This window comes from Ambystoma mexicanum, chromosome 13 (genome assembly GCF_040938575.1).
Source record: "Ambystoma mexicanum isolate Mex_15411 chromosome 13, UKY_AmexF1_1, whole genome shotgun sequence".
Taxonomy (NCBI): Eukaryota; Metazoa; Chordata; class Amphibia; order Caudata; family Ambystomatidae; genus Ambystoma; species Ambystoma mexicanum.
The window spans coordinates 627,274,681-627,413,524 of record NC_090938.1 but is presented as its reverse complement, the minus strand read 5'-3'; the positions used below and the strand labels follow the sequence as shown (position 1 = coordinate 627,413,524).

Here is a 138,844-nt window from a genome sequence, read left to right as displayed (position 1 = left end):
CATAGGCCACCTTGACTTGCAAAAACACCACATCAAAGAGAACTCAGAGCAGGCCAACACAGAAGCCAAGCAAAAAGCCTGCAGGCAGCAAAACAAACCAGAATAGCCTCCAGTAGATGACTTGAAGTAGCAGTACGTCACATAGCCCAAGTACTACCACAATGACGTAACAACCAAGGTAGCACAGTAAAACAATGTCACAACAGGATGTGTACCATGTGTGGTACATAACACAGAATGATGCACCACAAACTGATGTGTACTGTCACAGCTCCCGTGTACAGAAGCAGGAGTGGCATGAACCAACCACCCCCACTGTCGTCTGGGTGCCTGCAAGGCCAAACTCACACAGGCCTCTGAGACCCTGGTGGGGAAGGAGGGTCAGGGATATGCAGTCGGGACAGGCATTGCTATACTAGATAACCGGAATGCGGGGCAGGAGAGGGAAGTAGGATTGACACGGGAAAGTAGAAAATGCACAAAACTGTACTACTCACATTAACACATACACAAGTACACCAAACTTGATCATCATGCACATAGCAACAAATTACTCAAATGGAAGACAAAGAGAAACTTATCTCTGGGGTGAGTGCTGGCCTCCTGCCTGCGCACTCTCAGGTCCGGTAACAGGAGCAGTTCAATACTGCAAAGAGAGCCACAGTTACTAATCTGTGTGTGCCCGTAACACACAAAAACACCACCATAAATGCCCCAAAGTAACAAACTACTCTACAAACAAACAATCTGGTGTGGATGCTTCGTACCCATACGTAACATTACCCCTATGATGGTTCATACACAGTCAATGCAGTAAGTCAGGTGCCGGTGGGTGCGTGGCAAATGGAAGACCAATGTGTCACGATTTACACAACATGCAATGTTCCCTGTGTAAGCATCCAGATTCATATAGCAAGGTATGACTTCAGAACAAGTCGTATTCCACCATGACCGAAATAAAGTAGGTAGTGCATGTGTCAAATTCGACATGGAAATGAAATGCACTGCACACGAGTCTGTCCCTTGCTGTCTGTCCCTGTGAGCTGCTTCTTTCCATGTCTCGCAACGTTACATGGCTAATACAAGTGCCTCTATGGACCATGGTGGACCATAGGGTATGTACCACTGCCCCTGCAGGTGCCCCAGACAACTTTCACATCAACTGGCCATTAGTCAACCAACACATCTCAGCTGTATTGTCTGCTTCAACACCAATATTTGTCCAAGGTCACCGTCGGTGCTGCTAATAAGCATGCATGTGCAACTGGCCAGGTGGAAGGTTTGCTGTGTTGTGGCCCCCCTGTGCTGCTCACCTTTCCTGGAGTCCCTTGAAACACGTCAGCTGTTTTCGGATGTATGAGCGCAATCCCTGTGCCTCTGCTTGCGCACACATGCGCATGTCTGCACCACCAAACGTGTCCAGCTTGCAGACGTCCAATGGCCCATGTCTGCTGGCAAAGGTGGTCTGGAGGCTCATCCCCCTGCAGAAAGGGCACGAAACACATGATTAATGCTTTAAATGCATCCGTGTGTGTCTCTTCAGGCATTTCATGACTGGACCATGTCAGAGACGTACATCAGAAATCACACCATCAGTCCGTCTTTCACAGGCAAAGTGTGGAACACACTATCTACGGCATGAATTGCAACAAGCACATGTACAGTAAAGATAAGAAACATACTACACAATGCATAGCAATTAATGTACACATGAATCATGAAACCCCCCATCTAGCAAAAGAAGAACAGTGGTCAATAACACCCCTACCATCCCCACTAGGTGTGTTAACACAAGTTCGACAGCAGCAGACATGCCACAGATATGACAGTCCAAAGCCCTTGTGTAATAGGCTGTTTCACCGAACCATCCTTGCGAGCCCATGGATAAGGGAAGCAGGAGTGGCATATGTGAGTCAAGGACCCCACGCTGCAAACACATACACAAGACAAGCTTCAAGGGCCCAGCTGGAACAGACAGTGGATGCTTTCGAAAGCCACAAAGCACCACACCATCACATGAAAGCACAATAGACAAGCAATTTTAAACTATATTATCTAATTACACTAACTATGAAAAACCTACATTACCTAATTAAACTAACTATCAAATAGAAACTTAACTATCTAAACTAAAAGAAAAATCAAAAATGGCCCCATACGACCCGGGGGAGGGGGAGAGGCACGCAGGAGGGGGGAGGCACAGGGTACTGCTCAACACCCACATGCAATGATGTTGAGGAAAAAAAAAACCTCCATGGGATCAACGCCTGCACAGCCCGACCTATGTGGGAGTGTCAGGACTAGCAGACTGTCCTACTGGATTGACCGCGGGGTCAGTAATGTCCTCCCCTTCACTTGAATAACAGAGCTCCCCCAAGGTACCTTCCTCCTCCTCACCTGATGAAGTGGAGCAGTTCAGCTTCTTCCTTCAGGGGTGTTACGCTTGAGACTTCATTTTTGTGAGCAGGTAGGGTCTGCCTCGAAAGGAAGCCACTGTGACTCTTATGTAGAGAAATTCACGATGACTCCTCTCCGCGACAGCCAGATAAGTTTCAGGGGAAAAAGACACAAGGGCACAAAAAACCCCTCGATGTATAGATGAAGACTGTCGATTGGCTGGTCCGAAATGGTGAAAACTTGCAGAGATGGAATGTAGATTCACCGGAGGAGCACTTCAAAAGTCAGACGAGTATAGCAGGAAACAACTGCAAAGTAAATAAACGTTGCTGGAGGAGGAGTGATAAGGAAACAGGAAGCAAAAACTAGCCGGGAGGAAAGACCAGAATAGGAAAAAAAAACAAGGAATACGAGAATAACGGGGAAAGAAAAAAGCAAGGGAGGAAAGGGTTACGGGAAGGAAATGGGGCGGCAAAATGACCGCAGAAGGGAACACAGTAACGAGCACTAGCAACACGAAGAAACACAGTTGCAACACACTGAGCCGCCGCGATTCGAATGATGAAATGCTCGACTAGCGGCCATGTTGGAAGAAAGACTAGACTGCGACTTATGTTTCCAAAGAAATTGGTGGAACAGTCTAATGGCGTCTGAGTTTTTACCTCCGCCAGACTCGCCAGTTGCCTGTGGCCGTGACAGTATGCCCCCTTCGAGGACCCTTTCCTACTGGTTTTCCCAGATGAAGTCTGTGAACTTGAGCAGCAATCGGGGGTATGAACGTGAGTTTCCGGTTCCCAAGTATCCTCTGATGAGGGGTAGCCTTTCCAATGTATGAGATATTCAAGGCGCCCTCTGTAGTACAGAGAGTGTCGGATTTGGGAGACTTCATATTCATTCAAGGCAGAAGTGGGTTGAATCAACAACTTGGGTGAAATTTGCTTCCTAGTACCTGGTACAAAAGGGCGTAGGAGAGAGGAATGAAATACCAGATGGGTCCGTCTGAGTGTCTTTGGCATCTTTAAACGGTCGGCAACAGGATTGACTCTGGACTGTATTTCAAATGGTCCAATGTACCGGGGAGACAGTTTGGAAGGGCTGACCCAATAGGGCAAGAACTTTGTGGACAGCATAACCTTTGTACCCTTATCCCAAGTAGGCACTTGTCTCCGATGTTTAACGGATTGCTCCTTGTACCGTCGGCTGGCCTCCTGTAAGCTCTGTCTTGCGGTGTCATGAGCTTCCTTAAGCTGTTTGAGTGTAGTCTCCAAAGACGGAACGTTGGTCTCTTTCCAGACGGTAGGTATGATGGATTGAGGATGGAATCCATACGTACAATAAAAGGGGCTGATACCTGTGGTGGAATGCACCGCATTATTGTACGCAAACTCAGCAGTGGGAAGCAGGGCTACCCAGTTGTCTTGTTGATTGACAAAGCATCTCAGATACTATTCCAGTGTTCCGTTGAGTCTTTCAGTCTGGCCATTTGTTTGGGGGTGGAATCCTGAAGAAAGAGCCCTCTCCAAACCCAAAAGGTTACACAAGGCCTCCCAGAATCTGGAGGTAAATTGGGTACCTCGATCTGACACGATCTTCTGGGGTAGGCCGTGTAGACGGAAGATATCTTTTAGAAAGACTTCTGCCATGATGGAGGCTGCAGGTAGCTTGGACAGAGGGGAGAAATGAGCAAGTTTGGAGTAGGAGTCAACTGTGACCATGATGCATGTACAACCCTGGGAACTAGGCAGGTCAACGATGAAGTCGGTAGAGATGGATTTCCAGGGACCCGAAGGGATCGGTTCTTGGTGTAACAACCCCAAAGGTCTTTGGGTGGAATGCTTGTTCTGCTGACACACTAAACACGACTGTACGTAGGTCTGAATATCTGCCTTCATGTTGGGCCAATGGAACAATTGTTTAAGCAATTCCAATGTTCCACGTATACCTCGATGTCCGGCGGCTTTGGAGTCATGACACCATTGAAGGACCTGTTGACGATGTCTTTGTGTGGGCACGAACAGTCTTCCGTGGATGAAACATAGACCATCTTTAGTGCTGACTGGCAGTTTACTAGTACCTAGAGTTGACACATCCGGAGAAGCTTCTCTCACTTCCTGCAAAAAGGAGCTTACCACTGTGATTATTCGGGTATGGGGGAACATCAACTCCTTCTGGTAGGTTGGGTTCGTGTTGTCTCTGTGGGACAATGCATCCGCGATCTGGTTTTGGGTACCAGGTATGTAGGTTATGGAAAAATGGAATTTAGCAAAGAAGTAGGCCCACCTGGCTTGTCTGGAATTGTTGCATTCTTGTTGTTTGAGGATTTCTAGGTTCTTATGATCTATATGTATTTGGAAAGGATGAAGACTCCCTTGGAGTAAATGTCTCCACTCAAGGCAAGCCAGCTCATGGCAAGAAGTTCCCGTTCTATGACTGAATAGTTCCATTGGCTTGTGGTCAAAGTCTTGGAATAATAAGCCACCGGATGTTCCCAGCCTTGGTCCAATTGAAGGAGAACTACACCCACGGGTGCCGCTGAAGCATCAGTCTCCAGGATAAAGGGTCTTTGTTGATTTGGCTGCTTCAAAATGGGTGCTGTACAGAAACTCTGCATTAGACTGAGAAAACTGTTCTCAGCCTCTTCTGACCAAACAAAAGGTCTGGAAGACTTCTTTAACAAGGATGTTATGGGAAGAATAAGCTGAGAAAATGTTGGGATAAACCTCCGATAAAAATTCGCTAGTCCCAAGAATCGTTGAATCTCTTTGATGGAGGTGGGTGACGGTCAGCCTAGGATAGCTTCGACCTTCTTGGGATCCAGGGTGATTCCTTGCTCAGATAGGATGAATCCCAGATAGGACAAGGAGGACTGGGCAAAGGTACATTTCTCCGGCTTTACCAGAAGATGGTGTTGTTGTAATCTGCGTAGAACCTCCTTTACTTGGGGAATATGGTCCTCCTGATTGCAGGAATACACCGGGATATCATCCAAGTAGACCACTGTGTTTTGACCCAATAGATCTGAAAACAAACGGTCCATGAACCTTTGGATGGAAAATAGAGGGTGCATTGACCAGGCCAAATGGCATCACCTGGTATTCATACAGACCATAGGAAGTGCAAAAAGCCGTCTTCCATTCATCCCCTGATCTAATCCAGAGAAAATGGTAGGCGTTCCGTAGGTAGAGCTTGGTGAACACTACTGAGCCTTGGACAGCTTCCAAAATTTCAGAGATGATAGGCATTGTGTAGCAATCCTTGATGGTCACTTTGTTTAGTCCCATGTAGTCGATGCATGGCCTCAACTCTTTGCTGTCTCGCTTGGGGATGAAAAACAAAGAGGCGCCTTCAGGCGATTTGGAAAATCGGATCAGTCCGTTAGCTAGATTGTCATCGAGGTAGTGCCTGAGTACAGCCTTTTCTGACAAAGAGAGGGGCTACATCCTTCCAAAAAGAACCAAGGCCTGAGGGACCAGGTCGATACCACAGTCCTCAGGTCTATGCGGAGGGAGTTCAATGGGTGCCTGTTCCTGGAATACTTCGGAGTACTCTGAAAAACAACTCAGGATACAATGAATGGAACTCCTTTCCGTAGTGAATACAGTCTTTACAGTTTCGTATAAAGGTTCCGGTAAACACTCTTTCTGACAGTACTTGGAGTGGAAGCTCAGTAGGTTATTCGTCCAATCCACCATGGGGTTGTGCTTCCGCAGCCAACCGATTCCCAAAATGACTGGGAAATGAGCAGCACGGATTATGTCGAACTGTATCAGCTCTTTGAGTTGCTGTATGGAGATTTGTACTGCCTCTGTGGTATGTGTTATGAGTCCGGAACATAGGGGAGTACCGTCTACCCCTTCAACCTTCTGGTCTTCTTTCCTGGCAATTCAGAGTAGACCCACCTTATCTGCCCACAAGGTATCCAGAAAGTTTCCAGCAGCTCTGCAATCCAATAACGCCTTAGTGTCAACCTCTTTATCTCTGAAACGAAGTCTGATGCCTATTACCATCAGTCGCAGGTCTTCAGATGTCTTGGCAGAGGTTACCGAGAGTGTGGTGTAGGAACAAGGAAGAGTCCCTCGGTAGTCTGTCCTACCAACTACCGAGGGCGTTTGTTTCCTGACCTTCTGGGGGGCACATCCGGGCAATCCTTCAATAGGTGAGTGGCTGAACCGCAATATATGCAAAGACTCTCTTCACGTCTCCTCTTCTTCTATTCGGCGGTCAATGGAGGTCTGGTGGTACCTATTTGCATGGGTTCATCTCGGGCATTCCGAGTAGCAGGTGAGGAGGCTGGAGTGTGAGTGTCCGGGAATGGGGTAGATCTACGACTCTTCTTCTTTTCGTTCTTCTGTTCAGTTAAGCGGAAATCAATCCGTAGAACTGCCGCTAGTAGATCCGAGAAGGATTCTGGATGAGGAATCCTGGCAAGCTCGTCCTTTAGTTCTTCCCGCAATCCTCTGCAGAAAATCATGTACTGGGCCTGTTCTTGCCAACCAGCCTCAGCTGCCAATTTCTTGAAGGTGGAAATGTAGGTCAGAGTTTCCTTGACGCACATCCAGTAAGTCCTCGGCGATATGGGCACATTCTGTCCGAAGAAAGGTCTGTTTCAGGAGATTTTTGAATGCAGCGTAATCTTGTAGGACTAGGCCTGACTGGGATACCAACGGGGTTGCCTATGCCAAGGCATTCCCAGTCAAATACGTTATCATGAAACCCACCTTAGCATGGTCTGTGGAAAAGGCATTTTGCCTGAATGTGAAGTGAATGTCACAGGCTTCCAGAAATTCCTTTACCTTTCTTTCAGCGCCATCAAACTTCCCTGACACCAGGGGTAAAGGGGGTAAATCCGTAGTCTGTTGTTCTCTAGCGGCTACTCTCTGCTGAATCGCCGCGTTGTCGGCCATGAGTGTCTGGACCTCTGCATTGAGGTTCTGGACAGCTGCTACCAGCTCTTGCAGTTGCTGTGGCGTGGCAATGTCTTCACTATGGCGTTGCAATCTGTCAGGACTAGCAGACTGTCCTACTGGATTGACCGCTGGGTCAGTAATGTCCTCCCCTTCACTTGAATAACAGAGCTCCCCCAAGGTACCTTCCTCCTCCTCACCTGATGAAGTGGAGTAGTTCAGCTTCTTCCTTCGGGGGTGTCACGCTTGAGACTTCTTTTTTGTGAGCAGGTAGGGTCTGCCTCGAAAGGAAGCCACCGTAACTCTTATGTAGAGAAATTCACAATGACTCCTCTCCGCGACGTCCAGATAAGTTTCAGGGGAAAAAGCCACAAGGGCACAAAAAACCCATCGATGTATAGATGAGGACTGTCGATTGGCTGGTCCGCAATGGTGAAAACTTGCAGAGATGGAATGTAGATTCACAGGAGGAGCACTTCAAAAGTTGGACGAGTATAGCGGGAAACAACCGCAAAGTAAATAAACATTGCTGGAAGAGGAGTGATAAGGAAACAGGAAGCAAAATCTAACCGGGAGGAAGGATCAGAATAGGGAAAAAAAACAAGGAACACAGGAATAATGGGGAAAGAAAAAAGCAATGGAGGAAAGGGTTACGAGAAGGAAATGGGGCGGCAAAATGACCGCAGAAGGGAACACAGTAACGAGCGCTAGCAACACTGAGAAACACAGTTGCAACGTGCTGAGCCGCCGCGATTCGTATGATGAAATACTTGGCTAGCAGCCATGTTGGAAGAAAGACTAGACAGCGAAATACGTTTCCAAAGAAATGTGGCGGAACCGTCTAATGGCGTCTGAGTTTCCACCTCCGCCAGACTCGCCAGTTGCCTGTGGGCGTGACAGGGAGATAGATTGTCCTCCGAGTCTGGCTCGTCCTGGAAAGGAGGACATGGCACAGGAACCTGACCACACCTAGCCGCAGCTTACCCGTCGTCGGCAGCAAGTCTGCCGGACGGGTGAGCTTGGTTTTGTGCGGCGATCACAAGTAGGTCTGCATGCAGGACCTCACGTGATACGTGTGCTTCCTCTTGCAAGGTAACACGTGTAACACGGAGTTCCTCCTGCAAGGCCTGGCTGGACAACTGTTGCACCTCCCGGCAAGCACGTAGCTCAGCCGAGATGGTACGCTCAAGCTGTGCAAACCTCTCCTCTGCCCGCTCCCTCTGGGACATCATAAGGACACCCAGAGTGGATCTGAGGGAAGCATACTCCTCCCTCAGAGCCTCCATGTTTGCCTCTGCGTGAGCAGAAATTGCTCGACGCAAAGACACCATCTCAGCCTGGCGTGCCCTGTCTGAGGCTGCCATGCCCAGCCTGAGCGAGCGGGCCGTGGACCGTGCCGCCTGCTGCTGGAGAAGCACCTGCCTAGCAGGGGGGAGCACGGATTGGGCCACACGCTCCATGCTCACAGCGATGTTCTCCATTGTTGCCCCCTGGCATTCAGAATTGGCAGTCATGTCTTGCTCCCACTCAGTACACAGACGTTGCACGCGGTGACTGCGTTGCTGGGCTTGACCCCTGTGGGACCCAAGGACTGGGTGTCCTCGTTGTGTTGGCACCGCCGGCGGCTGCACGACTACATGCCCCCGTCAACGTGATGGCCCAGGCACATCAGTGACTGGTGTGGAGGGTGACCGTGCATCCCGATCCACCACAGGCAGAGGTTCCAAGACTTTTTGACCCCTCAGTGCAGGTGTCGCGGACAGAGGAATGCCCACATCAGAATCACTCACCCCTGACATATGGACCTGATGCTCATCCAACTCGACATGGACATCAGAGTGGTCATCAGGGCTGGACTCATTGCCAGCCAGAGACAAGATGGACTGTAGCACATGTGGGTTTTCGTGGCCTACCACCCCACAACCCCTACTTGTGCCGGGGTGCTGTAGTGATAACAACCCTGTGCCTGGCATGACAACACCTTCCTCTGGCTCCATTGCATCATCATCTGAAAAGTAGAGAGAAAACAGGTCACTACACATGTTAGAAGCACACAACACACACACACACACACACACACAGACATCACACAGACAACAGACACATCAAGCAGACATGTCACACACAAAAGAGAACCTGCAATGCATGCTGGGTCAACTTGACACTGCTTATGTGATTAGGCATGTAGAATGGTGTCATTTTGCACACAAGTGGGTCGATACAGTGCAGCAATTTTGTACGTTACTCACTGTCTACATGTACAAGTACTTCATGATGTGTATCTGAAAATGTGAAGGCAGTGCAAGGTCAACTTCAGCCATCACGTGCAATGGGCATTCAATGGCTAGCATGGCTACAAGCAAACCACCCCTGCTCCCAGGTGCAAATCAGGGATGCCTAGCCTGGTATCAAAAGGCTGACCATAGACCTGTGTATTGACAGACAGTGTAGACTAGCATCAACTGCATCATGTGAGTCAAGTGACAACACAGCAAATGATGATGGGACAGTAAGCAGGACACATGATGAAACCTCCGGAGTACACACACGTGTGAAGAAGACACTACACCAGTTGTACAGAGTCATTGGCCATTAAACAGGCTGAGGCCTGTGACCCACACAGACTGTCACACCCTAAACATGTGTGAGAAATGCCATGCAATGTAGGTCCCCCTGGACACGTACTACAATGATCATCCAGTCAAGGACACATAGGGGCATGAGTGGAATCCACATGGAGCATGAATGGGCACTCATGTCCCTGAGGGGCATCTGACCTCTGCACAGCACTCATGTCCCTGAGGGGCATCTGACCTCTGCACAGTCCAAGTGAGACACCCTTCATCAAGTACAAAGGATGTACCACACAGCATATGTCTGGCAGATTGGCTGCTGGAAGTTAACATGTACACAGGACGCATGAACAGGGAAGTACTGAACGGCAAAATTGAAGCATACAAGTGTTAAGGTGGATTTGGGATGCAGAGGGGGGGTGGAGGGCCAAGGGAGCATGCCTACATGGAGTACCCGCATGCAGGCAGAAGACACAGGCACGTCAGTCATGCTATGACATAGTCCCTGGGCTGAGAGGAAGTTCACCCCATGCTACATGCAGAAGGGCCAGTGAGCTGGAACATGGACTTGAGGGGCATCCTGGTGACCAGCATGTGAGTAGGGTGCAATAGTGGTGATGCGGATAGTCCCCGTCCGCTCCACATGTCCACCATCCAGCAGAGCAGACATGTATCAGGGAAGCATTGCATTACTTGCACATCAGAACCATGTACACGTAACATGTAGTGGCAGTCATGCACAACACATCACACAAGTAAAACACACATGTCCACAACAAACACGCAGCAACACTCGCTGTACTGGGCATCAAAGTCCGGCATCTCTCCCACTCCTTCAACCGATTCAGATGGTATGAACTCCGCAACGAGTGACTCATGCGGAGTGAGGTCTTCCTCCTCAGGTGCAGGCCCACTGCCAGTCACCAGAGTCAAGTTGTAATTTTAGGCACGCTTAGCCTTAGCGCTGCGTTTGAGGTCATTCCAACGCTTTTTGCACTCTTGCACCGTGCGCACCTCATGGCCGAATGCACTCACATGTTCCGCAACTTGCTTCCAGTGGGTATCACGGTGGGCAACCGTAGTCTGACAATTAGGACCCACTAGCATGTCACAGCTGTGGCCCAGCACGTAGTCCAGGAGGTAGTCCAGTTCCTAGTTGCAGAAAGGCTTCTTCCTCGACGTGCTGGAGGTCATGGCTGTGTGTTGGGTCCCAGCCTGTGCTGCAGGTGCAACCTTCCTCCTCTTGGATTGTAGCGCAGACCCTGGCTGGCAAATGCCGCCCTGATCACTATGGCCAGTAGCACCGGTGGATTGAGCCAAGGGAGTGGCAGGTGGAGGGACAACCAAAGGCCTGACTTGCATCAGTGGCAGCTGGGTGCCCTCTAATGGACCCTGCGCAGCAACATCCTCTGTGGCAGGGTCATTGACCGCGACTGTCCTGGTTGGCAGACTCACAACCGGGGTGTTGTTGGCTGCATCTGCCCCTGCACTTGCCAATACCCGGCTGTTCGGGGCAGCAGATGACATTACTGCCCCAGGGACACGTGTCTTGGTCAGGGCAGCCCTGCATGTACCTACGCTTTCCCTCCTGGCCTGTTGGAAATCTTCCAAGGACTCTTCAAGTGCCAATGCAGCCTGTGCTGGCAGACCCCGAGCCTGGATGGTGGTGTCCACAGCTGCACCTGCAGCTACCACTACCCTTGAGCCCGTAGCAGTCGAGGAAACAGATTGCCGGCTCACATGGGCGCCAGTGCCTAATGCAGAAGCTGCATCTCCTGGAACCACAGGGGGTGGTGGCATGACTGAACCGACACATGGCACAACATCGTGCTCAAGTGGCGCACCCCTGCCTCTTCCCCCTCTGTGGCCACCCTGGATACCCTGGAGTCCCCTTACTCCCTGGTCACCCGGGCCAAATCCCTGACCATGCCCGCCACAAGGAGAACTCCCAGCTGAGGCGCCCCTGACCTTTGGTGGCCTCCCAACCATGGCACAGATGTAGTACTGCCGGCACAGATGGAGGAGTTCCAATGGGAGGTGTACACCACAATTGTCGTGGGCAATTGGGGTGAATGGGTTGGGATGCAAGATGTTAACAGCCCCCCTGCACCTGCAAGGCTGTATGTGACCCCGGTGATGTAGTGACGGGTCACACAATGCTCAGGCACCCCAAAACTGCAGTAAAACCGTGCACGCAACCCTGCAGCCTACGTGCGTGGAATCAACCTCCTGCAGTATCCGCGGTGGCACCCAGTAACACGAAAAACGCATACGCGTGGGACACGCAGGCTACTATGACCTCGAAAATGGGTGCGATACACAGGGGCACCCACAGTGGGAAAAATAGCGTGTGCGACTCACCATCTGACTAGCGTGATAATGAAAATACGCGTAGCCAATACCACCGCCAAAAGAAGAGATATGTCCTCGATCCGCTGTGAAGTTGTGATGGCGCGTGAAACAACACAAAGCAGCAACACACGTCGGTCTCCGAGAAAGGCACGTACAACAAACTGCTGGCCCTGCTCACCTTTAACCCGTGCTGAGGGAAATGCCAGCGCACGTCACGTCGCTTACGCGCTAAGGGCCTTTCCTCGAATTACACGCAGACGTGCAATTTTTTCACGTGCCAAATCACCCTGTATCAAGCTGGCCACGCAACAACACACGGAAGACCACGCTCCTGCCCAGAAAGCCAAATTACTGCCCCCCAGAGCCCCGAGCACACTCCAACCTGCCATCTGCTGCTGCCTGCCTGCCTGCTGCCCACGTGCCCTGCTATTTGCTACCTGCACATCAGCCATCTGCAGGGGTGCAGTTGCTGTGACCACGCCTGCTGGAACTGAAGACTCCCGACTGGGTTAACATCGCTCCACAGCCCAGCCCCAAGACCCAGTTGCCCACCCACACCTGCCTCTGGGGTTGCCATGTTGGGCACACCAACATCTGGCACCACTGGCAACCACCAGCCAGAGAGGCAGAGGGCCACCAGCTTCAGTGCCAGGGAAGTTGGTGTCCTGGTGGAGCAAGTCCTGGGGCAGTATGATGCCCTCTTTGGAAGTTCGCACGCCGACTATGAAGGACGGACCAGGACCTGGATGGACATTGTGACTGCCATCAACGAGGAGGGGGTGGCAGTCCGCGAAATCAAACATGTCAAGAAGCGCTGGGAGGACTTCAGGTCCAGGACCCTCGACAAGGCCCGGCGCCTCTTGAAGGCAGCGGATGCCAAGGGGCGCCTGCGCCATCTGTCCGACCACCAAATGAGGGTCCTGGAACGCATATTCCCAGCGCTCCACATCCAGGTCCTTGAGAGGCAGACCCGTCTGGAGTCGAGCGGTAAGTGTACATGCATACTGATTGGACGCTGTGTGTGTCGTGGTGTGCCAGTAGTGTGCAGGTTGCACATGTCTTTTTGTAGGGCCATGTATGGATGTGTATGTACTGGAGCGCGAGGCTGACACATGCGAGTCCTCTCATGTGTGAGACACATGGATGGTGTATGTGTGGGTAAGCACGCAGGCCAAATGCAGATGTGGGAGCACACATGTTTGAATTTCTGTGTATGTACGTTGGCATGGTTGTGTTGTCACACATGGATGTTGGTTCCAGCTGCATGTATCTGCACTGTGCACATGTGCCTGTGTGTGTATTTGACAAGAGTGCAACTGTGATACAACATGGATGCATGGGACAATGATATGTAGAAGGCTGAATGCCAGATGTGACATGGATGGCGATCTCATCACTGCGACAGTTGGTGGAGATGTACACATGCATGTAAGTGTGGTGGTGTGTGTGCATGTCTTGTGCACTCCCTGTGTTTCATGTGATGTCAGGCTCACCTTCGGCTGCTCATACTGTTGTATGTGTATGGATGGTGCTGCCTGGTGCGATATTGCGGTGGAATTGCTCATGTGTGTGAGTTGAAATGACATGTGTGTTGGGGATTGTGATGCCATGTCTGAAGTTTGACACTGCCACTCATGTGCAACTGTCATGTGTGTATCAGTCCATTGTACAGTGCCCTGATGCCTGTGTCCTATCTCTCCCTGTCTGCAGCGTCAACTGATGAAGAGGGTGGAGAGGGTGCTGTGGAGCAAGGCGGCAGGGATTGTACCACCAGCCGGAGACGTAAGGCCCGGCTCCCCTCCCAGGTTGCCATCTCGTCAGGGAGTGAGGAGTCCGGTGCCGCGTCCCAGGCCGCAGCTGCCGAGGGTAGGTCCAAGAGGCGGAGGTCGGAGTTGGACTCCTCGGCAGAAGAAGGGGCAGCTGAGATCCCACAGGGTCCGACAGAGGAAGATGGCACGGAATCATCCAGGTTGGTGGGGGGTTTGGTGGTGGAGGAGGCCGTGGAGGGGACAGACACGGGGTCTGGAGGTGGGGATTCCACTGGTGCTAGTGGTGCAGTTCAGGTGCAGGGACAGGAGGCAGCACAGGCGGCCGCGGAGGTGCTGTGTGTAATCCTGTTCCGATCCTGTGACTGCAGCAGGGATGCCTACGTCCAGACCCGTTTTCAGGGAGGGGATCCGCTTACAACAACTGGCCTTCCTCTCCCTGCGGACGTGGCTATCCGGGACCGGGTTGAGCCTGTCCTGAGTGGGATGGTGTTGCATCAACGGGGCATGCGAGGTGACCTGCAGTGTTTTCGTGAGGACACTGCACATCATCTCGAATGCCTCGTTGACCACGATGACCTACTGGGATGGGTCACCAGGGCCGGATTCCTCCGTTTGCTGGACCTTGTTCTGACCCCCTCCTCACCTGAACCCCCTCTGCGCCAGTCGTCCAGTCGTCCTCCATGCCATCTTCCCACCCATGTATCACCTGGGTACCCTGTGGAGCTGCCTCTGACCCTGCGGCCAGGCTGGTTTAGGACACATCCCTGCCACAGTCGGGAGTTGGATGTCCAGCAGGGGTGGCCACCTCACCAACTGCACCCCAGCAAGAGCCAGGGCACAGGCACAGGCACAGCAGCAGCAGCAACAAGATGGAGCCATGATGGCTCGGGGCCTTCAACATCAGAGGGCAGGCATCGGCCAGAGGGCAGGAGGACCCAGGATTGGAAGTGTCTTCCGTGCGGCAGCGGTTGGGCCAGGCAATAGGTGCGGAGCGGCGGCAGGCGGAAGAGGCACGGCTCACAATGGTCAGGGCGGAGAACTCCATGTGGAGGGCTCTGAGGCTCTCCGAGTGCCTCGAGGCAATTCACAGGGAGTTGGAGGTCCACATGTCATCGTCCCTGCGAACCCTCAGGGCCGTGGAAGAGGATCGCCTCCGGGACATTGAGCAGGAGTTTGATGATGCCCTGGCCTGGGAAATCGGGAAGTGAACCGTCGGACTAGCCCGCCGCCATTGTAAATAGATTTTAGAGTTAGGTTTCCTTTTCCTTTGATTTGGGGTGAATGGACTAAGCCCCACACATTTGTATATAGTTTTTTTCTTAGGTAGTTTCTTAGGTAGGTTTCATTTCTTTCGTTGGGCTCATGGACCCTTGACAATGGATTGTACATAGTTGGACAATGGATTTATTTGAACTTTTTATTTGATTAATGAATTTTTCTTTTGCACAATGGATTGCACATAGTTGGACAATGGATTATTTTGAACTTTTTCTTTTGATTTTTTTTTAACGTTTCCTTTGGATTTGCGTTGGTGGAGGGAGAGTTTGGACTATTTTTCTTTCGGATTTCTTTGGATTGGTTATACTTTTCATGTACTCATATTTTGCACATGCTTTTCATTTCATGTTTGCTATTTTGTTATGCTTTCATTTCAGTGCTTTATTTTTATACATAATACATTTTGATATTTTACTTCCATGTGTGGGATTCGCTCATTGGGTTCATGCATTTGAAAATGTGGGTTTACACAATCAATGCCAACCAGTGTGTGTGTGTGACGGACATGTGTTGATGTACATATTTGACTTTTGGTTTGTGTCTTGAGATAGGCATGTCAGTGTGGGGTGAATTGGGAAATCATTGCATCTCAAGAATGGGGTGGCGTGCTGTGGTATTTTGGTGTAGAAGTGGGCCATGATTGTGCATCTTTATATCATGTAGGGGGGACATGAGAGGGGGCCTGCTGGCAGGTGCCCCTCACTGCTGGGGGGTGGGGGTTCAGGGGGACATGAGTGGGGGCCTGCTGGCAGGTGCCCCTCACTGCTGGGGGTGGGGGTGCTGGGGGACATGAGTGGGGCCTGCTGGCAGGAGTCCTCACTGCTGGGGGGTGGGGGTGCAGGGGGACATGAGTGGGGGGCTGCTGGCAGGTGCCCCTCACTGCTGGCAGGTGGGGGTGCAGGGGGACATGAGTGGGGGCCTGCTGGCAGGTGCCCCTCACTGCTGGGGGGTGGGGGTGCTGGGGGACATGAGTGGGGCCTGTTGGCAGGTGCCCCTCACTGCTGGGGGGTGGGGGTGCAGGATAACATGAGTGGGGCCTGCGGGCAGGTGCCCCTCACTGCTGGGGGTGGGGGTGCTGGGGGACATGAGTGGGACATGAGTGGGGGCCTGCTGGCAGGTGCCCCTCACTGCTGGGGGGGTGGGGGTGCAGGGGGACATGAGTGGGGGCCTGATGGCAGGTGCCCCTCACTGCTGGGGGGTCGGGGTGCAGGGGGACATGAGTGGGGCCTGCTGGCAGGTGCCCCTCACTGATGCAGGGTGGGGTGCTGGGGGACATGAGTGGGGGCCTGCTGGCAGGTGCCCCTCACTGCTGGGGGGTGGGGGTACTGGGGGACATAAGTGGGGGCCTTCTGGCAGGTGCCCCTCCCTGCTGGGGGTGAGGGTGCAGGTAGACATGAGTGGGGGCCTGCTGGCAGGTGCCCCTCACTGCTGGGGGGTGGGGGTGCTGGGGGACATGAGTGGGGGCCTGCTGGAAGGTGCCCCTCACTGCTGGGGGGTGGGGTGCTGGGGGACATTAGTGGGGGCCTGCTGGCAGGTGCTCCTCACTGCTGGGGGGTGGGGGTGCTGGAGGACATTAGTGGGGGCCTGCTGGCAGGTGCCCCTCACTGCTGGGGGGTGGGGGTGCAGGGGGACATGAGTGGGGGCCTGCTGGCAGGTGCCCCTCACTGCTGGGGGGTGGGGGTGCTGGGGGACATGAGTGGGGGCCTGCTGGCAGGTGCCCCTCACTTCTGGGGGTTGGGGTGCAGGGGGACATGAGTGGGGGCCTGCTGGGAGGTGCCCCTCACTGCAGGGGGGTGGGGGTGCTAGGGGACATGAGTGGGGGCCTGCTGGCAGGTGCCCTCGCTGCTGGGGGGTGGGGGTGCAGGGGACATGAGTGGGGGCCTGCTGGCAGGTGCCCCTCACTGCTGGGGGGTGGGGGTTCAAGGGGACATGTGTGGGACATGAGTGGGGGCATGCTGGAAGGTGCCCCTCACTGCTGCAGGGTGGGGGTGCAGGGGGACATGAGTGGGGGCCTGCTGGCAGGTGCCATTCACTGCTGGGGGGTGGGGGCGCAGGGGGACATGAGTGGGGGTCTCCTGGCAGGTGCCCCTCACTGCTGGGGGTGCTGGGGGACATGAGTGGGGGCCTGCTGGCAGGTGCCCCTCACTGCTGGGGGGTGGGGGTTCTGGGGGACATGACTGAGGGCCTGCTGGCAGGTGCCCCTCACTGCTGGGGGGTGGGAGTGCAGGGGGACATGAGTGGGGGCCTGCTGGCAGGTGCCCCTCACTGCTGGGGGGTGGGGGTGCAGGGGGACATGAGTGGGGGCCTGCTTGCAGGTGCCCCTCACTGCTGGGGGTGGGGGTGCTGGGGGACATGAGTGGGGGCCTGCTGGCAGGTGCCCCTCACTGCTGGGGGGTGGGGGTGCAGGGGGACATGAGTGAGGGCCTGCTGGCAGGTGCCCCTCACTGCTGGGAGGGGTGGCGGTGCTGGGGGACATGAGTGGGACATGAGTGGGGGCCTGCTGGGTGGTACCCCTCACTGCTAGGGGGTGGGGGTGCTGGGGGATATGAGTGGGGGTCTGCTGGCAGGTGCCCGTCACTGCTGGGGGGTGGGGGTACTGGGGGACATGAGTGGGGGCCTGCTGGCAGGTGCGCCTCACTGCTGGGGGGTGGGGGTGCAGGGGCCATGAGTGGGGGCCTGCTGGAAGGAGCCCCTCACTGCTGGGGCGTGGGGGTGCAGGGGGACATGAGTGGGGGCCTACTGGCAGGTGCACCTCACTGCTGGGGGGTGGGGGTGCTGGTGTACATGAGTTGGTGATCATATTGCAAGGTGACATGTGGCTTGCCTGGGGGCATGCCCATGGTGGATGGGCTGCTTGTGGGACATGACCAGGGGTGCAGGGTAGTCCCCTGTGGTGTGGGTTGCCTGCAGGGGCTGTAGAGGGGGTAGAGGGGACACCTGGGAGGACCCACACTGCCAATTCATGTGTGGGACTCCCACGCACCCCACTGGATACACGTACCCCGCTCTGACAGCGAAATCGCGTGTGAAACTTCACACGCAACCCTGAAATACACGTACCCCGCTCTGACAGCAAAATCGCATGTGAAACTTCACGCGCAACCCCGAAATACACGTACCCCGCTCTGATAGCAAAATCGAGTTTGAAACTTCACGCGCACCCCCGAAATACACATACGCCACTCTGACAGCAAAATCGTGTGTGAAACTTCATGCGCACCCCGAAATACACGTACCCCGCTCGCACAGGGCCAATCGCGTGTGAAACTCCCCACGAACCCTAGTAATACACGTACACCGCTCGCACAGGGCCAATCGCGTGTGAAACTTCCCGCGAACTCCAGTAATACACATACCCCGCTCGCACAGGGCCCATCGCGTGTGAAACTTCCCGCAGACCCCAGTAATACATGTACCCCGCTCGCACAGAGCCAATCGCGTGTGAAACATCCCGCGAACACCAGTAATACACGTACCCCGCTCGCACAGGGTCAATCGCGTGTGAAACTTCCCGCGCACCCCAGTAATACACGTACCCCACTCGCACAGGGCCAATCGTGTGTGAAACTTCCCGCGCACCACCGAAATACAAGTACCCCGCTCGCACAGGGACAATCGCGTGTGAAATTTCCCGCGCACCCCTGAATTAAACGTACCCCGCTCGAACAGGGCCAATCACATGTGAAACTTTCTGCGAACCCCAGTGATACAAGTACCCCGCACGCACAGGGCCAATCGCGTGTGAAACTCCCCGCGCCGGGGTGTACATGTATTCGGAGGGGTCCGCGGTGAGTTTTACAGGCGTTTTGGTGGTTGGGGGGCTGTATGCTGGTCCAATGGCCTGTGCGCCATGTACGGGATTTGTGCGCTGTGCATAGCGCACTGGGAGGGGTTGGGGGCATAACTGGCGCTGCTGCAGGGTAGCTGCGCCACTCTGTGCCAAAGCTGGTTTTGGATGTTAAAATCCATGAATACGCTGTGCGCGAAAATGGATTTTAGCGCACGCGGCTGGTGCAGACTGTCGCACGCGCACACTGTGCGTCAGCCGCGTGCGCCACTTGTGCGCTGGATTCTATGAATTACCCCACAAGTGTCAAAGAGAAATGCAAACGTGCATGCCGTGTTCTGGTTTATGCTGAGTCATTAGCTGTGAGGCATGAGAAAATCTTGAGAAGTATGAATAAATATATATATTACCGCAATAGTAAAGGTTCTTACCGTTGTCTGTATCCAATTACATTCTCATTGCTTTGTTTCTCATCCATGGGTTAAATCCTGCCTGTAGTTTATATTGTTGATTGGTAGAACATGATCACTGTGCACAGTTTGTGTTTAAATGTGCTTAGTGTTTTAATATATTAGTTACCCCAAACATAGCCTCTATTTTAATACATAATCTATGCATATAATGTATTTAGTATATTTACATAACAAGTGCACGGCAATGGTGGTGAATCTATGTCTTATTTAAATGGCGCAAATCAATTTTCATGCTAGCGTCCTTATGAAATGATGAGTGTTTCAGTATGTCGACATATTATACAATCGCCTTGCAATATTAATCTATTCCCCCTGCCTCTAGGGGCTTACCTGAAATAGATGTTTCATCCCGCGTCTTGCGTCGGTTGCTATTGCAAGCCCTGACTGTTTAGTTTCTGTTTAAAACTGTCTCGAAGGAAACGGGCTTGTCCTACCTTGGTTTCCATACTACTGGGGAACTTGGCGGCCATGTTTTGGGAAACCCACAGGGTGTTCTCTAATTAAAACATAATGGTGTTGTTAGCTTTTCAGACTTATAACTAAATTCAGGTATTCCTTGTTAATGATTATCGCTAACTAATTTTACGGATGCAAAGTGACAATTAAACTATTACAAAGAGAATGAGGTAGTTTTCTCTTTGTTTCTGTGGTGCTGCAGCGGTGGGCCTGAGAAGGTGTCAATTATAAGTCTTATTAAGCGCTCTATCTTTAATGTAATATTACTGTTAGTAACTAGTTCGAGTTCCTTAAGCATTAGCAAAATGATGTACTCATTACAGACATGTTAGCGGTGTCACATAGATATGGTCATATATAACATTTACCTTCAAATACATTAGAAATACATTAGAAAAAAGAGTGACACTTATATTTTTAAAGAAATGATGCCATTTCATTATCTGAGTTCAGACCATAATCCACTGATCAAAAATGCCTGATGAGTTTTTCCTCTTATTGTAGGAGTTTGAGTTCTTTATTGCCTCCTCGTCAATTTAGGGTGATTTTCTTTAACCCAATAAATCTCAAATCCTTTTTGTCATTCATTTTGGTGTGTATTCCATTAGAATCTTTGAACATGTCTATACTTTCCATGGCATATGGCACATAGAACATATTCCGCATTTCCTGAAGCCCCTATTGGGCACATAGAGCATGTTCCGCATTTCCTGAAGCCCCTATTGGGCGGTTGTAGCCACATTGCAGTGGCCTTTTCTTGAATCTCTGGTATTAGAGATGGGCACAAGTTTTTTTTAAGTGTTCTTGCTCTAGTGTAAATCACAGAAGGATGGTCTTTGATGAACCTGCCAATATGAGGGTCCAATTTGAGAAGGTACCAACTTTTTGTCAGGATTTTCCAAATCAGCTGGTTGTTCGCACAATATGTGGTGATGAATTTGACTATGTTGTCTTGCTTCTTGTGCTCACTGGTTTTACGTTCCAAAGTAAAAGATCTTGCTGTCTGTTGTGCTTTCTTTCTTGCAGCTTGTATGCATTAATTGGAGTATCCTCTGGTTGAAATCCTGTTGGATGATAGGTCACATTCTGCATTGAACTGAACTGTGGCCCCACAGTTTCTGCGTGCCCTTATACATCCTCCTTTTGGGATGTTCCTTACTACAGGTTCATAATGGCAGCTTGTGGCAAAAAGTGTCAAATTGACCTTTGTTTCTTTCCGGTAAGTTGTAGTCATTAGGTGATTTCCTGATACATAGATGGTTAAATCTAAAAAGTTAATCTTTGTGGAACTACTGGTTCCAGTGAATTCTATTCCCACTTGGTTATTATTCACACTATTTCTGAAGACTTCTAGATCTTCTAACAAAACATTCCATATTAGTAAAACATCATCGATGTAACGCATCCATTTGATAACATGCTCTCTGTGTACATCTGCCTTATATATGAAAAGTTCTTCGAACGTGCCCATGACCAGGTTGGCCAGTGCCGGGACATACTTTACACCCATTGCCATGCGTTTTTTCTGTTTGAAAAAATGTTTGTCGAAGAGAAAGATGTTATTTTCGAGTGTTGCCTTTAATATTTCTTTTAACATGCAAACAAAGGGAAAATGTGATGCAGATTCTTCTTTGAAAAAGTAATCTATTTTTTCCAAAGCTAAGTTGTATCCTATGGATGTATATAAAGCTTTTATGTCCCACGGAGCCAGGTAATAGGTTGGATCCCTTTGAATTTGTTCAACTATTTTGATGGCTGATGTGGTTTCTTTGAGATATGCCTTGAGCTTGTGGACCCTAGGTCTTAGAATGTTATCAATATATTCTGCAATTGGCTCTGTGGCCCAGCCAATACCGCTTAGGCTAGGTCTACCTTCTGGGATCTCCAAAAACTGCTTGTGTACTTTGGGCACAAAATATATTGTTGGTGTCACAGGTTTTGGAAAGAATAGATATCTTTTTTCCTCGCCAGTAATTAGGCCTTTACGATGCCAGCTTTCAATCATGTGTTTCAAATCCTTAATAATATCCATCTTGGGATTGTTGGGTAATACTATGTGACAGTCTGGCGTATTAAGGTGATTCTTGGCCATTTTGATGTAAATCTGGCCTATTCATCACAATGATGTTGCCGCCTTTATCGACCTCTTTAATCACTATATCCTGGTCTTGTCTGAGTGCCTTGAGGGCTTGTACTTCCTCAGGTGTTAGATTGTGTGTGTTATACTTGAATGGCATTTTATTTGTATCTTATTTTTATTTGGATTTTTTTGATGAGTACATTTACAGATATGCCCCGATTTGAAAAAGACACGGTTGTGTCGAAACACGTGTAATCAGAATGGGCCACTATTAAACTTAAGTTTAACCACTCCAACAGATGTGTGTACTCAAATCTATGGCTTATGGTGCAGTAAATGGTGTGCAAGAAACTTACTTCAACCAATAGATATGACATGAAGCTGCCCTACAACCCAATTAACTTAAACATCTCTCATCACCCATGCCTTCTGCCATGAAATTCTCTTTGTCCTTGGCCTTACAGAATATTCTTGTCATAGCAATGCAACGGGAGTGAGGGCACTCACTATAAGGTATGCAACTCCAAGATCAAGCCCTATTTTCAGCCTGACTTCAGGCCAGACAGCCTCCCAACGCAGCTCCAACAACCTGCTATTCTACTGAGACACAGCCTTTCATTTTCTCTTTGTGACTCTTTGGCTTACTTATTTCATGATACTAATGTCCAGTTTCTATACAATGGTGGCTCCGCCTGCATTCTATTCACTTCTTGTAGCTAGCCTATATGATGACTTGATCTATCTTGCATTCCAGCGTATGTACATTCCTTATACTTCTGATTTGTGCAGCACTTTCTACTGTGTAATCTTCTTCTTCTACATGTTTAATGTTCAATGATTCTTTACTTTGTTCATTCTCCTCTATGATTCATACATTGTCTTCATTCAGTATTGTATGATTTGTGCACACTTTCTTATGATGTTATCAGTCCATTTTCTTAGCTCTTTCTCATATTCCTTCAGGAAACGCCTCCTGCAGGCCGTCATCAACTGAAGGGTAAAATGAAGATGATTGTCTTAATGGGTACCGTCTTCCAAATACTCGCTTCTGTATTGGTACAATAGCTGGTGTGAGACAGGGCACCATCTCATGTCTCCCATACAGGAGAGGTAGGGGGGTGGGATTTCTTACAATGTATATGTCTGCTCTTCTACAACCCCTCTTTCTAGAGTTACACCTCCACTGCTATTTATTTGCTTTCTTAAGTTTTTCTGCAAAACATTTAACATTTAAACAGGTCACAAAACGTGCAAGTGAACCTGTTTATTGATATTTGATTAATGGGGAGTAAGAAATGGTGCATGTGAATACTTCTGGTGACAAGAGACTTGTTGATGCCTGGTTAGTGGCTAGCAGCTCTACATTTTACCCCTGATTTTAGTACCTCCATCTTATGCCTCCTCAGATAGAGATAACAATGGGCCTCATTGCGAGTTTGGTGGTATCTTTGCAGTATATCCTTCGATATACTACCGAGACTCTGCAATTTGATTTGTCAATGACCCAAAAGAGGACTATTGAGTTAACTTCCCCTTCTCTTCCTATTTTTGGAGAACTTTAACAGAGATACACTTCTTAGTTGACATATCCTTTGAGATACCACCAAAACAAAATTACCGTTTTTACCACTTGGTCCAGCGGTGTTACCGCTGTATTCCAAGTGGTTTTAGGTGATGATAATCCCTATTAATTGGAGTCCATAGGACTCTATGGGGGATTGATGATGTTAGTGCTGGCGGTAATTCCACTGCAGGTAAATCCTCCGATTTGGATGTATTTGGGAAGTAAAGCAAAGGAATTACCTCCAGCTTCTCGATGGAGTTTTTTTCTCCACCTTACCCCCAAACTCATAGTTGGCCAGTGCAGTAATGTGGCAGTATATGGTACTAATGCCAATTTGTACACCCAACTCGTAATGATGAAAATGTATTCACAACATGAAAAGTCATCATTCCTGTGAGATAATTTTCCCCATCCTACTCAGGTACCCCAAGCCTCGAGTGATGGCACCAAACACAGGAGGTGGTCCTTAGTTGCATGGCTAAGCCCAGATCAGATATCCCTGGTGAGATAAGGAATTGTCATGGCTTTTGGGAAAAGTGCACTAGAGGTTTGTGGAAACATTTCTGCCATTAGGCACTCACTGGCATGCAGTGCTGCTTTCCCCAGTGGAGGGCATTGCGATGCCTTTCCTGATTGGCAAGAGGGTAATGCTCCATGTTCTCCAGTGGTAGCTCGTGCAATATGTCATGCTGTTGAGCGAGGCCTTTTCTGGTGGAGCTTTGAAGGTGATCTGCTGCCATTGGCTCAGTGTTAGCTGTTTCTCAGCCTGGCTAGTACTGCTTTGCTTGCTGCCAATTATTTAAATATTAGAATGTTAGTACATTGCTTAGTGGTAGGCGGCGGCCATTTTGAAGGTGTTTGTGAGGATGTTTGGAGGGCAAGACCTCATCACCAGTTTGTGCGCTAACTTAAAGCATTTGTATTTCTCATTCATAAGATTGCATTCACTAATAGAGGGTTAAGAAAAGTTATCCTTCTTCATACAAGTTCTGGCTGAGCAATGGTTGATGTAACACAACATCTGTTACGTTCACAGTAGTTACAAATCAGCCTTCACTTTTTTGGACTTGCAACCAAAGCCATGGCAGTCCACACTTCCTTTCCACACAATGAGAGGTGATTTGATAAAATAACCCTAGAAGCCGCGTTTTTTCATAGTCCTGGCAAGCTAAATAAATACTTCTTTTTCCAAGAGTTTTATCGGATAGTTTCGTCCTGCGTCTCTTCTCCAGGGTCTTGCTGGTTGTGGTGTAACAGAAGATTAACCAGAGCCTGTCTTTGGTCGCCGGGTCTTCTCATTTTCCATGACAGAATAATGTTTCCCTTCATTGAAGGACTTCTGTGGGATATTTGACAAGCATGCGTCCCCTCCATTCTCAGGAATTAACTAGCATTGAACATTTGCCAGATGTGAAATGTGGTCCAAGTTTTCAACTTTCAATTGAAAAATAAAAACGTGTTATACTATTGTCCTAATTCGTTTCCATTTTCGTCGTCACTTCCTGCTTGTTGGCTGATCTAGTCTCAAGAGCCTCTATATATGGCAACAGATGTTTGGTTTGTGGACTTGCACATTTGATCTCATGTCTGATTAGAGATGTACATACCAGATATATAATTTTGCTGACTAAAGGCAACCAACGCTGCACATTAACTCTTCAAGGTAGCACGGGATTGAGAACGTGTATGTCCCACTCCCACGCCTCCCTCTGTTCTACCCAAAACGAATCCAATGTACACCTTCCTTCTACCCTATTTCTACATCCTCGTGTTTACACACCTCGCTCACAAGTTAACTCGTACCTGGGGTCCAGCTGCCCACCTCCCCCAGCTTCGCCAATACATTTCCTCCTGGCAGAGCTCCTCGGCTCCTTTGTCAGGGAACCGCGCTGCTCTGATTGAAAGGCCCTTTGGGAGACTGAGAGAATGTGACTCTTTAACACAAGCTTTGGGAATGTAACAAGGTGAAATATTTCTGGAATTAATTGATTTTGATTTTTAACAAAGTCCAGAGCGCGTCTCTGGACTGTGATTTCGATACGCTGATTTTGGGTGAAGACAGCCTGGGAGAAGACACATCCAGTGCCCAGAAGAAGTGGCTGTTCAGGGGGCAGTGATGGCAAAGAAGCTGATTCTAAGAAATTGGAAGTCTATGACTCGTCCAGAAGTGGAGACCCAGGAGGAGGACATGCAGAAACATTCACTTATGGAATGGGGGATCTATAGAGGTCAGAGGAATACTAGGCTGTATGGGGAAATTCGGGGGAGGTTTTTGAATCTGTTGTAATTTGATATATGACTTGGGGTAGGGAGGGAGTGGGCTTATAAAGGGGAAACTGCTACTTGGATTGTCTTACCGTATGAAGTGTTTACATACAGATGTTAATTAAAGCAAAAAAAGAGAATGATGTATTGAACTGTCGGGATGTCACAGCAGTGGGGTATCATTTCCATGCATTTGTGTGCCCATGGCTCTGCTTGGAAGCCCTACACGGTGATGAATAATGCACGGTTAACCTCTATTCTATTGGAGTCTATCAGTTTTCACTTATTTACCATACTTGCCTAGAACGTTCACTATTTGCAGGCTTACGAGACTGCAGGTAGCACGTTAAGTTCTTTACTCTATGGTGCTCTCTGTCTCTTCTATCTTTTCCAACTGCTTCTCTATCGACTATCCTGCTCTCCTCGCTAAATCTGGTAGAAAGAAGTTTAAAAAGGGCATCCTGGTCTCAAACCCAGGCCTCCCTATCACTGACACCTATACCAGTGCCTCCTCTAGGCAAACCCTCACTAACAACCTCTTTGTTGTTCCCTCACCAGACCTATGGAATTTTCATATGGTTTCTGTGCTTTCTCCTCTCTCTTCTTCTCCCATTAATGGTGATACCCGGTTGGAGGCCCTCCTGGCCTCCTTCGACACCTCTTATTTTTATTTATTTATTTTTACATTTGTACATCGCACTACAGTCCACGGACATTGAGGCGCTTTTCGAGAAAGTGTACATAGGCAAGAATACGAATTTGGAGTATGCAGTTACTTAGTTATTTCAAAGGCGGAAGGTGGCAGAGTACATTGAGGCAAACATGGTAGGTTTCAGTTGAATACAGAGTATGAGCTGGGCATGAACATTTCAAACAAATAGACTGGTTTTGATGGCTTTGCGGAATGCCAGGTGGGAGTCGATAGCCCTGATGTGAGTGGGTAGTGCATTCCAGTGGGTGGCACCGATAGCTGGGAAGCTGGAGCCTCCAGCACGACACTCTGCATGTTTTGGGCTTGGTGATCAGGCTGGTGTAGGCTAGCCTAGAAGTCCTGGTGAATGTGGGTATGGAAATGCGCTGGGTGAGGTAGTGGGGTGCTAGATCATGGAGGCATTTGTGAGTAATGGAGAGGATTTTGAAAATGACTCTCTGTTTAACAGGAAGCCAATGCACCTGTCTCCTAAGGTCCGATATGTGGTCCTTTTTAGGAAATCCTGTGGCGGCACTAAGTTTGTTATTTTGGACAAGCTGGTGTTTGGCAATGTTTTTGCTGGATGTGCCTCCAAGGAGAGCATTACAATAGTCCAGTCTTGAGCCGATGGTGGCCCTGGCAATAGTAAGGCAATTCTGCATGGTTAAGAAGGGTATTGCTGCATTGAGCAGTTTAGAGTAGTAGGACGATGAGGAGGCAATGGCGTTGACCTGTCGGTTCATGGTGAGGTTGGAATCTAGGTAGACTTCCAGAGTTTTAATTGTGTGGGATACTTCGATGGGTATATTATCGATGGTGAAGGAGCGATAGTTCTTGTCGAGTTTACCCAGTATGGATGGTGACTCAATGAGTAAGAGCTCGGTTTTGTCACTGTTGAGGCACAGCCAATTCTCTGCCATCCAGGCTTGGATGGTGCAGTAAATGGAGTTAAGGCTGATCCTGTCTGCCTTGTAGTCACCTGTGAGAGGGATGAGCACCTGAGTATCATCAGCGTAGTTGGCATATGAGATGTCCAAGGTGTCGAAAAGGTTAAAAAGGGGCCTAGTAAATAGATTGTAGAGGGTGGGTGTGATGCAGGACCCCTGGGGTACTCCACATTTGATGTTGCTAGGAGAAGCGCACGCCGAGTCGGAAAACACTTTCATGGCCCTTTCCTGTAGAAACAAAGTGATCCACGCGCACACTTTGGGGGAGAAGTTGGCTGCAATGGAAAGGTGGTGGCAGAGTGTGTTGTGGTTGACAAGGTCGAAAGCTGCCGATGGGTCGAGGAGCAGAAGGAGAGCTGGTTTCCCGGCATCTCTGACGTCATCCATTTGGTTTTTTAGGTCAAGTAAAGCCGTTTCAGTAGGGGCGTGGCTTGAGCAGCCATGGAGTAGGACGTGCTTCCCGTGTAGCTCCGGAGGATCCGACAGATGATCCGAAAAAACTACCTTTGAAAATGCGCCACGGGTTCCAGAATTGATCACACACGCACGGGAACGTATGTTCTGCTCATGGTGTAAAGATCGAGAGAATCGTAAGCGGGAGTTTGGAGGAATTGCTCGACGAACGACGGCAGCAGTTTGGTCCATTGTCACACAAGATGGCCGACAACAAAGGAAACGACACTGGGGTACCTGAAGCGGACGAATAGAGGCGGCGGCCACCGAGAAAGAACGGCAATGGCGAAGTGAAGACGGAACAAAACCCCTCGTGGCTGTGGGCCTTGGGTCGTGGAGGCTGGCCCGGACGGCAGGGGCCCGAGGGCAGCAGAGGTGTGAAAATGCAGGCCGCACCACGACAAGCACGAGCGGCGCTCGCTCGGCATTGATCAGCAACTAGCATCGGTGAGAGGATGTCGTGACTGCCTTGAGATTACCACGATGGTCGGTGAAGAGCGGAAATTACAGTTGGGAAGACACTCGGACGCTAGGGAGACCCAACGGAGACCGGAATATGGCGGCGCGAGGGGCCGTGGGCAAGAATAAGAACAAACAACCCACATTGGATATTTTTGCAAAAACACAGCAGTCTCCTGCGACCAGCGCAACCAAAGGCCCGGTGGCACAGGCTGAGGGCGCCACAGCGGCTGATAATGATCATATTCTAGAAGCCATCACGGAGCTGAAGGAATCTTTGGGGGTTGCAATGATGGACGTACGCACTTCCCTGGAAGCTAAAATCGAAGCAGTGGGCATCAAAGTCTCCCTGCTGAGACAAGATGTCAGGGGACTGGCGGAACGCATAAGCTGCCTGGAGGGTGCAGTGAAATCTAACACGGACACCAGCACCAACAATGCAAAGGAGATCCAGGTCCTTAAACAACAAGTGGCCAACTTGGAGTCTCGAGCAGAAAAAGCAGAGGGGAGAGTGAGCAGAAACAGTATTTGCGTGGTGGGCTTGCCGGAAGGCGAAGAAGGCCAGGACTCGACTGATTACATTGAGAACTTACTCCTACAAGCAATTGGGGCCGGTACACTCTCGCAGGGTTTGGCGGTGGAGCGCGCACATAGGGCCCTTATGAGGAAGCCGAGACCAGGGGCCCCTCCACGAGCGATAATTGCTAAAATACTGAACTATAAAGACCGCGAGAAAATATTGGAATATTTTCGGAAAGGCGGAACAATTGAGAGGGCCTCGAGGACTATCACGGCATACCTGGACTATACTATGCTGGTCCAAAGGCAGCGGTACAGCTATGTAACTATCAAAAGGAGGCTATGGGCTGCTGGGATAAAATACATGCTGCTGTACCCTGCGAAACTGAAGGTTGTACATAAGGGCAAATTGCATTTTTTTAATACTCCGGAAGAAGCAACAATATGGCTGGATCTGCAGGGCTGCCCGGATCAAGACACGGAAGAGACACAAAATGGACGTGAAAAGTGACTCAGATACGGTATGCATACTGCTAGGGCGGTGAGCGAACTTCCCGTGGGCGCCTAGGCGAAGGCTGAGAATGATGGGCCTGGCTGTAGGAGGCTAATGTTTTATTACTTATTGCTGATTGTGAGAGACTTGATGGACGGGAATATAGTGGCAGTTACATATATTTGAATTGCTTGGCAATGTGTAGTTGATTGATGTGCTATTGGAGCGCAGGGCGGAAGTACCCTACCCCCCGAATTATAGTTGTAGTTGTAGTAGGTTGCCCACTAGGGCGGCCTCACCCTGCGGAGCTTCGAGTACAGGCGAAAACCGTAAAGAGCTAGATGCGGGGGAGCCTGAGATCCAGGGATGGAGCTGGGCAACAGTTGGGGGGAGAGTGTTGGGGAAGGGATGGGAGGCGGGGGGAGAGGGAACGGGAAGTTTGGTGTGCTTTTGGTTAAAGGGGTTTTAGAATGAGATGCAAGCCTATGTGGATTGCATTGGAACTTGAAGCTAAACAATACCTGGGGTGGAGGGAACGAGACTAAACCAGGCCATGGGGGACCTTAAAATACTCACATGGAATGTGCGGGGGCTTAACAGCTATTTAAAAAGGAACAAGGTTATGCTGTATCTGCAAAGGCAGAAAATAGACATTGCATTGCTGCAGGAAACCCACCTCACACGTGAGAGGATGGACACGATTGCGGGAAAGTGGAAAGGGGTGTTGGTGGGCTCGTCTTACTCGGCCTACGCAAGAGGAGTACTTATATGGGTTTCGCCACATGTCCCGTTTCAGCAGTTGCAAGTGGTGGCTGAGAAAGACGGGAGGATGGTTATGCTGAGGGGATTGGTAGAGAACAGGGAGATAAGTATTGTTAACACGTATGCCCCGAACCAAAACACCGCAGCGTACATTAGGACACTGAGTGCGAATCTGAGTGGGTGTGTGGGTAGCGCGGTGGTCTGGGGATGGGACTTCAACTGCGTACTGAACCCGAGGGTGGATAGATCGGATGGGAAATTAGATAGACCATCCCCTGCAGCCAGGTCACTACAGACACTGCTGGATGACTTTGGGCTGGAAGATGCATGGAGAGTGTGGCACCCTGGGGAAAGGCAATATTCGCATTACTCGGCCCCACAGCAGCTATCAACGAGGCTGGACTATGTATTTGCATCACCTGACATAATAGCGGAGATGGCATACATAGAGTACAGGGCCAGGGTCCTCTCGGACCACTTGCCCTTGATTTTTACATGGCAATATTGCCCCCCGAGGTCGAGGATCCCGACATGGCACCTACGAGCGGCGGCGTTGAGGGACCCCTTCTTCAGAGAGGACTTGCGGGAGGAGATAGTAAACTATTTTGAAAGCAATACTGGGAGTGTGGACTCGGCGGGGACATTATGGTAGGCCTTTAAGGTTGTCATGAGGTGGGCGGCCATGGCGAAATCCAAGGGCCTACAGGGGGGGTTTTGGCTGAACTGACGGAGACGGAAGCAAAATTGGAAGAGGCCTTAAAAGCTGGGGATGATACAACAGAGAAACTAGATTTGATACTTAAGCTACAGCAAAAATGTGCGAAATATTGGGAGAGATTGTGTAACCTTAATTATAAAAGGTACATAGAGAGACAGCATGCGAGAGGAGATAAACCGGGGAGACCTTTGGCGTGGTTATATAAGAGCGAGACCCCAGAGCCACAATTAGAACTATAGAGAGGGAAGATGGTAGCGTAGAGGATACTGTAGTGATAAACAGTACCCGCACCTCCCTGGGATCCAGCCCTTTGTGCAAACTAAATCACTCCTAATTACCTTCCCACACAAATAAGGTTTAAGACGCACAATGAACTCAGTCTGGAAAAAAGCCAATCACACAGAATATGATGCTTGCATTTATTATCTACAGTGTCTAATGAAAACTAAGCAGCAATTTATAATAATGTGGAAATAGAAAGTGCAAGCTATATAATGCCAATTATCAATCACAGATGAATATGCAATTATTTGGTCTTACGCTCCTAATGAAATGTAGATGAAGGTACGATCTGATCACACCCAGGATCCTCGCCGCTACAGGTGCCCGGCACTCCTCAGAAGAGGAGGGGAGGACTGGCCAAGCCCCCACAGTCCTACACCAGAGCGGGGATGTGATGTTAGGAGTCTCGGCCCTGATAGTGCACAGCTGGTCGTCCAGGCACTGTTCTTCTTGATACGCGCGTCTTTCCAACAGCCCAGGATGAGTCCCCCCTCCCTGGTCCAAGTATAGTTCTCTTATTAGGAGCTGCCGTCAATCATCATGACGTGTCAGCTCTTCGAGAAGCGTCTAGGCTCTCCCCTCCTGGCAGTAAACATGTTTTTTGCTTGGAAAGTTACAAGACTGGAAACAGCCAGTCTTGGCTCCCAGGCTTCGGGCACTGTGTTTTGCATTCTTGCCTTATCAGTGCACCTGACTCGCAGAGCGAAGACGAGCAAAGCTGTCCCTGACTCCCAAGGGCTGCATAGAGCCTCTTGTAAATGCTAGATGTTTTATGTCTTCAGAAAAGGCCTTCGCAATTAACCCCTTGCAAGCATGCAGGCTCACCCAGTTCGAGAGTCCTGGGTGATGTCAGCATTTTCCTCCACGCTTCGAATAGGCTCTAGTACACACAAGATAGCTCAGTGGGTTAGTGCAAATGCAGGTTACTGCAAGCGCCTAGCAGCTTATCACGACATTCCACCCCTTTCGAAGTGAGGCCTGAAAATGCTGACTCAGTTCCATGATCTGGAAGCATGCACAGTAGGCTGTAGGCCAATTAAGCGTTTCTCTAGCGCAGTCATTCTAGTATAAAGGAAAGACATTCTGCGCAAGAGCCCAATGAAGACGATAAGTATGAATATTAGGGAAATCAGCAACCACAGCAATGGGTGCAGTATTATATTAAGCAGTTTAGTGGAGGAGGGAGACCATCCAGTGAATATATCCCACCAGTGGTGAGTAGTAACTGATTGCAGATGGTCAGCAGTTTTGATCAATTGGTTTCTGTCTATTATTAGCTTGTACTCTGCAGAAATAACTGAGGTAGCTAGCGTCTGGAAATCTTTCCAAGCAGTTTGAGCAAACTGTCTAATAGCTTGAAGCCGGGCAGTAATCACTCCATAGGATAGAGTCCAGTTAAGCAAATGCGTGAGCTCAGCATGCAGAGTAGTGTGAGACCACTGGGTTAAAGAATATAGGGTATGAGTAACAATGTCTAAGATAGTCACAACTTGATCTACGCAAAATACTTGAGGATTCCCTAATAACCTATAATTGTTAATAAGCAAGGAATGATTAGTAACTACGCAAGCTTTATGCTGATCTATCTGGAAGATGTCAGTCCCATTTATGTGGTATTGCATCCAGGTGCACTCCCCTGCTACAGGATGTATGCATGGGTCCGGAACCCTCCCAGTTAGGGGACACACCAACCCCTGATCCCAGGGCATGCAGGTGTGACTGTGGATGGTGTAGTTTTGGCTGTCTAACCATTCCCCTCGTATTTGCGGAACCCACCAGGAACCATTGATTTTCATAGGCAGTACTATAAAAGGGCACCATATTTCTAGAGCATAAGCGGTCCTACTCACTTGCATTAACGCATGGCAGGTGTTATTCATGCAATCAAAAGCAAGCGGCTTAATCCATATGTCTGCTGGTAACTGTAGCTCTGTGTGCCAGTGGGTTGAAGATAGTCGCCCCCATTCGGAGCGGAAAGCCAACACCTGCTGATTTAGCAAAGTTTGCCATAAAATACATTGTGTGTCTTTAGCAGTTTTGTTGACCTGTCCTATGGCAGAGAAAATGTCTTCATAGTTGAAATTCTGCCACTTCCAATGGTTGCCAATACTTGTAGCAGTGTTGCGCAAGGTAGGACTTATCAATGGGCCCCACTGAGCCAGAAGTTTTATAGCGCCGCTGGCATCAGAACCCATAGTGGCTAACACAGTTTCTATGTCAAAAGCATTTAAAGCCCCCGTTCTCACTCCCGCTGCACCTGCAATCAATGAATCTAAACCCCTAGCTACGCGCAATTTGGTGATGGGCCATAGAAATTGACTCCATTTATAGCAGCTTGGTAGTACTAAGGAGACATTGCCCCGTGACAAGTCTATGTCTAAGTGTACCTCTGAAATAATGGAAGCGTGCATCACATGTCTGCAATTTAAATGTTGTCTTACTACTGGAAAATCTAGCATGTTCACAGTGTCTACTTTGTGTGATTTGAAAAACACCATCCTCCAAGTGGGATGCCTACCATGTACAATATTGGTTTTTGATACAAACACCATACTACCATCTGGTAGAGGCTGTTTCAACGTACAATTGTATAAAAGGCATTTGGTTAAGTTATAGTCCAGAAAATCTTGGCGAGTACACTCATTGCAGTTCTTGGGGCAAAAGAAACATGAAACATCAAACAAATTATTTGATCCATTCACTGAAACTTTCGGACCTAAGATCTCGTAAGCACCAGTCATATGAGTTAGTGATAAAAGGTGTCCGACAATGTGCCAATCTAGAACTCTTGCACTTCCATGTGGATACTCATTTGTAACGCTTTTCTCACAGGTTACGGTTCGGTTGTAGTTATCACGCAGGACTGGAGCATCAGGTGTAGTGCATGCGATTCTCAGAGTCCATGTAGTGTCTTGCAATAACCCACTCTTTACAGAGAAAGCATTTGTTTGGCAGGCCAGGAGCACCCACAGCAAGGCAAGTCCCATCCCCTTCATACTGCTCTACGTTCGTGGTGTGAGCCTAGTAGCGGGAATATAAACAGGCACATCAGAATTATGCAAAAGTACAACATAAGTACTTCCAACACCTTGACTTAGCACTTCCCCAGCCTCAGGCTTTTTGTTAGGATGGTGCACCCACACCTTTTTTCCCGTGCTACCGAAGCCTCCTTCCCCCCTCAATGTAGTGTCTGGGGATTGCTTGCTTTCTACTACTAGGGGGACAACTGCTTGTTCACAAATCAATTGTGCAATTTGGTCATATTTGGTTAATGGTACTGCAGATGCACCAGCATTATGTAAAAGTACCGAAACAGTCCCTCTATAAACAGAATCAATCACACCTCCTAATATGTCAATGCCTTGTTTTGCCAGGCTGGATCGTGCAGCAATGCGTCCATAAGTGCCAGCCGGCAATTTGATGCCAATACCCAGCGAGATGGATTTGGTTTGCCCTGCCGGTATAACATCATCTTCACAGGTAGATAGATCAAGTCCAATGCTGCCTGCAGTGGCTTGCACAGGCAGCTTAGCTTCTTTGTCGGTTTTCCACACAACAAGAGTCTTTGTAGATTCCACTTTCTCACTTTTCAGTCTCACAAAGGGTGTCTGGCGATTTCCCAGTGGACGATTGTTCAGTTCAAACAGTGCTTGTGCCAGATGTTTGGACCACCCCTTGAGAGTGTGAGTCTTAGTCAGCTTCTTTATTTGTTGCTTGAGCAGCCCATTGTTACGTTCCACCAGAGCAGAGGATTCTGGGTATCGGCTGATGTGCAGTGTCCATTTTATACCTTGCTCTAGTGCCCAGTCTTGCACATTGTGTCCAGCAAAATGGCTGCCTTGGTCTGATTGGATTTCATCCGAGATGCCATAGTGTCTGATGAGGTATTCCATGCCTTGCAAGATAGCTCGTTGATCTGCATGGGCGGCTGGATAAGCTAATAACAGTCCAGAGTATGTGTCTACCATGGTCAACACATAATGCTTTCCATTCTCGGGCGGTAAAGGGCCAATGTAGTCAACTTGCCATACACTAGCAGCTCTTTCACCTCTTCTCAAAGGGCCTTGAGGCTTCCTCTCCAGAGGGTAGTGCTTCACTTCACTGCACACGGAACATTGGGAGGCAGCTTGTCTGGCTTGATCCATGGTAATGGGCAATTGTCTCTGTTTTGCCCATTGATAAGTTCCTGTTTGCCCTAGATGCCCTGAGGTTTGGTGTGCCCAATCCGCCATCCCTTGCAGCACCTCAACTTCTTGCGGTGTTGTCACTGGGCGAATCTTTGCCATTTGGTCCACTTCATTGTTGAACAGGGCAGCCAGTGAGGTGTCAGGGGGCATGTGTGCATCGACATGCCCAATGCAGATTTTGCACCTCTCACCTTTGCACCACATCTCTTCCCAGATGTCTGGCCCTCCCCAGATCGGCGTGTTCTTGATCTGCCAACCATCTCTTCTCCATGCCGGTGCCCAATGTGTCAGGCCTTGATATGTGGCCCAACTGTCTGTGTATATGTATGCAGTCTCTGTTTCCTTCACCTGTTCAATCACGGAGGCCACTGCCTGCAGTTCAGCATACTGACTTGATCCTCCCACACCTTCTCTCATTAGCAGTGTTTCTCGATGGGGCTGGAATGCGACAGCTTGCCAGTGTCTTTGCCCTTTATCATACTTTGCGGTGCCGTCCGTGAACCATGCAGACTTTTGTTCTTCTTTTGTCAATGTATCATAGGCGGGTGCGACTTTGAAGGGAGATTCTGGCAACGCCACAGGGGTGTTTGGTTCAGGCATCGCTTCCAGATCTACTGCCTACAGCATTTGTTCTTGCAGTCTGGAAACCTCTGTGCAGCCAGCTTTCGCACGTTGCTGTAAATACCATTTCCATTTGACATGAGTGGCGTCTTGTGCTCTGCCACTTTTCCCATTTGCAGCAGTGTCACGCACCCAGCCCATGATTGGAATTTCTGTGCAAATTGTCACTGGTTGCTCGCCTGTGATTCTCTCAGTTTCAACTAGAGCCCAGTACACTGCAGCAACTTGTTTCTCAAGCGGAGTGTATCTTGTCATAGGATCTGTGAGTTTCCTTGACCAGAACCCCTGTGGCACTCTTTTATGTCCTTGCTTTTGCCACAAGCTCCACACAGCCACGTCATTGTAGACAAGAATTTCCAATTCAAAAGGATCAGTTTTTGTCAGGGGCCCCAGCGTGATGTAATTTTGGAATGCGTCTTTAGCCTGTTGGAAGGAAGTCTGTTGCTCTAGGCCCCATGTAAAGTCATGTTTCTTTCTGGTGACTTTGTAGATGGGTTTCAGTATCAGGCTTAAATGAGGTATGTGATTTCTCCAAAACCCCATTAACCCAATGAATCTTTGTGCCTCTTTTTTATCTGCTGGTGGAGCCATCTGCTGAACCATATCAATTACCGGGTCGGGAATTTTCTTAACTGACCCTGACCAGATTGCACCTAGAAATTTCACCTCTTGAGCAGGCCCCTGTACCTTTTTGGGATTTATGGCCCACCCCTGATTTTGCATGTGTGTGATCAACTTTTCAGCAGCATTTTCTACATGTTCTTTCTCAACACTGGTCAGCATGATGTCATCAATGTAATGAGCAATAAATACATTATCCAATTGCACCATCTTTAAGTCTCTGGCAATCAATCCATGACACAGAGTGGGACTATGCACATACCCCTGGGGCAATTTAGTAAAGGTAAATTGTCTGTCTCCCCAAGTGATAGCAAATTGGTCTTGTGATTCAGTGTCAATATCAATGGAGAAAAATGCATTGGCCAGGTCAAGGACCACATGCCATTCACCCACTTCTCTCGTAAGGCTTTCAATCAGGGTGATGATGTCTGGCACCGCCGCAGCTAAGGGCGGCACCTTCTTGTTCAAAATGCGGTAATCAATTGTCAGACGCCATGCCCCATCCGGGCGGCGGACAGGCCAGATCGGCGAGTTGAATGGACTGAATGCCGGCCTCATTATGCCAGCTTTCACCAATGACTCAATAGTTTCACCAATCTCTTTATGTCCTCCTGGCAACCGGTACTGTTTCACACACACTGGGTCAGCAGGAGGAGGTAAATGCAAGGGGGACCATTTGGCATGCCCAACCACAACGGGGTTAATAACTCTCACATGGATTTTTCGATTGCCAAAAACAAATTCACCTAAATCTGTAGTCACACTTTTGCCCAACAACACATCCATGCCAAGGATGTACTCCGGTATATCTGCAATCAAAACATTTGCTGTGAAAGGCAATCCCTCGCCAATTGACATTTTTACATTAAAGGCTTTTGCAACAGTTTCTGCTCCCCCATAACCATTGACCAAAACTCTAGGACCAGATAGTTTACTGGGATTGCCATTCAGAATGGTTACCTCAGCTCCTGTGTCTAATAGAGCCAAAATATGTTTTATTTTCTCATCCAAGGTAAGTGGCACAAAAGGGCGTCTGTCTCTGGGACTAGTTCTCTTTATTAACCGTACCTCAAAGACAGAGCCAGCCCTTCAATCAAAAATGGGGTCTGGGACCTCCCACTTGTTCTTTGCCAAATCAGGGTAACCTTTTGCTCGCACTTTGGGCTTCAACACCTCCTCTTCAGAGGGTGCAGAGGGCTTAGTTTTTTCCAGTCCCTGTCTTTTTAATTTCTTCCATTTCTCAAGCAGCTCAGATGTGGGTTTACCATCTATCTCTTCCCTTGGAATTCCTGCTTTTAGCAGGTCCACCACATTTGTTTGCGTGTGATCTCAACAGTATCAGCTTTCTCTTTAGATTTTACATTTTTACCACGCTTTTTTTCTGAATCATTGTTTGCAGCCACTAGGCGCGCTGTTTTGCGCACATCCAGCCCTTCTAATTGCCCTAACAGAAGTGCCACTACACCAATGGCTTTGCCCTGCGCTGGACCCAGCAATGAAAGCAATGCACCCTTCATGTGACTCGGTGCATTTCTTAACAAACGTGCGCGCATGCCAGCTGTAAACAACTCCATGTCAGGCCCTGCAAAATTTGCACTGTACAGTGCACACTGCAAACCCATCTCTCTAAGCTGATCTGTTGCTTCAGTTAGTGATTGCCAACAGCCCCAACTCTCTTCCATATCCATTGGACTCCCATACAGAGTCATTAGGGCAGTCTGAAGCCAATTAAACAAGGAATGAGAACCTTGCTGTCCGAGCGCACCGCACACTATCTGTCCCAACATCACATTAGTAGTGAGTGAACCCATCTTTAACAGTTCCTCTGGGGCTAAGAAGATACTATCGGCACCCGTGTCCCAGATGCGAAGGAACCATCTCAGAAGTGCTTCACCTGGCTTCTGTCTAAATAACTTAGCAATCTCTAAAAGCTCTGTCTGTGTATAATCACGGACAATCCTTGTTTTTTGAATATTTGCACCGCCAGCTTGGCCTTTTGACTTGTTAGTGATTAACGGCTGTGCTGGATAAACACATTTCTTTGGAGCACATTCCAGCTCCTCTTCATCAGACCAATTTAATTCAGCAAGTCTAATTTCAACAGACTCATTCCAGTCATATGATTGCTCAGTTTCACTATCACTGACTTCACCCGACCATAAATTTGGGTCCCAGTTATCTTTCCTAATTAGCGCGCGAATCCTTATCTTTGACGGATTGCCCCGCCGCTGTCTGCGCTTGTGCGTGGCTACACGCACAGCTAAAGAGGCACACCTGTCCTCCATCTGATCAGCCCGTTTAACGGACGATTCAAGGGTCTCTCTCATAATAATTTGTTGCTCTTGGAGCAGGGAAATCTCATCTGTTAATTTGCGAATCTGTGCATCTTTAAGCAATTCATTCTCATGCACCTTTCTGAGCACCTGCAGGAATAACCAGCCTATGTTTCCTGCTGCCTTTAGCTCCCTTCTGCATTTCTCAAGCGGTAAACTCTCCAAGTACTTACTAATTACCGCCGGGGAAACATCATTTTCAAGCATGTCCCATGCCCTCGGTGCCGAGTACCGATGCAAAATATCTGCCACACCCGACCAAGCATTTGATGCCGGCCATCCTGGAATGTGACAGAGTGCACTATCTTCCCCATTGCATTCATCTTTTGAATGTTTTTTCCAGAATGGCATTGTGCTCGTAAACCCTGCTCACAGCGCCAAATGTAGTGATAAACAGTACCCGCACCTCCCTGGGATCCAGCCCTTTGTGCAAAGTAAATCACTCCTAATTACCTTCCCACACAAATAAGGTTTAAGACGCACGATGAACTCAGTCTGGAAAAAAGCCAATCACACAGAATATGATGCTTGCATTTATTATCTACAGTGTCTAATGAAAACTAAGCAGCAATTTATAATAATGTGGAAATAGAAAGTGCAAGCTATATAATGCCAATTATCAATCACAGATGAATATGCAATTATTTGGTCTTACGCTCCTAATGAAATGTAGATGAAGGTACAATCTGATCACACCCAGGACCCTCGCCGCTACAGGTGCCCGGCACTCCTCAGAAGAGGAGGGGAGGACTGGCCAAGCCCCCACAGTCCTACACCAGAGCGGGGATGTGATGTTAGGAGTCTCGGCCCTGATAGTGCACAGCTGGTCGTCCAGGCACTGTTCTTCTTGATACGCGCGTCTTTCCAACAGCCCAGGATGAGTCCCCCCTCCCTGGTCCAAGTATAGTTCTCTTATTAGGAGCTGCACGTCAATCATCATGACGTGTCAGCTCTTCGAGAAGCTTCTAGGCTCTCCCCTCCTGGCAGTAAACATGTTTTTTGCTTGGAAAGTTACAAGACAGGAAACAGCCAGTCTTGGCTCCCAGGCTTCGGGCACTGTGTTTTGCATTCTTCCCTTATCAGTGCACCTGACTCGCAGAGCGAAGACGAGCAAAGCTGTTCCTGACTCCCAAGGGCTGCATAGAGCCTCTTGTAAATGCTAGATGTTTTATGTCTTCAGAAAAGGCCTTCGCAATTAACCCCTTGCAAGCATGCAGGCTCACCCAGTTCGAGAGTCCTGGTTGATGTCAGCATTTTCCTCCACGCTTCGAATAGGCTCTAGTACACACAAGATAGCTCAGTGGGTTAGTGCAAATGCAGGTTACTGCAAGCGCCTAGCAGCTTATCACGACAGATACCCAGGAGGGAGTTAATCAAGCGTTTGTGGATTACTATAAAGGGTTATACGGGAAGACGGGGAAAGCAGCCGTGTAATGATAGAGGAAACGCTGGAGGATATGGGGCTGCCCAAGATAAGCGAGGAGGAAAGAGAGGAATTGAACTCCCCGATTACCCTGGAAGAACTGGGGGAGGTGGTAAGGCAGTTGCCTACTAGTAAGACCCCGGGGACAGATGGGCTCCCAAGCAAATTTTATAAGGTATATATAGAAGAGGTACTCCCCCCGCTACTAGAAATGATAAATGCAGCATTCGAGATGGGCCGCTTACCGGAGTCACTGAGAGAGGCTGTCATAGTACCTCTCCCCAAACCAAATAAATCTGGGCGTAGCTGTGGCTCCTTTAGACCTGTGTCGATGCTGAACCAAGAGGGCAAGATATTGACTGCAGTCCTGGCGAATAGACTGAAGATGGTCATTAGCAAGTTAATACATCCGGATCAAACGGGCTATGTCCCCCTAGAAACATCACCAATAATCATAGGCGATTCCAGAGGATCATTGAGTTTGGCAGTGGAAGGGATGAGGAAATGGCAATTGTGTCCTTGAATGCAATCAAGGCCTTTGACTCCATCAAGTGGCCGTGGCTGCTGGCGGCCCTGAAACACTATGGGTTAGGGCCTGGCTATGTGAGGTGGGCGAAGATTTTGTATAGTGAACCGCTGGCTAGAGTTAAGACAGGATCTGTGATTTCAGAGAGGTGGCAGCTTAGCAGGGGTACTAGACAGGGATGCCCGTGCTCTCCTATGCTCTACATACTGGCCCTGGAACCTCTTGCAATCTATCTGCGGAAACAATATGACACTATAGGCATTGAGGTGAAAGGGGAGCGGCACCTGATTTCCCTATACACAGATGACATGCTACTGTACCTACGATTCCCAGAAGAAAATCTCCAGTACATCCTAGAAGTGATAGAGAGATATGTTGTGTTGTCTGGTATAGCAGTGAATCCCCAGAAGTCCAGCATGTTCCCATTGGGGGGGTACAAGGGGATGGGCGGTTCGCACGTTTCGGTACTTGGGGATTAATATATACCACACTGTGGAAGAGGAGCACAAGTGTAACACAGTAGTAGCCATTAGAAACATCAAGAAGTGCATGCGGTTATGGCCGAAGCTGCCTCTGGCGATAATGGTACGGGGAGCGATACTAAAGATGGTGGTCCTGCTGAGGCTCCTACATTACTTCGGGAATATACCGTACCTGATTCCTAGGGGGTTTTTCACTAAACTAAATAGCATGTGTAGGGACTTTCTGTGGCACGGCATGCGAAACAGAGTGGCGTTGTGGAAGCTTCATAACTTCCATGACAAAGGGGGAATTAAGCTGCCCAACTACGAGGCGTACTATGTGGCGAGCCAGTTGCAGTATGTTGCCAAATGGCTATCTGATGAAGAGACCTCCGAACACAGGTTGCTTGGGCGGGATTGTGCACCTTTTTATCTGAAAGAAGTCATGTGGGCACCCAGAGCGGAAATGGGGGGGCGCCCTAAAATGATGCTACTAGGGTGGAAGGTGTGGCGCAGGGCATGCCAAATGATGGGGGACCCGTCCCCATGCTCACTGCAGATGCCATTGGTAGTATTGACAGGGGCGGACGCTCAGCTGTGACTGATACTCCAGACCCACTGGGAACCGGCTGGGGTGGCAACGATGGGGGACATCTGGCAGGAGGGCTCTATTGTTACTTTTGAGGGGACATGGGAAGTAGCTGGGTTGCATGAAGGCCAGTACATTACGTACCACAGAATGGTACAGAGGATTAAGAGAACATGGCCTGAAACTGTGCTGGGGGAGAATTGGACACCACCATAGACGTGATATATGATATAGCTGAGGGGGGTCATGAGATTTCCAGACTGTATGAGATGTTGATGTCTAAAATGGGGACGCAGTTGAGAATGGACTGGGAAACGGAGGTTGGGGCCCAAATGGGAGATGTTATGTGGAAAAGGGCGCAGGGGTATTATAAGAAGGTATCTAGAAACGCGAGGCTCAAACAGATACAGTTGTACATAACAAACAGGGCTTTCATGACGCCTTGGAGGATATCGAGGTTTGAGAATGCAGGTCGGCTAGCATGCCCCAAATGTGACGAAGAGAACGCGGCATGGTGCATATGTTCTGGTCATGCCCGATCATAGAGAAGTTCTGGAGGGGTGTAAAGGAGAAACTAGAAGGAAGAGGGGTGAAGATGGTAGTGGACACGGTGTGGGCCTGTCTGCTGGGGGGTTCCCAAGACCACAGAAACTCAGGCACCTAAGCAAACTAAGGGATCTGACTTATGTGCTAGCAAAAAGGAGGATTGTCATGGGATGGAAGTCATGCCATGTGCCGAGGATACAGGTGTGGTGGAAGGACTTGCAAAAATGGGCAGAAGCCGAAACCACGGCATGGCAAGAAACGTGTGGCAATGGGGGGGAGGAGGAGGATGAGTCCCTGATGGCCTGGAAATCACTGATAGCCGGACTGTTTGGGTCATTGGACGACCCAACTGAGCCTGTGGAGGAGGTGACCGAACCACAGGGTGTGGAAACTGAAGGTTCAATGCAATAGACTCGCAAGGGCGGTGGGGTAGAGGGAGTAGTGGTTAGGAAGTTAAAAAAAAGTGTATTGAAACTGTTGGAACATGCACTATTTGTTTGGTTTATTGTTTGTTTGTTTGTAAACATTTAATAAAAACGTTTAAAAAAAAAAAAAAAAAAGTAAAGGCGTTTTGGTCCCATGTCGTGGCCTGAAACCAGACTGCCGAAGGCCGAGAAGGCGGTGGTCCTCAAGGAATTTTTGGACTTGCAAGTAGGCTGCTTTGTCCAGAATTTTGAGCAGGAAGGGGACAGTGGTAATAGGCCTGTAGTTACCTGGTATTGAAGGGTCAAGGGATGGCTTTTTGAGGAGTGGTCGTACCCAAGCCTCTTTGAGGTCAGAGGGGACATGGCTTGAGTGGAAGGAGGCATTGATGAACGCTGTCAGGAAGGGGCTAAGGGTTGTGCCGAAGTCCTTAATGAGTTGAGCAGGGCATGTGTCGCTCTTGCAGTTGGACGGTTTGATGGTTTTTAGGAGGGAAATGACTTCGGATTCACTCACGTCCTTGAAGTTGAATACCGGAGAGGAGTTAGTTGTAATCTCCTTGTTCTGATTACTATTTTGGGTGGCAATTAGGAGGGTTAATGCCTTTTGGTGAGCTAGGATTTGCGTTTACAAGGTATTTAGTTTGTTGAGCATGGTGGATTGGATGTCATTACACCATTTTTCATCCTTCAGGAGGGTGGGTGGCGGGGTGGACGATGTTTCTAGCTCCCTGAAGATGGCGAAGATTTCCTTGGTGCCAGATTTGTCATTGGCTATCCTGGTATTGAATGAGTTAGCTTTGGCTTGGATAATGCCTGATTTGTAGTCTTTGGAAATGGTCTTGAAAGCTAGTTTGGTTGTATCATTAGGTTTAGCTTTCCAGGCAGCAAGGGCAGCTCGTTTTTTGCACGCATTTGGAGCAGTTCCTGGGAGAACCAGGCATTGGTGTGCTTGGTTTTCTTGGCTTTCCTGAGAGTGAGAGGGGGAATAGGGGCTTGGGGATGGGCAAAGCGCTGGTGGCTGTTGACTTGGGGGCATCAGGCATAGTAACAACACAAGGTGCAGGAGGCACAGGCACAGCAATGGCCGTGAGGGCAGCAGCATCAGGCATAATACCAACACAAGGTGCATGAGGCACAGGCACAGCAATGGCCGTGAGGGCAGCAGCATCAGGCATAATACCAATATAAGGTGCATGAGGCACAGGCACAGCAATGGCCGTGAAGGCAGCAGCATCAGGCATAGAACCAACACAAGGTTCATGATGCACAGGCATAACAGTGGTATGAGGCACAGGCATACCAATGGCATGAGGCACATGCACAACAATGGCCGTGAGGACAGCAGCATCGTACCAACACAAGGTGCATGAGGCATAGGTACAATAGTGTCGATGGGGGCGTGTGGCTCTTGTTCAGCGTGTGTAAAAAATGCAGGAGGTGGCCTGTGAGTAACCTGGGTGAGGTTAAAGGCTTCTCTAGAGACGGCATCCACCGCCAGAGTTCCTGAAGAGTGGTGAAGTGGAGCTGTTAGCGTCGCAGGTGTCATAGGACAGGGGGAAAGCATGTGGGGCCTGGAGATTGGGGTCGGGGCTCCTTTGTGATATCGAGCATGGAGCGATGTCCTTGCTCCGAGGCGTAAGTTCCGTGAGTGCAGGAGCGGTATGCCGGAGGGAGGGAGGGATGAAGCAGTGCGCGCTCGTAGTCGTAGGTACCTTGCAACGGTGGGGGGTGGCTCTTGGAGGCATGTATAGGCATTGCAGCTCAAGTTAGCAGCCTTACCTTGGGCGGTGCGGCAATCCCCGCCGTCCAGCGTTCTCGAGCAGCGGAGAGCTGCAGAGAGGGGAGAAGGCCTTTTCCCTTGGCCTTCTCCCAGCGGCTTCGCCTGTCAACCTCCTCCCACTCCATTTAAAACAGGAGGGGAGGGGCTGGCAGGCTGTGTGCGCCAATGAGAGATGATCTCTAAGGTCAACATACATGTTTACCAGAATGGTACCGTCTTGATTCACAGCCCTCAGGCCAATCTTCTCTTAGATAGATGCTTCCCGCGCCTCTTCAAATTCCTTCCTACTCCTCCTGCCGCCTCTCTTCCCTCCACAGCTTCCCTGCCTCCCCCCTGATATCTCCTCCTTGGCTACCTTGCCCTCTCCTCCTTCATCTTCTGCCACCTCCCTCAGGCTTCTGCCAACCTCTGCAGAGCCTACCTCTGATTTGTACCCCTCCCCGGAAGTCTTTCAAGGACAGTAACCTTCTCCATATTAATACTCTTACTCTCGCTCAGCTGTCAAACACTCCTCTGACATCTGCCGCTTCCTGGAAGAACTTGAGCTTGATGTCCTTGCTCTCACCGAGACATGGCTCATGGCCAGCTCTGTCACAAGCTTTGACACTCTCCTCGCTGAAGCCTACAAGATCCTTTCCATGCCCAGGTCCAACTGTTCCACACAGGGTGTAGCTCTGATATTCCCGAGCGGATTCCTGCTACTGTCATTCCTACGCAGGCCTACTCCTCTGTCAAATGCCTCGTCTGCAGGCTTTCTCTCCCGCCCAGCCATTCCCTTACTTTGGTTACCATCTATCAGCAACCTGGTCAGATCTCCTCCTTTCTGAGTGAGCAGACCTCTCCTCATCCCTCCTGGCCTCAACCACTCAACTCCTCCTTCTTGGAGACTTTAGCATCCACCTGGATGCTTCATTTCCTTCCTCTGGACTCTTTTGCACCACTGTGAGTGACTCTCTCTGACTCTCCATTCTCCCCTCTGGCATGACTCACTCTGGGGGGCACACTCTGGATATTCTGATTTTTTCAGACCTTCCCCTTTCTATCCCTCTCACCACTCCTCTCTCCTGGAGTGGTCACTTTCTCATTTCCTACCAGCTCACTCTCTCTACCCCTCTGGCCAAGCCACTTCCAGCACTGCCACCCACCTTCTTGGTTATCCGACCCATGAAGTCTGTTTCCGTTGAGGCTTTCACTGCCACTTTCTCCCCCCCCACGTCCCTCTTTGGCTGGCTCACACCCTAACACAACCCTTTCCATGCTCCACTCAGGTATATCTGATAATCTTGATGTTCTTGCCCCTGTCATTAGGATCCACTTGAAGCCCATAGCCAAGTGCAACTCTTGGTACGACTCAGACCTTGTCACCCTCAAATGGGAGTGTACGGTGGCTGAGAGGAAATGGCGTGCTTCCGGTACATCCTCTGACAAACTGGCCTGCCGCCTGCTCCAAAAGAGTCTCGGTAGGATATCTCAGGGGAAACATGCTCGCCTTGGAAGCAAGATGCCACGAAGCAACACAGGTTCGATCCCCGGGTCTACGCCTAGAAACCTCTGGAAATTACGCATGTTATAAATAACCAATCCTATCATATCAAAGGCAATACTGGCTCTATGTCTGCACCAAGAAGAGAGCTCACATCGAAGCTCGCTTTTCTCTGGCATCTAACAACTCGGCCAAAATCTTTAAAATCTGCAAGGAACTGGCCAATCCTGCTGCAGTCTCTACCTCACCTGGCCCTCCCAGGCCCTCTGCCAAGCTCTGGCTCTCATTTCACCTCTAAAACTCAGGACATCTTGTCAGCTCTCTAATTCTCTCCCTCTAGTCCTGGCTCCTCCTCTGGCCTTTCTTCGGCCACTTCTCCTCCCTCCTTCTCTGCTTTTCCCCTGTTCTCCCCAGATGAGGCTTCTAGAAAGTCTGATGTATGAAAGTCTTGTCAAAACAGGTTCATCCCTGTTCCTCCAAAACCATCAAGGACCACACTGACAAGCTGGCTCCTGCTCTGGCTGACCTCTGCAACCACTCCTTCACCACTGGAGTCTTCCCTTCCCCCTGAAGCACTCCCTTGTGCACCCTCTTCTTAAGAAACCCTCTGCCGACCCGTCCTGCCTGGCTAACTATCGCCCAATCTCCATCACTCCCTTCCTTGGGAAGCTCCTGGAAAAGCTGGCCATCTTCCAGTTTAATCTTCCACTGAATCTGTTGGTTGTCTCCATGACCATCAGTCTGGCTTCAGAGGTGCCAGAAGCATGGAAACTGCTGTCTTGAACATCCGTGAAGACCTCCTCTCCAACCTTGGAGTGGCTGTTAGTACAAATTTGCCCCCTCGACCTTTAATCCTGCTGACCATTCATAGCCTCGTATTAGACCTGTTTGACCCCTTCTTCTTGTTTGCAGAGTGAGTTAGTTACAGCGTGTGCATGTCATTGGCACACATTGTTGCAGGGCCATTTTATAGTACCTGGTGCAAGGATCCATGTGTCTACTAGAAAAAGTATCTTAGCTTGTATTAGAGGCAAAACCCACATTACCTCTGATAAGATGGTACTAAGCTTCAAGTACCATCCTAAAAGAGTACACTGGCTTCCCATCCCGGGCAGGATACCTCAAAACTGCCTCCATCACATATAAAGCAACTACTGCACAAAGTCAAGCCTATCGCGCCACAAAACTCCCGGACTCAGGAGGGATGCCCTACTTAGGAGCCAGACTATCATGAGCAGTGGTGGAAGTTTTCCCAAAAAAGTAGTGGAATTGTGGTCTCAGCAGGGGGGTGGAGAGGCGGGAGCTTAGTGCAACATGTGACAAGGTGTTGCAGCCAGGGCATTGCAATAGTCTAGGTGACGAGTAACTAAGGCTCCCATTACAACATTACACTGGCACAGCGACAGGAATGGACACATCCTCTATATAGAATGGTGTTATAAAAAGTAAAACATAAAAGTAGTGTAACACAGCTCCCGAAGGTTCCCACTCACTTCGATCACTGATAGTGAGGATGGAGACTAAACTGGAATTCAAAGAGAAAAGCAGGAAGTGGGCTTCCTCTTGCTACGCCACTCCATACTGGGACGCCAGCCTGGATGCAATAAGGGCAGCTTTTTGCAGAACACACATTAATTCAAGACCCCCGTATTCAAGGAATACCTACGGGTCACTTAGGGTGTGATCTTCCAATGCAAATGCCACCCCTTTACTATACGAGTATATTAAAGCTGCTATGACCTGTAACCATGTGGCAAAGCCCCCATTCAGACCCTCCTCATTGGCTGGGAGGCTGAAGCCACGCCCCCACCGGGTACTAATCCCTGTTAACATCACGTTACGTGTGCAGCGCTCTGATGCTTCATAGCTCCTTATAAACCCACATGTTAAATGCACAATACATGCTTCTACCGAGATGCTCTGCACCAAACGGGAGCAAAGCCACGTGAACATCACAGAAAAGATCGATCAACACAAATGAGAAACAGGCGGTTTGTACGTTGCATGAAAAGAAAGTTTATTCAAGCGCATGAATACGCAGGAAGATCTGAAAAGGAAATGTGGCCCGGGCTCCATAGATCTTGAACAGTGAATATTTAACATGGTATAAATGGGCATTGCACCCAGGACCCCCTTTCCCAATGCCATCCGCTGCAATTTCTGCATGGGTGTCCCAGTGGTTGCAATCATTGCGACATACACTAGAAACCAGCAGTGTTACAGAGAAAACAACCCATGGCTGTGCCCAGAAACAGAATCCAGCTGCCGCCCAGCTGGTGACATCCTTGTGTGTGTCATTGACTCGGTGCCAGGCAGAACTTTTCTCTTCTAGATCAAAATGCAGGCCCCAAATCCCGGTGAAGCCAATGAGTGGCTGATCTCATTGTGAGTGCGGAGCCCGAGGGCTCCCAGAGAGGTGCACTGGCAAAGTGGCAAGCAGTCCTAGAAGGGGTGCGGGTACTCAGGCATGCTCATCTCTTCGGGGTGTCCTCATTTCTTTAATCCAATCTTTTGGAGGCGTATTTGACTCCATCACGATACTCTTTAACCATCGTGTATGTCTTTGTTTCTACGACGGGCGCTGAAACACAATGAATAGAAGGGGTTGATCATGTGACCTCTCGGCTGAAAAACAGACCACACAGGGGCCGATCCCCCAAGACACTCCCGGGAGTAACCCTGAGACAATCCCATTCACACAGATATTCCTGATATCACGTCCCATGAGCAAGTTAGGAGTAAGTCAGGATTACTACTGGAACCCTCCTCCGGTCGGCTCATGACATTGGTGTGGGGGCCTTCCCAGGAATGCTATCCAATCCACACTCTGAAGCCATCTATCGGCCCTTTCCCAAGCAGCGCGCAGTGAGCGCATCTGGTAATTCAGACATACAGAGCATAGCGGAACACCAGGAGAAAAGCAAGTAAACTAGGTTTGGATCTCTCAGCTGTGAAATTATTCCTGGATCTGGGATTCCATTTAATGAATCTGGATGTGCTTCTCATCTGACTTTTCATTGCACCAACACAGAATTCCAGGGAAGTTCAGTGACCCCCTGGGAAGTGCACTTACTCCATGGGAATTCTAACTCCCACCTGCACATTTGAGTTACTACCTATGTGGGCCCTTTAAAACTGTGTAAATTACCACCTGGGAATTTAGATTATAATCTGTGCAAAATCGACCAAATGCCACCTCACACCTGAAAATTACATTGAACCAATAGGGAACTGCATTTGCTCTCTGTAATTTAAATTACCTTTGGTAGTGCTGGAGCTTGAGGTTCTGTGTGAAGCAGAGCCTGCACTGCTGCTGGAGCCGTAACCCCCCGAAGAGGAGCCTCCAGCTCTTCCAGATCTAAAACCTGAGCCTCTGCCGGACCCTGATCCCGATCCTGAGCCCCTGCATCCAAAATAAAAGGAAACCATGAATATGCCTGGTAAATAAGGATTGACATCACACCAGTTCTTCTTCACACTCACAGTTCACCTTAACTCTATGATCTTGTGAATGCGTAACATGGAACTGGCCTTCATGTCTCTGGTGATCCTGCGGCAAAAGGCAGAGTTGGGATGTAATATCTCCACGACCCCAAGGTGGCTTTATTTGGTCATCAGAAACATTTTGATCAATATTCTGTTTACACATCATGAAAAGCAGCACTGGCAGATCTGAACATTTTGGCTTTTGTGCCAGCATTTTCCAGGCACTGCCTTGATGGTGTCTGGCCATAAAATGGAAACAGCTGGCAAAGGGTGCTGGTGACTGGCCAAATTATGACAGTGCCTAGAAAATGCATCCATAAGAGCTGCAAGTGTTCAGTGTGAGAAACAGGTGCAATAAGGCACATACTGCACATACATTAAGTGACTAAAGGCAAACTTGGTTTTGGCATTTTTATCACTTTGTGCAATTAGGTGTTGCTTGCGACAACCAGAAACCTAAACTTTTGCATGAGAGTACATATAGGGATTAATTCTACATGAAGAGGGACACACATCTGGTAGGTGTTTTTAGGTGAATTGCCAACCCATTAACTGCGAATGGCCAAGCTAAACACCTCTTCATGGGAAATCATTTGGTTCGGTGTATTCAAGACTTGCTGTCAAAGTTTGCACTCGAAGTGCCAGCCAGTGTTTTTATTATTTTTTTTTTTAAATCAGACTTCTGAGAGTTTATGACTTAATTGGAGTAGTAAACTCGCTACTGGTGTATTACAGATGTATGTAGCAGGTTGCCTTCAGCCACTTGATTTATGAGCATTGATATTAGATGTCCAGGTACCCGCACCTGCTACCACCAATGGCCAGTTGACACCAGTTGACACCACTGTGGTTGTGCATGGCAAGTGCCTTTCAAATGCCTACACAAAAGCCCAAACGGTTGCATTGTCAATGCTTGTTGTGCTAAGAGCTGGTTCACAGCTACAGATATGTCATTGAACTTCGTATGACTGCTTTGAAATGACAGTGATACCCTTTTGAAAGCACATAGCTAGTCACAGAGACCCCAGAGATGTGTTTGTTTGGGCAGCGAGGGGCAAGTTGTGGGTGGCAATGTCCCCAGAGACTAGCCTGACCTCAGGCTGCCAATGGGTGGGTAAAAAAGCCAAAAAGCACCAACAGGGTGTCTGTCCCTTCCTACATCCCATCTCTCTCGTGGGATGTTTACCTCCCGAGCCAAAGTATCGAATTAAAGGCAAGACTGACAGTGACACCAAATAGCCACATTGAATTGAGACTTCTCATTAGGTGACGACTGCAATTCAGGTGAATGTTGTGCACTAATAACAGGGTCGTGTTTTGTGTTGGCTCTTGTTTTGGTGAATGTCACACCCCTTACGACTAACATCGGGTGGGCAGAATGCGAGATCTTTCCATGTGATGCACCTGGGCATCTGAAGATGGCATGAGGCTTTGCTTCACGGTTGGTCACGCCGGCTCTTCCTTACCCATCCTGGCCTTCCAGCAGGTGTTGGTAGGTCGCAATCTCCTGCTCCAGCCGTGACTTGATGTCAAGGAGTTGGTTGTACTCATCGCTCTGGTGCTCACTCTGGCTCCTCAAATCGGTCAGCTGCTCTTCCACGGCGCTGATCTGGCTTTGGAGCGCGACCAATTGTTGGCAGTAGCGGCCCTCTGTCTCGGCCAATTGCTGCTCCAGGGAGCTTTTCTGTAAGATAGACACGGGATGTTATGGGTTAATGAACAGGAGAAGTATATCATCTCTCAGGAGCTGCATCGTTACGCGTAGTGTTTAGGGCAAGCGGATGTTTGTGAGTGACAAGATCACAGCCTATATTTTGCCACTAGCGGAAACTACATTTTTCTGGTATAATGTCCAAGTTTGTTGGCTTGGGTTCCTGCGTGTCATGACCCTGGTATGGTCAACAGAAAAAGCCTTTGACAGGGTGGCATGGTGGACTGTTTAGTCAGACAAAGAGCCTGGCAACATTCTCTAGCAGGAGTGTAGGCAGAGTTAGGCTCTGCACAGGACTTAGCATAGACCTGGGAGAGATTCAGTACTAAGAGGAGCAGGGGTACTGTGCAAGCTGGAGACCAAGTAGAGTCTGTCATGCTTCAGAATAGAGGGCATCAAGTGAACTGAATGTGTGCTGGCATTCAGTGTATTCATTTATTGTTTGTGCACATACATACCTCCCTGGATTACAGCCAGTGCTATGAGCTCCCTTCAGAGGAACTTTGAAGGACTGGGTCGGCCCTCTGCCAAGAGCCTTATACTATTCTCTATATATACACACACACTGATTATCTTTGAATTGGGTCCTAGTGCCAGGTGTTACTTGCAGCTGTATGCTGTAGCAAGATATGTAGAAATGAAGTTATTAGATGTGTTGTTGCACCTACTCATGATAATTCTCAAAAACTGAAATGAGATTTGTTTTGTATTTGTTATTTCACACTCCTTATTCAGATAACACAGCTGGAAGCTGGCAGAGCATCCCGGCATACCAGCACGGTTGCTGCAGCTACACTAGGCAGAGGAGGGCCACCACCAAGATGAACCATTGCATACCATTGACAGTTGGGACTGCAGCTCAATCTGAAGTGCTTGCAATGAGCGCTTCAGGTCTGAGGACTCGCTCTTGCTCGAATGCACCTGCTCCACCCCTGTAGAGATGTCCTGCTTCAGCTTCTCGCTCTGCAAGTGAAAAAAGACAGAATTGAGTTTGGGCTTGTGGTCTCCTCTGCTGAGCATTGGCGGCCATCTTGGCTAGCAATGAGGCCTTCACCTTTTGCTTGAACTCCTCTTCTGCCTCCTGTCGGTTCTTCTCTGCCAAGGCTTCGTATTCCTTCCTCATCTTGTTCATGGCGTCGAGTAGGTTAATGGCCGGAGCAGCACGCATTTGAACACTGAGTTCTCCAGCAGCGACGCTTTGATGGCCCTTCATCTCCTGAGTAAGAAAGCCAAGCAACCAGTTAACACAACCGACATTCCAAAAGAAACAAAATGCCATTCTAGCTCTACATCTATCACTGGAATTTTGTTAAACAATATTATTTGTGGTGCTAAGTAAATATTGAGATGAGTGATTAGTTGTCAAGGGAACATAAACAAATTCACTGCAGGGTAGGGAACCAAGCAAAGTTATGGAAAACAATGGCCCAGCATCACAGCAAGTGGTGTGGCTCAGCAGATATTTTGGACTACAACTCCCATCAGCCCAAGCAAGCACAGTGAATGGTTAATGATAATGGGATGCATAGTCCAGAACCTCCGTAGAGCTGTAGGGTAGATAAACCATAGTGGGTAAAGCAAGGTTGCTATTTTTTTTTTCTCAAAAAGTGATACATGCCTGGATATTGATTAGGCTACCTGCAAAGTAATCAGATCAGGTACCCAAAAGGAAATAAAGCTATTGAATTCAAAGTAAGAATGACTCTTCGCTTCCTTCAAACAGCCAATGGGAGTAAACATTGCGAAGATGGGGAACAGAAAACGTGGCCACGAAGGTGTCTCTGTTTTACGCTATTGGAGCTTAGACTGCACAGAGCGGACGCATGCATATTGCAGCCATCTTTTTACATGCACTGTGTCTGTAGTGGAAAAAGTCACAAAGAATACTGATTCTAAACAGCTAACATGCTTCTGTAACCCCGTCTCTGCACGCGAGGAATCACCACAGGTCATCGTTTGGGTATAGCCCAGGTACTGACAATACCGCCCCCTCACATAACCCAGCAAGAGATGCAGGCTCTGATGCTGTTGCCTCAAGCCCACACGTGTACTCTTCAGCTCATCACCCTATTCCACTATTATCGACTTTTCAGGGTAAAACTGATTTGTGATCAGTTTCGTAAAATGCCTCGTGATGGTTTGTCCATTTCGTGAATCGTCTCAGAAGCCTACATTCTGCGTTCTGAAATTACCAAGAAGGCCCCAGAAGGGTATGGCCATCTGCAAAATGGGCCTGTATTGATTTCTGGTCATGGTGGATAGTGACAAAGTAGCAGACGTGTATAGAATTGAGGTGCGCGGAATTGATAAGGTGGCAAACAGCATTCCAAAGCGTGTGTCCCTGATCCATATACCCTGATAGAAGAGGCAGTCTAGAAGACATCTAACCATGTCATTCATTGAGTCAAAAATATGTGCAGTGACTCGCACCGTGGACAATCTTAAGGCCACCAGGAAATGACGCACATACCTCCTCGTGGTTCTTCTTGAGGGCGGCCAGCTCCTCCCTCAGGCTCTCCGCCTGGGTCTCCAGGTCAGAATTGCACAGGGTCAGGTCGTCGTGGACTCTGCGCAGGCCGTTGATATCTGCCTCCAAGATCTGGCGTAGTTTCTGCTCGTTCTCATACCTGGGAACATGTCAAGAAAAACACTGACAGGTCAAGGCGATTATCCCACTTTCTTAGCTCCTGACTGAAACCCATCTAACTAGCGCTGAGAAGCCTATTGGGCCTAAAGTCCCCGGTGTCACAGCCATGCTTGGCGGCAAGGAGGTTTCATTCAGAAAGGAGATTTAAGGTACAGAACCTCAGATTGGCACAGAGGGTGGCAACGTGCAGGCACTTACTCTTGAACGCCACGTGCTCCTTAATTCTTGTTTGCTTGTGTTGTTCCCAAATTCAAATTGAAACTGGTCTTGCCTTGCAGGTCTCTGGAGTTTTAGGAAAAACTGCACTTTGCTGGTCAAATATAAGGGGCCACACATATAATGTGTGCGAATAACGTGTGCAAATAATGTGTGCACAGCAGGGCTACAGTCTTACAAGCTTTCAAGCTTTCACTGAACTCTTGCTCTATTTCCCCTCGTGTGACTAGGAACCGAAAGAGGCCCAGGAAATAATTGTCAAAGTGACACCATATTGTGCATTTTCAGAAAGCCCAACCCTTTTCCTATGAGAACGTTTGGAAATAAAATAGGTTACCACATAAAGGAGGCCCAGGGTGCAGAGGGCTACCAGCACATCTCCAGAGTTCCTTACAGGCCAGTCCAGCCCTGCCCAGGGTGCAGAGGGCTACCAGCACATCTCCAGAGTTCCTTATAGGCCAGTCCAGCCCTGCCCAGGGTGCAGAGGGCTACCAGCACACCTCCAGAGTTCCTTATAGGCCAGTCCAGCCCTGCCCAGGGTGCAGAGGCCTACCAGCACATCTCCAGAGTTCCTTATAGGCCAGTCCAGCCCTGCAGTCCAGCCCTGCCCAGGGTGCAGAGGGCTACCAGCACATCTCCAGAGTTCCTTATAGGCCAGTCCAGCCCTGCCCAGGGTGCAGAGGGCTACCAGCACACCTCCAGAGTTCCTTATAGGCCAGTCCAGCCCTGCCCAGGGTGCAGAGGCCTACCAGCACATCTCCAGAGTTCCTTATAGGCCAGTCCAGCCCTGCCCAGGGTGCAGAGGGCTACCAGCACATCTCCAGAGTTCCTTACAGGCCAGTCCAGCCCTGCCCAGGGTGCAGAGGGCTACCAGCACATCTCCAGAGTTCCTTATAGGCCAGTCCAGCCCTGCAGTCCAGCCCTGCCCAGGGTGCAGAGGGCTACCAGCACATCTCCAGAGTTCCTTACAGGCCAGTCCAGCCCTGCCCAGGGTGCAGAGGCCTACCAGCACACCTCCAGAGTTCCTTATAGGCCAGTCCAGCCCTGCCCAGGGTGCAGAGGGCTACCAGCACATCTCCAGAGTTCCTTACAGGCCAGTCCAGGCCTGCCCAGGGTGCAGAGGGCTACCAGCACATCTCCACCACCTCCACAACAGATATCCATTTGTGATAGTTGGCTTTTTCCTTTTCCTTTGAAGTGCTAGGACACTAAATATGCTCACCCCTTCAATGCCAAACTGCACCTATGTTTTGATGTACTGTAATGGCATATTCCAACAGGTCACGTGGGCGCTCTTTAGAAGTGGCCATGTTAGAAAGGCACCCCCAATACATTCTGCTCTGCTGATGTCACTTTGGCTTAAACTCTACTAAATGTTCCACGTATCTTTTTATTTATGCACTTTAGGCACGATAATGCACATTCATGTATCTATAGTAGCCCCACATTGAAGCATCTCGCCCATCGTGTAACTATCCTTACAGTGAGAGTCTGGCAGCTGGCACCAAAAATCCATAGCTCCCGTTCTAAGATGGCCGCCAGCGAGCCAGTGAGCACCCATATTAGACGTGGGTCTTGTGGATTGTGTGTCAGGTTGGGGCATTGCCTTATTACAGATATTTTTCCGGGGCTTTTTTAAACTGGTGGTGCATCAGGACGCGCCACGGTTGGCGTGTGGTGCTTACTCACTTGAGCTTAAAGTCATCGCATGCCAGGCTGGCATTGTCGACCATCAGAATGACGCTTGCATTCGCGATTTCAGCAGCGATAATCTGTAAACACACGTTGCAAGCAGAGTGAGTACAAGGTTTCTTGTATGAATGTTTCTGTTTCATAGAATTTCCACTGCAGATGACATGGAATGCACACCAGGGGCCGGAGTGAGGAAGCCTTGCACCAGTGCAAGTGCAAAGGTGCACAGCATTAGCAATAGGGCAACACGTTTTTAGCAACAGGGCAAACTTTGCCGTAGTGCTAATACCGTGCAACTTTGCACTTGCACCGGTGCAAAGTTTCTGTAGCCTGGCCCCAGTTTACCCCCTAATTACATGGAGCTGCATTGCCTCAATGTGCTTTTACCTTCTAAGTGTCACAACAGTCAACCAACTCTGTGTGTGCTGAGTTTGGAGGAAGTCTACAGCCTACGCTGGACCATTTCAATGAAGGATAACACAAAACAAGCATTGGAAAAGTCAACAGTTTGGGGTTTGGTGTAGGCATGGGATAGGCATTTTGGCACTGCTGCCCATGTGATGGTAACTGCTGCAAAATAATGTGAGCAGCTGGGCATCTGAAAGCTGTGCCTGGCAAATGCCTGTCTAATATCTATACACAGGGCACATCAGCTGGCTTTGCCAATGCTTATTGTGAACAGGATTTCAGTTATAGGACCTACAGAAGGCTTATAAACCAAGTAGCTGACAGAACACGTGGGTAAGAGAATATTATTACAGTAGTAGCACATTTATAATTGCAATTAGACCATTCAATCTCTGAAGGTTGCTTTGCAATAACGGTAGGGATTTAGGGCACTGCGTTTGATGTTACTGCCTGATAAATCCATCTCAGAGAGATCCTAGGAGGATGGGTATTGAATGGGGAGGGTCGGTTAGTAGGTGGGAATGGCCATAATGATTAGCCTGGCCAAGGGAAATCAATGAGTGTGTACATTATCAAACCTCCACAAGTGTGTGCTGCTCATCATATATAATATTCCTTCTAGTTGTACTATAAAGCAATGGTTTTGGATAATAGGTGGCGCTTAAGCTCTACCTAATAGCCAAAACTGACACATCCCTAGTAGGACGTCGATTTGTCAGCCTGAATGCAAAGTGCTAGGCATGTCACACATTTCTAGTGAAGGTCACAAAGTGCTAGCCAAGGTAAAAAAAAGTGCTACTCATTTCTCGTGGCACTAGTGAGCCTTTCTTGTTTGTTTGTTTATTTTATTTATGTAGCGTGCCTGACCCAGAGGTATCTGGGCGCTTTAGAATGCATTTACATGTACAGGGTAAGACAGTCTGGGAGAAGATAAAGCGCCTTCTTTCAGGAAGGCCTGTTGTTATGGAATCATTTTGAGTATCATCTGTACTTGGAGATGGGGCACCGTGTGCCGAGCACGTGGGTTGTTTCATTATATATCACCATAACAATTAAACAAACCACACATAGTCACGCACAACAGCACATGCCGACTGCCAACCGAAAATGACACCTGTGCTCAGCCATCGGTGTAAACTGATCGGAAACTGCCAAAAGCACATCACAGCTCCCTTGCTCTTTTCTCCCGCTCAGTCCTGCTAACTTACACCCCATAGCACTCTCGCTTTACAGAGCCGACAGAGCGCCAAGGGACCACACAGGTGGTGACAGTGCGCGCTACAAGAACCTTTAACATAACTTAACACATACCGTCGGCTTTAGAAGATTACCAATTAGATCTGCTCCTGTACAGATGGAAATAGTTTTAATGCGTGAGTTTGGGAGGTAAAGGCTTGTGTGAATAGGCATTTAATTAAAACCCCCTTTGGATTGTGATGGCCGTCAGAGCGAAGCAGCTGCAAGTGGTGCAGGTCTCTTTTGCCACTCATTTGACACCCCCCTACTGCATTCACCAACACATTGATTACAAGTAAGGAATTACCCTCTCAGGTTGTTTTGACAAATATCCTGGCCATCCACCCTACATTTAACAGAACCCTCTTTTCCTGAATTTTCACTTGATCACGTCCTATTTAAGTTTTGGGAGCTTGAAGCTGCTCCCTGAACAATTGCCCAGACTTAGTAGCTCAGCAGCCCGGGGCTCTATTGTGTAGTATTTCTTTTGGGAGCAGCAATGTAGCTGTTCCTGAAATTGGAGATTATGACATTTCAAAGGAAATGGCAAAACATTCTGCGAAGCAAAAGTCTGTGCTGTTAGTGCTGGCCTGGTGCCACTGAGCAGGAAATGCTTGAGTGCACGTTTTGGTTTGCATAGCACCTGGTGCCTTGGGGTCTTACTTTGAGGAGAGCAGATTATTTGTAGTATGTTTATTCTCAATCAATTGTGTTCATATTTATTTTTACTGCAAACAAATATTTGACCAGAGATGACGTGACTTTTTATAGGTTGTAGAGTGTCAGTGTTAATCAAACTCCTTTGAATGGAAAATGAGACGGTGTGAAATGAGCCACGTGACCATAGAGATATTCTTCATTAGCGCCCTCAGCAAGTGCAAGACCCAATCAGGTTGCTCCGAACCTTGGCTGTATCTACCAATGCAAGCCTGGCTTCGGAACAACCCGGGTGCTCTCTGCACCCACCCTCCACCCAGCGCTGCTCTTTTCGCTGTACTCGGTCCCTTAATTTGGGCAGCAGGTCGTTACCTACAGGGTTAACCCGCCACCTCGGGGCATATCGCCTCAGTATCACAGTTTCACCTTCATCAGGGTCTAGAAAGATATGCACCATTTGTGACCTGTTTTTTTGTTGTTGACTAGAAAGTTGTCTTTCTTATTTGTAACTAGTGCTGTGGTTCACTTTTTGGAAGATGAAGTCCTAACCTACCAAGCCAATACCTTAGGACGTTATTCCATGTTTTTAGAAGTCAAAATACTTCCACTCTTGTATTTTTGGGGCGAAACGACTTGTTTGATAAATCAGATGGCGATCAATTGCTGGTGTAAAAAAGACAGGTAGGATTCTGCTGCCGTCTGTTGATGAAGGATCAGATCAAAATGGGAGAGAAAGCAGACAGGACATGTGTAGACATCCCAATATGGCGACAGAGAGTGGCGGGAAGATCTCTGGGAAACGTCCAGGGAAAATAAGAAGGCCTCCGTTTCTTTAAGAATACCTCTGAGCCTCCACAACTGGGGCCAGATTACAGAAACGTTGCACTGGTGCAAGTGCTCATGGCCACTGTGTTGGCACATGGGTAAAGTGTGCCCTATTTCTAATACCACTGGGGCATGTTAAAAAACCATTGACAAAAAAACATGACAAGTGCATTTTGCCATGGTATACGCACCAGAGCAAAAAAATGGTCCTAGTCGAAACAGGTTAAATCTTTGCACCAGGGCAGACCTAGTGCTAACACCATGCGATTGTGCAATTACATTAGTGCAAAGGTTCTGACCCTTGGAGTCATGTTTTAAACACAGATATGTGGATGGGAGGCTGACCTACTCGATCTGACCTTTTAAGGAAGGTTTATGACTTTTTAAATTAAACCACCCAGAAATGGCTTAACTGGGGCACTGCCTCTAATCCAAGTTTGTCTCTGCATGGCCATCGCTGCACCCATGTTCTGTTTTTTCTTCCTGTAAAGTGGAAATGATATTGAAAAGGAATGGGGATCCTAATTCTAATTCCTGACACCTCGATCTCACTCCTCAATCATCAGTTCTCATGTGTCCACCTGACAAGTGAGAAGTAGTGTGGTTTTAGGACGAGGATTGGAGAATTAGGAGGGCGACTGAGGAGTGAGAAGTTGTTTTGAGCTTTCTACTGAGATCCGCTCCTCCACATCATCAAACACTAAAATGAAGATACCAGCTACAAAACGCAAGCATTTCCATTCTGCAAGAAGAGGAAGAATTGTAAACAATTAGCCCAAACACAACTCACTGCTTTCAGTGTATTTAAATGATATGGATTAAATACTGCATTCAATCGCAGGGATGCAGGACTGTGAGGTAAAGCACAACAGAGTGACTGAGGAGGAGGTGAGACGAGTTGATATGAAGATCACCTACAATGCTCATTAACTCGTCCATTTAAGGAAATCGTCACTTCTCCTCCTCCTTGCCCCCTTCTCTCTCCTCTCATCCTCATGTCTCCTCCATCCCCCTCACACCCCGTTCTTACTCCTCTGTCATCCTGTCCTTCCACCGGCCTGTATTCGTATTTCAGTACATCTCACTCCTTCACCGTGAGGTGTGAGATGTCAGGAATGGGGAAGAAGAGTGACGAGGAAGGCAGATAGCCGAAGTGTGGGATCGAGGTGTGAGGAGGAGAGACGAGGGTGTCCTAGAATAGATCCTGTGCACCTACACATCACCTGCAGTGATGTGCCATGACATTAACGCCGCATTGTTCCTGGTCGCTGAATTGAATTCGTCATTCCATTAAGTAACGCATTGTTTGCATCATCAACTTTGCTGACATCTTTGGCAATACATGTCATTTGCCTGCCCTCTTTTATCAGCCTCTCCTTATTTTCTAGGGATGAGTGTAGACACGGTTCCCTGCAAAGAAGGGAAGCACTTTAGGGTGGACAAGTGATGTGTGATCCCCGAGAGGGCAGAGTTCGGGTGCCAGGTCATGTGTATTTATAAGGCAGCAGGGTGACCAAGTGGCACCTGAGTTGATGCTGCCAATAAGGGAAGAGAGTAACATGTTTCTTAGGGCATAATTCATGGAACATTTGCACAGTGCAAAAGGACTTTGCAGCAGGCTAGAAGTTCCATGCATCAGGCGCTTAGTGCCTTGCCGGTGGTTTGCAGATGAGACTGCGGTACACATTATACTGGGAGATGTGCCAACAGGCATGAACACATCCATGACCTAGAAATACTGCTAGAGAGCCTCTGGCCTAGGAGGGTTGTACCCCGAAGTAGCGAGACACTGGTGTCTGGGAATGCATGGGTGCTTGCAGGTGTGGTTGGTGTCAACATTTTGGAGATGATTAGTGTACGGTAATGAGGGTTGCAAATCAAGAGGCTACAATCGAAAGACAGAGACCCAGGGAAGTGGAGGAAGGAAATAAAGAACAAACGAGAAGGAGGATGTTGCAGGCTTCATATGCACGCGTTGTAGGAAGGAGGACAAGGTCCCATGGTGGCAAAAAAGCACCTTCGAGAAAAAGAAGTGCACAGGGAGAGAGAGGGCAGAAGCAAAATGAAGGTCACTGAGTGGGAAAAGAAAATGCCCCCCTCCTGCTGCTCTCTCCTGCCTCGTCTTTGGAACAAGTTAACAATGCTGATCAGGCAGGATTCCTCCTTTCCACACTTAAACCTAACAGCCTACCTTTCAGAGAACATCACCCCAGTCACTGATCACTCCACTAAACCCTACTCCTGCCCTCTTGCTCCTTCCCCTGCACCCCCTGCACATTCCAGCTCCTCTGCTTCACCCACACCCTACCTGTACCCACCCTGGGTGCATCACCTGTGTATAGCACTCTGGTGTCACCCAGCTAGACTTGCTTTGTAAGTCCCATACCATCACAGCTACATGCATACCCACATTAGGGAAAAAGGTAAAGTTACAGTTAATGGCATTTGAAATATTGCTTTACCTTAGCTTGAAGATCTGCAATTTGTTGGTAATACTTGCTGTAGTCTTGAGCAGCTTCTCCAGTCGAGCCCCCGGGCTTGTGCTTGTCATACCACTCTCTGATTTTACGCTCAAGCTCACCATTGGCATCCTCCAGAGCCTTGACGTTGTCCATGTAGGTGGCCAAGCGGTCATTGAGGTTCTGCATGGTCTCTTTCTCACTGCCGGAGAGAATGCCATCGCCACCAGCCCCACCACCATGTCCACCTCCAAAACCACCACCATGGCCACCTCCAAAGCCACCACCAGAACCACCTTCAGCACCAAAACCACCACCGGCACCAACAGCAAAGCCACTGTCATGGACCCCAAAGGCACCACCCTCAAAGCCTCCCCCTTGGACCCATGCTGGCATGCCATCACCAGCAGCAGATCCACCACTAAATCTCCCAAAGGATCCTCCATTAAAGCTTCCACCAGCCTGCACTCCACCACCGTGACCGTGCCCTCCAACACCGTACCCTCCACCACCACCGTGCCCGTGGCCTCCACCACTGTGCCCTCCACCACCACCATGGCCACCTCCAAAACCACTACCATAACCACCTCCAGCAGCACCACCTGTTCCAGTCGAGCCCCCGGGGACGTACTCATACCACTTGTTCATTTTACGTTCAAGCTTACTATTGGCATCCGCCAGAGCCTTGACTTTGTCCAAGTAGGTGCCCCCTTGGACCCAAGCAGCCCCGCCATCACCACCATATCCCCCAAAGGATCCTCCATGAAAGCTTCCACCACCCTGCCCTCCACCACTGTGACCGTGCCCTCCACCACCGTACCCGCCACCACGACCGTGCCCGTGGCCTCCACCACTGTGCCCTCCACCACCCTGAACCAGCCCTCCACCAGCATACCCTCCACCACCACCACCTTGCTTAACTGCAGACCCACCGGAGGACGCTCCCTTAAAACTACGGAATGACATATTGTCTTAGCACAGTTGCACCTGATCTAGGAAGGCAGCAGAGGAGGTGACTGTGTGCCGTGGAAACGCGTCTTCCTTATATACAAATGGGACAGGGTGTGTCAACAAACTGCACGCTGTTTCTCATATCGGCACAAAGCCTTTGCCAACTTATTATCTCTTGCCTATTAGATGATCAATTATAGCAATTATTAAGCAGCCCTGTTTTTTTTTTTTCTCATATGTGCTGTTGGGCTGAGTCTGTTTGTGATGTTGGGGCGGGAGACGGGCGGGGTGCAGAATACTTTTCAGAAGATTACACTTCTCCCGTTTTGAGGGAAGAGCTTTAAACGCAATGTTAGGAATGGGGAAGAAGAGTGACGAGGAAGGCAGATAGCCGAGGTGTGGGATCGAGGTGTGAGGAGGAGAGATGAGGGTGTCCTATAACTGCTGAACCCATATGCATGCCTTAGCAATGGCCGAACCCCAAAACATCACCCATAATGATAGGCTTACAAATTGTATCAAGTGTTGGCAATAAAAAGGCAGTAGGATTTTATTGTACAGATATGGGTTATGGCTTTAACAATATCACATATCATGATGGTATCATACTTTTGGGCACCGGGTCCTGAGGTTACCCACTCTGACCCGTGCCACCTTCTTGTGTCCCACGACTTGTTGTGGGCACCATACAGTGCCTTGCACTTCTTTTTTCTTCTCCCCTTTTGTAGGGTGGGCGGGTTCTGTGGTAGAGAAGCAAGAAGATTTGGAAGACCTCCTGTTTGCTTGGGTCCCCGTTCAGGGTCCACAAACAGATTGTGTTTACTCTGAGCATGCTGCTCTCATTTATAGGACCCAGGGAGGACCTGGGTCTTTGTTGTGTATGTGGTGGGGGCTGCTGTTGTCGCAGCCCCGGCCGGATAGTCGACTGTCTGACCCCCTGGTGGGAGCAGATCTTTTGAACGTGGGCCCTGCCTGACGGTTGTTTTCCTTATGGTGCTTAGCACCTTGCTGTTTGGAGAAAGGGTGCAGTGACTGTTCGCACCTTACCCTTCCGTGGCTTTTGTGCTGCCGAGACTGCGTGTCTCCGTAGCTGGGAGGAGGAGAGGAGCAGGCACGGGGAGGTTGGGGCTGCCCCTCTCCCAGCTGCTGATGGTAACAGCAGTTACCTTGCCTCGCTTGTGGGATGCCCATGCAGCATTGCCCATAACTGCTGAACCCATATGCATGCATTAGCAATGGCCGAACCCCAAAACCTCACCCATAATGATAGGCTCACAAATTGTATCAAGTGTTGGCAATAAAAAGGCAGTAGGATTTGATTCAGATATGGGTTATGGCAATAACAATATCACATATCATGATGGTATCATACTTTTGGGCACCGGGTCCTGAGGTTACCCCCTCGGACCCGTGCCGCCACACACTGGCAGGTTACCGGCTGACCGTGTTCCCCCAAGAGTATGCCCTAGAGACAGCCCCTGTGAGCAAGAGTTGTATTGATTTCCCGAAAGAAATACTCCATGCCCTGGCTAGACAAATGGGTGCCGTCGTGGAGAAAAAGGTCTGGGTTGCCTAGTGTAATGGCTGGGTGCTTTATGAAACCCAGTCCTCTTGTCATACAGAATCTCTCTACCGTCCTGTTCACTTTTCTTCTGGAGATGTCTATAGATTTGTAGCAGTTGGCCCCTAGCCATTTCTTTCTTGGTAAGATGGCTTAGAAGTATATTTCCGTCTCTCTCCAGTTGTGCGAAATGTCTGCTAGAGAGGAGCAGATTTCTTCGCATAGGATGCGTCTAGCTGTGTTGACTAGGTCGTTGCCCCCTAGGTGGATGATCAGGAATTCAGGGGGGTCCCTGTATGCCACCAGTTCTGCTAGTTTTTTGTGGACGTCAGCCCACCGTAGGCCTCTGTATCCCCACCATGAAGTAATGGTGTTTCTGAAAGGTGGCCCTTCTTTGGTCTCTTCTGCCCATCTGCCTGTCCTGAAAATGAATGAGTGGCCGACTATCCATGCTGATCGGAGTGTGGTCCTCGATTTGCCTGTTGTTTCTGTGGTGGTGGGAGGTGGGGAAAAGAAAGAAAATTGTAGGGTGGATGGCTATATCAATTTTGGTCTGATATATCTTTTATAACAGTCTGACTTCCATCCCCCTATGTTTTTTAGTAGTTGCGGTGCTAAACCTCCTTGCCATGCTGCAGTGGCGGCACCTATCCTGAAGGAATGAGTGCCGAAATGGTTGCCGAAATGGTTAGGATCCCACCCTGCTCTGCTGATTGCTTTTATCAGCACTCCTTTAAAATGGAAGCGGCTTAGGGCCGATGCATCCTTGTGGATTAAAAAACTCCCCCCCACTTTGGGTCATTGTGCGTAATAGAGGTTGGTGATGCAAACCGGGCAGTTTGTTGCCTCATCGATGCAACAAATATTGATGGTTCTTTTTGCACCCGTTTTCGACTGTTGCATTTCTATGTTGACACTTTCCTGTCTCACCCTGATTTCCATGACGCCCAGACCGTTTGTGGCCTTGGTGCTGGAAGCGATGAGTTCTCCTACCCGAAAGCCCCGAAGTAGGCTAGGAAAAAGGCTGTTTTAAATAACATTATCTCGTATGGGTGCCAGTATATGGCTTCCAAATGGCTTGCTATCTGCAACAGTTTGCTGAAATCAAGGGGTCGGCGGGTGTCCACTTGCGGACCCTCTATTCTGCCCCATCCCTTCATTGCATAAGTGATGAGGGCGTTCTGGGTGGAGTCTGAATCACCCCATATTTTTGTAAAGTATGAAATTGCCACCAGGTGTCTTTTAGCTCAATCCCTTTTGAAACCTTGTTCCCGGGCCCATTTTAAAATACTTCTATATCTTTAATCGTTATTAGCTCTACGTGGTTTAAACCTGTGGCCTTAAATACTGTTTGCAAAAACTTACTGTACTGTGTTGCAGTGGTGCTTGTCACTGCCCTCTCTGCCATCTCTCTTAGGAAGCCTGTGAGGTTGTTGGCACCCGTTGTTGATGTGCCTGATTCTTGTTGGGCATCCCGGCCTGGGCTCTCTGGTGCCGGCGTTGATGCCAAAGTGTTGCTGGCACCCCTTTTAGAGGTGCCTGCTTTGTATTGGTCATCCCGTCCTGCACTCTCTGGTGCTGGCGTTGATGCAATGTGTTGTTGGCACCCGTTTTAGAGGTGCCTGCTTTGTATTGGTCATCCCGGCCTGCACTCTCTGGTGCTGGTGTTGATGCCGATGTGTTGTTGGCACCCGTTTTAGAGGTGCCTGGTTTTCGTTGGGCATCCTGGCCTGTGCTCTCTGGCGTTGGCGTTGATGCCGTTATTCTTGTCTTCTCATTATTGCCCAGCATTCTGCTGGTATTGGCGTCATCTGTTCTTGGGCGTGCTGCGCTAGCTCTCGGAATCTTGTCCACTGGAAACGAGATAAGGCATCAGCAATGTTATTATCTGCCCCTGAAATGTGCTTCGCTTTGAGTACAACGTTTACTTGTAGTGTGACTGTTGTAATGGCTCGTAATACTTTTAGTACTAAAGGGCATTTCGTAGACCTTCTGTTTATGGGGCCCACTACAGCCATATTATCGCACCAGATCAAAAGTTCTGTATTCGCTAGTCGCCTGCCCCAGATGTGTAATGTAAGCCAGATGGGGAATATTTCTAGTAGGGTGAGTTTCTTGTCCACCCTGCTGCTTGCCATGAATTGGGCCAGTGTCCTGCAACCCATTTGGAGTCTAGCATGGCTCCAAACCCCTTGCTCCCAGCTGCGTCGGTGTATAGAACCCTGGTAGACTGGGTATTTAAAGGCGTTCGCCAAAGTAAAGACCCGTTGAAATCCCTGATGAATTTTCCCCATGTTTCCAGGTCTTCTTTCACCTCTCTGCCTAGCCGGATATGCAAGTGTGGTTTGGTGAGTGATTTGATTTTGAACTCCAGGCTTCTGGAAAATATCCTTCCTTGAGGTATTATTTTGGATGCGAAATTGAGGCTGCCTGCTAAGGATTGTATTTCCTTTACAGTCCCCTTTTCTCTCATTATCAGGTTTTGTATTTTTGCCAGGAGTTCTGATATTTTTGTTTTGGGGATTCTGCAGCCCCTTTGCTGAGTCTATTTCGATGTCCAGAAAAATTGTTTGTGTCTGGTTTGGTGGTTTTTCCCTTCGCTAGGGGACCTCCCCACTGTGCAGCCATGTACTCCAGTTTTGCTAAAGCCCAGCCGCATTCCTCGGAGTTTGGTGGCCCTATGACCATGAAAGTGTCTAGGTAATGCACTATTTTTGTCCCTGGTGTCTGTTTTAGGAAAGCCCATTGAAAAAAGGAACTGAATTGTTCAAATAGTGCACAGGATACTGCACACCCCATGGGAGGCATCTATCTACATAGAATTTGTTGTTAAAAGTGAAACATAGCCACTGCTGTGACTCTGGGTGGACTGGCAAGAGTCTGAAAGCAGATTCGATGTCCAGCTTGGCCATCAAGGCGTTTCTGCCGCACTCTTGTATGAGCCTTACCGCCTCTTGAAAATGCGTGTAGGATACAGCGGATTCTGTGTGTGGGATGCCGTCGTTTAAAAACTGGCCTTTAGGGTGGGAAAGGTGATGAATTAGTCTCATTTTTCCGGGTTCTTTTTTGGGGACCAGGCCTAGTGGAGATATTAAATGCATGAAATACCAGGGACCTGCTACCCTGCCCAGTTGCAGTTCTTTCTTGATTTTGGTGTCTACTATCTGGGGGTTGTCCCTGGCTGACTTTAGGTTCATCGGGATGTATTGTGACCCAGTGCCCTTAAAGGGGATGAAAAAACCTTTGGTGAAACCCTGCCATATTAACCTGCTGGTTTCCTTGTCTGGGTAGCTGTTTAGGGCGTCCCTAAAATTGCCCAGATTGATGGGCGTTCGTCCTGGTTCTAAGATTGGGATATCATTCTTTCTTGGCTGGTAGTCTGGTGCAGTTGCTTGCTGCATGGTCGCCGCTGCAGTTTGTGCAGGCGTGTTTGTACCAGCATTCTTTGCCCCATGTACACTGGTTTTTCCTAAAATTTCTGCATGGGATGTTGGATTTGACAGCCTGCTGTTTGTTCTGTCTGAGGGCATTATTTTTAGCCGCCCAAGGATGCTTCCTCCGAAAGGGCTGCTCCCCTTTTTTGGATTTATCATTGTCATGGGATTTGCTTACTTGGGAATTTTTGCTATTTTTGGAAGAAGAATGCATGGTATCTTCTTCCTGGGGAGGTTCGGCGTGGAGGGTGTATAAATCGTTCTGGACTTCATCCCACTCAATGGCCGGCCTTTCTGAAATGCTCCTCCTAAATCTGATGTCGTATGCAAGCCATCTCTTCCCCCTCTGTGTTACTTTTACTTCCCTTATTTTATCAACGTATGCCCAGATCTTCCTACCATCCAAGGGGAATTTTTCTTCCTATATTGTTGCTAAGATGGCAAAGGCCTGTAACCAGTTGTCCCAGTTTTGTACGACCTGGGCGTTTCTGGCAATAGCTTTTTCTTCTATTTTTTGGGGTCTCTGAAAGCGTCTTTCCCTTTGTGCTGGGCTTCTATTAGGGAAACGATTTCTATAAATTCGTTGGCCCATATGGCTTCTTTGATTGTGGTATCAATGTTCCATGCCAGGCATCTTTTGTATCTATTTAATATCTCTGTTTGGAAAGATTTCATTTTTTGGTCTAATTGTGCATTACAGATTGTTACAATGTCAGTTGTATTGCTGCCCGGATGTCCCTGTCGCGACCGTGTTGTCTGTGCTTAGGGTTGCCCATGCTTATAGGGCACCTGTTTAATCAGTTGCTGGAGTTGTGGAGGCTGTTGTATTTATAGCTGTGGGCGCTATTGGCAACTGCTTTACTTGTTGTGGCGGGATTGCTATAGGTAGTGTTATGGGATGAGTTGACAATTGTTATTGTAGGTTCTATTGCGATGGTAGGTTTTGAGGCCCCAGGTTCCCTTGTGGGCGGTGTCTGTTTCCCCCTTATTTCTACCATTAGTTGCTGTAATTCCACTACATTCTCGCATAGTTTTGACAATTTTTTGGTACCTTTTCTGGCGCCTTTGGATATTTTTCTCCTTTTTAATGGTGCAGAAACCTCCTCCTGGATGGGTGGGCTGGTAATTCCTTCCCTGGGTAGGCCGTACATGTTTTCTCTAACCCATGCCCATCCGTAGTGCTCTGCCGCTTCAATGGCTGCTAGCAATTGTGGTGATTTGGGCTTCTGCGCCGGTGTTGGGGGTGCCCATGTTTTCCGTTTGGACCCCATGTTCTTCTATGCCTGCTATAGGAAAAGGAAAAAGGTTTTATCAAGGAGTTAAACTGTTGTTATCGGCAAGTTCTTTGCGCCTGTTCTATTTGTTGCCTGTGCTGGGTAACTGTTGACTGGTGCCTTCTTGACCGGGTTCAGAAAATTGGGCAGCCCCCAGGCTTGATTTACTGGATTTAAAATAATTGGTTTCGCTGTGAGGTCGCCCTGCAATATTAGAGAAATGATTTTAAATCTGCAGTCTTTGGGCCTGTGTTCGCCAGCTCTGCGTGGTTGTCAAGCAAAGACGAGCTCCCAAGCTGGCTTGTGACTCTGCGCGAGTTTAAAACTGGCTTGTGTTATCTTGCCCTGCCTGCCTTATAACGCGGGGGTTCCGGTCCACTGTAATAAAATGTATCTCTTCCGAACATAAATGTCTATTTTTCTTCCCTCGTAGCCCCAGCACGGTGGCTCACCTGTAAATTGTTGAATCGGTCGCCATCCGCGCCGTGCTGTTCGAGTGCCTCTCTCTCCTTCGTTCGCACTGGTTTTGGGGATGATCCGCAGCATGCGTCTTTGTTTGTTTTGTTTTGGACACGCTTGCCGCTCACTTTTCCTTCTATGCCGAGATGTTGAGATTGACAGCGTCCGTGCTGGCCGTTCGGTTGCCGCTTCTCCTTCGTTAAGGCTGCATTGAAATTGCTTTGAACAGTACAATGTTCAGGAAGGAAAAAGACACTGCGATGTACAGCGAACTTCAAAGATTGCTAAAGAAGCAAGAAGATTTGGAAGACACTGAGTAAACAGTGAACCTCCTGTTTGCTTGGGTCCCCGTTCAGGGTCCACAAACAGATTGTGTTTACTCTGAGCATGCTGCTCTCATTTATAGGACGCAGGGAGGCCTTGGGTCTTTGTTGTGTATGTGGTGGGGGCTGCTGTTGTCGCAGCCCCCGGCCGGATAGCCAACTGTTTGACCCCCTGGTGGGAGCAAATCTTTTGAACGTGGGCGCTGCCTGACGGTTGTTTTCCTTATGGCGCTTAGCACCTTGCTGTTTGGAGGAAGGGTGCAGTGACTGTTCGCACCTTACCCTTCCGTGGCTTTTGTGCTGCCGAGACTGCGTGTTTACGTAGCTGGGAGGCGGAGAGGGGCAGGTGCGGGGAGGTTGGGGATGCCCCTCTCCCAGCTGCTGATGGTAACAGCAGTTACCCTGCCTCGCTTGTGGGATGCCCATGCAGCATTGCCCAGAATAGATGCTACCTACACATCACCTGCAGTGATGTGCCATGACATTAACGCTGCATTGTTCTAGGTTGCTGAATTGAATTTGCCATTCTAGTAAGCGCCATCACTGGCGTAACGGGGGCACCCGCAGCCCCTGCGGTGTGGGGGGGCCCCTCCAGCACATGTACTTGGAGGGGAAAAAATGAAAAATATTTTTTTCCAAACAATTTTTTTTTTCTTTTTGATTTAATTTTGCATTCATAAAGAACTTATTTCTGTAACAGAAATAATGTGTTTATGAAGGCAGAGTGACTACAAAAAAAAACTTTATTTTTAAAGTCTGAGGGATCCCCCCATCCCATTCAATGGAAGACCCTAGGCTGGAGGCCTCCATGTCATGGGGTGGGGAAGCCCTAGGACTTCAAAAAGAAACAGTGGGCCTCATTATGGGTTTGCCGGTCCGGAAACTACAGTACTGTTAAGCTTGCTGGTACCGTTGTTTCCGGACCGACAAACTATGAGTCCTGCGAGCGGGTGCCTTTCAGGCCACCAGGTGTGACCTGGCAGGCGGAACTGCACTGGCGCGCAGACCTCGACGGATGCACCGGCACCATTCATGAATCGTGCCGGTACATCCGGCCTCTACATTCCCATTGAGTCCAATGGAACTCAAATGGGAATGGGGAGTAATATTTTCTGGCGCCCGGGAATGGTCAATTACAAGTTCCCCCTGGGGCTGTAATGCCCTGGTAATTGCCCATTCCCGGGCACAGGAAAATTCATGACTCCGGCGGCAGCCGTGCCAGTACTTACCGGCACTGCTACGCCAGGGTCATAATGACCCCCAGTATCTTTTTGAAGTCACTCTCCATTCATAAATAAATTATTTCTGTTATGGTTCAGTCTATAAAGGAAATCATTTCTTTATAACGTCTACGTGACTTCAAAAAGAAGCAATTTGTTTTTGAAATAATAGGGCTCCCTTTAACCCCATGCCGGGTGCATGTGTGAGTGTATGGTGAAAGTGTGCACACTTAAATGTATGGGTGGGTGCATGGGTGTGTGTGTGCGCCTTTATGGGGAAAGGGTGCACACTTAAATGTACAGGTGGCTGCCTGGTTGTGCCTGTATGGTGAAAGAGTGCACACTTAAATATATGGATGGCTGTGCATGTGTGTATATGGTGAATGGTGTGTGTGCTTGTGTTCAGGGGTGCAAGAAAACCTACATTTCGGGGGGGCAAACCCTTCAAATATTGCGGGAGGTGCTAACTTCACAGGTGGTGGGGTAGAGGTTAACTTATTTGTGTGGGGGCATCTACTTTCTTTATGCATTTTAATGAGACTATTCTAGTGCAGCTTCAATGTTACAAGCAGTTAACTCTCTCCTTTAAGGTTTAAAGCTCCCACTTATGGACTTCTGCGAGAATTGAGTGGTCTCCTGTTCCCTCTCTACCCTTCCAATCCTTCCCCTGGCATGCAAGTACTAAACCCACATCACAATTTCATTTGGCTAAAAAATGTGGCATTTGAATGCAGGTACTAACAGTGAAATGCTTTATGTTAGTAATTGCTGGGCTCTTGTTAAAAGCAAAACACAAGGGCCGTTTAACAACTTTGTCCTGTTCTGTCCGGCAACTGCTCTGAAGGTCAGCCAGGTCGAGAAAACATAGTCCAACATTTCGGGGGGGAGAAGTGCTGAATCCCAGTCAACTCAATGGTGTTGCACCACTACTTGTGTTTAATGCCTTGATTACTTATTGGTAATCTTCATAACTCTTGGCCCTATACTTCCTCACTCTGCCTCATACACAAGTACTGGGATGGGGTAGAGGTACATAGAGATAATGCCTGACGTAGCTACCTGTAATCTTCATTACTCCTAGTCCCGCTCTTCTTCATCCCAGTACTTACCTATGAGTGAAGGAGCCTCATATGTGAGCTCTGGGACAAGGAAGAGGGACGTGGAGGTAATTCTGGCCAAGGGGCTTATTTTGGAGGTGGGGTAGGGGTGGTCGAGAGAGGGGATGTTTGGGTGGGGTGGGGGTTGTGTGACCAATCATAATGGTTGTCCATGTCCAGTCTAAGCAGGCATGATATGTGGCATTATTGTCTAGAGAGGCATTTTGGTGCAGCCAGTCTAGTCATTTCTTACTGGGGAATTGTATATTTTTCTTGGAATCTGTGATAAAATAATATGATATAAGTCATTTATAATGCGCCTGTACACAAGTGTTAATAGGCGCAACAAGACATTGGAGGGAAGATAGAGGGAGGACAAGACAAACATTTTTACTAGGCCTTGTGTCATTCAGATCGTGCAGATATGAAAATGAGAAGTGCAAGGGGAAAGGGAGGTGGGAAGTGCAAGGGAGAGAAGAGGGAAAAATAGGGCAGCAATTCTCGGAGTAAGCGCAGGCAGGGCAGTGCAGCTCTGGGTAGTGCAAGGAGAACAAGGGGCTGCAGGGTTACAGTTACAGCCCCCAAGTGTGTGATAGGCCCAGAGGCAGTGCTGGGGTGACTGATCAAGAAAGAGCCTGGACATAGTGAGACTCTGAAGGTAGCCCAGCAACCAGTCGGTACAACAGACAGGTAGGGCAGGTAGGCCAGGTGGGGAGGGAGAGAGAGAAAGCAGATGAGAAGAGAAATGTTTTGAGCTGCTTCCGGATCTTCAGGTGGACCGGCTCAAGTTTGAGAGGGGCAGGGAGGCCTTTCCAGAGGGAGACACCTGCATAGGAGGGAGATCTACCTCCCCACCCCCACTCTCTGCCTGGGGAAGTTTCTAACCCTTACAGAGTTGGAGGTAGCTGAACAAAGGGCTTGAGAAGGAAGGTATTTTGAAAGAGAGCGATAGATGTAGTGTGGGCATGAGCCCAGAAAGCTTTGTTGACAATGCAAAGGGTCTTGAACTTGATCCTTGCAGCAACTAGGAGCCAGTGGAGAGATTTCAGGGCTGCAGAGATATAATCCCTGGGCTTGAGGCCAAGGATAAGTCTCGCAGTCCTGTTCTGGATTAGTTGCAGGAAGTATAGGAAGGCAGGTTGATAAAGAGACTGTTGCAGTAGTCCAGCCTAGAAAGAATCAGGGCTCTGATGACAGTGAGCTTCTGGGGGAAAGTGAGAAAGGGAAGAGTCCCTTTGAGGAGGGGCAGCTGGTAGTGGGACTTCTTGCCGATGTCCAAGATGTGAGGAGAGAAAGAGAGAGTGGAGTCTAAGATGACAACTAAGTTTTTTGCCTCGCAGGAAGGCGAAAGAAGAGGGCCCAAAGTGGGCAGAGAGAGTGCGTGAGGGAAAGCAGGGGCACGGGTCCCAATGAGAAGGATATCCATTTTACTGGCGTTAAGGGTGAGATTGGTGGATGTGCACCAATCCTGAATCGCGGATAGTCAGTCAGGAATGAGAGAGAGAGGAGAGGAGTCTGAGGGGAGCCTGAAGGAAAGCTGAGTGTCATCTGCATAAGAGGAGAAGGTAGAGATCAGGTGTGCCAAAGGGGTCAAGAAGAGGTTGAAAAACCAGGGTGAGAGGATGGAGCCCTGGGGAATGCCACAGGTATAGAGAGATGTGGCAGAGAGAAAGGGACCAAGGTGCACCTGGGAGGGGCATTCCAAGAGGAAGGAGGTCAGCGACTCAAGGGCCTGATCCATGATGCCCAGGTTTTCATGGAGTCAATTAATCAGGATGGCGTGGTTGACCGTGTCGAAAGCAAAGGAAACATCAAGGAGGATGAAGACAGAAGGAATGCTGTAATCAACAGGTGTTCAGGAGAACAGTTTCCATGCTTCTGGCAGCTCTGAAGCCAGACTGATGGTCATGGAGACAACCAACAGATTCAGTGTAGAGAGTAAGCTGGAAGATGGCCAGTTTTTTTTTTCAACAATTTGCCCAGCAAAGGGGTGATAGATATTGGGCGATAGTTTTCCAGGCAGGCAGGAAAGGCAGACGGCTTCTTGAGGAGTGGGTGCACAAGAGAGTGCTTAAGGGGAGACATTCCAGTGGTGAAAGAGTAATTACAGAAATCAGCCAAGGCTGGAGCGAGGGTGTCAATATGGTCCTTGATGGTTCTAGAGGGGCAGGGGAGTACCTGTTTGGACAACACTTTCAACGATCGGACTTGTCTAGAAACCTCATCAGGTATTGTCAGAGAGAAAGAGGAGAAAGGAGGAAGAGAAGTAGAGCTGGCCAATGGGGGGCCAAGAGAGGAAGAGGGAGAGGCGATGGGGGACTGGATGTCCTGAGTTTTAGCAGAGAAGTGAGAGAACAGAGCCATGCAGAGGGCCTGGGAGGGAACAGGAGAGGTAAAGACCGCAACAGGATTGACCAGTTATTTACAGATTTAAAAGAGTTTGGCCGTATTGTTAGAGGCCAAAGAGACGCAGGCTTGAATGTGTGTTCTCTTCTTGATCAGTGTTATTACTTCAACTGGCATTTTGGCGCAACCAGTCTATGTATGTCTAAATGTGGCCTGGCATGCTTTACTGTAATGTTATTACACTGGTCTACATTGCGCAGCCAGTTGGACATGTTTTCATTGTGGCATGGCATTTTTTATAGCAAAGCATTAATGTTCCTGTGCACTGTTGGTGACTTGCATGTATTGGATTGGTGTTACCCTACAAAACCATTGCAAACACTCTGGCTTTTTAGCCAATTTTTCTCAGAAAGTGTGCTGTATATTGCATTAAAACACATATTTATATCTTTCTCCTAGTGCAGTGTGCGGCACACCCCTTCAACAGCACATTCGTGTGTATTGCGCAAACGTGATAATCTAGGCCGGCCCAGAGTGTGGCGCGACCCGTGATTTGTTGCTGAGTTGGGGGAGGCCCTCAGCATGGCTCACAGGGGGGCCTCCACATTTTGTGTTATGCCACTGAGCGCCATTCTAGTAAGATCGTTATTTTGTTCTCCCCTGTTCCCATCCCTTGCCTTGTCGCGCTCTGAGTGTGCGATACAAACAAAATATCATATCATATCATATCATATCATATCATATCATTGTATTAAATAACGCATTGTTTGCATCATCAACATTGCTGACATCTTTGGCAATACACGTCATTTGCCGGCCCTCTTTTATCTGCCTCTCCTTATTTTCTAGGGATGAGTGTAGACATGGTTCCCTGGAAAGAAGGGAAGCACTTTAGGGTGGACAAGTGATGTGTGATCCCCGAGAGGGCAGAGATGGGGTGCCAGGTTATGTGTATTTATAAGGCAGCAGGTGACCAAGTGGCACCTGAGTTGATGCTGCCATTAAGGGAAGAGAGTAAAATGTTTCTTAGGGCATAATTCATGGAACATTTGCAAAGTGCAAGCAGACTTTGCTCAAGGCTAGACGTTCCATGAATCAGGCGCGTAGTGCCGTTCCGGTGGTTTCCAGATGAGACTGTGGTACACATTATACTGGGAGATGTGCCAACAGGCATGAACACAAACATGACCTAGAAATACTGCTAGAGAGCCTCTGGCCTAGGAGGGTTGCACCCCAAAGTAGCGAGACACTGGTGTCTGGGAATGCATGGGTGCTTGCAGGTGTCGTTGGTGTTAACATTTTGGAGATGATTAGTGTATGATAATGAGGGTTGTGAATCAAGCGGCTACAATCGAAAGACAGAGACCCAGGGAAGTTGAGGAAGGAAAAAAGAACAAACGAGAAGGAGGATGTTGCAGGCTTGATATGCACGCGTTGTAGGAAGGAGGACAATGTCCCATGGTGGCAAAAAGCACCTGCAAGAAAACGAAGTGCACAGGGAGAGAGAGGGCAGAAGCAAAATGAAGGTCACTGAGTGGGAAAAGAAAATGCCCCCCTCCTGCTGCTCTCTCCTGCCTCGTCTTTGGAACAAGTTAACAATGCTGATCAGGCAGGATTCCTCCTTTCCACACTTAAACCTAACACACTACCTTTCAGAGAACATCACCCCAGTCACTGATCACTCCACTAAACCCTACTCCTGCCCTCTTGCTCCTTCCCCTGCACCCCCGGCACATTCCAGCTCCTCTGCTTCACCCACACCCTACCTGTAGCCACCCTGGGTGCATCACCTATGTATAGCACTCTGGTGTCACCCAAAATACTTGCTTTTTAAGTCCCATACCATCACAGCTACATGCATACCCACAATAGGGAAAAAGGTAAAGTTACAATGAATGGCATTTGAAATATTGCTTTACCTTAGCTTGAAGATCTGCAATTTGTTGGTAATACTTGCTGTAGTCTTGAGCAGCTTCTCCAGTCGAGCCCCCGGGCTTGTGCTTGTCATACCACTCTCTGATTATACGCTCAAGCTCACCATTGGCATCCTCCAGAGCCTTGACTTTGCCCATGTAGGTGCCCAAGCGGTCATTGAGGTTCTGCATGGTCTCTTTCTCACTGCCGGAGAGAAGGCCATCGCCGCCAGCCCCACCACCATGGCCACCTCCAAAACCACCACCATGGCCACCTCCAAAGCCACCACCAAAACCACCACCGGCACCACCACCAAAACCACCACCGGCACCACCAGCAAAAACCACCGTCGTGGACCCCAAAGGCACCATCCCCAAAGCCTCCCCCTTGGACCCATGCAGACCCACCGTCATCAGCAGCAGATCCACCGCCATATCCCCCAAAGGATCCTCCATGAAAGCTTCCACCAGCCTGCCCTCCACCACCGTGACCGTGCCCTCCACCACAGTGACCGTGCCCTCCACCACCGTGACCGTGCCCTCCACCACCGTACCCTCCACCACCACTGTGCCCTCCACCACTGTGCCCTCCACCACCGTGGCCATGCCCTCCACCACCGTACCTTCCTCCACCACTGTGCCCTCCACCACAGTGAACAAGCCCCCCACCAGCATACCCTCCACCACCACCTTGCTTAACTGCAGACCCACCAGAGGACGCTCCCTTAAAACTACAGAATTACATGTTGTCTTAGCACAGGTGTACCTGATCTAGGAAGGCAGCAGAGGAGATGACTGTGTGCTGTGCAAACGCGTCTTCCTTATATACAAATGGGACAGGGTGAGTCAACAAACTGAATGCTGTTTCTCATTACGGCACAAAGCCTTTGCCAACTTATTATAGCTTGCCTATTAGATGATCAATTATAGCAATTATTAAGCAGCCCTGTTTTTTTTCCCATATGTGCTGTTGGGCTGAGGCTGTTTGTTGTTTTGGGGCGGGAGACGGGCGGGGTGCAGAATACTTTTCAGAAGATGAAACTTCTCCCCTTTTGAGGGAAGAGCTTTAAACACAATCGTGTCTTTTGGCTTCTGCTCCAGATCCCTCACACACTCGTGTGTTGGTTGCTGCTTCCATCCACACCTGGCCACGTCCAGGCACTTACACATGACCGCAGACACTGGCCCTCATCACGAGGTTTGCGCTAAAAATCAGCCCGTTCCGGCATGGCATTAATAACATGTCTGGCTTGGCACCAACCCGCAAATAGCGGGAAATCAAGAGTGTGCGAGAACGCGCACCCCTGCATGCCGGTAACGGCTGTACCGGCATGCCGGTAATTACCCTCAAACCCCCAGATAGCGGCATCGACCAATACGCACCGAACACCTCCGCCCTAGGCAACCCCTAAATAGCGGTACCGGTATGAACATAGTGCTAATAACGGGTCCGTTAATACCAGACCCGGAAGTAACGTCATCGCGCCGGAATGGGAAATGCCATGGCGGTCATCTTCAAAAACACAATTCATTGCCATCCTCCACCTACAGGACCTTCAACACCACAACTCCTAGGCCACCATGGACAACATGTCGAAGGTAACCCAGAAAGGCACGGCTCGCCTGCCCAAACCACGTTTCACGGATGATGAGCTGAACATGTTAGCTGACACCCTAGTGGCAAATGTTGAAGTTGTGTTCTGCAATGACCTCAGGCCTCCAGCCCAGCTAAAGAAGAAGGCCATCTGGGAAGAAGTTGCCCAGAAAGTAATTGCAGTCGGCACCGCCACACGCACAGTGCGTGATTGTAAAAAACGTTGGGACAACCTCAGGCTGAGAGTCCGGCACATATTGTTGGCCAATCGGAGCCAGGGGCTGGCAACAGGAGGAGGACCACACTCACCACTGAAATTGTCCAGATGGGAGGAGAACTGCAGTTCTGTCATAGACGTGGAGTCAATCGAAGGAGTCGGTGGAGCAGAGTTTGGCGTGCCAACATCGGCAGATGAAGGTGAGTGTCCATACAAAAACATGATAACTAATCAACTGCATTGTCCTCCAAATGTGGCAGCAACACCAGCCGATACATGGCCCATCATGCACACCTACAAATATCCATATACACATGCCGGGCCACCACTATCCCATCCCAATGCATGCTCCGCCCATACACGAATACACACCCGACACACAGATTACGTGCATGTTTCACCCAGGGCGACACTCCCAACACACATCAAGGCCCAACAGCAGCCAACATGGTGTACATGTGAACACCACTACGATTTCAAAATGCACCCTCCAACATTGCATGTACACAGTCCCCTACAAAGCCAGGCATGCAACTGATCAGATGGCGCCACCTGCCCAAAGACTAATGCATGCATAATGCAAGCGCCACAATCACTGATGCCTTGCCACTCTCTGTCCCCCACAGGTACGGATGCAGACAGTGACGAAGCATGTGGGATTGCGCAATGCACACAGCAGCCAAAAGGACTAGGAGGCAGGCTGATGGCACAGGACCATCAACCTCAAGTGGACCAAGGATGGGCCAAGCGGGAAGCGGGTCAACAATCGGTGCCAATACAGCCACACAAACACCCACACAGGACGAGCAGACACCTACCCCTGCACCCCTGGTCACACCATCCACACTGGCTGAGGACACAACAGGCATGGAGGATGGCACACAGTCTGCTGCTGCCAGCACAATTGGGGAGATGGCTGCATCGGCAGATCATAGTGTTGATGAGGGAGCTGAGCCGGACAATGAGGGCGATGCAGGACTTGTCCACTCAGAGCCTGTAGTTCACACACCAAGCCCGAAGGCCACCCCACAGGACACACCTCGGCAGGACTCATCCGACCAGGGCAGCCACGGAGAGTGGTCTCCGGCAATGCACAGCCCCATGATTCATGCAGTTCCACCACATCACCCAACGACCACAACCTACACTGCCATACGGGACCTTGAGGGATGTCTTTCCAGGATGGAGGCCCGGCAGGAGGCGATGCAAGGCTATGTGCAGCAGTACCTTGCTGAAGGAGAGACAACACGCTGTATCATCCAGGACAGCACTGCGGCCGTAATCCAGGCCATCAACACAAGTGCACAGCAAGTGCACGATGGCTTCAATGCCTTGGGTCAGATCCTCACCAGGATTGCTGACAGCATGGACCAATGGCAAACCCTGCCCCTGGGATCACAACCCTCTGGCTCATCCGCATCATCCACACCAGAGACTTCGAGGCAGACCAGCCCAGTGCACATGTCCCTGCAGAGTTTGCGCCGCTCAGAGATCCAACCCCCACCTCCACAGTAGCAGGTCCTCCCTGCCGAATATCTTTGGGTATACCTCCAGACACATGTCGTGCCATAGTTGACTTTGGGTGTTAGGGGTTGAGTGGAGGGTGGTGGGTGTAGTGTGTAGTACTGTGGTGTTTTGGGGCATGAGAGTAGGGTGGGGGGAGGTGGAGGGGTGGTGGGTGTAGTGTGTAGTACTAGGGTGTTTTGGGGCATGAGAGTAGGATGGGGGAGGTGGAGGGGTGGTGGGGTGTGGATTGTTGACTCATATTGTACAAAATATCTCACAAATACACCTGTTGTGTAGCAAACATCACATGAGTGGACATTGCTGATTTGTTGTATGTCAATTTATTGCTTCATGGTGAATCGTGCACATGTGCCCACACACCCAGTGCCCACAGTTCACAACACATGGCACCCTCTGCATCAAAGTACATCCGAATGATTGGTCTATGACCATTTGCCACACTGCGCGACCTTCACGTGTTTTGCGTCCTGGCCTATGTCCTACTTCTACTCCTTCCTTTCATTCTATTTCACTAGGTTGTGGCAGCTCCACGTCAGGTGGCAGGGGTATGTTCCGCCGGATGCACATGTTATGCAGCATTGCACATGCCGTGATGATCTTGCCCACCTTCTCAGGCCCGTATATGAGTGCCCCTTCCGACCTGCTGATGCAGCGAAACGGTGCCTTCAAAAGGCCAAAACGTCTGCTCAATCACCACACATGTACGTGTATGATCACGATTGAAGTCCTCCTTGTGCCTGTTCTGCGGGTTCCTGACAGGGGTGAGTAGCCACGCCTTCAGAGAATATCCAGCATCACCTACATGGAAGCAGAAGGAGGTATGTGTGAGGATGAGGCTCAGTTGACAAGTGTGCTCAGCCTGTACATCATTCAAGTTCATATGCACAATCTCATGAATGGCAGCCACATCCACATGACTGTCAGCCCTGTACAGTGCATGCCAATCCATAGAGGGAGCCTTGGGTGACATACACGACCTCAGGTCCTAGGCTTTTAAACCGCCAGGCTACCCAATGTATGTCTTGGCTAGGGGCATTTTGTATGCAAATGTGAGGGCTGTGTGTCGGCAGATGACTCAAGAAACGTCCATTCCCCCCAATCCATCTGCTCCCATGGCCCAGAGGGCATTCCTCTTGCATATGCATGTACCCCCCAATCCATCTGCTTCCATGGCCCAGAGGGCATTCCCCTTGCATGTGCATGTACTCCCCCCCAATCCATCTGCTCCCATGTCCCAGAGGGCAGAATCACCCAACAGCCAGCCACTCCGTACAATGTCTCCTTCCATGTAGCGGGGTAGTGAGGAGTTCCGCAGCACCATGGCATCATGCGTGGATCCTGGGTATCTGGCACAGCAATGTGTTATTATCTGGCTGGCATCACACACCATCTGCACATTGATGGAATGGTATAGCTTCCGATTGTGGTACACTGGCTCCACGGCATGTGGGGCTACCAACTCTACATGGGTGCAGTCGAGGGCACCAATTACATTGGGCATGCCTGCCTGTGCATGGAATGCTATTTTGGTGGCATTTGCCTCCTGTGGTGTCCTTGGTAGGGATATGTGAGCACTTGTGTGCTTCAGTAGTGCATCCAGCACTTGGTGTAACACAACAGAGAAGCATGATTGGGACATGTCATGCATTTGGCATACTGTGCGTTGGTAAGTGCCTGTGGCCAGGAAGTGGAGCACAGATGCCACCTTCAGCAAAGGGGGGATGGCTGGGTGGATGTTGATCAGGCTGACCAAGTCATCCTGTATTAATTCCACTATGTTGGTGCTGGTGTCTCAGTCTAGGCGGTACAGGGTGTGGATCTGTGCTGGTGTTAAGTCAAATGGATTGGCCCTTATACGTGGAATTGTTGCTGTCTGCGGGGAGCGACTGCCTGCACTGGTGGGATTTGCTGTGCATGTCTCACCCTCCTTCTCCTCCTGTGTCTCCTCTGTGTTTCCTGTTGTACTGCCTGCTCAAGGAGTAGCAGTGCAGGCATGTCCTCCAGGCCCAGTATGGAAAGTACAAGTGGTAGCATTTTGGCTTGGAAGGGGGTGTGGTGTATGGGTGTGCTCCTTTTGTGCTGACCCTGACTCCATTGCCTCCACCTGTGCTGATTGTGTGCACCTGTGGCACTTGGTTACACAGCAGTTTGCTGTTTACGGGTGGTCCGCGATGCTGGTATTTCCGGCATCATGGTGGGCCTTCTTACCGGCATCTCGATGTCGGTATGTACTTGTCCGTGCGACTCGTGGTGTCCCCTTCTTTGCGGGATGCCGCTATTAAGGCCTGCCCATCTGCACACGTGCCCGCATGCCGGTACGGTGGTGCAGGGCCACAGCGGGTCCTTGGGGATGCCGGTAGCAACGGCATCTAGGGTCATGATACACCGGCCCGGTAATGGATGCCGGTATTGCCTTACCGGTGCCATTCTTACAGGAGTGCCAACCGTTTGATGAGGGCCAGTGTTTGCCGGCATGGCAGAGCCTGGGTGACCGCATCCCATGTGGCTCTCAGTCAGAAGATTGGTGCATAACATGGGTGCCAACTTCTCCATTTACCCAGGTGCTATCTGTGGGGATATGGGTTTCGTAGCACGACCACTAAACGAGCTAGAAGTGATGTCACGGGAAGTGATGTCATAAAAAAGATACTGGTTGCCCCGAACGATTCATGGTGAGAGCGGGGAGCAACAGTTTGCCAGGACTTCAAAATTACCCTTTTCTATCTTCATCCCAAAAAATACTCTTTGGTGGAACCCATTAAATGCCTGCTTATTTTGTCAAACATGAGAAAATGCTGTGATTAAAACTTATTCGGGCAAGAAGATGTATGGGGGAAGGGGCTACAAAAGCTTCTATGCACTATGCCCAGATTTGTATCACAACCTGATTGACAGGTGCTTTAATAATAAAAGTTAAATAGACAAAAATACTTAATATGCATCCTTCAGCTTAGGTAGCAGAGGGCGGAAGTGTCCAAACAGGCACAGCACAGTAAGTACTATGTTGAAGGAATGTCGCTGAAAAATAGCACCTTCTCAGTACATAAATACTGAATATTGCATAATCAGCCTGGATTGCAGGCACTTGCAGTGCATAAGGAATGTCAAGCATGGACTATTAATGAGACAAAAAAACACAATTGCCTTTAGAAGGCGTTCTTTGTGTTTAGGTGACGTCAAGGGATGTACCCAGTCACTAGGGCGCAAAGTAGGATATAGTGACCAGGAACCTTGTATGCCAGAGACTGTCATCTAGTCAATTTACTCAAATGCCCGAGACTTGGTGGCGCAACGCCGTTAAATAGGCCTTATTTATGTTTAATAAAGGTTCAAAATGTAGCTCAGTGAATCCGAGTCATGTTGATGGTACTTGGCTAGATCATCAGTGTTTATTAGAGGGGCTTTTTGGGCAACTTGATGAGTTTCCTAACAGCGGAAATGGCTTGGAGATGCCAGTTTGACAGAGCGGACTGGAGGCGCGTTGGTGCAAAGCAGGATACAGTCAGGTTGCCGAGGTCTGCAAGTCAGATCCACAGAATTCTGCCTCAGCCCCCATGTTCATGGAGCTGTTGGCTTGATTGGCCCGATGGGTGGTTTGCTGGTGCAAAGCTGTCCATGAAGACCCTGGAGGCAGTCAGTTGCATTCGGAAGTGCGGGTAGGAGAGGAGGAAGAAGGGGGCAGAGTAGGTTTTTTTGGCTCAACATTCTTCTAGTAGCGAGAAGTAGCACTTCTTGGCTTGACGATGCAGGCAGATTATATTCCAAGAATCTCTCGAGCTGGAGCTCTTTCCTAGTCCCCTTCCCCCTTGGGTCAAGTCTTCTGAGGCACCTCAGATGCACTCTTTCTTTCCCTGTGGGTACTGCCTGTCCTGAGTCTCTGCTCCTCTGCAGCAGGCAAGATCCTTCTTTCTCGCAGAAAGTGTTTCTTCTGTTCTTCAGGGATGTCAAGGAAAAGGGGTCTTCCCTTCTTGATTCTCTTGCCTTCACTTGTGTAGAATGAGGCTCTAAGTCCTCAAAACTCAAACCAAGTAACCAATAGAGTGAATATGGCTCAGGGGCCGCACGGTTGTCTTGGAAGCAAAACAAGAACAATTATAATTACACATACCATCCCCTTTTTAGTACATTTCCTCTTATGGGGGTTATAGTCTCCAAGCCCGCCCTGCAAGGTCCAATGGTGCATTTGATTCTGAGAGTATACTCAGAGGCGTAGACAGGGTAGGACCTAAGCGGCCAAGCGCCACTCAAAATCTGGGTGGGCATATACAGATGTTAATGTCACTGTGGTGGGGCCAACTACATTAACCTCTGGCCCCTCTATCTATACTCTATCCTTTGCAGCATCTTTGAGCATGCTTTGCTTCTGGTGGAGGTGCTATTTGGCTGATGGTTAGAATGTTGGGCAGTCCAACGTGATGGAAAGTATGCACCCTGTGCCTCAGCCCCCAGCCTACCTCAGAACTGTCTGTTTCATGACCCAGGACTTCCCATTTCTCACCTCCTAGAAATCCAAGGGCCCTGGCTCACTTTAGTAACCCTTTGCCCTGTCCACCGCCTGCTATACCAGCTCCAATGTTCTCGTATTAGCTTAGCTCAACCTCTGGAAGCCCCCCTTCACACCTAGATGACGTGTGAATGTGTAACTTGATAGGACTTGCGGCCTTTCTGCATTAGGCCCAGGACAGGTGGTGCACGAGGGGCTGTTTTGACACTGTTTGCTGCCTCTTTTAGGATCAATCAGTTAATGGCAAATTAAGCAAATGTGTTTATGTTAAAACCACCAAATCCTTAATTAAAACATAACTTTCTGTCTGTTCACACCACAACGTATTCCATTGGCAACATGCAGGTAACATTTATACGCACCTACCACATCATTTGTATTTTGGAAAGGCATCGCCACCGGGGATGATAGAACATTGTAAACATCAATTTAAATTTCAGTACAATCTTATTATTTCCAATGAAACCTCCCTGCTGCCAGCCACTGTTTTGCGCCAATGAGTCTTCCTGATTATTATCACACTTTCGCTGACAAATATATTTTCATGCAGATAAGGTCAGGCGGCCAATATACATATGTACAATATTAAACAGTGTTCATAATGCCAGTGGGCTTTTAAATACATGTATCACAGAAAGCTGCTAGACTGTTATTCACATGCACATTCAAAGCTGCAGGAATCTTTGAATCCTGAAAGTTGCCATATTGTCTTCCAGCTGATGGTGCATTTTGGTCTGCAAACTCCAGAGGTTTGCATGCCATGGCTGTATGGTCACAGAAATACCCCATGGGCCAGAGGCCAGACATCCTTTGCCTTGAATCCAGAATCTTTACCTTCACATCCACAAAGACTTAACAGTGCCCTTGTGCATTGTGTCAATAGCTAGTGGGACTTGCCCAGAATTCTTTTAGGTTGATGGACATTATTCAGCACATAAATGGCAAATGTATGATGAAGGAGTTGGATTTGGCACCGTGGCATCCAACGTCCAAAATAACTACGTTCACTCCAGCTCTCCTCCCCTGCACCTTATTGCTATCACTGAAATCTGGACTTCTCCATCTGACACTGCCCCTCTGACGGCCCTATACAACTCCAAACTCTCCTTCTTTCACTCTCCTCGACTCACTCTCAGATCTGAAGCCTATCATTTCCCTCTATGCCTCACAAACCTCCAATGCCACGTCCTCTCCCACCTCTTTTGAGTTCACCATCTCTACTAGTGCTCTGCCTCACTCTGTTCACATCATCTCCATCCATCAACGTCCTTGTCCTACTGGACCATTCTTTGATGATCTTGGGCAAATCCTCGATTCTCTTTCCACTAAACATCACCTCATTCTCTTAGGTGACTTTAACCTTCCCTCTCCAACCATTTCTCAGACATCTGACCTTCAGTCTTTTCTCAGTGACCATGCTCTCCACTATATCCACAACCTACCTACCCACCCAGGGGTTAACTCTGTGGATCTCCTATTCATCTCCACCTCTCTCCCAGCAACTAATATTACTGTCACCATCTCATTTCCATCCTCCGACCTTCCCTCAACACTTGCTTCAGCTATTACCTTCTGCTTTTCCGTTTGCTCCGTCCCTTCTTCCCCCTTGTGCTTTTGTTTCTCCCCCTTGAGCACTAGCGCTCAGCCCAACTTTGCACTACTGATCAGCTGCCCCCTTGTGGTATGGTTCAGCCCACGCTTTGCCTTGTCCATCCTTCCCGCATTTGTGCGGTCAATCATTCCTTCAAATGTTGTGCAATGCTCTTGTTTACTGTTGCCGGACTACCTTTTATTTGTTTGGTTATTTTTATTGTTCCTCGTGTTGCCATGTGTTTCTTATTCCTTCCCCACATTGCTTTTCTCACCCCCTTTCCTCCCCAGGTGCTGCCCTTTATTCCCTCCCACTCTGTTGTTTCTTTCTCTTTATGCTGTCATGCCTCATTCTTTATCTCCATGCTAAATGTAAACCACAATAAACTACAAACGCCCAAACTATTGGATTTGCCAATGCTTGTCACCTTTGCTGACACACCCATATTGATCAGAGACATTTTAAGTGCCGCCTTTGGTCTTACACTTTTCTTGCTGTTCTTTGTCGATCTTCGTGTTCATGTTTCCTTGAATGCTTCTATACCTCGTTTCACTATTGTATGAATGACTTAAAGCTCTGTGGGTGAAAAGGACATAGGAATGCCAACGAATACTGATATAGGTAGGATCAGAGGCAGAGGAACCACAATGTTATGCTATGTTGGTTGCTTGTTTATGGTTTTACATCACTGCCATTCCAAGTATGTTCAATATGTTCTACTGATTCTGGCCCCTCTGCTCCTGGTGGAATGTTGTTGGATGCATGCATGTACCGCTCCTTCACGAAAGAACCTTCCTATGCTATTCCTCAGCCCACATCACTGATGAACCCGCTTTCTAGAGTTACACCTCCACTGAAATGTGTTTGCTTTCTTTCGTGTTTCTGCAAAAATGTAATATTTAAACAGGTCACAAAACGTGAAATTGCAGTTTGCTATTGAAATTTGACATGTGGCGAGTAAGAAATGATGCATGTGGAGACGTCTGGTGACAAGAGACTTGTTATGCCTGGTTAGTGGCTAGCAACTCTACTTGTTCACCCTGATTTTAGTACCCCAATCAAACCTATCCCCAGATAGCGATAACAATGGGCCAAATTACAAGTTTGGCGGTATCTCGGCAGTATATCCGTTGAGATACCACCAAAACAGAATTAATTTTAATGCCACTTGGTCTGGTGATGTTACAGCTGGATTCCAAGTGGTGGTAGGTGGTATTAGTCCCTATTAATTGTAGCATTGAACATTTGTCCGATGACAAACTTTCAATTGAAAAATAAAAACGTGTTGTTCTATTGTCCTAATTCGTTTCCATTTTCACCAGTCACCGCCTGCTTGTTGGCAGTTCTAGTCTCAGGATCCTCTATATATGGCGACGGGTGTGTGGTGTGCACTTGCACATTTGATGTCTTGTCTGATTAGAGGTCTACATGCCAGATGTAGAATTTTGCTGACTAAAGGCAACCAACGCTGCACATTAACTCTTCAAGGTAGCACAGGATTGAGAACATGTGTGCGGCTTGCATTATAGTAAACATCCATTTCTATGTGTTATTCGCCTCAAACCGCTTTCCCAAGAAAAACAGGGACGGAAAAATTCACATATGAAAGACAGTAGTTTGAATAGTGTGTCATGTGGGATGTATTTACCCATGCATCCGAGCCATACCTCAAAACTGTGCAGTACTGACATGGAAAACATCATGATGGCCAGAGCTTCCCAGAAAATGCACAGGGAAACGCATGAAGAATAGGCTGCCATTCATTTTTGCCGATGTTATGGGCACAGAAGGAAACTGCCTAAAACCACCATTGGACTACCCACACAGTAGTCTGAAACCATTGGGAATGGCAATGCTGATTGCCAAATGCAACCTAGAATTGTTGGGAATTCATTTTCTTAAATCCCAAAAATGGGTGCAGTACCAGTACTCACCACTATCCAAAAGCCGGCAGTTTAAAACCACCCTGTGTTTCTCTGAAGGCAGGCTCAAACTGTCTATTTTAAACATTGCAACACATCTAAAAACTCACTGGACACCAGCAGACATTTGGTAGAATGGAGTTTTGTGTGCCTACAAAATCTGGGAAATGAAGAGCCCAGAACAATGCTTATAACAAAACTGGCTGAGCTATGGAGTCAGCAGTTTAAGTTGCACTGGATTTAAAGACACTAAAATCGAAAATGTTTAGATCAAATGAGTGACCTATGTTTGGTGTCACATGCCTTTGTAACTGTTGAAATGTCATAGTTTTAAACTTAGAATCAGCCTTCTAGCTGCATATGTGAAAATGTTTAGTTTTATTTGAATGCAGAAACTGGGGAACAAAAAGTGACATTTTTATCTGAAACTTGGCTTAAGGAACTGAATTCTGCCTGGCAACTACCCCCATCAGGAGTGAAATTTGAGTCACCACTGTGTTCCCAGGCCAACCTTCCTTTTGCTGCCCACACTAAGGATATGCCATCTATCTGATAATTGAATTACCTGTGCTCTGCAGGAGAGTGAACAAAGCCCTCTTCACTCAGGCCAAGGTTTTTATTACCGCAGTCGTAAAATGTAGCTTCCTCTTGGCAGGAGCTGGGAGGGGCACTGCCTGTGAGAGCAAGCTGGCCTGGCAGAACTGGATTAACCAGAAATTCAACCTTGTGCTGAGGGTAAACCACACCCCTTTGGAGCCAGAACATAACTTTAAAAAGATGAATAACTCATAGTGCGGACATGTGAAAATTTTATAAATGATACCATAATTCTTGTGATTTTTCTGCCCACAGTTTAAGAGGTTTTTAGAACCGGTGGTATGTACAGGGGGGTGTCAGCGGAAAAGTGGGGATAACTCTAAATGTATGCATGTTAAAAATCTGAAACTTCATCAGTGAATGTCCGTACTCATGCGCACATGTATGTAAAGTTGGGTCAATGTCAGAAATTGCAAAATCAGTTAAAAAGTGAAATCTGTGCCATTTCTGAATGCAAGCTCCCAGGAAGAGCAGAGTTTGAACAGGGGATACCTCCTGTAATGCATGATGGGTGCATATGATTTTAAAACAATATGTACCTCTGCAAATATGTATTTGTTTCAAATCTAGATTTGTGTGTAAGTTGACAGGAGGAGTGGACTTTCTGCAGGCTGTAAAATGACATCACTCTGACTCACAGTTCATTCCCCAATCAAATGATAAATGGAAGTTTGACCAATTAGAAGCTGAGAGAGAGGTAGGGTCAGTGATGCTAGAACACACCCACATTCTAAACACATAAAAGCAGACAGACAGGACAGATAGGGACCTTCAAATTCCATCTGCAGCGGGACGCTCTGCCGGAAAAATCCATACTTTACCTCCATCAAACCTCCAGAGAGCCAAACTAGAGACTTCAATCTATCCAGAACTAAGAGACCAGACCAGAGAGAAAGCAGTGCTGTACCCAGAGAGACCAGACCAGACCAGAGGCGAATTTAAAACCCTGACCAGATCCGTGATGAGGCCCATTTCACTCAAGAATATAGTGTGAGTACCTAGAAAACTGTGCAGAACCAATCTCTTAGTTAAAATAATATAATTCAATCTATTTAATCTAAGTAGAACTGCCTCCTAACTGTCACCTGTCATTTGTAAAGCTGTCACTTGTCATTTTCTAGTCGCAAGCTGCACTTGTCTTTTTGAACTTTAAAATTTCAAATCTGAAAAACGACCTTTATTCAATCGCTCATATCTCCGCAACCGTTTGTGCTAGAGACTTGCAGTAACTTTCATTTTGAAGCTGAGATCCTAGGCTTTCCTAGGACCCCAAAACGATAGAGATAGTCCTTGTGGTTCCTCTGTAATAGCGCTCGGCGCATCCGCGAATTTTACCGCGATTTGCAAATTTCTCCACATGTAAAATCAGCTGCTGCTTGCCTTCCATTTGCCAGAAATTCGTTTAACCTGCTAACTATCCCTGCATCATTGCTAGTGTGAGCCTGGACCAATATTAACTAGATACCACTCACCCTGAACCTCTGAAAGGGAATTAAAAAGCATTTCCAGCATATTTCTCATCCATTGCTAACACATATAAAAGCATTTGGGCCTGTGTTTTCAAAACTCCTATCTGTTTTCTGTGGTGTAAGCTTGCTGGGGTGAACTGATTACATTGATTGCATTTTTGAGAACTGCGTGCTTTCCTTCCATTTCCTTGCCTTGCATCAAGGGGGGAAGGGGATTGCCAGAGAAAAGTGATTACATTGTTTTGCTGAAATCATATCAAGTTGTTTTCTATACTGCATTTCATTCATTCAACCTTGCATTTCCTTGAACCTTATAAAGCATTCTCTACCACATTATACTTCTGTACCTATTTACCAGTGTGCTACCTTATCCATTTCATGTCAACTCCTTATTGACTATAGAGAAGCGTGTTAGTGCCAGATTCTCCGTTATTAATCTTTATCATATCAGATTAAGTGTGCTAGTCAATTATTAATTTATTATAAAGTGTGATATATATATATATTTTAATTTATCAAATAAACCTTTTAAACTTGCAAAACAGAACTACTTCTTGGCTCAGTGGGGTCAGGGGGATTCCAAGAGAGGGGTGTTATATAGGGGTAGTCATCCAGAACGCATGAACTGGACCTAAAGATATATCAATAAGGGTTTTCATTCAGTATTCTAGACTAGGCGTTAACTTAGCTGTAGTGCTGAATTGAATCCCCTTACAAATTGGGGGCTCGAGCCGAGACGTTGGGTTAGATTTACCACTTGTGCAGCTTAATACAGTGTGCTAACTGACGGGATACATACATCCGGTCGGATCACCACGCTGCATTACGCTGTGAAGCATTCCTCAAAAGGGACACTCCAAGAAAAGTTCTGTTCTGCAAAAATAAAATACAAACTTCTGTAAGTCAGGACAGAGACCAATCTCTAGAATGACGACCTTAGTAGACATGAAAATAGCCAGAGAGCACCTCTTGCATAAGCTATTTGTGAGAGGTGAATGGACCGAACAGGGCCAGGATGTGTGGTTGCAGGCCATCACGCAACAGGTCACTGAAACAGGGTCAGATATATATAGAGATCAGGGTCCATTACATGTGGCCCTGAGTGAACTATACATGGCCCCTAAGGCCAAAGATGAACACGACAAGATTGTTAGGATAGCAGCATACCTGTACCTATATATGGGAGACATGCAGGATAGATGTGCTGAAAGCCAAAATCTGGCAAATAGGCAACAGATGGCATTACAGAAGGCCCAATCTGATCTGGACTCTTCTGAGCAGAGGCTGCAGAGGAGCCAGGAGGCAGAAAATGATAGTAGGCAATATATCATTAAAATAAAAGAGGATATGGGCATCCTACAACAGGAAAAGACAGACCAGGATACCCGATTTCTGGCCCTGCAGAAGGAGCACCAAGACAGTTTGGACTCCTTGCTGCAGAACCAGAAAAAGCTGGAGCAACAGATCAATTTCAACAGGGCATGCACAGAGCAGGTAGCCACCCTGCAAATCCAACTAGACAGAGAGAAAGAGGAGAGCAATAAACTGATTCTGAAAGACCTGGATACCCAGGCAGAGTTTGATGAGGAGCGCCAAAAAGCTGGTGCCCTTCAACGGCAAAGGGACGACCTGGCGGCACAAATGCAGGCTCTTAGTCAGGAAAGAGACGCCATAGGCCAGGAAGTCTGCCACTTAAAAAAGGAAATTGAAGAAAATCACCTGGCCCTCCAGGGGCTGGGTGATCTCCAAAAAGAAAACCAGAACTTGGTAGAGCACACCAGAAGGGTGGAAGATGCTCTAGCAAGAAAGGAGCAGGCCAATAGGGACATTGCCCAGGAGGTAAACCTCCTGCAGCAAAGACTGGCCCAGTTCTCCAGGACCAACCAGGAAGCACAGAGGGAGAATGAGGCCCTCTGTCAACACAATGATAGGCTCCAGCAACAGGTAGCGATGCAGGAGAAACTGATAGAGTCGAGTAAGGCCTTAACAGAGGAACTGAAGGCACAAATGCAGGCTCTTGCATTGCAACAGGGAGCAGGGGCGGATAGAGATGAGGTCCGCTGGGAAAGAGAGACTCCTGACCATAACCGCAGGAGCCCTAACCCCAGGGGCCTTCATCTCCCCCAGTCCCTGGACTCTACCACCCCCATGTCCCCTGGCGCACATGAGCACAGGGCCGCAGGGATGGCAGATTACTATCCAGCTAAGAGTATGGGGCTCATACGCCAGTACCACTCAGGAATGGAGGGGTGGGCATCCGGGTATGGGCACCCAAGTACAGTACAGTTCAATGGGGAACCCCAGGAGAGTAGGCCCATTAAGGGCATCCTGAAAACCTCTGCCCAGTTAGGTCAGTGGAGGGGGCACCCATCAAATCCTGGCAGCAAGGAGGAATCTGAAGACTCCTCTGAACTGCGCAGGACACAGGAGACCAGGTCCCCACATTCTGCCAGCCATTCCCAGGCTCGCAGAATCCGGGAAAACCTGGAAGATCAGACGGGAACCTCTGGGAGCAGTGCCTCTGAGTCCGAGGAAGAATGGACAAGGGTTACCCGAACCAAAAAGGCCAATAAGGCAAAAAGGGCCTTGCTTAAGGACCCCTTAAAGCAGATTAAGGCGATCAGGAGCGTCATTACGCCTTACCATAAGAACGCTAAGTATTCTGTTTGGGAGCACTTAGAGTTGTTTGAACAAATGATGGAGACTTTCCATTTGAAGGACAGCCAAAGCTGTATTCAATATGTAAAGTGGACCTTCTCCCCGGAATACTCCAGTTTCTTTGCGGGGCTGGAGGACCAAAATCATTTAAGATGGTCCACCTATAAGGCGGCCATCCTGAAACATTTTTCTGTTCACAGAAATCCTCAAGAGGCTCGCAAGGCAGCCTACAATTTGCAATGTGGGGAGGATCAGGCCCCACAAGAATTTGTGCAGGAGTTAAAGCGTGCTTTTGCACAGACCACAAGAAGGGTGCGCACAGATAGTAGAGAGTTCATAAATACATTTTTCCATGCCTTGCCCAAATACATCATGACCCAGCTCGTGAGGGATTTTCACGAGAAAAGATCCTTAGATTGGGTCATTGAACAGGCTACCCGGATCTATGAGGTGCAGAAACCGATAGATAGCAAAAGTAATGCCCAGAAAACCCCCAAAGCCAACAGCACCCCTGCTGCTGCCAAGGTGGCAGAGGTAAAGGTCACCCCCGTTTTGGATTTGGAGATGGGGGGGCCTAAAAACCTACCTGCACCTAATAATGCTAGGCCCAGAAGGTCTTCGGGCCAGTCACAGACAGGGAGCCAAGGAGGCAGCCCCACAAATGGGGTCCCTCGCTCTCCTGATTATGTAAGTCCCCGTTACAAGGGAAATCGACCCATCCTGGGTTATGTGTGGACTCCTCCAGCCCAAGGGGGGGGATCCAGCCAAGCACCTAACCCAGGGAACTTCCCTCCAAACTTCCCACAGGAGGGCAGAAAATTACCAAACCCTGGGCAGAACTTTTTCCCCAGATATCCACCCGACTTTCAGCCCCAAAACCATCCATCCTTCTTTCCCCAATTCCCTGAGCCCAGACCACTGAATCCGGGAGAGGGGAGGCCAAGGGTGGAGGGGTACCCAAATCTTCCCAACCCGGGGTATTACCAGAGGAGGGACAGCTACCCTTCCCGGGATCAGCCCAGGGGAGAAAACAGGGCCCCGTATCAGCCTGAGCGGGTTTCCCAGTTAGAGCGCCAGGTTCAAAACATGGCGCGGGATATGGGTCATATACTGAGGGCGCAGCAGAACCCTCAGATCAGCATGCCGGCGCAGAACGCACCCAATTCTGGACCTGGTGCTCCAGAACAATGACGGGGGCAGCACTCCGATAACTCACCGGTTCCCAAGGAGGAGGCACAAGGGGAAGGGGGGTGTAAAGCCTTGGAGGAAGCTTCCTTCCTTACTTGTAAACAGCCCCTGGAAACCCAGGAACCGGAAACAAAATCTCTTGCCCCTGAAAGTCTGCCTCCTAAGGAGCAGAGGGGGGGTAGGAGAAACAAAAGACCCAAACAGAGTCAGTTTGAGGAGGAGGTACAGATCTTCCAATTTGAGGGAGAGGGATCCTCAGAGGATCCTGGGAAAAGGATCTTCTCCTTCAGAGAGGGGGGAACTCCTCCCAAAGAAAAATGGGTCCCTAGGGATGCAAATCCAGACTGGGGAGATGTGGAGACTGAGCTACCACCGCCCACCATCTCATCCCAGAACCAACAGCAAGAAAATCCCCTGGTTCAAACCCATCCTGGGGACTGCCTCCAAAAAGGGGGGGGCAGCCCAGAACCGGAACCAGGGGAACCCACAATGGCTCTGATCTCCAGTTGCCAACTTTTTCTTTCAGATTCCCAAGGCTCTCCACAGAATTCTGCCCAAAATTCTTTTCTCGCGATGTCCAAAACCAGAAAATTAGCCCACCAGTTGTCCAAAAATGTGCATTATCTGTGCCCCCTTGAGGAGAAGGAGGGAAGATACTATGCCCCGGTACAAGTACAGGGGCAGGGTACAATCTCGGCACTGGTGGACACTGGATCTCAAGCTACCCTTCTGTCCAGAAGGGCCTTTGACGAACTGAATGCAGGAAGGGGAGAGAATTACCAAATTCCTCTCACCTCTCTTCCGGGACAACTACAGAACTTTGACGGGAAGGAAATTCCCGTTGAGGGGACTGCAGACTTGGACATTAAAATTGGGCGACATAAGTTGAAACACCCGGTCATAGTTGTGACCCCAGAGGGCACCCCTTGTTTACTAGGGAATGACCTCCTGAGAAGGTTGTCACCCCTAATAGATTGTGTAAACAAGGTCCTCTGGACCCAGACTAGCCGACCAATAAAATTAAAACAGAGTGTCAACCATGTTAGTTTAAACGGCACCTGCCACATGGTTGAACAAAAATCTGACCAAGTAGAATTTCACTTCCAGAATAGCCAAATTCCAGACGTGACAGTAATAGCAGTAGGACAACAGACTAGTGATGGGGGGTCCTCTCTATTTCTGAAAATCAACCTTTCTTCCAGTTTAAGGTGGTATTCCACGCTGGAAGGAAACACTCTGAAATTCTATACCAATCCACAATCTGAAACTCCCACTCCTATAGTCCAGAAAGATGTGAAATCAGCTCAGAGCCTGGCTGATATTCAGCAAATTGGAGAGCAGTTGTTCATCCCTGTTCAGTTAAATGATGGGAAGGACTCTGTTCTCGCTCGAGTGTGTGTGAACAACGGTAAGAGCTTCATCAGCGAAGCCATGTTCCGCCAACTCCCAAAAGATCCAGCCATTCCCACCTTCAAACTGATAGACAAATGGGAAATGGACCTGGAAGCACCTAATTCCAAACATCTCCTGCCAAGCAGGTGTATGCTCAAAATCTCCATTGGCAACAAGAGCATAGTCCACAATTGTTGGGTCGTGCGAGACGTCCCTGCCGCCTTTTACTTAGGCAGTGACATTCTCAATCGCTTTGCCATTAGTTTGGACCTAATAAACTTCAAAGCCTGGTCCCGATTAGCGGATAATCCCATGGGCTTTGATGATCCAGAAAAAGCATTTAGGTCAGCTCAATTGCTACCTTATGCAGTTGAAATTCAGGTTAAAGAGGAAGTCACCATCCCAGAAAGGACCCGACAATTCTCCCTGGAAGTGAAAGTCAAAAGGGGACAAGAGTTGAAAAACCCTGATGCTTACATACATCTAAATGCTTCTCTCCAACAGCAAGGGTTGGGGGTAAACCCAACTGCATTAGTCAACATAGAACATGACACCATTCTAATAGAGGTGGATAACAGCGACTTAAAGAGTATTACTCTAGCCGCAGGCACCATTATTGGAATGGCGGTTGATGACCGACATTTCTCCATTGATCTTGTAAATGAACTGTTAGGACCAATCCCCAAGGACTGTTTTGACAGTGACAGTGATGACAACGCAACACCAGACAGGATTTTTACCCGGCATGGGGGGAACTTCCTGGTGTACACTTCCTGCCCGTATGGTAAGGAAGATGTGACGTGTGACTTCAGGAGGGATGAGGTGATTTTCCAGGTTCATGAAGGCTGCCTTGCCCACCTGAAGCCTCCGGTCCAAATCAGCACTCTGACCAGGGACTTCTCCACCCAGCTGGAGGAGGCCGCGGAGATAGCCAAACCAGAAGTCTTTCCAGGCTTCAGGCAGATGGTGGAAGAGAGAGTCAACCTAGCTGATGCCTGTGTGACTCTGGAACAAAAGCAAAAGTTGAAACAAGTTTTCTTGGATTTCCAAGATCTCTTTGCGGTAGACTCATATGACTGTGGTCGCACTGACATCCACACAACAACAATCCCCACGGACCCTGGCATGACTCCTGTGTTTGTGAAGCAATATCGCTTGCCTCTCGCATCAATGGAGTCCCTTACTGAAATAATTAAGAACCTTGAGTCCCGGGGAATAATCCGTCCAGTCCACAGCACCTTCAATAATCCGGTGCTGGGAATATTGAAGCCAAACGGCCAGTGGAGACTCTGTGCCGACCTCAGGGAGCTCAACAAACGGGTCCATACTTCCCGATGGCCTCTGCCCTACATTGACCAAGGGCTGGCCCAGATCCAGGGGTCACAGGTATTCACTGCAATAGACCTGACCAATGGATACTGGACTGTGCCTGTCAGTAGGGAGGACCAATACAAGCTGGCTTTTACCTTTGGGGGCCAGCAGTACACCTGGACCCGGACTCCCTTCGGATACCTCAACTCCGGCAATGAATTCAACATTTTTCTACACAAGGCCATGCCTGACTTGGGTGCAAGGGGTAACTTGGCTTATGTAGATGATGTCCTCATCAAAAGTTCATCTGTGGAGGAACACATAGCGGAGATCCGTTATGTTCTGACACAGTTGAGGGCCGCCGGAGCAAAACTTTCCTTTCAGAAAGCACAGTGGTGTAGAACCCGTGTTAATTTCTTGGGGCATGAGATTACTCCTCAGGGCCTCTGTCCCCAGGAAAAGAAAGTGGAAGCACTTCAGAAACTGAAAGACCCCACAACTCTGCGGGAACTAAGGAGCCTCCTTGGACTGACTAATTACAGCAGAAAGTTCATTGAGGGCTACGCAGAGATCACCAGACCCCTGATTCATCTCCTGAAGGGGGGGGTCAAGTGGGAATGGGGTCCAGAACAAGCCGAGGCGGTAAAACAACTCAAAAGAAGCCTCTCACAAGCGCCTTGCCTAGCTTACCCTGTCAGAAACAAGGAGTTCTTCCTGGAGACGGGGTTCTCTGATACGTGCTTGACGGCAGTATTATACCAAAAGTATGACAAGGTCAATAAAGTAATCTCCTATGCGAGCAAAACTTTATCCTCTGTGGAGGAAAAATTCAACGATTGTGAGAAGGCACTCCTGGCAACGGTGTGGGCATTGAAGAATTACCGCCCGTTTATCCAGGGGGAACACATCATAGTGGAGACTCCACACCAGCCTCTGCAATATCTCCAAAGTGACAGAATCCGGGCCGGAAATGTGAGTAATTCCCGAATTACTTCCTGGATTCTGTCAATGCAAGGCTTTCCTGTGGAGGTCAGATATGGCCAAAACAAGAAGAGTCCCCTCGCGCAAGGTCTGGCGGACTTGCATGATTGTGCCAGAGAAAACTGTCTCGAGGACGAAAGTCTAAAAACAAAGGACAACATGGAGGCATACCTTAATTCCCCACACAAAGTCTTTGAAGAAGACAAGTGTGAGGGAATGCCCACTGTGTATGTGGATGGATGCTCTTACCATGTTGACAACGACGGGGAGAAAGAACTAGTGGCCGGCGTAGGGAATGCATGGGTGAATGAGTCCCCAGAACCCTCCGCTGGATACAAAATTGGTCCCCGAAGTAGTCAGGTGGCAGAATTGATGGCTGTGCATCATGCCATCCTCACTGCTGTCCAGCATCAACTCCACGAACTGGTCATAATCACAGATTCGGATTATGTACGGAACGGGTTCGTGGAGCACCTGGTTAATTGGAAAACCAGAGGCATGTTATGTGCTAACAACAAACCCTTGAAACATGGGAAGTTGATCCAAAACATTGATGATCTGGTCACCTCGAATGGGATGACCATCTATTGGAAAAAGATTAAGGGTCATTCCAAAGTAGAGGGACCAGACAAAACTGGAAATGACTTAGCTGATCAGCTGGCCAAAACCGGGGCCATCCAAGGGGATCTAATTGAGATTGAGTCCCTGTTGGGGGAAATCCAGGTCACTGCCATCACTAGGTCCCAGACAAATGCTCACAACGACCTTTCAATTGCACAATGGAGTAAGGAGACCCCTGATGCTGATTTGATTACTGCTCAGAAGGGGGATCCAATTATTGGTAAATTTTACCAGCACCTTGAGGACCCTGAGAACTTTCCCCTGACGGATACCGATTACATTGGGAAAGAGGACCTAAGAGTGTTGATGAAATGTCCAAAAATGTTCCGGATCCAAGACGGTTTGCTGGTAAGGAAATCCAAAGCTGGCCACGATCAGTGGGTGGTTCCTACCTCATTCCGAAGCCTGATGTTAAGTCACGCCCATGATGCGGCCACTGCCGGTCATAGGGGGTTTCACACAACATTGGAAATCTTAAGAGAGGTTGCATACTGGCCACACATGGGGCAGGACCTCGACCAATACTTGAAGGGGTGTCTTGTGTGTGCACAATTTCAGCCATCATCCCTCACGCACCGCGCGCCTCTCCAAAAGAGGGGAATGACACTGCCATGGTCAGATTTACAAATCGACTTTGTAGGCCCTGTGATTCGCTCGGCTAGGGGGAATAAGTACATGTTGACTGTGACATGCTTGTTTACCAAGTGGGTGGAATGTCTCCCAGCCCCAAATTGCAAGGCAGAAACTGCAGCTGCCTTGATGATTAACCACATCTTTTCCCGTTTTGGTCTACCTCAAAGGATTGAGTCAGACAGAGGTAGCCACTTCACCAGTGAAGTAATGACAAAGATGTGGGAGATACTGGGGGCAAAAGGAAGTTGCATATTGCTTATCGGCCAGCTTCTTCTGGGGCAGTAGAGAGATATAACCGGACAATTGTGAGCATATTAAAGAAGTTTGTGGCAGATTCTGGGCCAAGTTGGGATATCCGATTACCTCTGGTCCTAATGGCCATCAGATCTACCCCTTCATCTGCAACCAAAATGTCACCATTTGAGTTGATGACTGGGCGCAAGATGGTGCTTCCGCAGCATTTGCTCTACAGGACCCAAGAGCAGACACTGATAAATGCCTCCACTACTCATGAGTATGTGGAGAATTTAAGGAAACACCTCCAACATGCTTTTGCTTACGCTCAGCGGAATCTAGAAAGATCGGCTGATAGCATGAAGACCCACTATGACCTGAAGACTTCCAGGAAGGAATATCAGGTGGGAGACCGGGTCTATCTATACAACTTCCAAAGGAACCAGGCCAAGCAGCGCAAATTTTTGCCTACATGGAAGGGACCCTTTGAGATCGTCGATAAGATCTCCCCTGTGGCCTACAAGATCCGCATCCCGAAAGGCGGTTCGGCAGAGGGGGAAGACAAGTGGGTCCACATAAACCAGTTGAAGTGTTGCCATCCCAGGCACACTCTGCAACAACTGGAGGAATCCTCTGGAATCCTAGCGGGTACTGTCTCAGACTAATTCAGTTCCAATCATAAAACGTACCACATCTAGTCTCTAACATACTGTGATTTGTATGAAACTGTCTCTTAGTCATACTGTTTTTCAAAATAAGAATGTAATGTTTCGTTATGATGAAATGCATATGCTGCCCCACTATCTCAACAGTGGTGGAAAAACGTCTATGAGTAGGTATTGCCGCTCTTCCTTTGTCGTCCTAGGAGAAAGAAAACCTGAAGACGGGCCGAGGAGGGCGATCCGGAGACCGGGAACGAAGATTCAATGGGCCCAGTGGACCGCCCAATATTCCCATCAGGACCGGCGAGGAGAACCTTCGATCAGTACCGGATGGAGAAGAAGATGATGAACTGTGCCATCTATTGGAAGAAGATGAGGAAACATCCCAGGTCTTGCGAGTCCCATTCGTGAAATAGAATGGCCATCGCAAGAGGGGGGCTTGTGGGATGTATTTACCCATGCATCCGAGCCATACCTCAAAACTGTGCAGTACTGACATGGAAAACATCATGATGGCCAGAGCTTCCCAGAAAATGCACAGGGAAACGCATGAAGAATAGGCTGCCATTCATTTTTGCCGATGTTATGGGCACAGAAGGAAACTGCCTAAAACCACCATTGGACTACCCACACAGTAGTCTGAAACCATTGGGAATGGCAATGCTGATTGCCAAATGCAACCTAGAATTGTTGGGAATTCATTTTCTTAAATCCCAAAAATGGGTGCAGTACCAGTACTCACCACTATCCAAAAGCCGGCAGTTTAAAACCACCCTGTGTTTCTCTGAAGGCAGGCTCAAACTGTCTATTTTAAACATTGCAACACATCTAAAAACTCACTGGACACCAGCAGACATTTGGTAGAATGGAGTTTTGTGTGCCTACAAAATCTGGGAAATGAAGAGCCCAGAACAATGCTTATAACAAAACTGGCTGAGCTATGGAGTCAGCAGTTTAAGTTGCACTGGATTTAAAGACACTAAAATCGAAAATGTTTAGATCAAATGAGTGACCTATGTTTGGTGTCACATGCCTTTGTAACTGTTGAAATGTCATAGTTTTAAACTTAGAATCAGCCTTCTAGCTGCATATGTGAAAATGTTTAGTTTTATTTGAATGCAGAAACTGGGGAACAAAAAGTGACATTTTTATCTGAAACTTGGCTTAAGGAACTGAATTCTGCCTGGCAACTACCCCCATCAGGAGTGAAATTTGAGTCACCACTGTGTTCCCAGGCCAACCTTCCTTTTGCTGCCCACACTAAGGATATGCCATCTATCTGATAATTGAATTACCTGTGCTCTGCAGGAGAGTGAACAAAGCCCTCTTCACTCAGGCCAAGGTTTTTATTACCGCAGTCGTAAAATGTAGCTTCCTCTTGGCAGGAGCTGGGAGGGGCACTGCCTGTGAGAGCAAGCTGGCCTGGCAGAACTGGATTAACCAGAAATTCAACCTTGTGCTGAGGGTAAACCACACCCCTTTGGAGCCAGAACATAACTTTAAAAAGATGAATAACTCATAGTGCGGACATGTGAAAATTTTATAAATGATACCATAATTCTTGTGATTTTTCTGCCCACAGTTTAAGAGGTTTTTAGAACCGGTGGTATGTACAGGGGGGTGTCAGCGGAAAAGTGGGGATAACTCTAAATGTATGCATGTTAAAAATCTGAAACTTCATCAGTGAATGTCCGTACTCCCTGCGCACATGTATGTAAAGTTGGGTCAATGTCAGAAATTGCAAAATCAGTTAAAAAGTGAAATATGTGCCATTTCTGAATGCAAGCTCCCAGGAAGAGCAGAGTTTGAACAGGGGATACCTCCTGTAATGCATGATGGGTGCATATGATTTTAAAACAATATGTACATCTGCAAATATGTATTTGTTTCAAATCTAGATTTGTGTGTAAGTTGACAGGAGGAGTGGACTTTCTGCAGGCTGTAAAATGACATCACTCTGACTCACAGTTCATTCCCCAATCAAATGATAAATGGAAGTTCGACCAATTAGAAGCTGAGAGAGAGGTAGGGTCAGTGATGCTAGAACACACCCACATTCTAAACACATAAAAGCAGACAGACAGGACAGATAGGGACCTTCAAATTCCATCTGCAGCGGGACGCTCTGCCGGAAAAATCCATACTTTACCTCCATCAAACCTCCAGAGAGCCAAACTAGAGACTTCAATCTATCCAGAACTAAGAGACCAGACCAGAGAGAAAGCAGTGCTGTACCCAGAGAGACCAGACCAGACCAGAGGCGAATTTAAAACCCTGACCAGATCCGTGATGAGGCCCATTTCACTCAAGAATATAGTGTGAGTACCTAGAAAACTGTGCAGAACCAATCTCTTAGTTAAAATAATATAATTCAATCTATTTAATCTAAGTAGAACTGCCTCCTAACTGTCACCTGTCATTTGTAAAGCTGTCACTTGTCATTTTCTAGTCGCAAGCTGCACTTGTCTTTTTGAACTTTAAAATATCAAATCTGAAAAACGACCTTTATTCAATCGCTCATATGTCCGCAACCGTTTGTGCTAGAGACTTGCAGTAACTTTCATTTTGAAGCTGAGATCCTAGGCTTTCCTAGGACCCCAAAACGATAGAGATAGTCCTTGTGGTTCCTCTGTAATAGCGCTCGGCGCATCCGCGAATTTTACCGCGATTTGCAAATTTCTCCACATGTAAAATCAGCTGCTGCTTGCCTTCCATTTGCCAGAAATTCGTTTAACCTGCTAACTATCCCTGCATCATTGCTAGTGTGAGCCTGGACTAATATTAACTAGATACCACTCACCCTGAACCTCTGAAAGGGAATTAAAAAGCATTTCCAGCATATTTCTCATCCATTGCTAACACATATAAAAGCATTTGGGCCTGTGTTTTCAAAACTCCTATCTGTTTTCTGTGGTGTAAGCTTGCTGGGGTGAACTGATTACATTGATTGCATTTTTGAGAACTGCGTGCTTTCCTTCCATTTCCTTGCCTTGCATCAAGGGTGGAAGGGGATTGCCAGAGAAAAGTGATTACATTGTTTTGCTGAAATCATATCAAGTTGTTTTCTATACTGCATTTCATTCATTCAACCTTGCATTTCCTTGAACCTTATAAAGCATTCTCTACCACATTATACTTCTGTACCTATTTACCAGTGTGCTACCTTATCCATTTCATGTCAACTCCTTATTGACTATAGAGAAGCGTGTTAGTGCCAGATTCTCCGTTATTAATCTTTATCATATCAGATTAAGTGTGCTAGTCAATTATTAATTTATTATAAAGTGTGATATATATATATATTTTAATTTATCAAATAAACCTTTTAAACTTGCAAAACAGAACTACTTCTTGGCTCAGTGGGGTCAGGGGGATTCCAAGAGAGGGGTGTTATATAGGGGTAGTCATCCAGAACGCATGAACTGGACCTAAAGATATATCAATAAGGGTTTTCATTCAGTATTCTAGACTAGGCGTTAACTTAGCTGTAGTGCTGAATTGAATCCCCTTACAGTCATTTCTTTTGTGATTTTCTATTTTCCAATCTCCCATCATGCTCCAAGCCCTAGAGCCTGGAAAGAGAAGCTGCCTTGACCAACTGACATCGGGCTGCTTCACTGGGACTTCAAGCCAATGAAGGTGTATTAATTAACGGGTCTGCAACTTTTGCTCTTTGGATGTTTTGGACTTCAACTCCCATCAGCCATAACCTAGCATCATCAGTGGTGAGGGATCATGGGAGTCATAGTCCAAAAGCTCTGAAGAGCCACAGGTTGTAGTCCCCTGATAAATGGATGTTTTGGGAAGGGATGTACCAAGTAACCTTTTTAGAGCAATTGATGTGGTTTTTAGCAATGATACATTTTATATAGTTTGTTTTTTACTTTATAAGGTGTTTTTAGATTAAATTGATATTATCTGTTATTTTTTTATTGTAGTAGATTGCACGGTGAAGCACATTCCTTTTTCTTTTGATTGTATTTTGTGTAAGGTTTGCAGTAAACCATATCACTAAAAAAATATATTAGACAAGCTCAAATCTATGGTTTAATAGAAACCCCATTAGGAAGAACCAAGAGCTTCTTGAAAAACATACTTTCCAGGTGCAGCCAAAACTCTGTTACATGGAGAACTCATGTTTCAGCCCCATACATCAAGGAAGGAACAACCTTTAATTAATAAAAGTGTATAACAGGAATTACAGTGAATTTCCCAAATGCCCTGTTTAATATACTTGCCTTTGACACCAGACATTTTTTTTTATTTCAAGTTGTAAATCATTATGGACAGAATAGCCATCCCAGAAATACAGAATCCAAGGTACGAGAAGGAGCCTGCCCTCTCCAAAACATTCTGATTTAGGTACCAATTCTACCTCTTCTCTTCCTCCTTTTTCGAGGAATTAATTATCAAGATCTTAGTTTTTGAGACATTGATAGAGAGCGCATTCCCCTTAGCACATCTCTCTAAGGCAAACAATTGTCGTTGCAATCCATTTGCAGTCTGGTCTATCAACAGGTCATCGGCATATGTAGACGATGGCCGATGGGTTGAACGTACATCTGTGCAATACGAGAAGTACCAGCTTCTTATTTCCTGGCAGGGCTAAAGCGTGTGTGAGGGACCCAAAATCCTGATTGACAGATAATGTGTTTTTTGTGTGTACACAGACCAGATCATTTGACATGAAGCCTGGACACTGGATTAAGAACATCAGTATTATACTTGGCCCCCTATTGTCCACACAAGGTTACCCTCATCTATAAAACCAACTGTTGCTAGTCACCCACAATTCAAAGCACCTAGAGCTGGACACTGATCCATGATGTTGAGAAATTGATGGATAGTCTTTTGCCCATTGTACGATGGAAAGCCAGACCACTGTCTTAATATCAACCAGTCACAAACCATAATCAATCCCAATCATTAAAGGGTGGAGCCCAGACTTGTAACTGAACCAGTGCCACGTTATGCCCATAAAGGCAACCCGAGCTAGACTTCAAATTAGAGTGACCAGAGGAGCTATGCCAGCATGCATGAATGGCGCCAAATATGTAGTCTATACATGAACCAGAGATGAAACCATATGATGAAGCATTGATGTGAGACATGGTGCCCCTATTGCTAAATCTCTCCACTGACATGAGTGGCAGGAGGCGTGTGGCTCCTTCCTTTGTTTCAAAAGGATATGATTCGTATACACAACCAAAGATGCATGTGACCCTAAGGAAAGACAGATTCCCAGAGTGTGTTTTGAATAAGAATATAACTCAACCAACATTTCATTCTGGAGACTGGAGCAAAAGCCCTAAATGATACAGTAATGTATCAATACAGTACAGACAATAAGAACAATCTTCATTCTGGAAATCAGGGTAGAAATCCCAAGGTGTTACAGGGAAGATTGAAAAGGCCAGCACAATGGACAACCAAAATGAATGCAATGTTCTGCAGGTGTAGTAACTTCCCTGCATATGGTTACTTTCTGAGCATGGGAAAGAGCTTGAAAACTGGTGGCCCCCATCTAGAAGTCACACTTATCTGGTGTGGCTGTGCGAATCTCCATTCCCCCTCCCAGTTTTCACCTGGTGTAGAAACGGACTCAACAAGTGTGTGATGTGACGTCCTCAGACCCTCCCGTGCTCAGGATCACTGGTGTGTGTGAATACTTTGTGTGGAAGAAAGTGTGTGGGCTGCTGGCCCACTCTGCAGTACTGGGGCATCACGGGCAAGTGCCCTGCATCTCCTGACAGCTTTCCGGCCCTGGTCTGAGATGCCTTCATCCAGGTCTATGTCTGAGATCATGGTTCCCTTACCAAGCAGCTTCAGGGCTGAAGCCCTGGGGATACCTCCATATACCTCCAGGGGTCGCTATACACATCGGGTGACTTTCGCCACACTTAGGGGCTCCTGGCTCCCCATTAGCTGCCCCTCATTAGTGACTACATTACAAGCTCGCCAAACTATAGGAGTACCTGGCATCCTGTCCCACTCCCACGCCTCCCTCTGTTCTACCCAAAACAAAACCGATGTTTACCTTCCTTCTACCTCCTTTCTACCTCCTCGTGTTTGCACACCCCGCTCACAAGTAAACTCGTACCGGGGGTCCAGCCGCCCACCTCCCCTAGCTTCTCCAATCCACTTCCTCCTGGCAGAGCTCCTCGGCTCCTTTGTCAGGGAAACGCGCTGCTCTGATTGAAAGGCCCTTTGGGAGACTAAGAGAATGTGACCCTTGAACACAAGCTTTGGGAATGTAACAAGGTGAAACATTTCTGGAATTAATTGATGTTGATTTTTAACAAGGTCCAGAGGTTGTCTCTAGACTGTGATTTCAAGACTCTGACTTTGGGTGAAGACAGCCTGGGAGAAGACACATCCAGTGCCCAGAAGAAGTGGCTGTTTAGGGGGCAGTGATGGCAAAGAAGCTGATTCTAAGAAATTGGAAGTCTATGATTCGTTCAGAAGTGGAGACCTGGAAGGAGGACATGCAGAAACGTTCACTTATGGAAAGGGGGATCTACAGAGGTCAGAGGAATACTTGGTTTTATGGGCACATTCGGGGGAGGATTTTGAATCTGTTTTAATTTGTTATATGACTTGGGTTTGGGAGGGAGAGGGCTTTTATAGGGGAAACTCATATGTGGATTGTCTTACCGTTAGAAGTGTTTACATACATATATTAATTAAAACAAAAAAGAGAATGATGTATTGATCTGTCAGGATGTCACTGCAGTCAGGTATAATTTATATTTAGTTGTCGTCTCAGGATACAGCATTTGTGAATGCATTTGTGTGCCCATGGCTCTGCTTGGAAGTGCTACACTGTGATGAATAATGCACGGTTATCCTCTATTCTATTTGGGTCCATCAGTTTTCACTTATTTACCATACTTGCCCAGACCGTTCACTATTTGCAGGCTTGCTACGGGAATTTAGGTAGTAAGTTCTTTACTCTATGGTGCTCACTGTCTCTTATATCTTTTCCAACTGCTTCTCTATCAACTATATTGCTCTTTTCACTAAATCTGGTAGGAAGAAGTTTAAAAAGGACATCCTGGTCTCCAACCCAGGCCTCCTTATCGCTGACACCTTTATCAATGCCTCCTCTGTGCAAACCCTCACCGACAACCTCTGCGTCGATCCCTCGCCAGACCTATGGACTCTTCATATGGTCTCTGTGCTTTCTCCTCTCTCTTCTTCTCCCATTAATGGTGGCACCTAGTGGGAGGCCTTCCTGGTCTCCTTCGACGCCTCTAAGGTCATCAAAAATGTTTACTTGAATGGTACCATCTTGGTTCACGGCCCTCAGGCCAATTTTCTTCTCTTTTATAGATGCTTCATGTGCTGCATCAACTTCCTTCCTTCTCCTGCTGCACCCTCTCTTCCCCCCACAGCCTCCTTGCCTCCCCTATTTCTCCTCCTTGCCTACCTTGCCCTCTCATCCTTCCTCTACTACCCCCCTCGGGCTTCTTCTTCACCTACGCAGGCCTACTCCTCTTTTGAATGTCTTGTCTGCAGGCTCTCTCTCTCTCCCAGCCAATCCCTTACTTTGGTTACCATCTGTCGGCCGCCTGGTCAGATCTCCTTCCTTTCTGAGTGGGGAGACCTCTCCTAGTCCCTCCTGGTCTCGACCACTCAACTCCTCCTTCTTGGAGACTTTAACATCCGCCTGGATGCTTCCTGTCCTTCCTCTGTACTCTTTCGCGACCTCAGCAACTCTCTCTCAGCCTCTATTCTACCCTCTTGCCTGACTAACTCTGCAGGGCACACTCTGGATGTTCTGATCTCTTCAGACTTTTCACTTTCGATCCCTCTCACCACTCCTCTCTCCTGGAGTGATCACTTTCTCCTTTCCTCCCACCTCACCCTCTGTACCCCTCAGGCCAAGCCACCTCCAGCACTGCCACCCAACTTCTCGGTTATCCGACCTATGAAGCGTGTGTCAGTTGAGGCTTTCACCTCCACTTTCTCACCCCCACTTCCCCCTTTGGCTGACTTACACCCTGACACAGCCATATCCATGGTCCCCTCTGCTATATATGATAATCTTGATGTTCTTGCACCTGTCATGATAATCCGCTTGAAGCCCAATGCCAAGTGCAACTCTTGGTACGACTCAGACCTCGTCACACTCAAACACGAGTGCAGTGGGGCTGAGAGGAAATGGCATGCTTCTGGAAAATCCTCTGACAAACTGACCTGCCGTCTGCTCTAAAGGCAATACCGGCTCTCTGTCTGCACCAAGAAAAGAGCTCACATCCAAGCCTGCGTCTCTGTGGCATCTAACAACTCGGCCAAACTCTTTATAATCTGCAAAGACCTGGCCAAACCTGCTGCAGTCTCTACCTCTCCTGTCCCCTCCCAGGTCCTCTCATTTCATCTCTAAAACTCAGGACATCTTGTTCTCTCTCTTTCTCTCCCCCTCCTTCATTTCCCCTGTTCTTCCCAGATGAGGTTTCTAGACAAGTCCGATCAATGAAAGTCTCATCAAAATAGGTTCACCCCTGTTTCTAAAAAAACATCAAATACCACATTGACACCCTGGCTCCAGCACTAACTAAATTCAGCAACCACTACTTCGCCACTGGAGTCTTCCCTTTACCCTGAAGCTCTCCCTTGTGCACCCTCTTCTTAAGAAAGCCTCTGCGGACCCGTCCTGCACAGCTAACTATCGCTCAATCTCCTTCCCTCAACTTCACCACCTTTGACACGGTCACCCATTCCATCCTGCTCAATGGTCTTCGTGATAACCTGGGTATCACTGATCAGGTCCTGGCTTGGCAGACTTCTTTAATCACCCATCAACCCTCCCAGGTCCAACTTGGGTCCTTTCTCTCCTCTTTCTCTATCTCTACCTGTCGTGTTCCCCAGGGGTCTAACCTCTCTCCCTGGCTGTTCAACCAATACTTAGCAATTCTTGCCCACTGCATTGTCGCTCTCTGCTCTCTGCCCCAGCTTTCAATGCTATGCGGATGACCCTCAGCTCATTTTCAGGCTCCCTTTAGCCACCTCTTCTCCTTCTTTCATCTTCAACTGTCTGTCTGTTATCCTGGAGTGGTGTTTGCCAATGATCTCTGCCCTAATGCCAGTAAGATTGAGATTCTCCTCATCTGCACACCCACTCCCTCCTTTCCTCTCTCTCTCTCTGGCCGGTCTCCCTTGGCCCTCTTCCTGCTCCCACCTGAGAGGCTAAAAACCTTAGGGTCATCTTCGATTCCACACTCTCCTTCTCTCCTCACATCTCTGACGTCTCTAGGAAGTCAAACTACCAGCTGCACTTCCTCAGAGGTATTCTTCCTTTCCTCTCATTCCTCCAGAAGCTCACTTCCTCTAGAGCTCTGTTTCTCTCTAGGCTGGACTACTGCAACAGCCTCTTTCTAAATCTGCCTGCCTCTACTCTCCGCCCTTTGAAACTCATCCAGAACAGGTCTGCAAGACTTTTCCTTGGACTTAAGCACAGAGATCTTATCTCTCCAGGACTGAAATCTCTGTACTGATTTCCTGTGACTGTGAGGATTAAGTTCAAAACCCTCTGCATTGTCCACAAGGCCTTCTGGGGTCTTAATACCTTCAACTCTCTCTTCCAAAATATCTTCCATTTCGAGCTCTTCGCTCATCTGCCTCCAAATCCCTCAGGGTAAGTCACTTCTCCAAGCAATGAGTTGGTGGTAGATCTCTTTCTTCAGCTGGGGCGCCTGCCTCTGGAACAGCATCCCTGCCTCTCTGAAGCACCTCAATAGCTTCCTCTTTGCTTCTGCTTCCTCTCCTCCTCTCCCCTGCTGAACTCCTGCCTGTCTGATATTGAAACTGCACTGGTCACCTGGCTACCATCTGTTCTCAGGCCCAGATCCCCTCCCCGCCAGTTGCAAACTTGAACTGCCCCCCTGGCAACCCTTGCACTCTGGGGGTGTTTCTGTATCCCTACAGCCCCCTACCAGTACTTGACACCTGATGTCTGCACTTACACTTGCACCTGCCACCAGTGGGCCACACTTATTATTTATTGTTCCTATTTATTGTTTCTATTTACTTACTGTTTATCTATGTACTGCACTTCCCCTCCCCCTTACCTCTCGCACTTTTCCCCATCCCCCGCACTTGCGCGATCTCAATGTCACCTAGCCTAGCAAGATCCTTGTCTCTGTACTCCTTCTGTTACCCTCCATTCCCTCATCTCGCCTTGAAGCACTTGTGTGTAGGTGCGTTATAAATGCGATATCATATCATATCTATAGGTGCGTTATAAATGCGATATCATATCATATCTTATCGTTCTCATGTATTTGTATTTGCAAGTAACAAAGACACTGCACGTCAGACTCGTGTAACAGCGAGGAGCACCGAGCAGTGTGCGATCCCTAGCTACCCACAGACACTGATCTGGAACTGCAGGGTGTAAGGCACATGCTTCTCTTTGGACCACCTCTGCCAGTCCCTCCACAACCACCCCCACTATGACCTGGGGCACAGGTTGAGTTGTTTCCTTCTACAGGGTAAAGGGCATGTATAAATGAGCCTGATGAGGGACGGCCCCTCCCATATTGATTTCCTCATTTCCATTATTCCAGCTCAAAGGTTGGCTTTCAAAAGCCAATTCTTTTGAATGTCCACTTTCTTTCTGAGTTTTCTCTTTGGATGTATTTTTTTTTTTTTGCATGGGATTCCCGCATGCATCTCTTTACCTGTCTGAACTTCTTCCTAACCCTCCATACCTCCTTTTTTCAGAAATGCTTTTTGTCTAATTACTCTTCTCCCTATTGACCCCTGTGCATAGTACTATATGAGTGGCTGTAGTCCAAATTTGCCCCCTCGACCTTTAATCCTGCTGACCATTCATAGCCTCGTATTAGGCCTGTGTGACCCCTTCTTCTTGTTTGCAGAGCGAGTTAGTTACAGCGTGTGCATGTCATTGGCACACATTGTTGCAGGGCCATTTTATAGTACCTGGTGCAAGGATCCATGTGTCTACTGGAAAAAAGTATATTAGCTTGTATTGGAGGCAAAACCCACACTACCTCTGATAAGATGGTACTAAGCTTGAAGTACCATCCTAAAAGAGTACACTGGCTTCCCATCCTGGGCAGGATACCTCAAAACTGCCTCCATCACATATAAAGTACCTACTGCACAAAGTCAAGCCTATCGCGCCATAAAACTCCTGGACTCAGGAGGGACACGCTACTTAGGCGCCAGACTATCATGAGCAGTGGTAGAATTTGTCCGCAAAAAAGTAGTGGAATTGTGGTCTCAGCAGGAGGGAGGAGAGGCGGGAGCTTAGTGCAACATGTGACAAGGTGTTGCAGCCAGGGCACTGCAATAGACTAAGTTACAAGTTACTAAGGCTCCCATTACAACATCACACTGGCACAGGGTCAGGAATGGACACATCTCTATATAGAATGGGAATATGGTTATAAAAAGTAAAACATAAAAGTAGTGTAACACAGCTCCCGAATGTTCTCAATCACTGATAGTGAGGATGGAGACTAAAATGGCATTCAAAGAGAAAAGCAGGAAGTGGGCTTCCACTTGCTACACCACACCATACTGGGACGCCAGCCTTGTTGCAATAAGGGCAGCTTGTTGCAGAACACACGTTAATTCAAGACCCCCGCATTCAAGGAATACCTACACTGGCCTGGACTGGGCCACCGGGAAAATGGGATTTTCCCTGCTAGGCCTTGGGGACACAGGGCCTCTTTTCCTGGGGAAGGATACATAAATCAAATGGGAACACTGAGCGTATCAGAGCCATGCCTGGGTGTGGTTCACTTTGCCTGCAGAATGATTCCAGAGGCTCACGTGTGCCTGCGCAATGTGGGGTGCACCACCCCTGCCAGGCTTCAGAAACTGCTCGTGCCACGTGGCCGAGCTGCATCCGCAGGTGCAGCCGCCCAACACGTGCCAGTGCTCCAGCGACAAGGAGGCGAGTTGCCGCCTGCATTGACCATTCGGCTCACTGCAGTGCCGAGACTGCAGCAAGCAGGTCAGTCCGGGACCTCAAGGTAAGTAACCATAAGTGTAACTGAAGTTTGGACAGCTACGGAATGAATTTGGAATGCTGTGAGTCAGTGTGAGCGAGTGTGGCGCAGCGTGATGAGAATTCCTTCGAGTCCAGTCTGAGGCGAGCGTAATAATTTGACTGTCTTTGCCATGGCTCATCGGCTCATAGTACCCACTACCGGCGGCGACCGTAGAGTTTTGAGACCGGTCATGTGTTCGCTGTTTCAGTGTTTCAGTGTTTCTGTGTGCATTCATTGTGAAAACAGTGCAGCAGGTCCACCCGAGATCTGGGCGGTTAGGGTTTCTAAACAATCTCCTGACACGTGTGTGAGAGACGCTGCAAGTGATACAACAGTACCATCCATGCATTAGCGAGTAGGTGACATATATTCAGACTGAGTGGGGGGCGGAGGGGGAGATGGCAATCTAGTCTACACTGAGTTAGAGGTGCATCGTGTTTGATCACCATTGAGGTAGAGGCCAGGGCAGTGGTGCCGACCCCAGGTCGCCCAGCGAACTGAACAGGATTTTTAGGTATGCCCCCACAGCCACTGGAAGACCTGGGGCCGGCATTGGTAGCTTGGTGTGTGTTGTTTGTCACTGTTCCGGTGGATTAGCTGGGCCTTAATCTGCAGTGACAGTCTGCCTTGCCATGCGAGATAGACATGCGGGGAGAAGCGCATCCGTTCTGCACATAAAGCACAGAGATAAGCTCCCGCCAATTGGCCATTCACTGCAAGTAACTCCTGCTAATGTTAATGTTTGCGACCCCTGCTCTAGAGCCGTGCACTGTTGGCTCACTGGGCTTCCCACTGTACACAACGTTTGAGCGCCCGCCACTAGATGCCACCTCCTTCATATTACCAGCTCTTTTCCACTGCCTGTCAGCACCAGCTTTTCCACCATGCCTGCCAGTGCCAGCCTTTTCACTGAAATTAGCAATACCTGCCACCACGGGCCACTTTCCAGTGCAATCTTGTCCCCAGCATATCGCAAGCACCAGAAAACCGAGGGACATGGCAAAAGGTAATGTTTCCTACTTCCCTATCCTCCATGCTTTTTCCTGCTCCCCCGAAAATCCCTGTGCAGTAACATATCCCTTAATGGAGCGGTTCAGTGCCAGTGCTGGCATTCCCTGTGGCGGCACCTTGATTGTGCCCCTGATAAAGCATTGATTGCCTCTCCATCCCTGCATCTCACGTGTGCCCCCTTAACATCTGGCAATGTCTCCCAAACGTTTACATTCAAATCGCCACATTCTTTCTGTGCACACACACCGTCCCAGGGGCAGCAGGAGGGAGTCATGAAGCATGCTGCAGGATTGGAGCACTGCAGGCCGGGCACAGAGCACAGGCACACAGGCCACTGCTTGCTCTGCATGCTGTACGAAAAAGGAGTGGTGGGCAGAATTGACCTGACTGTGCCATTACGATCTTGAGTGATTTTTTAGAAAGAGAACACTAAGGCCTTTAGAATGGGAATAGCCACTTGCTCCCTTTACCTCTGGAACTTGGCACCCGTGATTACACTAGGCAGTTTCAATGCAAAGCCCTGTTTCTTAAGTCGAGCTGTGGTTGCAATGGCAAATATCACAATCTCGCGAGGAAAGGGTTACTTGGGCTGACTGTCTCCCCTCCCAAGTTTTCCCCAGTCCCTGCGCCATCAGTTGCACTGCAGAGCGTTACAAAATAAAGGTTTGTTTTCAGCTTATACAGGGTCAGCAGTGTCGGTGATACAAAGAGAGGATCAGTGGGTTGCGTGACTGCTACAGAGAGGGTACACATATTGCCACTGATTGTCTGCATCACACAGAGGCACCATGTAGAGGGTTAGCACACTGAATTGCATTTTGTCGCTGATAACAGGTTTGTTTTTCCCTCAATGAATAGTACTCTTTGAATTGGGGAAGACGGGCTGTCAAAAGGGACAAAAAGGGTCTGAATGACATGCAATTTCCTGACATATGAAATGTGGGCGAGCTCTCAGCACAGAATTCTGAAGCTGTATTTTCTGGCACACAGAAGGACTGTGAATATGTACCATGACTACATACCCACCTCATGTTTTGATATTTTGGATGCATGGTGCTGAATGAGGCCCCAAACTCTCAATATAGATTTCACCTTAACAAAAAGGGCAACATGCAAACACGTTGTCATTAGCGAAGTGGATCCACTGATAAGCATACCGCTATGGTTGAACGTACAGGCGCCGAGCCACTATACAGGGACATTGCAGTGGCTATGTTGGCATGACTCACTGAACTCATACCAAGTCAACCTTTTTATTAGTTTTGGCTAAAGTGCCGCCTATAAGCTGAAACTATTGCATTCGAGTAAAGGTAGGGAGAAATAGCACATGAGGCGGGAAACAAAGCTTGTACTTGCTGTTTGGTTATTTACCCACATGCTGGCTACCCATGGCCATGCCAATCCTTATGGCCATTTCCAACCACTTTCAGCCCCTCTTCACCCAAAACATATTCTCCAGGGAACTCTTTGAACTAGTTTTTTCAAGCCTTGCCATCAAACTTGATGCTTAAAGTGCCTGGCAGTGTTTTTTCAAAGCAGTCTTTTGAGAGTTAATGACTTAATTGGAACAGTAAAAGCACTACTGGTGAAATAAATATGTCAGCCCGGTTTGCCTTGAGCCACTCTATTTTCAAGCACTCTGCCTGCCCTTCACTGAAGTCCTGTTGAACAAGCATTGGCAAAGCCAATTGTTTAAGTTTGTGCATCAGTGTTAGGCATACACCATGCCGTGCTATTATCTGCCCAGGTACTCTCACCACTGTGCAGCTACTACCAACAATGGACAGTTAATAACACTACGGCAGTGCCTGGCAAAGGGCTTTCCCATGCCTACCCAAAAGACAAAACTGTTGGCATTGCCAATGCTTGTTTAAGCATGCCTTTTATCTATGGAACTTTCCCAGCAGGGGAATAGGATGAAATGGAAGAGGGATGCATGTTGTCTGGGCAACTTTAATACCGGATGACTTCATTTTTCTCATCCTCAAAATGTGTAACGTCCCAGGTCCTTCTATCATTAAAGATCTACTTTGAGAGATCATGAACTTATTTAAAACATGACTTTTTAATCCATATATGTTTAAAACATGCTTTAAATGCAATAATTTTGACTAATTCTATTCAACATTTTCTTGGGGGATGCTCCTAATCCCCTCATAGAAGGGTTCGGCTCACACGCTGTGCTCTCTCCTTTGCTGAAATATGGGTCAACTTTGAACAGATTTCCAGGGCCACTTTTGGTTCCCAGTCCAGCCCTGTACCTACGGGTCACATAGGGTGTGATCGTCCGATGCAAATGCCACCCCTTTACTATACGAGTATTTTAAAGCTGCTATGACCTGTAACCATGTAGCAAAGCCCCCATTCAGACCCTCCTCATTGGCTGGGAGGCTGAAGCCACGCCCCCACAGGGTACTAATCCCTGTTAACATCACGTTACGTGTGCAGCGCTCTGATGCTTCATAGCTCCTTATAAACCCACATGTTAAATGCACAATACATCCTTCTACCGAGATGCTCTGCACCAAACGGGAGCAAAGCCACGTGGAAAATCACAGAAAAGATCGATCAACACAAATGAGAAACAGGCGGTTTGTACGTTGCATGAAAAGAAAGTTTATTCAAGCGCATGAATACGCAGGAAGATCTGAAAAGGAAATGTGGCCCGGGCTCCATAGATCTTGAACAGTGAATATTTAACATGGTATAAATGGGCATTGCATCCAGGACCCCCTTTCCCAATGCCATCCGCTGCAATTTCTGCATGGGTGTCCCAGTGGTTGCAATCATTGCGACATACACTAGAAACCAGCAGTGTTACAGAGAAAACACCCCATCGCTGTGCCCAGAAACAGAATCCAGCTGCCGCCCAGCTGTTGACATCCTTGTGTGTGTCATTGACTCGGTGCTAGGCAGCACTTTTCTCTTCTAGATCAAAATGCAGTCCCCAAATCCCGGTGAAGCCAATGAGTGGCTGATCTCATTGTGAGTGCGGAGCCCGAGGGCTCCCAGAGAGGTGCACTGGCAAAGTGGCAAGCAGTCCTAGAAGGGGTGCGGGTACTCAGGCATGCTCATCTCTTCGAGGTGTCCTCGTTTCTTTAATCCAATCTTTTGGAGGCGTATTTGACTCCATCACGATACTCATCAACGACCGTGTATGTCTTTGTTTCTACGACGGGCGCTGAAACACAATGAATAGAAGGGGTCGATTATGTGACCTCTCTGCTGAAAAACAGACCACACAGGGGCTGATCCCCCAAGACACTCCCGGGAGTAACCCTGAGACAATCCCATTCACACAGATATTCCTGATATCACGTCCCATGAGCAAGTTAGGAGTAAGTCAGGATTACTACTGGTAACCTCCTCCAGTCGGCTCATGACATTGGTGTGGGGGCCTTCCCAGGAATGCTATCCAATCCACACTCTGAAGCCATCTATCGGCCCTTTCCCAAGCAGCGCGCAGTGAGCGCATCTGGTAATTCAGACATACAGAGCATAGCGGAACACCAGGAGAAAAGCAAGTAAACTAGGTTTGGATCTCTCAGCTGTGAAATTGTTCTGGGATCTGGGATTCCATTTAATGCATCTGGATGTGCTCCTCATCTGACTTTTCACTGTACCACCACAGAATTCCAGGGAAGTTCAGTGACCACCTGGGAAGTGCACTTACTCCATGGGAATTCTAACTCCCACCTGCACATTTGAGTTACTACCTATGTGGGCCCTTTAAAACTGTGTAAATTACCACCTGGGAATTTAGATTATAATCTGTGAAACATCGACCAAATGCCACCTCACACCTGAAAATTACATTGAACCAATAGGGAACTGCATTTGCTCTCTGTACTTTAAATTACCTTTGGTAGTGCTGGAGCTTGAGGTTCTGTGTGAAGCAGAGCCTGCACCGCTGCTGGAGCCATAACCCCCTGAAGAGGAGCCTCCAGCTCTTCCAGAGCTAGAACCTGAGCCTCTGCCGGACCCCGATGCCGATCCTGAGCCCCTGCATCCAAAATAAAAGGAAACCATGAATATGCCTGGTAAATAAGGAGTGACATCACACCCGTTCTTCTTCACACTCACATGTCTCGTTATCTCTATGATCTTGTGAATGCGTAACATGGAACTGGCCTTCATGTCTCTGGTGATCCTGCGGCCAAAGGCAGAGTTGGGATGTAATATCTCCACGACCCCAAGGTGGCTTTATTTGGTCATCAGAAACATTTTGATCAATATTCTGTTTACACATCATGAAAAGCAGCACTGGCAGATCTGAACATTTTGGCTTTTGTGCCAGCATTTTCCAGGCACTGCCATGATGGTGTCTGGCCATCAGATGGAAACAGCTGGCAAAGGGTGGTGGTGACTGGCCAAATTATGACAGTGCCTAGAAAATGCATCCATAAGAGCTACAAGTGTTCAGTGTGAGAAACAGGTGCAATAAGGCACATACTGCACATACATTAAGTGAGTAAAGGCAAACTTGGTTTTGGCATTTTTATCACTTTGTGCAATTAGGTGTTGCTTGCGACAACCAGAAACCTAAACTATTGCATCATTGTACAGATAGGGATTAATTCTACATGAAGAGGGACACACAGCTGGTTGGTGTTTTTAGGTTATTTGCCAACCCATTAACTGCGAATGGCCAAGCTAAACACCGCTTCATGGGAACTCATTGGGTTCGTTGTATTCAAGATTTGCTGTCAAACTTTGCACTCGAAGTGCCAGCCAGTGTTTTTTTTTTAAATCAGACTTCTGAGAGTTTATGACTTAATTGGAGTAGTACACCCGCTGCTGGTCTATTACAGATGTCTGTAGCAGGTTGCCTTCAGCCACTCGATTTATGAGCACTGCTATTAGATGTCCAGGTACTCGCACCTGCTACCACCAATGGCCAGTTGACACCAGTTGACACCACTGTGGTTGTGCATGGCAAGTGCCTTTCAAATGCCTACACAAAAGCCCAAACGGTTGCACTGTCAATGATTGTTGTGCTAAGAGCTGGTTCACAGCTACAGATATGTCATTGAACTTCGTATGACTGCTTTGAAATGACAGTGATACCCTTTTGAGAAAGCACCTAGCTAGTCACAGAGACCCCAGAGATGTGTTTGTTTGGGCAGCGAGGGGCAAGTTGTGGGTGGCAATGTCCACAGAGACTAGCCTGACCTCAGGCTGCCATTGGGTGGGTAAAAAATCCAAAAAGCACCAACAGGGTGTCTGTCCCTTCCTACATCCCATCCCGCTAGTGGGATGTTTACCTCCCGAGCCAGAAGTATCGACTTAAAGGCAAGACTGACAGTGACACCAAATAGCCACATTGAATGGAGACTTCTCGTTAGGTGACGTCTGCAATTCAGTTGAATGCTGTGCACTAATAACAGGGTCGTGTTTTGTGTTGGCTCTTGTTTTGGTGAATGTCACACCCCTCACGACTAACATCGGGTGGGCAGAATACGAGATCTTTCCATGTGATGCACCTGGGCATCTGAAGATGGCATGAGGCTTTGCTTCACGGTTGGTCACGCCGGCTCTTCCTTACCCATCCTGGCCATCCAGCAGGTGTTGGTAGGTCGCAATCTCCTGCTCCAGCCGTGACTTGATGTCAAGGAGTTGGTTGTACTCATCGCTCTGGTGCTCACTCTGGCTCCTCATATCGGTCAGCTGCTCTTCCACGGCGCTGATCTGGCTTTGGAGCGCGACCAATTGTTGGCAGTAGCGGCCCTCTGTCTCGGCCAATTGCTGCTCCAGGGAGCTTTTCTGTAAGATAGACACGGGATGTTATGGGTTAATGAACAGGAGAAGTATATCATCTCTCAGGAGCTGCGTCGTTACGCGTAGTGTTTACGGCAAGCGGATGTTTGTGAGTGACAAGATCACAGCCTATATTTTGCCGCTAGCGGAAACTACATTTTTCTGGTATAATGTCCAAGTTTGTTGGCTTGGGTTCCTGCGTGTCATGACCCTGATATGGTCAACAGAAAAAGCCTATGACAGGGTGGCATGGTGGACTGTTTAGTCAGACAAAGAGCCTGGAAACATTCTCTAGCAGGAGTGTAGGCAGAGTTAGGCTCTGCACAGGACTTAGCATGGACCTGGGAGAGATTCAGTACTAAGAGGAGCAGGAGTACTGTGCAAGCTGGAGACCAAGTAGAGTCTGTCATGCTTCAGAATAAAGAGCATCAAGTGAACTGAATGTGTGCTGGCATTCAGTGTATTCATCTACTGTTTGGGCACATACATACCTCCCTGGATTACAGCCAGTGCTATGAGCTCCCTTCAGAAGAACTTTGAAGGACCGGGTCGGCCCTCTGCCAAGAGCCTTATACTATTCTATATATATACACACACACTGATTATCTTTGAATTGGCTCCTAGTGCCAGGTGTTACTTGCAGCTGTATGCTGTAACAAGATATGTAGAAATGAAGTTATTAGATGTGTTGTTGCACCTACTCATGATAATTCTCAAAAACTGAAATGAGATTTGTTTTGTATTTGTTATTTCACACTCCTTATTCAGATAACACAGCTGGAAGCTGGCAGAGCATCCCGGCATACCAGCACGGTTGCTGCAGCTACACTAGGCAGAGGAGGGCCACCACCAAGATGAACCATTGCATACCATTGACAGTTGGGACTGCAGCTCAATCTGAAGTGCTTGCAATGAGCGCTTCAGGTCTGAGGACTCGCTCTTGCTCGAATGCACCTGCTCCACCCCTGTAGAGATGTCCTGCTTCAGCTTCTCGCTCTGCAAGTGAAAACAGACAGAATTGAGTTTGGGCTTGTGGTCTCCTCTGCTGAGCATTGGCGGCCATCTTGGCTAGCAATGAGGCCTTCACCTTTTGCTTGAACTCCTCTTCTGCCTCCTGTCGGTTCTTCTCTGCCAAGGCTTCGTATTCCTGCCTCATCTTGTTCATGGCGTCGAGTAGGTTAATGGCCGGAGCAGCACGCATTTCAACACTGAGTTCTCCATCAGCGACGCTTTGATGGCCCTTTATCTCCTGAGTAAGAAAGCCAAGCAACCAGTTAACACAACCGACATTCCAAAAGAACCAAAATGCCATTCTAGCTCTACATCTATCACTGGAATTTTGTTAAACAATATTATTTGTGGTGCTAAGTAAATATTGAGATGAGTGATTAGTTGTCAAGGGAACAGAAAAAAAATCACTGCAGGGTACGGAACCAAGCAAAGTTATGGAAAACAATGGCCCAGCATCACAGCAAGTGGTGTGGCTCAGCAGATATTTTGGACGACAACTCCCATCAGCCCAAGCAAGCACAGTGAATGGTTAATGATAATGGGATTCAGAGTTCAGAACCTCCGTAGAGCTGTAGGGTAGATAAACCATAGTGGGTAAAGCAAGGTTGCTATTTTTTTTCTCAAAAAGTGATACATGCCTGGATATTGATTAGGCTACCTGCAAAGTAATCAGATCAGGTACCCAAAAGTAAATAAAGCTATTGAATTCAAAGTAAGAATGACTCTTCGCTTCCTTCAAACAACCAAGGGGAGTCAACATTGCGAAGATGGGGAACAGAAAACGTGGCCACGAAGGTGTCTCTGTTTTACGCTATTGGAGCTTAGACTGCACAGAGCGGACGCATGCACATTGCAGCCATCTTTTTACATGCACTGTGTCTGTAGTGGAAAAAGTCACAAAGAATACTGATTCTAAACAGCTAACATGCTTCTGTAACCACGTCTCTGCGCGCGAGGAATCACCACAGGTCATCGTTTGGGTATAGCCCAGGTACTGACAATACCGCCCCCTCACATAACCCAGCAAGAGATGCAGGCTCTGATGCTGTTGCCTCAAGCCCACACGTGTACTCTTCAGCTCATCACCCTATTCCACTATTATCGACTTTTCAGGGTAAAACTGATTTGTGATCAGTTTTGTAAAATGCCTCGTGATGGTTTGTCCATTTCGTGAATCGTCTCAGAAGCCTACATTCTGGGTTCTGAAATTACCAAGAAGGCCCCAGAAGGGTATGGCCATCTGCAAAATGGGCCTGTATTGATTTCTGGTCATGGTGGATAGTGACAAAGTAGCAGACGTGTATAGAATTGAGGTGCGCGGAATTGATAAGGTAGCAAGCAGCATTCCAAAGCGTGTGTCCCTGATCCATATACCCTGATAGAAGAGGCAGTCTTGAAGACATCCAACCATGTCATTCATTGAGTCAAAAATATGTGCAGTGACTCGCACCGTGGACAATCTTAAGGCCACCAGGAAATGACGCACATACCTCCTCGTGGTTCTTCTTGAGGGCGGCCAGCTCCTCCCTCAGGCTCTCCGCCTGGGTCTCCAGGTCAGAATTGCACAGGGTCAGGTCGTCGTGGACTCTGCGCAGGCCGTTGATATCTGCCTCCAAGCTCTGGCGTAGTTTCTGCTCGTTCTCATACCTGGGAACATGTCAAGAAAAACACTGACAGGTCAAGGCGATTATCCCACTTTCTTAGCTCCTGACTGAAACCCATCTAACTAGCGCTGAGAAGCCTATTGGGCCTAAAGTCCCCGGTGTCACAGCCATGATTGGCGGCAAGGAGGTTTCATTCAGAAAGGAGATTTAAGGTACAGAACCTCAGATTGGCACAGAGGGTGGTAACGTACAGGCACTTACTTCTGAACGCCACGTGCTCCTTAACTCTTGTTTGCTTGTGTTGTTCCCAAATTCAAATTGAAACTGGTCTTGCCTTGCAGGTCTCTGGAGTTTTGGAAAAAAACTGCACTTTGCTGGTCAAATATAAGGGGCCACATATATAATGTGTGCGAATAACGTGTGCAAATAATGTGTGCACAGGGCTACAGTCTTACAGGCTTTCACTGAACTCTTGCTCTATTTCCCCTCGTGTGACCAGGAACCGAAAGAGGCCCAGGAAATAATTGTCAAAGTGACACCATATTGTGCATTTTCAGAAAGCCCAACCCTTTTCCTATGAGAACGTTTGGAAATAAAATAGGTTACCACATAAAGGAGGCCCAGGGTGCAGAGGGCTACCAGCACATCTCCAGAGTTCCTTACAGGCCAGTCCAGCCCTGCCCAGGGTGCAGAGGGCTACCAGCACACCTCCAGAGTTCCTTATAGGCCAGTCCAGCCCTGCCCAGGGTGCAGAGGCCTACCAGCACATCTCCAGAGTTCCTTATAGGCCAGTCCAGCCCTGCCCAGGGCGCAGAGGGCTACCAGCACATCTCCAGAGTTCCTTACAGGCCAGTCCAGCCCTGCCCAGGGTGCAGAGGGCTACCAGCACATCTCCAGAGTTCCTTACAGGCCAGTCCAGCCCTGCCCAGGGTGCAGAGGCCTCCCAGCACATCTCCACCACCTCCACAACAGATATCCATTTGTGATAGTTGGCTTTTTCCTTTTCCTTTGAAGCGCTAAAACACTAAATATGCTCACCCCTTCAATGCCAAACTGCACCTATTTTTTGATGTACTGTAATGGCATATTCCAACAGGTCACGTGGGCGCTCTTTAGAAGTGGCCATGTTAGAAAGGCACCCCCAATACATTCTGCTCTGCTGATGTCACGTTGGCTTAAACTCTACTAAATGTTCCACTTATCTTTTTATTTATGGACTTTAGGCACGATAATGCACATTCATGTATCTATAGTAGCCCCACATTGAAGCATCTCGCCCATCGTGTAACTATCCTTACAGTGAGAGTCTTGCAGCTGGCACCAAAAATCCATAGCTCCTGTTCTAAGATGGCCGCCAGCGAGCGAGTGAGCACCCATATTAGACGTGGGTCTTCTGGCTTGTGTGTCAGGTGGGGGCATTGCCTTATTACAGATATTTTTCCTGGGCTTTTTTAAACTGGTGGTGCATCAGGACGCGCCACTGTTGGCGTGTGGTGCTTACTCACTTGAGCTTAAAGTCATCGCATGCCAGGCTGGCATTGTCGACCATCAGAATGACGCTTGCATTCGCGATTTCAGCAGCGATAATCTGTAAACACAAGTTGCAAGCAGAGTGAGTACAAGGTTTCTTGTATGCATGTTTCTGTTTCATAGAATTTCCACTGCAGATGACATGGAATGCACACCAGGGCCCGGAGTGAAGAAGCTTTGCACCAGTGCAAGTGCAAAGGTGCACAGCATTAGCAATAGGGCAACACGTTTTTAGCAACAGGGCAAACTTTGCCGTAGTGCTAATACCGTGCAACTTTGCACTTGCACCGGTGCAAAGTTTCTGTAGCCTGGCCCCAGCTTACCCCCTAATTACATGGAGCTGCATTGCCTCAATGTGCTTTTACCTTCTAAGTGTCTCAACAGTCAACCAACTCTGTGTGTGCTGAGTTGTGGAGGAAGTCTACAGCCTACGCTGGACCATTTCAGTGAAGGATAACACAAAACAAGCATTGGAAAAGCCAACAGTTTGGGGTTTGGTGTAGGCATGGGATAGCCATTTAGGCACTGCTGCCCATGTGATGGTAACTGCTGCAAAATAATGTGAGCACCTGGGCATCTGAAAGCTGTGCCTGGCAAATGCCTGTCTAATATCTATACACAGGGCACATCAGCTGGCTTTGCCAATGCTTATTGTGAACATGATTTCAGTTATAGGATCTACAGAAGGCTTATAAACCAAGTAGCTGACAGAACACGTGGGTAAGAGAATATTATTACAGTAGTAGCACATTTATAGTTGCAATTAGACCGTTCAATCTCTGGAGGTTGCTTTGAAATAACGGTAGGAATTTAGGGCACAGCGTTTGATGTTACTGCCTGATAAATCCATCTCAGAGAGATCCTAGGAGGATGGGTATTGAATGGGGGGGGGTCGGTTAGTAGGTGGGAATGGCCATAATGATTAGCCTGGCCAAGGGAATTCAATGGGTGTGTACATTATCAAACCTCCACAAGTGTGTGCTGCTCATCATATATAATATTCCTTCTAGTTGTACTATAAAGCAATGCTTTTGGATAATAGGTGGCGCTTAAGCTTTACCTAATAGCCAAAACGAAAAAATCCGGCACATCCCTAGTAGGACGTCGATTTGTCAGCCTGAATGCAAAGTGCTAGGCATGTCACACATTTCTAGTCAAGGTCACAAAGTGCTAGCCAAGGTAAAAAAAGTGCTACTCATTTCTCGTGGCACTAGTCAGCCTTTCTTGTTTGTTTGTTTATTTTATTTATATAGCGTGCCTGACCCAGAGGTATCTGGGCGCTTTAGAATGCGGTTACATGTACAGGGCAAGACAGTCTGGGAGAAGATAAAGTGCCTTCTTTTAGGAAGTCCTGTTGTTATGGAATCATTTTGAGTATCATCTGTACTTGGAGATGGGGCACCGTGTGCCGAGCACGTGGGTTGTTTCATTATATATCACCATAACAATTAAACAAACCACACATAGTCACGCACAACAGCACATGCCGACTGCCAACCGAAAATGACACCTGTGCTCAGCCATCGGTGTAAACTGATCGGAAACTGCCAAAAGCACATCACAGCTCCCTTGCTCTTTTCTCCCGCTCAGTCCTGCTAACTTACACCCCATAGCACTCTCGCTTTACAGAGCCGACAGAGCGCCAAGGGACCACCCAGGTGGTGACAGTGCGCGCTACAAGAACCTTTAACATAACTTAACACATACCGTCGGCTTTAGAAGATTACCAATTAGATCTGCTCCTGTACAGATGGAAATAGTTTTAATGCGTGAGTTTGGGAGGTAAAGGCTTGTGTGAATAGTCATTTAATTAAAACCCCCTTTGGATTGTGATGGCCGTCAGAGCGAAGCAGCTGAAAGTGGTGCAGGTCTCTTTTGCCACTCATTTGACATCCCCCTACTGCATTCACCAACATATTGATTAAAAGTAAGGAATTACCCTCTCAGGTTGTTTTGACAAATATCCTGGCCATCCACCCTACATTTAACAGAACCCTCTTTTCCTGAGTTTTCACTTGATCACGTCCTATTTAAGTTTTGGGAGCTTGAAGCTGCTCCCTGAACAATTGCCCAGACTTAGTAGCTCAGCAGCCCGGGGCTCTATTGTGTAGTATTTCTTTTGGGAGCAGCAATGTAGGTGTTCCTGAAATTGGAGATTATGACATTTCAAAGGAAATGGCAAAACATTCTGCGAAGCAAAAGTCTGTGCTGTTAGTGCTGGCCTGGTGCCACTGAGCAGGAAATGCTTGAGTGCACGTTTTGGTTTGCATAGCACCTGGTGCCCTGGGGTCTTACTTTGAGGAGAGCCGAGTATTTGTAGTATGTTTATTCTCAAGCAATTGTGTTCATATTTATTTTTACTGCAAACAGATATTTGACCAGAGATGAAGTGACTTTTTACAGGTTGTAGAGTGTCAGTGTTAATCAAACTCCTTTGAATGGAAAATGAGACGGTGTGAAATGAGCCACGTGACCATAGAGATATTCTTCATTAGCACCCTCAGCAAGTGCAAGACCCAATCAGGTTGCTCCGAACCTTGGCTGTACCTACCAATGCAAGCCTGTCTTCGGAGCAACCCGAGTGCTCTCTGCACCCACCCTCCACCCAGCGCTGCTCTCTTCGCTGTGCTCGGTCCCTTAATTTGGGCAGTAGGTCGTTACCTACAGGGTTAACCCGCCACCTCGGGGCATGTTGCCTCAGTGTCACAGTTTCACCTTCATCAGGGTCTAGAAAGATATGCACCATTTGTGACCTGATTTTTTGTTTGTAACTAGTGCTGTGGTTCAATTTTTGGAGGATGAACTAACCTACCAAGCCAATACCTTAGGACGTTATTGCATGTTTTTAGAAGTCACAATACTTCCATTCTTGTATTTTTGGGGCGAAACAACTTGTTTGACAAATCAGATGGCCATAAATTGCTGGAATAAAAAAGACAGGTGGGATTCTGCTGCTGTCTGTTGGTGAAGGATCAGATCAAAATGAGAGAGAAATCAGGCAGGAAATGTGTAGACATCCCAATATGGCCACAGAGGGTGGCGGGAAGATCTCTGGGAAACGTCCAGGCAAAATAAGAAGGCCTCCGTTTCTTTAAGAATACCTCTGAGCCTCCACGACTGGGGCCAGATTACAGACACGTTGCACTGGTGCAGGTGCACATTGCCACTGTGTTGGCACATGGGTAAAGTGTGCACTATTTCTAATACCACTGGGGCATGTTAAAAAACCATTGAACCATGAGAAGTGTAGTTTGCCATGGTATAAGCACCCGAAAAAAAATGGTCCTAGTGGAAACACATAAATCTTTGCACCAGGGCAAACCTAGTGATAACACCATGCAATTGTGCACTTACATTAGTGCAAATGTTCTGCAATATGACCCTTGGAGTCATGTTTTAAACACAGATATGTGGATGGGAGCCTGACCTACTCCATCCGACTTTTTTGGGAAGGTTCTCCCCTGTTCCCCTCCCTTGCCGCACTCTGAAACACTTGTGCACGAGCGCGATACAAATATTATATCATATCATTCCATTAAGTAACGCATTGTTTGCATCATCAACTTTGCTGACATCTTTGGCAATACATGTCATTTGCCTGCCCTCTTTTATCTGCCTCTCCTTATTTTCTAGGGATGAGTGTAGACACGGTTCCCTGCAAAGAAGGGAAGCACTTTAGGGTGGACAAGTGATGTGTGATCCCCGAGAGGGCAGAGTTGGGGTACCAGGTCATGTGTATTTATAAGGTAGCAGGGTGACCAAGTGGCACCTGAGTTGATGCTGCCAATAAGGGAAGAGAGTAACATGTTTCTTAGGGCATCATTCATGAAACATTTGCACAGTGCAAAGGGACTTTGCAGCAGGCTAGAAGTTCCATGCATCAGGCGCTTAGTGCCTTGCCGGTGGTTTGCAGATGAGACTGCGGTACACATTATACTGGGAGATGTGCCAACAGGCATGAACACATCCATGACCTAGAAATACTGCTAGAGAGCCTCTGGCCTAGGAGGGTTGTACCCCGAAGTAGCGAGACACTGGTGTCTGGGAATGCATGGCTGCTTGCAGGTGTGGTTGGTGTCAACATTTTGGAGATGATTAGTGTACGATAATGAGGGTTGCAAATCAAGAGGCTACAATCGAAAGACAGAGACCCAGGGAAGTGGAGGAAGGAAATAAAGAACAAACGAGAAGGAGGATGTTGCAGGCTTCATATGCACGCGTTGTAGGAAGGAGAACAAGGTCACATGGTGGCAAAAAAGCACCCGTGAGAAAAAGAAGTGCACAGGGAGAGAGAGGGCAGAAGCAAAATGAAAGTCACTGAGTGGGAAAAGAAAATGCCCCCCTCCTGCTGCTCTCTCCTGCCTCGTCTTTGGAACAAGTTAACAATGCTGATCAGGCAGGATTCCCCCTTTCCACACTTAAACCTAACAGCCTACCTTTCAGAGAACATCACCCCAGTCACTGATCACTCCACTAAACCCTACTCCTGCCCTCTTGCTCCTTCCCCTGCACCCCCTGCACATTCCAGCTCCTCTGCTTCACCCACACCCTACCTGTAGCCACCCTGGGTGCATCACCTATGTATAGCACTCTGGTGTCACCCAGCTAGACTTGCTTTGTAAGTCCCATACCATCACAGCTACATGCATACCCACATTAGGGAAAAAGGTAAAGTTACAGTTAATGGCATTTGAAATATTGCTTTACCTTAGCTTGAAGATCTGCAATTTGTTGGTAATACTTGCTGTAGTCTTGAGCAGCTTCTCCAGTCGAGCCCCCGGGCTTGTGCTTGTCATACCACTCTCTGATTTTACGCTCAAGCTCAGCATTGGCATTCTCCAGAGCATTGACGTTGTCCATGTAGGTGGCCAAGCGGTCATTGAGGTTCTGCATGGTCTCTTTCTCGCTGCCGGTGAGAAGGTTATCGCCGCCAGCCCCACCACCATGTCCACCTCCAAAACCACCACCATGGCCACCTCCAAAGCCACCACCAAAACCACCTTCAGCACCAAAACCACCACCGGCACCAACAGCAAAGCCACTGTCATGGACCCCAAAGGCACCACCCTCAAAGCCTCCCCCTTGGACCCATGCAGGCATGCCATCACCAGCAGCAGATCCACCACTAAATCTCCCAAAGGATCCTCCATTAAAGCTTCCACCAGCCTGCACTCCACCACCGTGCCCTCCAACACCGTATCCTCCACCACCACCGTGCCCGTGGCCTCCACCACCGTACCCTCCACCACCACCACCTTGCTTAACTGCAAACCCACTGGAGGAGGCTCCCTTAAAGCTACGGAATGACATGTTGTCTTAGCACAGGTGCACCTGATCTAGGAAGGCAGCAGAGGAGGTGACTGTGTGCTGTGGAAACGCGTCTTCCTTATATACAAATGGGAGAGGGTGTGTCAACAAACTGCACGCTGTTTCTCATATGGGCACAAAGCCTTTGCCAACTTATTATCTCTTGCCTATTAGATGATCAATTATAGCAATTATTAAGCAGCCCTGTTTTTTTTTTTCCCATATGTGCTGTTGGGCTGAGTCTGTTTGTGATGTTGGGGCGGGAGACAGGCGGGGTGCAGAATACTTTTCAGAAGATTACACTTCTCCCGTTTTGAGGGAAGAGCTTTAACAGCAACAATTTAATGTCTCTTGGCTTCTGCTCCGGATCTTCACACACTCGTGCGTTGGTTGCTGCTTCCATCCACACCGGCCACGTTCAGGCACTTACACATGACCGCAGACACTGTTTGCTGGAATGGCGGAGCCCGGGCGACTGCCTCCCGTGGTGGCTCTCAGTCAGCAGATTGGCGCATAACATGGGTGCCAACTTCTCCATTTACCCAGGTGCTGTCTGTGGGGATATGGGATTCGTAGCACGACCACTAAACGAGCTAGAAGTGATGTCACGGGAAGTGATGTCATAAGAAAGATACTGGTTGCCCCGATCGATTCATGGTGAGAGCGGGGAGCAACAGTTTGCCAGGACTTCAAAATTACCATTTTCTATCTTCATCCCAAAAAACACTCTTTGATGGAACCCATCAAATGCCTGCTTATTTTGCCAAATACGTGAAAATGCTGTGATTAAATCTTATTCAGGCAAGAAGATGTATAGGAGGGAGGGCCACAAAAGCTTCTATGCACTATGTCCACATTTGTATCACAACTTGACTGACAGGTGTTTCAATAATAAAAGTTAAATAGACAAAAATACTTAGTGTGCATCCTTCAGCTTAGGTAGCAGAGGGCGGAAGGGTCCAAACAGGCACAGCGCAGTAAGTACAACGTTGAAGGAATGTTGCTGTAAAATATCACCTCAGTACATAAATACTGAATATTGCAATAATCACCCTGGATTTGCAGGGACTTGCAGTGCATACGGAATGTCAAGCATGGACTGTTAATGAGACAAAAACAAAAACACAATTGCCTTTAGAAGGCGTTCTTTGTGTCCAGGTGACGTCAAGGGATTTACTCATTCACTAGGGGGAAATGTAAGGTATTGTGACCAGGGCACCCTGTATGCCAGAGACTGTCATCTAGTCAATTTACTCAAATGATTGAGACTTAGTGGCGCAACGCCATTAAATAGGCCTTTTGTATGTTTCATAAAGGTTCAAAATGTAGCGCAGTCTAACCGCGTTATGTTGATGGTACTTGGCTACATCTTGAGTGTTTATTAGAGGGGCTGTTTGGGGAGCTTGATGGTTTTGCTAACAGCGAAAATGGCTTGGAGATGCCAGTTTGACAGATCGGACTGGAGGCGCGTTGGTGCAAAGCAGGATACAGTCAGGTTGCCCGAGGTCTGCGAGTCAGATCCACAGAATTCTGCCTCAGCCCCCATGTTCATGGAGCTGTTGGCTTGATTGGCCCGATGGGTGGTTTGTTGGTGCAAAGCTGTCCATGAAGACCCTGGAGGCAGTCAGTAGCATTGGGAAGTGCGGGTGCGAGAGGAGGAAGAAGGGGGCAGAGTAGGTCCTTTTGACTCAACATTCTTCTAGTAGCGAGAAGTAGCACTTCTTGGCTTGACGATGCAGGCAGATCATATTCCAAGAACCTCTCGAGCTGGAGCTCTTTCCTAGTCCCCTTCCCCCTTGGGTCAAGTCTTCTGAGGCACCTCAGATGCACTCTTTCTTTCCCTGTGCGTACTGTCTGTCCTGAGTCTCTGCTCCTCTGCAGCAGGCAAGATCCTTCTTTCTCGCAGAAAGTGTTTCTTCTGTTCTTCAGGGATGTCAAGGAAAAGGGGGCTTCCCTTCTTGATTCTCTGGCCTTCACTTGTGTAGAATGAGGCTCTAAGTCCTCAAAACTCAAACCAAGTAACCAATAGAGTGAATATGGCTCAGGGGCAGCGCGTTTGACTTGGAAGCAAAACAAGAACAATTATAATTATACAGACCATCCCCTTTTTAGTACATTTCCTCTTATGGGGTTTATAGTCTCCAAGCCCGCCCTGCAAGGTCCAAAAGTGCATTTGATTCTGAGAGTATACGCAGAGGCGTAGACAGGGTAGGACCAGAGCAGGCAAGGGCCCCCAAAATCTGGGTGGGCATATACAGATGTTAATGTCACTGTGGTGGGGCCAACTACATTAACCTCCGGCCCCTCTCTGTCTATACTCTATCCTTTGCAGCATCTTTGAGCATGCTTTGCTTCTGGTGGACGTGCTATTTGGCTGATGGTTAGAATGTTGGGCAGTCCAACGTGATGGAAAGTATGCACCCTGTGCCTCAGCCCCCAGCCTACCTCAGAACTGCCTGTTTCATGCCCCAGGACTTCCCATTTCTCGCCTCCTAGAAAACCAAGGGCCCTGGCTAACTTTAGTAACCCTTTGCCCTGTCCACCGCCTGCTATACCAGCTCCAATGTTCTCGTATTAGCTTAGCTCAACCTCTGGAAGCCCCCCTTCACACCTAGATGACGTGTGAATGTGTAACTTGATAGGACTTGCGGCCTTTCTGCATTATGCCCAGGACAGGTGGTGCACGAGGGGCTGTTTTGGCACTGTTTGCTGCCTCTTTTAGGATCAATCAGTTAATGGCAAATTAAGCAAATGTGTTTATGTTAAAACCACCAAATCCTTAATTAAAACATCACTTTCTGTCTGTTCACACCACAATGTATTCCATTGGCAACATGCAGGTAACATTTATACGCACCTACCACATCATTTGTATTTTGGAAAGGCATCGCCACCGGGGATGATAGAACATTGTAAACATCAATTTAAATTTCAGTACAATCTTATTATTTCCAATGAAACCTCCCTGCTGCCAGCCACTGTTTTGCGCCAATCAGTCTTCCTGATTATTATCACACTTTCGCTGACAAATATCTTTTCATGCAGATAAGGTCAGGCGGCCCATATACATATGTACAATATTAAACAATGTTCATAATGCCAGTGGGATTTTAAATACATGTATCACAGAAAGCTGCTAGACTGTTATTCACATGCACATTCAAAGCTGCAGGAATCTTTGAATCCTGAAAGTTGCCATATTGTCTTCCAGCTGATGGTGCATTTTGGTCTGCAAACTCCAGAGGTTTGCATGCCATGGCTGTATGGTCACAGAAATACCCCATGGGCCAGAGGCCAGACATCCTTTGCCTTGAATCCAGAATCTTTACCTTCACATCCACAAAGACTTAACAGTGCCCTTGTGCATTGTGTCAATAGCTAGTGGGACTTGTCCAGAATTCTTTTAGGTTGATGGACATTATTCAGCACATAAATGGCAAATGTATGATGAAGGAGTTGGATTTGGCACCGTGGCATCCAACGTCCAAAATAACTACGTTCACTCCAGCTCTCCTCCCCTGCACCTTATTGCTATCACTGAAACCTGGATTTCTCCATCTGACACTGCCACTCCGACGGCCCTATACAACTCCAAACTCTCCTTCTTTCACTCTCCTCGATTCACTCTCAGATCTGAAGCCTATCATTTCCCTCTATGCCTCACAAACCTCCAATGCCACGTCCTCTCCCACCTCTTTTGAGTTCACCATCTCTACTAGTGCTCTGCCTCACTCTGTTCACATCATCTCCATCCATCAACGTCCTCGTCCTACTGGACCATTCTTTGATGATCTTGGGCAAATCCTTGATTCTCTTTCCACTAAACATCACCTCATTCTCTTAGGTGACTTTAACCTTCCCTCTCCAACCATTTCTCAGAAATCTGACCTTCAGTCTTTTCTCAGTGACCATGCTCTCCAGTATATCCACAACCTACCTACCCACCCAGGGGTTAACTCTGTGGATCTCTTATTCATCTCCACCTCTCTCCCAGCAACTAATATTACTGTCACCATCTCATTCCATCCTCCGACCTTCCCTCAACACTTGCTTCAGCTTTTACCTTCTGCTTTTCCGTTTGCTCCGTCCCTTCTTCCCCCTTGTGCTTTTGTTCCTCCCCCTTGAGCTGTCACTCCCTCCCCCTTAGCACTAGCGCTCAGCCCAACTTTGCACTACTGATCAGCTGCCCCCTTGTGGTATGGTTCAGCCCACGCTTTGCCTTGTCCATCCTTCCCGCATTTGTGCTGTCAATCATTCCTTCAAATGTTGTGCAATGATCTTGTTTACTGTTGCTGGACTACCTTTTATTTGTTTGGTTATTTTTATGGTTCCTCGTGTTGCCATGTGTTTCTTATTCCTTCCCCCACATTGCTTTTCTCGCTCCCTTTCTTCCCCAGGTGCTGCCCTTTATTCCCTCCCACTCTGTCGTTTCTTTCTCTCTATGCTGTCATGCCTCATTCTTTATCTCCATGCTAAATGTAAAACACAATAAACTACAAACGCCCAAACTATTGGATTTGCCAATGCTTGTCACCTTTGCTGACACACCCATATTGATCAGAGACATTTTAAGTGCCGCCTTTGGTCTTACACTTTTCTTGCTGTTCTTTGTCGATCTTCGTGCTCATGTTTCCTTGGTTGCTTCTATACCTCGTTTCACTATTGTATGAATGACTTAAAGCTCTGTGGGTGAAAAGGACATAGGAATGCCAACGAATACTGATATAGGTAGGATCAGAGGCAGAGGAACCACAATGTTATGCTATGTTGGTTGCTTGTTTATCGTTTTACATCACTGCCATTCCAAGTATGTTCAATATGTTCTACTGATTCTGGCCCCTCTGCTCCTGGTGGAATGTTGTTGGATGCATGCATGTATCGCTCCTTCACGAAAGAACCTTCCTATGCTATTCCTCAGCCCACATCACTGATGAACCCGCTTTCTAGAGTTACACCTCCACTGAAATGTGTTTGCTTTCTTTCGTGTTTCTGCAAAAATGTAATATTTAAACAGGTCACAAAACGTGAAATTGCAGTTTGCTATTGAAATTTGACATGTGGCGAGTAAGAAATGATGCATGTGGAGACGTCTGGTGACAAGAGACTTGTTATGCCTGGTTAGTGGCTAGCAACTCTACTTGTTCACCCTGATTTTAGTACCCCAATCAAACCTATCCCCAGATAGCGATAACAATGGGCCAAATTACAAGTTTGGCGGTATCTCGGCAGTATATCCGTTGAGATACCACCAAAACAGAATTAATTTTAATGCCACTTGGTCTGGTGATGTTACAGCTGGATTCCAAGTGGTGGTAGGTGGTATTAGTCCCTATTAATTGTAGCATTGAACATTTGTCTGATGACAAACTTTCAATTGAAAAATAAAAACGTGTTGTTCTATTGTCCTAATTCGTTTCCATTTTCACCAGTCACTGCCTGCTTGTTGGCAGTTCTAGTCTCAGGATCCTCTACATATGGCGACGGGTGTGTGGTGTGCACTTGCACATTTGATGTCTTGTCTGATTAGAGGTCTACATGCCAGATGTAGAATTTTGCTGACTAAAGGCAACCAACGCTGCACATTAACTCTTCAAGGTAGCACAGGATTGAGAACATGTGTGCGGCTTGCATTATAGTAAACATCCATTTCTATGTGTTATTCGCCTCAAACCGCTTTTCCAAGAAAAACAGGGACGGAAAAATTTACATATGAAAGACAGTAGTTTGAATAGTGTGTCATTTCTTTTGTGATTTTCTATTTTCCAATCTCCCATCATGCTCCAAGCCCTAGAGCCTGGAAAGAGAAGCTGCCTTGACCAACTGACATCGGGCTGCTTCACTGGGACTTCAAGCCAATGAAGGTGTATTAATTAACGGGTCTGCAACTTTTGCTCTTTGGATGTTTTGGGCTTCAACTCCCATCAACCATAACCTAGCATCATCAGTGGTGAGGGATCATGGGAGTCATGGTCCAAAAGCTCTGAAGAGCCACATGTTGCAGTCCCCTGATAAATGGATGTTTTGGGAAGGGATGTACCAAGTAACCTTTTTAGAACAATTGATGTGGTTTTTAGTAATGATACATTTTATATAGTTTGCTTTTTACTTTCTAAGGTGTTTTTAGATTAAATTGATATTATCTGTTATTTTTTATTGTAGTAGATTGCACGGTGAAGCACATTTCTTTTTCTTTTGATTGTATTTTGTGTAAGGTTTGCAGTAAACCATATCACTAAAAAAATATATTAGACAAGCTCAAATCTATGGTTTAATAGGAACCCCATTAGGAAGAACCAAGAGCTTCTTGAAAAACATACTTTCCAGGTGCAGCCAAAACTCTGTTACATGGAGAACTCATGTTTCAGCCCCATACATCAAGGAAGGAACAACCTTTAATTAATAAAAGTGTATAACAGGAATTACAGCGAATTTCCCAAATGCCCTGTTTAATATACTTGCCTTTGACACCAGACATTTTTTTATTTTTTATTTCAAGTTGTAAATCATTATGGACAGAATAGCCATCCCAGAAATACAGAATCCAAGGTACGAGAAGGAGCCTGCCCTCTCCAAAACATTCTGATTTAGGTACCAATTCTACCTCTTCTCTTCCTCCTTTTTCGAGGAATTAATTATCAAGATCTTAGTTTTTGAGACATTGATAGAGAGCGCATTCCCCTTAGCACATCTCTCTAAGGCAAACAATTGTCGTTGCAATCCATTTGCAGTCTGGTCTATCAACAGGTCATCGGCATATGTAGACGATGGCCGATGGGTTGAACGTACATCTGTGCAATACGAGAAGTACCAGCTTCTTATTTCCTGGCAGGGCTAAAGCGTGTGTGAGGGACCCAAAATCCTGATTGACAGATAAAGGTTTTTTTGTGTGTACACAGACCAGATCATTTGACATGAAGCCTGGACACTGGATTAAGAACATCAGTATTATACTTGGCCCCCTATTGTCCACACAAGGTTACCCTCATCTATAAAACCAACTGTTGCTAGTCACCCACAATTCAAAGCACCTAGAGCTGGACACTGATCCATGATGTTGAGAAATTGATGGATAGTCTTTTGCCCATTGTACGATGGAAAGCCAGACCACTGTCTTAATATCAACCAGTCACAAACCATAATCAATCCCAATCATGAAAGGGTAGAGCCCAGACTTGTAACTGAACCAGTGCCACGTTATGCCCATAAAGGCAACCCGAGCTAGACTTCAAATTAGAGTGACCAGAGGAGCTATGCCAGCATGCATGAATGGCACTAAATATGGAGTCTATACATGAACCAGAGATGAAACCATATGATGAAGCACTGATGTGAGACATGGTGGCCCTATTGCTAAATCTCTCCACTGACATGAGTGGCAGGAGGCGTGTGGCTCCTTCCTTTGTTTCAAAAGGATATGATTCGTATACACAACCAAAGATGCATGTGACCCTAAGGAAAGGCAGAGTCCCAGAGTGTGTTTTGAATAAGAATATAACTCAACCAACATTTCATTCTGGAGACTGGAGCAAAAGCCCTAAATGATACAGTAATGTATCAATACAGTACAGACAATAAGAACAATCTTCATTCTGGAAATCAGGGTAGAAATCCCAAGGTGTTACAGGGAAGATTGAAAAGGCCAGCACAATGGACAACCAAAATGAATGCAATGTTCTGCAGGTGTAGTAACTTCCCTGCATATGGTTACTTTCTGAGCATGGGAAAGAGCTTGAAAACTGGTGGCCCCCATCTAGAAGTCACACTTATCTGGCGTGGCTGTGCGAATCTCCATTCCCCCTCCCAGTTTTCACCTGGTGTAGAAACGGGCTCAACAAGTGTGTGATGCGACGTCCTCAGACCCTCCCGTGCTCAGGATCACTGGTGTGTGTGAATACTTTGTGTGGAAGAAAGTGTAGTACTGGGGCATCACGGGCAAGTGCCCTGCATCTCCTGACAGCTTTCCGGCCCTGGTCTGAGATGCCCTCATCCAGGTCTATGTCTGAGATCATGGTTCCCTTACCAAGCAGCTTCAGGGTTGAAGCCCTGGGGATACCTCCATATACCTCCAGGTGTCGCTATACACATCGGGTGACTTTCGCGACACTTAGGGGCTCCTGGCTCCCCATTAGCTGCCCCTCATTAGTGACTACATTACAAGCTCGCCAAACTATAGGAGTACCTGGCATCCTGTCCCACTCCCACGCCTCCCTCTGTTCTACCCAAAACAAAACCAATGTTTACTTTCCTTCTACCTCCTTTCTACCTCCTCGTGTTTGCACACCCCGCTCACAAGTTAACTCGTACCGGGGGTCCAGCCGCCCACCTCCCCCAGCTTCTCCAATCCACTCCCTCCTGGCAGAGCTCCTCGGCTCCTTTGTCAGGGAACCGCGCTGCTCTGATTGAAAGGCCCTTTGGGAGACAAAGAGAATGTGACCCTTGAACACAAGCTTTGGGAATGTAACAAGGTGAAATATTTCTGGAATTAATTGATGTTGATTTTTAACAAGGTCCAGAGGTTGTCTCTGGACTGTGATTTCGAGACTCTGACTTTGGGTGAAGACAGCCTGGGAGAAGACACATCCAGTGCCCAGAAGAAGTGGCTGTTCAGGGGGCAGTGATGGCAAAGAAGCTGATTCTAAGAAATTGGAAGTCTATGATTCGTCCAGAAGTGGAGACCTGGAAGGAGGACATGCAGAAACGTTCACTTATGGAAAGGGGGATCTACAGAGGTCAGAGGAATACTTGGTTTTATGGGCACATTCGGGGGAGGATTTTGAATCTGTTTTAATTTGTTATATGACTTGGGTTTGGGAGGGAGAGGGCTTATATAAGGGAAACTCCTATGTGGATTGTCTTACCGTTAGAAGTGTTTACATACATATGTTAATTAAAACAAAAAAGAGAATGATGTATTGATCTGTCAGGATGTCACTGCAGTCGGGTATAATTTATATTTAGTTGTCGTCTCAGGATACAGCATTTGTGAATGCATTTGTGTGCCCATGGCTCTGCTTGGAAGTGCTACACTGTGATGAATAATGCACGGTTATCCTCTATTCTATTTGGGTCCATCAGTTTTCACTTATTTACCATACTTGCCCAGACCGTTCACTATTTGCAGGCTTGCTACGGGAATTTAGGTAGTAAGTTCTTTACTCTATGGTGCTCACTGTCTCTTATATCTTTTCCAACTGCTTCTCTATCAACTATATTGCTCTTTTCACTAAATCTGGTAGGAAAAAGTTTAAAAAGGACATCCTGGTCTCCAACCCAGGCCTCCTTATCGCTGAAACCTTTATCAATGCCTCCTCTGGGCAAACCCTCACCGACAACCTCTGCGTCGATCCCTCGCCAGACCTATGGACTCTTCATATGGTCTCTGTGCTTTCTCCTCTCTCTTCTTCTCCCATTAATGGTGGCACCTGGTGGGAGGCCTTCCTGGTCTCCTTCGACGCCTCTAAGGTCATCAAAAATGTTTACTTGAATGGTACCATCTTGGTTCACGGCCCTCAGGCCAATTTTCTTCTCTTTTATAGATGCTTCATGTGCTGCATCAACTTCCTTCCTTCTCCTGCTGCACCCTCTCTTCCCCCCACAGCCTCCTTACCTCCCCTGCTTATCCTCCTTGCCTACCTTGCCCTCTCATCCTTCCTCTACTACCCCCCTCGGGCTTCTTCTTCACCTACGCAGGCCTACTCCTCTTTTGAATGTCTTGTCTGCAGGCTCTCTCTCTCTCCTAGCCAATCCCTTACTTTGGTTACCATCTATCGGCCACCTGGTCAGATCTCCTTCCTTTCTGAGTGGGGAGACCTCTCCTAGTCCCTCCTGGTCTCGACCACTCAACTCCTCCTTTTTGGAGACTTTAACATCCGCCTGGATGCTTCCTGTCCTTCCTCTGTACTCTTTCGCGACCTCAGCAACTCCCTCTCAGCCTCTATTCTACCCTCTTGCCTGACTAACTCTGCAGGGCACACTCTGGATGTTCTGATCTCTTTAGACCTTTCACTTTCTATCCCTCTCACCACTCCTCTCTCCTGGAGTGATCACTTTCTCCTTTCCTCCCACCTCACCCTCTGTACCCCTCAGGCCAAGCCACCTCCAGCACTGACACCCAACTTCTCGGTTATCCGATCTATGAAGCGTGTCAATTGAGAATTTCACCTCCACTTTCTCACCCCCACTTCCCCCTTTGGCTGATTTACACCCTGGCACAGCCATATCCATGGTCCACTCTGCTATATATGATAATCTTGATGTTCTTGCACCTGTCATGATAATCCGCTTGAAGCCCAAAGCCAAGTGCAACTCTTGGTACGACTCAGACCTCGTCACACTCAAACACGAGTGCAGTGGGGCTGAGAGGAAATGGCATGCTTCTGGAAAATCCTCTGACAAACTGACCTGCCGTCTGCTCTAAAGGCAATACCGGCTCTCTGTCTGCACCAAGAAAAGAGCTCACATCCAAGCCTGCGTCTCTGTGGCATCTAACAACTCGGCCAAACTCTTTATAATCTGCAAAGAACTGGCCAAACCTGCTGCAGTCTCTACCTCTCCTGTGCCCTCCCAGGTCCTCTCATTTCCTCTCTAAAACTCAGGACATCTTGTTCTCTCTCTTTCTCTCCCCCTCCTTCATTTCCCCTGTTCTCCCCAGATGATGCTTCTAGACAAGTCTGATCTATGAAAGTCTCATCAAAATAGGTTCACCCCTGTTTCTAAAAAAACATCAAATACCACATTGACACCCTGGCTCCAGCACTAACTAAATTCAGCAACCACTACTTCGCCACTAGAGTCTTCCCTTCACCCTGAAGCTCTCCCTTGTGCACCCTCTTCTTAAGAAAGCCTCTGCGGACCCGTCCTGCACAGCTAACTTTCGCTCAATCTCCTTCCCTCAACTTCACCACCTTTGACACGGTCACCCATACCATCCTGCTCAACGGTCTCCGTGATAACCTGGGTATCACTGAACAGGTCCTGGCTTGGCTGACTTCTTTAATCACCCATCAACCCTCCCAGGTCCAACTTGAGTCTTTTCTCTCCTCTTTCTCTATCTCTACCTGTCGTGTTCCCCAGGGGTCTAACCTCTCTCCCTGGCTGTTCAACCAATACTTGGCAATTCTTGCCCACTGCATTGTCGCTCTCTGCCCCAGCTTTCAATGCTATGCGGATGACCCTCAGCTCATTTTCAGGCTCCCTTTAGCCACCTCTTCTCCTTCTTTCATCTTTGACTGTCTGTCTGTTATCCTGGAGTGGTGTTTGCCAATGATCTCTGCCCTAATGCCAGTAAGATTGAGATTCTCCTCATCGGCACACCCACTCCCTCCTTTCCTCTCTCTCTCTGGCCGGTCTCCCTTGGCCCTCTTCCTGC

The 138,844-nt window shown here is 48.1% G+C and overlaps 2 protein-coding genes across 2 annotated transcripts; both read right to left on the bottom strand.

Moving 5' to 3' along the window:
- Nucleotides 1–43,579: 43,579 nt before the first annotated feature.
- Nucleotides 43,580–62,202, bottom strand: LOC138520476 (keratin, type I cytoskeletal 47 kDa-like). The gene is made up of 8 exons (XM_069632846.1): nucleotides 61,558–62,202; nucleotides 55,967–56,049; nucleotides 53,885–54,041; nucleotides 52,469–52,630; nucleotides 52,252–52,377; nucleotides 51,170–51,387; nucleotides 49,478–49,620; nucleotides 43,580–43,878 (listed from the first exon to the last, which is right to left on the bottom strand). Exons 1-8 carry the CDS (start codon nucleotides 62,200–62,202, stop codon nucleotides 43,580–43,582), a joined length of 1,833 nt encoding a protein of 610 aa, XP_069488947.1.
- Nucleotides 62,203–86,026: 23,824 nt separating this feature from the next.
- Nucleotides 86,027–127,479, bottom strand: LOC138520474 (keratin, type I cytoskeletal 47 kDa-like). The gene is made up of 8 exons (XM_069632845.1): nucleotides 126,877–127,479; nucleotides 122,145–122,227; nucleotides 120,526–120,682; nucleotides 119,112–119,273; nucleotides 118,895–119,020; nucleotides 117,813–118,030; nucleotides 116,082–116,240; nucleotides 86,027–86,141 (listed from the first exon to the last, which is right to left on the bottom strand). Exons 1-8 carry the CDS (start codon nucleotides 127,477–127,479, stop codon nucleotides 86,027–86,029), a joined length of 1,623 nt encoding a protein of 540 aa, XP_069488946.1.
- Between the last annotated feature and the right edge of the window lie 11,365 nt (nucleotides 127,480–138,844).

Excerpts from the sequence above, each read along its gene's own strand:
- LOC138520474 (XM_069632845.1), bottom strand. The coding sequence starts at position 127,479 with ATGTCATTCCGTAGCTTTAAGGGAGCCTCCTCCAGTGGGTTTGCAGTT. Across the intron at positions 118,031-118,894 it reads TGCAGTCCCAACTGTCAATG|AAAAGCTCCCTGGAGCAGCA; the intron begins GTATGCAATGGT and ends TCTATCTTACAG. Across the intron at positions 86,142-116,081 it reads CAGTTCCCTATTGGTTCAAT|AGCTTTAAGTCATTCATACA; the intron begins GTAATTTTCAGG and ends TTTCACCCACAG.
- LOC138520476 (XM_069632846.1), bottom strand. The coding sequence starts at position 62,202 with ATGAACAAGTGGTATGAGTACGTCCCCGGGGGCTCGACTGGAACAGGT. Across the intron at positions 52,378-52,468 it reads AAGAGGAGTTCAAGCAAAAG|AGCGAGAAGCTGAAGCAGGA; the intron begins GTGAAGGCCTCA and ends TTTCACTTGCAG. Across the intron at positions 49,621-51,169 it reads CTGCTGGAAGGCCAGGATGG|GGGCTCAGGATCGGGATCAG; the intron begins GTAAGGAAGAGC and ends TTTTGGATGCAG.